General features: G+C 33.0%; 15 protein-coding genes and 1 long non-coding RNA gene across 19 annotated transcripts; 7 read left to right on the forward strand and 9 right to left on the reverse strand.

Annotated features, from left to right (window-relative positions):
* The first annotated feature begins 10,137 nt into the window (after positions 1–10,137).
* Positions 10,138–13,024, forward strand: LOC108207164 (cytokinin riboside 5'-monophosphate phosphoribohydrolase LOG8). The gene is made up of 8 exons (XM_017377625.2): positions 10,138–10,271; positions 10,510–10,667; positions 10,957–11,054; positions 11,182–11,212; positions 11,631–11,730; positions 11,823–11,893; positions 11,975–12,118; positions 12,706–13,024. The coding sequence occupies exons 2-8, from the start codon at positions 10,557–10,559 to the stop codon at positions 12,781–12,783; spliced, it is 633 nt and encodes a 210-aa protein (XP_017233114.1). The 5' UTR covers positions 10,138–10,271; positions 10,510–10,556; the 3' UTR covers positions 12,784–13,024.
* Positions 13,025–17,844: 4,820 nt separating this feature from the next.
* LOC108194558 (uncharacterized) lies at positions 17,845–18,526 on the reverse strand. Its single transcript, XM_017361521.2, has one exon. It carries the CDS (start codon positions 18,383–18,385, stop codon positions 18,002–18,004), a length of 384 nt encoding a protein of 127 aa, XP_017217010.1. The 5' UTR covers positions 18,386–18,526; the 3' UTR covers positions 17,845–18,001.
* A 1,569-nt stretch (positions 18,527–20,095) lies between these two features.
* Positions 20,096–23,898, reverse strand: LOC108205291 (eukaryotic initiation factor 4A-2). The gene is made up of 5 exons (XM_017375193.2): positions 23,758–23,898; positions 22,842–22,911; positions 22,031–22,137; positions 21,204–21,634; positions 20,096–20,954 (listed from the first exon to the last, which is right to left on the reverse strand). The coding sequence occupies exons 2-5, from the start codon at positions 22,907–22,909 to the stop codon at positions 20,319–20,321; spliced, it is 1,242 nt and encodes a 413-aa protein (XP_017230682.1). The 5' UTR covers positions 22,910–22,911; positions 23,758–23,898; the 3' UTR covers positions 20,096–20,318.
* Positions 23,899–28,340: 4,442 nt separating this feature from the next.
* LOC108196398 (uncharacterized) lies at positions 28,341–29,541 on the reverse strand. 2 transcript variants are annotated; one of them, XR_001801765.2, is made up of 3 exons: positions 29,314–29,541; positions 29,000–29,183; positions 28,341–28,920 (listed from the first exon to the last, which is right to left on the reverse strand). It is a non-coding gene; the product is annotated as an uncharacterized LOC108196398 (long non-coding RNA). The 2 variants fall into 2 exon arrangements; XR_010287606.1 differs by lacking the exon at positions 29,000–29,183.
* Positions 29,542–43,498: 13,957 nt separating this feature from the next.
* LOC108204800 (conserved oligomeric Golgi complex subunit 8) lies at positions 43,499–52,202 on the reverse strand. The gene is made up of 12 exons (XM_017374420.2): positions 51,945–52,202; positions 51,391–51,543; positions 50,791–50,939; positions 50,389–50,466; positions 50,178–50,271; positions 49,956–50,030; positions 49,315–49,611; positions 48,459–48,526; positions 48,317–48,371; positions 48,006–48,144; positions 44,148–44,332; positions 43,499–44,049 (listed from the first exon to the last, which is right to left on the reverse strand). Exons 1-12 carry the CDS (start codon positions 52,095–52,097, stop codon positions 43,735–43,737), a joined length of 1,761 nt encoding a protein of 586 aa, XP_017229909.1. The 5' UTR covers positions 52,098–52,202; the 3' UTR covers positions 43,499–43,734.
* A 1,393-nt stretch (positions 52,203–53,595) lies between these two features.
* LOC108204478 (5-oxoprolinase 1) lies at positions 53,596–57,948 on the forward strand. Its single transcript, XM_017373941.2, has 2 exons — positions 53,596–53,713; positions 53,911–57,948. The coding sequence occupies exon 2, from the start codon at positions 53,934–53,936 to the stop codon at positions 57,735–57,737; it is 3,804 nt and encodes a 1,267-aa protein (XP_017229430.1). The 5' UTR covers positions 53,596–53,713; positions 53,911–53,933; the 3' UTR covers positions 57,738–57,948.
* A 1,279-nt stretch (positions 57,949–59,227) lies between these two features.
* On the reverse strand, positions 59,228–70,870 carry LOC108204326 (aminopeptidase M1). Its single transcript, XM_017373706.2, has 19 exons — positions 70,417–70,870; positions 69,818–69,963; positions 69,316–69,418; positions 67,614–67,800; positions 67,428–67,521; positions 67,136–67,289; positions 66,901–67,005; positions 66,702–66,818; positions 66,433–66,546; positions 63,331–63,513; positions 62,872–63,202; positions 62,668–62,789; positions 62,475–62,572; positions 61,240–61,417; positions 61,035–61,149; positions 60,881–60,948; positions 60,720–60,794; positions 59,764–59,841; positions 59,228–59,649 (listed from the first exon to the last, which is right to left on the reverse strand). The coding sequence occupies exons 1-19, from the start codon at positions 70,642–70,644 to the stop codon at positions 59,464–59,466; spliced, it is 2,682 nt and encodes an 893-aa protein (XP_017229195.1). The 5' UTR covers positions 70,645–70,870; the 3' UTR covers positions 59,228–59,463.
* Positions 70,871–74,530: 3,660 nt separating this feature from the next.
* On the forward strand, positions 74,531–77,030 carry LOC108214318 (uncharacterized protein At4g33100). Of its 3 annotated transcripts, none has more exons than XM_017386261.2 (4): positions 74,531–74,760; positions 74,859–74,943; positions 75,176–75,283; positions 76,718–77,030. In XM_017386261.2, exons 1-3 carry the CDS (start codon positions 74,666–74,668, stop codon positions 75,278–75,280), a joined length of 285 nt encoding a protein of 94 aa, XP_017241750.1. In that variant the 5' UTR covers positions 74,531–74,665; the 3' UTR covers positions 75,281–75,283; positions 76,718–77,030. The 3 variants fall into 3 exon arrangements, with proteins under 3 accessions (XP_017241750.1, XP_017241757.1, XP_063940615.1); XM_017386268.2 differs by having other exon boundaries at positions 76,605–76,749; XM_064084545.1 differs by lacking the exon at positions 76,718–77,030 and adding an exon at positions 76,297–76,428.
* Positions 77,031–77,494: 464 nt separating this feature from the next.
* Positions 77,495–82,640, reverse strand: LOC108201011 ((S)-coclaurine N-methyltransferase). The gene is made up of 8 exons (XM_017369326.2): positions 82,366–82,640; positions 80,446–80,554; positions 79,639–79,863; positions 78,606–78,705; positions 78,418–78,528; positions 78,245–78,328; positions 77,988–78,046; positions 77,495–77,839 (listed from the first exon to the last, which is right to left on the reverse strand). Exons 1-8 carry the CDS (start codon positions 82,556–82,558, stop codon positions 77,647–77,649), a joined length of 1,074 nt encoding a protein of 357 aa, XP_017224815.1. The 5' UTR covers positions 82,559–82,640; the 3' UTR covers positions 77,495–77,646.
* Positions 82,641–86,149: 3,509 nt separating this feature from the next.
* Positions 86,150–87,864, forward strand: LOC108197485 (uncharacterized). Its single transcript, XM_017365157.2, has one exon. The coding sequence runs from the start codon at positions 86,670–86,672 to the stop codon at positions 87,675–87,677; it is 1,008 nt and encodes a 335-aa protein (XP_017220646.1). The 5' UTR covers positions 86,150–86,669; the 3' UTR covers positions 87,678–87,864.
* Positions 87,865–89,301: 1,437 nt separating this feature from the next.
* On the reverse strand, positions 89,302–97,249 carry LOC108204921 (PHD finger protein ALFIN-LIKE 4). The gene is made up of 5 exons (XM_017374613.2): positions 96,945–97,249; positions 96,763–96,795; positions 92,813–93,041; positions 90,955–91,090; positions 89,302–89,918 (listed from the first exon to the last, which is right to left on the reverse strand). Exons 1-5 carry the CDS (start codon positions 97,042–97,044, stop codon positions 89,646–89,648), a joined length of 771 nt encoding a protein of 256 aa, XP_017230102.1. The 5' UTR covers positions 97,045–97,249; the 3' UTR covers positions 89,302–89,645.
* A 2,068-nt stretch (positions 97,250–99,317) lies between these two features.
* Positions 99,318–101,332, forward strand: LOC108222851 (probable LRR receptor-like serine/threonine-protein kinase At1g74360). The gene is made up of 2 exons (XM_017396791.2): positions 99,318–100,794; positions 100,862–101,332. The coding sequence occupies exons 1-2, from the start codon at positions 99,381–99,383 to the stop codon at positions 101,146–101,148; spliced, it is 1,701 nt and encodes a 566-aa protein (XP_017252280.1). The 5' UTR covers positions 99,318–99,380; the 3' UTR covers positions 101,149–101,332.
* A 4,892-nt stretch (positions 101,333–106,224) lies between these two features.
* On the forward strand, positions 106,225–106,572 carry LOC108222857 (auxin-responsive protein SAUR76). Its single transcript, XM_017396806.1, has one exon. It carries the CDS (start codon positions 106,225–106,227, stop codon positions 106,570–106,572), a length of 348 nt encoding a protein of 115 aa, XP_017252295.1.
* Positions 106,573–111,802: 5,230 nt separating this feature from the next.
* On the forward strand, positions 111,803–114,927 carry LOC108200331 (uncharacterized). Its single transcript, XM_064086526.1, has 3 exons — positions 111,803–113,662; positions 113,744–114,098; positions 114,173–114,927. The coding sequence occupies exons 1-3, from the start codon at positions 111,803–111,805 to the stop codon at positions 114,925–114,927; spliced, it is 2,970 nt and encodes a 989-aa protein (XP_063942596.1).
* Positions 114,928–129,124: 14,197 nt separating this feature from the next.
* LOC108208448 (protein LIGHT-DEPENDENT SHORT HYPOCOTYLS 2) lies at positions 129,125–129,658 on the reverse strand. Its single transcript, XM_017378980.2, has one exon. It carries the CDS (start codon positions 129,656–129,658, stop codon positions 129,125–129,127), a length of 534 nt encoding a protein of 177 aa, XP_017234469.1.
* Positions 129,659–136,871: 7,213 nt separating this feature from the next.
* Positions 136,872–137,894, reverse strand: LOC108214160 (protein LIGHT-DEPENDENT SHORT HYPOCOTYLS 4). Its single transcript, XM_017385989.2, has one exon. It carries the CDS (start codon positions 137,705–137,707, stop codon positions 136,982–136,984), a length of 726 nt encoding a protein of 241 aa, XP_017241478.1. The 5' UTR covers positions 137,708–137,894; the 3' UTR covers positions 136,872–136,981.
* Positions 137,895–144,179: the final 6,285 nt, after the last annotated feature.

The raw sequence follows: 144,179 nt of genomic DNA on the forward strand, positions 1-144,179 counted from the left end.
AAAGAAAATCAGTAACTTCAAGTCACTGTTGTAATTTTGGAGATTGATTTAGAGGTTTGGAAAGAATCTCAAGTAAAAAATAAGCGACACGGAAAAAAAAAATTCCAAGTAAATACTAGTGACTTTAAGTCACTGACATGAGTTTAAGTAAAACTCAAAAAAATGTTGATTTTTGTTTAGCATTTGATTAACATAAGGTATAGGAGTTTCGTTATATCTATAATTAACGAAAAAAACTAAGTCCGTGATTTTTTAAGAACAATAATAAAATGAAAATGATGGAATTTTGCACAAGTTCAACACAACACATATTATCTTTTCAATTTAGATGATTATTTTGCTTGACATAAAAACTCATCACTTATAACTAATAATATAATTTATATTTTTTATTATCATCCAGACATATTTTTGAAAAATAATTTTACTTACAAATAACCAAAATACAAGTCAAACCACTAGTTGACTGTTAAAATATCAAACGAAAAAAAATTATTTTTTTCTAAAACTTTTTTAATACCATCAAAATATATAAACTTTGACATCCGTACGGTTGGATCATCGAGATATATTTTCAAAAAAAATCGAAACGACAATACATGATAAAATACTACTTACATATACAAGTCAAACCACTAGTTGACTGTTAAGATTTCAAACGGAAAATAGTTATTTGTTTCTGAAACTTTTTTAATATCATCAAAATATATAGACTTTGACATCCGTACAGTTGGATCATCGAGAAAAAATATTCAAAAAAATAGAAACATAAATACATGATAAACGTAAAGTTACTAGTACAAGTCAAACCACTAGTTGACTGCTAAACTCTCCATTCAAATAAAATTATTATTTTTTTGAAACTTTTTTAATATCATCAAAATATATAAATCATGACATCCGTACGGCTGGATCATCCAAAAATATTTTTAAAAAAATGTAAGCAGTAATACATGATAAAAGACTAGATGCTAGTACAAGTCAAACCACTAGTTGACTGCTAAACTCTCCATCCAAATAAAATTATTTTTTCCTGAAAATTTTTTACTATCATCAAAATATATAAATCTTCACATCCGTACGGCTGGATCATCCAAAAATATTTTTAAAAAAATGTAAGCAGTAATACATGATAAAACACTAGATGCTAGTACAAGTCAAACCACTAGTTGACTGCTAAACTCTCCATCCAAATATAATTATTTTTTTCTGAAACTTTTATAATATCACTAAAATATATAAATCTTCACATCCGTACGGTTGGATCATCCAAAAATATTTTTAAAAAAATGTAAGCAGTAATACATGATAAAACACTAGATGCTAGTACAAGTCAAACCACTAGTTGACTGCTAAACTCTCCATCCAAATATAATTATTTTTTTCTGAAACTTTTATAATATCATCAAAATATATAAATCTTCACATCGTACGGTTGGATCATCCATAAATATTTTTTAAAAAATGTAAGCTGTAATACAAGATAAAACACTAGATGCTAGTACAAGTCAAACCACTAGTTGACTGCTAAACTCTCTATTCAAATAAAATTATTTTTTCCTGAAAATTTTTTACTATCATCAAAATATATAAATCTTGACATCCGTACGGCTGGATCATCCAAAAATATTTTTAAAAAAATGTAAGCAGTAATACATGATAAAACACTAGATGCTGGTACAAGTCAAACCACTAGTTGACTGCTAAACTCTCCATCCAAATATAATTATTTTTTTCTGAAACTTTTATATTATCATCAAAATATATAAATCTTCATATCCGTACGGTTGGATCATCCATAAATATTTTTTAAAAAATGTAAGCTGTAATACATGATAAAACACTAGATGCTAGTACAAGTCAAACCACTTGTTGAATGCTAAACTCTCTATTCAAATAAAATTATTTTTTTTTGAAACTTTTTTAATATCATCAGAATATATAAATCTTCACATCCGTACGGTTGGATCATCCAGAAATAGTTTTAAAAAAATATAAGCTGTAATACAAGATAAAACACTAGATGCTAGTACAAGTCAAACCACTAGTTGATTGCTAAACTCTCCATCCAAATAAAATTATTTTTTCCTGAAAATTTTTTACTATCATCAAAATATATAAATCTTGACATCCGTACGGTTGGATCATCCAGAAATAGTTTTTAAAAAATATAAGCTGTAATACAAGATAAAACACTAGATGCTAGTACAAGTCAAACCACTAGTTGATTGCTAAACTCTCCATCCAAATAAAATTATTTTTTCCTGAAAATTTTTTACTATCATCAAAATATATAAATCTTGACATCCGTACGGCTGGATCATCCAAAAATATTTTTTAAAAAATGTAAGCAGTAATACATGATAAAACACTAGATGCTAGTACAAGTCAAACCACTGGTTGACTGCTAAACTCTCCATCCAAATAAAATTATTTTTTCTTGAAAATTTTTTACTATCATCAAAATATATAAATCTTGACATCCGTACGGCTGGATCATCCAAAAATATTTTTAAAAAAATGTAAGCAGTAATACATGATAAAACACTAGATGCTAGTACAAGTCAAACCACTAGTTGACTGCTAAACTCTCCATCCAAATATAATTATTTTTTTCTGAAACTTTTATAATATCATCAAAATATATAAATCTTCACATCCGTACGGTTGGATCATCCAAAAATATTTTTAAAAAAATGTAAGCAGTAATACATGATAAAACACTAGATGCTAGTGCAAGTCAACCCACTAGTTGACTGCTAAACTATCCATCCAAATATAATTATTTTTTTCTGAAACTTTTATAATATCATCAAAATATATAAATCTTCACATCCGTACGGTTGGATCATCCATAAATATTTTTAAAAAAATATAAGCTGTAATACATGATAAAACAGTAGATGATAGTACAAGTCAAACCACAAGTTGACTGCTAAACTCTCTATTCAAATAAAATTATTTTTTTTCTGAAACTTTTATAATATCATCAAAATATATAAATCTTCACGTCCGTACAGTTGGATCATCCAGAAATATTTCTTAAAAATTGTAAGCTGTAATACATGATAAAACACTAGATGCTAGTACAAGTCAAACCACTAGTTGACTGCTAAACTCTCCATCTAAATATAATTATTTTTTTATGAAACTTTTATAATATCATCAAAATATATAAATCTTCACATCTGTACGGTTGGATCATCCATAAATATTTTTTAAAAAATGTAAGCTGTAATACATGATAAAACACTAGATGCTAGTACAAGTCAAACCACTAGTTGACTGCTAAACTCTCCCTCCAAATAAAATTATTTTTTTCTGAAACTTTTTTAATATCATCAAAATATATAAATCTTGACATCCGTACGGTTGTATCATCCAGAAATATTTTTAAAAAAATGTAAGTAGTAATACATGATAAAACACTAGATGCTAGTACAAGTTAAACCACTAGTTGACTGCTAAACTCTCCATCCAAATATAATTATTTTTTTCTGAAACCTTTATAATATCATCAAAATATATAAATCTTCACATCCGTACGGTTGGATAATCCAGAAATATTTTTTAAAAAATGTAAGCTGTAATACATGATAAAACAGTAGATGATAGTAAAAGTCAAACCACTAGTTGACTGCTAAACTCTCTATTCAAATAAAATTATTTTTTTTCTGAAACTTTTATAATATCATCAAAATATATAAATCTTCACGTCCGTACAGTTGGATCATCCAGAAATATTTCTTAAAAATTGTAAGCTGTAATAAATGATAAAACACTAGATGCTAGTACAAGTCAAACCACTAGTTGACTGCTAAACTCTCCATCTAAATATAATTATTTTTTTATGAAACTTTTATAATATCATCAAAATATATAAATCTTCACATCTGTACGGTTGGATCATCCATAAATATTTTTTAAAAAATGTAAGCTGTAATACATGATAAAACACTAGATGCTAGTACAAGTCAAACCACTAGTTGACTGCTAAACTCTCCCTCCAAATAAAATTATTTTTTTCTGAAACTTTTTTAATATCATCAAAATATATAAATCTTGACATCCGTACGGTTGTATCATCCAGAAATATTTTTAAAAAAATGTAAGTAGTAATACATGATAAAACACTAGATGCTAGTACAAGTTAAACCACTAGTTGACTGCTAAACTCTCCATCCAAATATAATTATTTTTTTCTGAAACCTTTATAATATCATCAAAATATATAAATCTTCACATCCGTACGGTTGGATCATCCAGAAATATTTTTTAAAAAATGTAAGCTGTAATACATGATAAAACACTGGATGCTAGTACAAGTCAAACCACTAGTTGACTGCTAAACTCTCCATCCAAATAAAATTATTTTTTTATGAAATTTATTTTATATCATCAAAATATATAAATCTCCACATCCGTACGGTTGGATCATCCAGAAATATTTTTAAAAAAATATAAGCAGTAATACATGATAAAAATCTAGATATTAGTACAACTCCAAACACTAGTTGACTACTGAAATCTCAATCCAAATAAAATTATATTTTTCTGAAATTTTTTTAATATCATCAAAATATATAAATCTTGACAACCGTACGGTTGGATCATCCAAAAATATTTTTTAGAAAATATAAGTAGTAATACATGATAAAACACTAGATGATTATACAAGTCAAACCACTAGTTGACTGCTAAACTCTCCATCTAAATAAAATTATTTTTTCCTGAAACTTTTTTAATATCATCAAAATATATAAATCTTCACATCCGTACGGTTGGATCATCCAGAAATAGTTTTTAAAAAATGTAAGTTGTAATACATGATAAAACACTAGATGCAAGTACAAGTCAAACAACTAGTTGACTGCCAAACTCTCCATCCAAATAAAATTATTTTTTTCTGAAACTTTTTTAATATCATCAAAATATATAAATCTTGACATCCGTACGGTTGTATCATCCAGAAATATTTTTAAAAAAATGTAAGTAGTAATACATGATAAAACACTAGATGCTAGTACAAGTTAAACCACTAGTTGACTGCTAATTTCTCCATCCAAATATAATTATTTTTTTCTGAAACTTTTATAATATCATCAAAATATATAAATCTTCACATCCGTACGGTTGGATCATCCAGAAATATTTTTTAAAAAATGTAAGCTGTAATACATGATAAAACACTGGATGCTAGTACAAGTCAAACCACTAGTTGACTGCTAAACTCTCCATCCAAATAAAATTATTTTTTTATGAAATTTATTTTATATCATCAAAATATATAAATCTCCACATCCGTACGGTTGGATCATCCAGAAATATTTTTAAAAAAATGTAAGCAGTAATACATGATAAAACACTAGATACTAATACAACTCAAAACACTAGTTGACTACTGAAATCTCAATCCAAATAAAATTATATTTTTCTGAAATTTTTTTAATATCATCAAAATATATAAATCTTGACATTCGTACGGTTGGATTATCCAAAAATATTTTTTAAAAAAATGTAAACAGTAATACATGATAAAGTACACGATAATAGTACAAGTCAAAAAAACTACTACTTGACTGCTAAAATCTCAATACAAATAGAGTTATTTTTTTTCTTCTGAAATTCATATAATATCACTTATACATTTAGACCTCAACATCCGTAAGTATGGATCATTTAGTAAAAATGTAAATAACATTATATACATCAGGGACTTGAACTCACTGTTGTTATTAATGTATACACCATCAGGGACTTGAACTCACTGTTGTTATTAATGTATACACCATTAGGGACTTGAACTCACTGTTGTTATTAATGCGGTAAGGGTATGATAGGAAAATGAATTATGGAGGGGACATCAGTGATATAAAGTCACTGATTAGTGACTTTAAGTCACTGATGTACGCAACCAGCACCGTAGATCTCACCCAACCAACGATCACGATTTGTTGGTTGTAAAAGTGGGCTGTACAATTGTGTACATTTAATTTCCCCCGTGAATATGATACTGATACTTTTGCACAAACACAAGATTCGTTCTATCTTATATATGAAAGAAAATCTTGTACTCCCTCTGTCCCATTTTAACTGTTTTTGATTTTTTTACACGTATTTTAAGATGTTAAAAAAATTACTATCTAAACATGATTATTTTTTATAAAATTTATATCAAATAAAAGTTTAGAGTGTAAACTTTTATTTGATATAAGAATTGAATTTTTTTATTGAGTGTAGATATTGTTTTTTTACATCTCAATATACGTGTTAAAAAGTCAAACATCAGTTAAAATGTGACAGAGGGAGTAATGCAAATCCATCAGCATCTCGATCCTTGAAATTGCTGTAACATTATGGGGCCGTTTGGGTGAGCTTAAAATAAGTGCTTCTTGCTTAAAATAAATAAGTGGAGTAGAAGTTAGAAGCAAGATAAGACTTATAAGTGATTAAAGTGTTTGGGAAATAAGTAGAAGCTCTGAAACAAAAGCTAGCACTCCTAACTTTTTATAAGTGCTTCTTGACTTATTACACAAACGGTACAAATAAGTGCTCCTAGCTTATAATCCAGAAGCTGGACTTATAAGTTGGAAACAAACACCCACTATATCTATTATTAGGAATGGGCTGGTTGAACGCCTTATTCATTTTTTCGGTCAGTCCCATTATTTACTTTTTGCTAATCGTATGACACCTTCTGTACTTAAGCAAATATGTGAATTGTCGTAGATACAATGTTTGTTTCTATTTTTTCTTCGTCTTCTCGCTAGTAGGCGTAGTTTGATTTATTAAACACAAAATCGGATTTGTAAGTAATCAATTGTTATTTGAAATTTTATTATTCAAAATATCTCCAATCATCCGACACCTTTACTAAAAATACATATGAATGTTTAAATTGAAAATATAGTCGATATGAAACAATTAACTGTGTTTGTAAGCGTATGTAACAAAATTTCACATCATTTATTATCATATTAAAATAAAATATTTTTTGATAATAATTTGAAATATTTCACATCATTTATTATCATATTAAAATAATGTATTTATTGATAATAATTTGAAATAATAAGTTAAAATATAATTCATTGGTATAACCACTCCAATCGGATCACAATATCTCACCAATTCAACAAATTTTATATAATATTTTATAGAACCTATTTAACCAAACTTTTCACTCAATATCGTTGGAGATACTTTCCTAATGTTTATGAATCTTTTCCATTTGAAATATTAAATATTTATTATTTAATTTATATCCTATATTAACAAAAAATGACTATTATTGTTTGAAAACTATTTCCAAAATTCATATTAATTTTTTTATGTAAATTAAAACTAATAATCACACAATAGCAAAAGAAATATTAATGTTTTAATTTTTTTATGTAAATTAAAACATTCGAGAACAAAGCCTTTGTTCTCTCAAATTCAAATGCATATTCATTTATGCGAGAATTTTCTTTTACATTCGAATACTACTACTATTGATTAAATTTGACTGAATTGAATATCAATTTAACTATTCATTTACACACTCAAGTCAAGGACAGTAAATAAACCGAATCGAAGAGTTTTTGATTATCAAATTCCAGTTTGAATTTTTGTTTAACGAGTCGAGTTTGATCATTAAACTTATCAAATATTTTTTGTTGTTCAAACTCGAGTTCGTTAAGAACCGAGTCGAGTTCGAGTTGTTCGCGAACAATTCGAGTAATTCGCGAAAATTTATTTATTTTTTACAAAATATTTAATATTTCAAAAGTTTTAAAAATATTTCCTGAAGATCCAACTGCACAGAAGTTGGGATATATTTGTTTTAATGATATTACAAAAATATCACGAAGTAAAAAATATATTTGATGTGCAATCTAACAGTCAACCAAAAATATTATTAGTCCGTAATTTATAAGGGGTCTTCAAAATATAAGCTCCAATCTTAAGCGCATCTTCTCGGAGTAATTCTGATAATGAAGAATGACTATTCATGCTTCTAATATCCTTAAGCATTTCGTTTCATCTTTTAGCAACAACATTCATGCGTGGTTGCCCAAGCAACGGCTTGGTTAAGGGAACCCACCGAAGCCGTAGCGAAAACAAGTCGTTATAGGACAATTGTCACTACTTATGGATCCAAACCTGAGTGATCTATCCATGACCAGGATAAACTTTGGGTGAAACTAAGTGGAGGTCTGAACCGACTGATGTTGAAGAATCAGCGGATGAGTTGTGGTTAGGTTATGTACTATGGGATGATTCCACATTCCTCTAGAAAATTTGCAGAAAGTCCAAGATGTTTTTCACCATATCCATCATACCAACCATAATATTCACCTCCACGGTCATATTTAACAGCTTTAATCATCTTACCAAACTGTTTCTCAACTTCAACTTTGAGAACTTAAACACGTTTAAAGATTGTAACTTTTCATGAATTAAATATAAGTACCCATAATGAGAATAATCGTCTATAAAAGTGATAAAATACTACTGCTCATTTCAAAAAACTGTAGAAAATAGACCACATATATCAGTATGTATTAACTAAGACATCAGTATTCTTATTGGCGCTAAATATCCTTATGTTTATCTGTTTTCCCTTGATACATGCAACACAAAATTTAAAATCTGTGCAATCGAGAGGTTCAAGTATTACACGTGACACAAGTCTCTCAAGTTTTCTTTTTGAAATATCTCCTAAACGCTTATGTCATAATTACATAATGAAATTCTCCTTTAATAATTTGAGCTTTATACCTCTTGATGTTATTTGCAAGGTTTTATTAAATGATGTAATTACTTTTGACACATATAAATTATTGATCAAAGAACTAGTCACAATCAAAGAATAATTAAGAAATAGACAAATTTTATTATTTTTAAGTGAATAAGAGTAATCGTATTTGTCCAAACAAAATAGAAATCGAATTCCATATAAAAGAGGTACTACATATGTCTCTCTGAATTCAACAAAATCATTAGTCTCAAAAGACAATCTAAAAGTGTCGGTGACTCCAACTGGAACTTCATTGCCATCACCCACATAAATGAATCTTTCGGTATCACTTGGTTTCCAACTTCAAATGCAACCATGTAGAATAATACTTATGTGAGTAATAGCACCAGAATCCACCCACCAACTATTACTAGGCACATAAATTAACTTGTGAACAAACAAAGGTGAAAAGTCTACCTTTCTTAACACACCAAGCGGTGTACTTAGAACATTCTTTTTTCACATGCTCATATTTTTTATAAAAGAAGCATGAAATTGCTTGATCTCGAATCTTTGTTTCTTAGGCTATGATTTTTTTGTTGCAATCTCTTTATCCTTAGTCCTTTATCGGTGGTTAATCTTCGAGGTAGCTGCAACATGCGCACTTTCAATCTTGCCGCGCTCAAACATATCTTCCTCGTATATTAAATATGAAATGAGCTCATTAAGAGTCCATTTATCCTTATGAATGTTATAACTAATAATAAATTGTCCATATTGTGCAGAAAAGAGATAAAGACCAAATACAGCTTAAGGGACTTTAGTATAATTTAGAAGAAAAGCAAAATTAACATAATTTAAATATACACATTTAGTATAGTACTATAAATTGGAAAGAATGATGAAGCGAGCCGTACCTTCAAATCTTAGATATTGATGATCAGTTCTTTTAAAGTTGAAAATTTATTAAAGAATTGAATAAAGTATTGATATGAACCTCTAATATTGAATGAACAACTCACAATCCGTACCGCAATAAGTCATCATTGATTTAGTCGTCAAATTCTCATAAATCCTGATTCTTTTGAATATAAAGTACACCGACATGTAAGTGAAAAAACGAATTGTGCTGATAATATATTATTTATATAAATAAAGTTGAGAGATGTATATAATTGAGAGAGGAGTAATCAATATTCTAATTACTAAAAAATTATTATTCTTATACTCTACGGGAATAATCCACTATTTTAACATAATAATATTCTAATTACTAAAAAATTAGAGCATTAAATAAAAAATATAATAATGCAAAAGTTGCTAATCAAAATAAGCATAACCAAAGCCCAAAGGCCAAGAAGAATATGATGCTACTACTACAGTACTAGCTGAGCTAGGTGTTACCTAATAGAAATAAAACATTGAATAAACTAGAGTTCTAATCATACACCATATTACACATAATCACATATTATATACATAGATGATGCATACGCTGCTGCTAGGCTCACAAGCAGACACACAGACGTTGGACTAGAAAGGGAATGAAGTATGTGGGCTTCTTGTGTTCTTTTTCTCATCATTTTTTCCACAACTTTACAATTTCGTTTTTTGTAAACTTTATTTAATAACACACCAAAAATACTACTAGTGTGTAGTAACCCAATTGTCTTCTTCTGTGCATTTGATCTTTTCAATCTTTGTTGTATAATAATAGTATAATACAAGATATTCTGTACCCTTTGATACTTATTTTTACCCTTCTTTTCTTGTATTCTTCTTGCAAGAGTTTGAGTTGGATAGAGAAGTTCAGTTGCAATACATATACAAGTTAATGGAAGGCAATACAAGTGGGAGATTCAAGAGAATCTGTGTCTTCTGTGGAAGCCATCCTGGCCGTAGAAAGGTTTTCAGTGATGCTGCTCTTGACTTGGGAGATGAACTGGTTTGTCTTTTCAATTCTTTCACTGTAAAAATTTGATCTTTTTTTGGTGTTTTTATGAATTGGTGGCTTTAGTACTTTTAATATTGAATGGGTTTTTCTGAAATTATGTTCTTTACTTTCTTTTGTGTAAAAATTTGATCTTTTTTGGTGTTTCTGTGGATTGGGTGCTTATAATGCTTGATGGGATTTTTTGTTGTATTCTTGTTCAGTAGTTTTGAGATGGGTGATTGTTATATTGAATTGTTGTAATTTGAGTTTGCAGGATGATTTTAATTGATTGTTGTTGCAGGTTGATAGAAAGATTGACTTGGTGTATGGTGGTGGTAGTGTTGGTTTGATGGGAACCATTTCCCAGAGAGTTTACGAGGGAAAATGTCATGTACTTGGGTAAGTAGCATCTATGCCTTTGTGTTTCTCTGTTCTGTATGCACATGTATGTATCTTGGCTAGACTAGAATTTCTTTCTGTTATATTACTGCAATATATTAATGTATTGATTGTTGTTCGAGTGCAGGATTATTCCTAAAGCTCTTGTGCCTCTGGAGGTATATTTTCTTTTACTCTGTAACCAATACTCTTAAGTTAATTAGGCTCTCGTAAAACTATGCATTAGATTTACCCGTCTGAGCTTTTAAGGTAATTCGTTTCTGGTGGTATTTAGAAATTACAGACTTTGATATTACTCACTAAAGATATGAAGTTTACAATGAAATTTTGGGAGTGCTATGAATTAAGAAAACATGGAATGTTGTCCTTGCTGATCCCTACCCCTCCTAAAAAAATAATGCTGTAAAATTATTACCAAATTGAGGCATTTAGTTTTTACTAAGGATTATGTGGGCAAAAAGCTCAAGAATTTCTAAGCTATTGCCAATCCAGTATACCAAAAATTTCCAACTAGTAGCCTGCAGAAAAAGGCTGATCAACTAAAGTAAGTGTAAGTGTACATTTGTAAACTGACAGATATCTGGCGAGACTGTTGGAGATGTAAGAATTGTTTCAGACATGCATGAGCGTAAAGCTGAAATGGCGCGAGAAGCTGATGCTTTCATTGCTCTTCCAGGTAATTTGTGTGTTTGAATTTTACCTGAAGAAAATATTATCGATGTATTAAGTCGCATTTTTAATAGCATTACCGGTTTTAAAAAACTGTAGGAGGATATGGAACCATGGAAGAACTATTGGAGATGATCACTTGGTCTCAACTTGGAATTCATAAAAAGCCGGTATTGTATTTAGCTTTTACCATTCTTTATATATCGATGAAGATGCATCACTCGTTTTTTGACGTGTAGCTCTTTGTACAGATTGGTCTACTAAATGTTGATGGTTATTACAACTCTTTGCTAGCGTTATTTGACACCGGTGTAGAAGAAGGTTTCATCAAGCCCAGTGCTCGGGACATAATTCTCTCAGCTCCAAGTGCCAAAGAACTTTTGATACAGATGGAGGTACATACTATATTTCAAATGCAGTTGTGCTCTGTTTCCTCTCTTAATTTGGTTGCTAAAGGATCTCATTCCACATAATTATGCATTTCTAATTCATTTTTTTGGTCTTAAGAAATTGAGCAGCTTGTTGAAGTTTATCTTTCTAACAAAATATGATCAGAGGTCACACTTTATCCCTGATTATTTAGTAATTTCATTTAATTCATGGATTCCAAATGAAAGAAGTTAACTTTGTGGTCCAACATGCTAGTCACGTGAATTTGATTCAGCATGTTCCATAAGGAAATAATGAAATATTATGGGCCAAGAGGAAGAAAAACTTCCATGTGTTGGAAATAGTTGTCTGCCTTCTTGTCTCTGTAGTACAAAAGAAACTGGTGAGAGTTTTGCATATTTATATCCGAGCTTCTTATATTCTCTTGCTATTGCATATTGCAATCTGAAATTAAATGAAGTCTAACATTTCTCCAGACCCAGATTGGTCTAGGTCTACCAAGGAGAATAATGATTTTATCTTGATAAATATTCCTGAAATTTTTCGTTGTGGTGAACAGTGTCTTAGTACCCTTTCTTTTATACATTTGCAGCAATATATTCCTTCCCATGACAATGTTGCTCCTCATGAGAGCTGGGGGATGGAGGAGCTGGGCAAGTATCCAAAGTAACAAGATCCACAATGTCTTCTCTCTGAAATAGGTTTTTCTTGCATTGATTTGTGATATGATTCATCCTACTAGGCTGTATACGAGAATCTGTTCAGGTGTGCAGCAGATAATGCTAATAGTACTGTGTTGTCCTTCCATTCTTGTGATATGATTGAACGAGTCATTCTTTCTATATTGCCAAAGTAAGATTAAATTATGATAATATGGTCAAACATGAACTGTTTGCCATCATTTTGGGTGATGTTAAGTGCCTAATACAGTTGCTTGTAGAAAAAATATTTCTCAATGCAAAAGCTTTTGACTTACTATTCCTAACCACAATTCTCTCTGTAGTTCAATTAAATGTTTACATAGCTATTTTATTTATAAAACAGAACAAAACCACATCTGGGACTGTGACTTGATCACAATGAAACATTCGAAGTGTTGTCTAGAAAACAAAAAAGAATAATATAAGTGAATTGTTAATAAGATTGTCAAATCATTCTGTTAACTGTTAAGTAGTCTCTTCAGGTTATGTATAATGACAATTTACTAGTGCATTTCTCTTATGATGGTCCATGATTTGAACTTTACGAAGAAAATGTAAACATGCATATTTATATGATATTACTCTTTAATATTTTGGTATTTGATTTGAATCTATCCCGAACCTGCACAGAAGCATAGAGATCCTTAAAGTTGCTAGAAATAGTACTATGGAATAATGTTCATCCAAAATCATGGGGGCACCTGTGTTGTGATGAACTTATTAAAATTTAATGGGAGTGCTTAGATAGGGCAGAAATTTTTTGATTTGTCTGTCTTAATGTGTCAACTATTTGAATTATAGTTTCACTATTTTGGTGTATTATAGTGTTGCATATTTATGATTGTTCAAGTTGTGCAAGTGTCTAATGATGCCTTAGGACAGTGCTCTGCTTAGTAGAGCCTACATGGTGGAGCCTCATCTAAGCTGTAGTGGACCTCATGATCTGATAACTTCAATGATGGTGAAGGGAATTTGGCTCCTCTATGGGGGGCCTCTTTTCCTCTATGTGTTCATGATAAAGGGCAACAGCTTGGGTCTCTGAAGGAAAATGAAAAGCCATCAACTGTTTGTGTCGTCTCTGTAGTAATACTAGAAAGTCATGTGTTTTCGGGCCTAGTTGACCCCTTGTAGTAGGGGGAAGGAAAGTTGGTAGTTGGATTTAGTCGGGTCGTCGTCTGGGGGCCGTGATGAGTTCTAACCTAAAGACAAGATTGACACATGATAGAACTGTGTCCTCTTGTTATTGTAGTTGTGTCATCTGCTCATTATGTTCTTACGTTGTGTTCAAGTGACATTGCATATAATTGGCGATATTTTGAGACTTTTACTTTTTGGCCATGGACTAATCACTTAACTCTTGGCCCTTGTTATTTGTCATTTATTTAGATCGAATGCCATTTCTTTCAGATGAACCTTTTACTAAGCAAACTTAGCCAGAAAGAGGTTTTGTGTGCGGCTGCAAGAGGGCCAATTGTTTAGTTAGGACAAATTGGGGTTCAAAGATGAATTGGCAACCTATGTAGATGCAGATATTTAACTCTTCTGGTTCAATTAGGATCTGGATTCAACATAAGCACCTGAGTCCTCAAAATCACACCCATCTTATCTTTCTTGAACTTATTTTACTGCCAGAAAAATCATATAACAACTCAACTGGGGTCAAATCAAGAGTCCGAATTGAAATTCAGGTCCCATTTGAGTTTGAATTTCAAATAAGCTACCTTGTAAAAGATAAATGTAGGGTACTTTTGACTAATATGGACTCCATAAGTGGTTGGTCCTGTTAAGAGGAAAGGGCTTGTTGCTACAAAATGATAGGCTACATGGGTGCAGAGCTGCAAACTCAGCAAGTGTGAGGCCATTATGTAAAAATGGAAAGCCTCATAACCTAGATACAAATTGATCAGGCCAAGTCCACACTTTGCATTAGTTCTGGGAATCTTTTTGATTAGTTGAGGCCTTGAGGGTGCAGAGTGTATTATAATCTATGGTGTACCATCAGCCTGCAAGTCATGAACTAGTAGTCCCCTGCCTTGCCCATATTCATACTACTGCTTTGCTCATGTAATAAGCCTTGTATAGTTGCAATAGGTTGAAAATGGTTAAGAATGATCCGGGTTTAATAACAAAATATAAAAATCTTATAATTGTTTTTTGTTTGTTCATTGATTATGGAAAACTAGGAGGAAGTCGGACTCGATGTTATTCTGATTTCAGTTTCGAATTTTACCACTTTAATGATACAAAACTTTTATCGATCGTTATTGTCAGAATTTTTGATATAGATTATATTTGTCAAACGCTTGGAGACTTATAATAAGATATCACATCATCGATTCTATTTATACTATTTGAAATGAAATTAATATATTATTTTTAAGAAATAACTAATAATTATAGTCAATAGCATAAGAACAAAACGTCAATTTTACACATTTAGCGAACAGGTTCTAAACGTCCTCCCAAAATGTATCTTTCCCGGTTACTTTTTCTTTTCCTTAATTATTTTTATCATTGAGTGAATCACGAGGGAACTTATGTACTCCGTCTGTTTTTTTTATATGACGCTTTGACTTTTGGCACACACTGTATTTTGACTGGATAGTTAAAAATATTATTTTTTAAAATTTCTTTTTCTGAATAATAATATATAATCAAAATTTTTATTCAAAAAAAAAATTTAAAAATAATATTTTTAACTACCCGATCAAAACACTTAAAAGTGTGTGCCAAAAGTTAAAGCGTCATATAAAAACAAACAGAGGGATTTTTAACTACCCGATCAAAGCACTTAAAAGTATTATGTTTTAATTTTGCTAATTTAATAATGTTAAGACGAGCGTTAGGCGGTGTTTCCAGGATAATATAACATTGAAAAAGTCTGGTTTCAGTTTAAAAAAAATTGATATATATATATATATAGTTAAGTTCTATGGAGTACAAAAAAAATTGGAGTATTGGAGTACAAAGTTTGATAAAATGTAATCTAGTCATCTAAAATTTCAATTTTTTTTGTCCCATAATATTTGTAAATATTTGACAACCTGCACATTATGTTCTGCAACATAAACATCGTGATCAAATGGTAGAATAATTACTTTTATAAATCATAGGACTCTATGTTCTGCAATATAACTAATAAGCAGAACAATAATCTTAATACTTGTTAAAGTTGAAAGATATTAATGATTAATTGACAATTATGTGCGAGACAACTTATAAATGATAGATTATATCAAAATTTGGATAATCAAAGATATTATATATGATCAAACTAAAAAATTATGATTTGTACTCCAATACTCCAATGTTTGTATGTACTCCATAGAATTTAACTATATATATATATATATATATATATAGTTAAGTTCTTTGGAGTACAAAAAAAATTGGAGTATTGGAGTACAAAGTTTGATAAAATATAATCTAGTCATCTAAATTTCAATTTTTTTGTCCAATAATATTTGTAAATATTTGACAACCTGCACATTATGTTTTGCAACATAAACATCGTGATCAAATGGTAGAATAATTACTTTTATAAATTATAGGACTCTATGTTCTGCAATATAACTAATAAGCAGAACAATAATCTTAATACTTGTTAAAGTTGAAAGATATTAATGATTAATTGACAATTATGTGCAAGACAACTTATAAATGATAGATTATATCAAAATTTGGATAATCAAAAATATTATATAGGATCAAACTAAAAAATTTTGATCTGTACTCCAATACTCCAATGTTTTTATGTACTCCATAGAACTTAACTCTATATATATATATATATATATATATATATATATATATATATAATATTAGAATTTACAAAACTGAATATATAGCATTTTTTATGTTGAGTTCTAGGTATTTAAATATTACGCCGATGGTAATTTATTTCCAGTGTTCTGTTCCCTCTTTTTTGAAATAGATAGACGACTCCAAGGAAAAAATTCATCAACTCAAATATATTGCCTGACAAGAAATGCTAAACCCAAGTCTTTGGTAAGTTCAATAGTACATTGTTTCTAGGACAAGACTTGATTTGTTGCATATAGTACTAGATTTTGCTAATTACCAGGGCATCTACATAGGAGCACACTAACACACAGATTTATAGACAGGAAGGATCACTCAGAATCATATAGACAACGATATACTCCCTCCATCCCAAATTAGATAGCCCTATTGATTTTGGGCACACAATTTAAGGTTCATTGACCGCATAGATACGTGACTTATTTTTAAAATTTTATTTTTGCAAATAAAAATTAAAATATGAAATTTTCGTTTATAAAAAAAAATTTAAAAAAATAAATTTCGGAAGTAGACGGTCAATGCACCTAAAGTTACGTGCCCAAAGTCAACGGGACATCTAATATGGGACGGAGGTAGTATATGAGAATCATGGAAAACAGTATCGATGGGTAGCGGAGAGAAATGACAGTACTTGCATTTATTTTCTGATATAGACAACTGCGAAATCACACAACATCAGTGTGTTTGGCGACACCAAGTGGAACAAATTTGTGCCTGGTGTTGGAATGCGACTGAACAACAGAGCAGGAATGTATAGTTTCCGATGAATAACTTGATGATCTCATTGACCAATCATCTAAGGAAACAATATGAAAACCTGAAATGTATCACATAATTGTGGAAGAAAGCTTGAGATTCTGGTTCATAAACTCAACTTCTTCCCTATTTTTCATGTTATTTACATGTCAACATTTCCTTTACCATGAATCTTGAAGGTCAACAAATCACAGAGTCTACCATCTCACATACAACCTCAAACAAGGAAAATTCAATCACAGAGTGCACAAAAGATATAGGATATTAGGTATGACATTCATGAATACGTATCATGAAACAAAACATTTCATGTTTTTTAATCCTATTTCCGCGTTAAACCTCAAAAACCAGTATGGTTCTCTATCAAAATCAACACACCAAGTAGTGCTCAATAGGCCAATATGTCTAACATTTGTGGAAATATAACACAACCCACGGGTGTACAATACTCATAAAGAAGATCAGTGATTATATAATCAAGTACAATCAGATACCAAATTACATAATCAAGCCTGTTTGAAATCAAGAGAAACAAACTCATTACTCAAATTGTTGACCTCTAGTAAAGAGAAAACAGCAAACATGACAGACGATAGCAAACTTACATAATCACAACCAGCCATAAATAACCCTAGAGTACCTATCTTTAAGCCACCTGAAGCTCTTCCTAAAAGACCCTTTAACTTTTCCTTCAACGGTGTAAACTTTATAGCTAGCAACCCTCTTTTTCCTCTGGAACTCAGGATCATTGAAACTCCAAGCTTTCGAAGATGATCCACTTACACTTTTCCCTTTCTTGAACTTATAATCCCTGTTATTATAAGCATAATCGTCCATTTGGGTTACATGTGGTTCATATGAAGAGCCATACGAAACACTATAAGACCTATACTGATCATGAGGGTTGTTTGATGGAACAATACTATTGGGTCCATAGTATCTTTCCATCTGCATCCTTCCATCACCAAATGAACTTGATCTATAATCTCCCATTAATCAATCTTTTCAAAAAAAGGTGTGTGGGTGTTGACTCAGCTGAATGGTGAGGAGACAAATGAAGAGATGAAAGGCTAGAGATTATTGAATACAAGAGGAGAAGAAGTGTGAATGACAAGTTGTGGTTGGCATTTGTTTTTGTATGCACAAGATTATTAGAGTAGTGTTAGTTTAATTTGGTTAGAATAAAATTTTAGACACCTTCTTTAATGTTGTATCAAATTCCAATACTTATGTCCAATTATTAGCTGCTAGACTAGTCAATGAAGTATATGCCAAGCTACCTACTTGTTGTTTGTCCAAATATTACTTAATTGTTCTTAGATTAGAAAATGTTTAGTACTACTTGACTAGTTTTTTTATTCTTGAATCTTGATCACCCAAAGCATATATGCAGGAATTTGTTTACTTTTCTAATAGGTTATATAATAACTTCACAGTAGATAAAATTGAATGAAAATTACAAAATACTCACAGAGAAATCTTATAATCTTGTATAGACACATGCATTACTAATCTCTGTAAGAAGGCTAGTAAACAATAACATGCCCTTAGTGTACAGCTCCCTCTTTTTTTGTATTCATTGTTTTGAAAGGTGCTACCAGAGAAGTGGCTGTATAAAGTGCAAACTTGTACTAGAGCTGCAATTAATTCCGAAATTCAAATTCTTGACAAATTACTTCTAGTGTAACACTTTATATTGCTAAAGTCCAGCTTCACATTTATACGTTTACGCATTTATGCTGTATACGTTTAATTTCATTAAGGCTAGAAGAAATTGCTAGTTTTTTTTTAAAATGCGTTTGGACTAAGAAATCGAGGTCAGCACTAGAAGTCTAGAGAAAATGACTTATAACTAACCAAATAATGTCAGTACTATACTAGTCCCGGAGAAAAGTTCATAAATGAGATAAAAGGCCACATTAAACTAGAAAATCTATTAGTCGCAGGCCCCCCGGAGAAGTTATTAAGTATAATAAAGTTTGTCATATATTCCAGTCTCTACAACTCCAACAATCACCAGACTACAGCTGATAAAAGGATCGATTGACATATCCTTGAGATATTCTAAAATTTTAAGAATCACAATCTTTCAGATGGTTCTGCACTTGCAAGGCATCCATAAGTAAAATCACTGTGCTCCATATAGCCAATACAGAGTATTTGAATCATCTGAATACTTGGCATAGAAGTATGTATATTACTTGGCCCACTAGAACATATTTTCAGAAACAACACAATCAAAAGGATACTGATTTTAGATACTATTACAACAATACACACACGCACATACTAAATTTTAACCCTACACGATGACTGGAATATAATATGTGAAAATAATATGTTTTTTTAATAAAATAAATTTTTAAATAATTAAATAGCCATGCTTTAATTTAATATACTTTTATTGGCAATTTCAAAGAATTCACAAATAAAATGTTCCAATGAGAATGTTTAAGAGGCCATTAAATTGGCCCCACTACCGACCAGCCAAAACTTCTAATCTCTCGGCTTTCATACTATAATATAGATAGATGTATATATGAAAATGGAACTGTACATACACAACGTGTATATATATAGCATCTCTGTGTAAAAGGAGTCGAATTATTTCTCCAACACATAAAAGAGAAACAACTATACTTAAGTCTGCCTATATACCATATCGTTTCCTACAGATAAATTTTTTAAAAAAAGAGTAGATAATAGTCAATTTAACTTGCAAGCTATATAAAAAAAACAAAAAAATCCCCAAAAATTGCAAACACATATTCAGATTACAAGCCGACTGGAAATGAGAGGTCCCAATGCAATTGATGAGATCCACATCTCCCAGATGGAAGTCCAATAAATATTCTACTAGTAAATAGTATGAAAAACCAAGGCTTTTGCATAACAAGCAATTTTACCTCATCGCATCAAAACCTTACTAAAGGAGATCAGCAACATTGGCTGGCAGCTCCTCAACTACTACATTGTAAAACTTCTGTATGTCAAACAGCATCCTATCATCATCCTTGGTCACAAAATTAATTGCAACACCTTTCCTTCCAAATCGTCCACTACGCCCAATACGATGAAGGTAATTCTCTGGTTGAGTTGGGAGATCATAGTTGATAACAAGTGACACTTGCTGCACATCAATACCACGGGCCAGAAGGTCAGTGGTGATAAGCACACGGGATGATCCAGATCTAAATTCCCTCATGATAATGTCTCTAGTATTCTGATCCATGTCTCCATGAGTAGCAGAAACTGTGTGGTCACGGCTTCGCATTTTGTCAGTGAGCCAATCAACCTTTCGCCTAGTATTAACAAATATGACACTTTGCGTAATGGCTAAAGTCTCGTACAAATCACAAAGTGTTTCCAATTTCCACTCCTCTTTGTCAACATTAACATAAAACTGTTTAATACCCTCAAGAGTAAGCTCATCACGTTTCACAAGAATCCTTACAGGCTTGTTCATGAATTTCCTGGTGATCTCAAGTGCCTCTGGAGGCATGGTTGCAGAAAAAACCCCAACCTGAATTTTTGGGGGTAGCAACTGGAAGATATCATAGATCTGAAAAAATAAAGGAGTTCATCAGAAATGACGAATAACTTCTACATAAGCCAACAATCTGGATTCTTCTATGCAGAACAATGATGAGCCTTTCCAGTAAATAAATAGACTATCTGAGCAATTAATTGACTCAGATTTTAAAATGAATTTGCAAATTACTAAAATAATGAAATTTGATTATGTCAACAGTTGCATAATGGTTAACACAAGACATGGAAGTGAGCAAACAGCCAGCAGATAGACTAGTACCTGATCCTTGAAACCTCTTGACAGCATTTCATCAGCTTCATCAAGTACAAACATTTTGATGTGATCTGCACGAAGAGACTGCCTTCGCAACATGTCAAACACTCGGCCAGGGGTACCAACAACAACATGAACCCCACTTGAGAGGATGCGCTGATCTTCTCGAACACTAGTCCCTCCTACACAAGCATGAACCTTTACACCAAGATAGTCACCAAGAGCTCGCATAACCTTCTCAATCTGTTGTGCAAGTTCACGAGTAGGTGCCAGGACCAGTGCCTGACATTCAACTACAGCATAATCAAGTTGCTGAAGAATTCCAGAGCAAAAAGTTGCTGTTTTTCCAGTCCCAGATTGTGCTTGTTGAATAACATCCAGTCCCTTGCAAAACGGAACAATACCCCTTTGCTGTATGGCAGAAGGCTTCTCAAAACCTTCAATAGAGAAAACAAAAAATATAAAATTTTAAAGCAGACTTGACAATCACTGCTTTTCCAGCCTGGATCACAACAAGAAAAGGAAATGAAAAAACGATTTTTGCTGGTGGTTGGTTAAAGCTACTAACTGATAAGAAGCACCATTTCAAGAAAACCCTACTACTGAACTTATAATGAACACAAAACAATGCCTAGAAAGAAAAGATATATATTAAACACATTGCATCGGCTAATATGTAAATTATGTGAACTATAAGGTGCACACATCCCATCAAGCAGTCATAAAGCTACATCTGTTTCTAAAAGTTATCTAATGCAATCCAGCATTGTCGACGAGAATAGAAGGGATAGAAGAATTACAAAAACAAAGGAACCAAAGCTAGAATCCAATACCGTATGCATATATGCCTCTTAAAAGGTTTTCTTGCAATCCCATTGCATCGAAACTATCGTGGACCTCGTCATATGAGGTGAAGAATTCTTGTCCATCAGCCCCAAGTCTGTTCAAATCATTTCACATAACAAATTACAAAATATTATCTTTGCTATTTCAATAAAAATAAACTCAGATCCTCCCTCAAATAGAAGAACTCGAGAAATATAACATACTCCCTCTGTCACAATGAATTGTATACGTTATTTTTTGGCACGCTTTTTAAGATTCTTTAAAGTATAGTTCCATAATATATCTTTAATTTTTTTTGAATAAAAGTTTGATCAAAAAAAAAAAGTTTAAAAAATATTATGGAACTACTCCCTCCGTCTCAATTTATGGGTCCCTTTTGAAAAAAACACGCATACTAAGAAAAAAGTTGGTTAGATATAATTTTATCTCATGTATCATTAATTAGTGCATTGATAAGTGTGAATAGAGTTGAGTTTCAAAAAAATCGCAATAAATATAGGGCTTTAGTGCATTGAGAAATGAGAATAATGTTGAGTTCAAAAAAGTCACAATTAATATATAGATAAATTTGTATTGAAAGAAGAGAGGGACAAGTATTTTGGGACAAAATTTTTTTTTCCAAAAGGGACCTATAAATTGAGACGGAGGGAGTATACTTTATAGAAGTCTTGAAATGCGTGCAAATAGTGAACGTATACTTCGCACTGGGACGGAGGGAGTAATAGCAAGCAACAACAATCACATTGCAAATCTCAATCTTATGGGAAAAATACATAGCATAGAAACATGTGAACTTACAACTCAGTCATTTTTGCATCAAACTGACGAGCGTCAAATTGAGAACCTTCGGGAGCAGCTCCGGCCATGACTATAAATTAAAAACATGATGGAAATATATTATAAGCCATAAACATATGCACGTAAATCACAGCAGCGAGGCCAATCGTTAGTGATGACAGCTGCTAAACTGAACCATATGAAAATAGATGAGAGGAACATAATATTTCAAAAGCCTTTACAAGACAACTACACAACAGTTCAGAACAAAATGTAACAAACCAATGATGTCACACATACCGCCAAAACAAATGTTGTCTTTGTAAAGGCATATCATTTTATTAATTTTGATAAATTTCCAACATTCAGGGACATAAAATAATTACAGAGCTATTACCAATAACATACAGCAAAAAATGGCCAAACCCTTCAGATGAATCCATCGTTTACCATTAATTACACCAAATATACTACTCTGCTAGGACCCGTCTAACCTAACAGTTCTTATCGACAGTGAATCAGTGATGTCACAGACTCAACAACAGACACATCATAACACATCTTCTTAACTAATCAAAGCTAAACCAACGGCCAAAATAAAAACGCGAGCTTACACCCGAGCATTGTAACAAAAACCAGCACCAACAATCCAGTCAACAACAAAACCATATAGACAGAAACACACTTTCTAAATCACAGTACTTGAACAAAACATCACAATTCAAATCCAATTTTTTTAAAAAAATTCTACTACCAACTTTCAGAGATTAATAACAATAAAAATAAAAATTAACCAGAAACAGTTAAATCACACAGAAATTAAAGAAAAAATTGAATAAAAACTAGCTGCGACTATATATACACCAGTTGAAACAAACACAAACGATTATCTACATATATGTAAGTGCATATATTAGATAGAGATTTGTATGTATACCTGAAAGTAGAAGATTGCGATTTGAAAATTAGGGTTAGGGTTTTCTCAAACTCCGAGGATTTACGCCGCGGAGTTGAGAAACAATAATGTGGATCACAACCTAAAAAGCCTAATCACACTTAAACGGCGGCGTTTCATTTTGGGCCCGTAATGGACTACCTTGGTAGTTTTGTAAATTGTAGGAACGATTAATACGTTGAATGGGCCGAACAAAATGTGACTGAATTACAATGGACAGCTAGTTTTGAAGCCCCAAGAGCATCTCCAATAGACTCTTTATAGTGCCTCTTAAATTTGAAATTTGAGGAGAATGTCATTTTTGCTTGCTCCAATAGGCTCTTAGTTGCTCTTAAGTTTACTAAATTTATCCTCTCTCTCCTCACTTTTAAGAGCTACTAGTCACTCTAAACTATTATTTTATAATAAACTTGTAAGCACACATTCTCTCTCCATCCACTTTCTTTTGTACTTTTTTGTACATAACTTACTTTTAAGAATATAAAACATAGTAAGAAGTGAATATAAAGAGAATTGTTGGAGTTGAACCCACTTTAAATCACTAAGAGCCAATAATTTATATTATATTTAAGAGTGTTTTAGGAGACTATTGGAGATGCTCTAAGCAGTAGGGGTGATCACGGTCTGGTTTAAACCGCAAAATCCGCATAAACCAATCCGATATTAATCCGATCCAAACCGAAACCGAAATAAGGTTTACGGTTTCGGTTCGACTAATTTAAAAAACCGTGGTTTGTGGGTTGGTTTCAGTTTTATATTAAACCAACCCGTTAAAAAACTGAACCGCATATATATATATATATATATATATATATATATATATATATATATGGGCTTATTCCACTACAAACCACACTCTCATACAAACCTAAAAACCACTATTTCCACTCCCATTTTTGCTATGAGCACTCCAATCTTTTTATTTTTTTATTTTTCCGGGGGGGTCCACTGCTGACATCATCTGCCACGTCAGCACCTGCTGACGTGGCACTGCCACATCAGCTGCCACGTCAGCACTGGGTCAGCCCACTGCTGACGTGGCAGATGACGTGGCAGTGCCACGTCAGCAGTACTGACGTGGCAAATGCCGTGGCAGTGCCACGTCAGCAGTGGGTGTGACCCAGTGCTGACGTGGCAGCGCCACGTCAGCAGTGGGGGACCCCCTGCGCTGACGTGGCGTGGTGACGTGGCGGGGTGGAAAGTGTAAGTTTGGGGAAGTTGATGGCAAAGCTAGGGGGGTGATATTGTTAGTTTTTAAGAGTTTGGGGGGATATTTGTTTAGTTTTGAAATTGGTTTTTAGGTTTTTATGATAAAGTTGGTTTGTATTTGAACAAACCCCTATATATATATATATATATATATATATATAGAGAGAGAGAGAGAGAGAGAGAGAGAGAGAGAGTTGGGCTCAATGGAGACCAAAAATTTTGGAGTCATTAGAGACTACAAGATCTACCGTTAAATAATATGGCAATTAATGGACATGATTAAATATTCTTTGTCCTGCATTTCTTATCCTGCATTTCCAGTTTTGTGATATTAATAATTTACACTATTCTTGTCCTGCATTTCTAGTAATGTATTATTAATATTCTTGTCCTGCATTTCTTGTTTTTAGTTTTAATTCAAAACTATGTTTGTAATTTACACTATTCTTGTCCTGCATTTCTAGTAATGTAATATTAATAATTTGTCCCGCATATTTGTGATATATCTAAGTGTTATTTTGTCTTGCAACGAATTCAATTCGTTGCAGGACAATGACAATGAGTTCAGTGCCAATCATAGCAGTGTCCAACTACATCTTTGTTTTGTATGCAATTATTATTTTTATTTGTTAGGATTTCGGTGATTGAACACCAATATTATGGGATTATTATTTTATGTTATGCAAAATTTAGAAGTACTGCTTGTTGTTCATCGATTTAGAAGTGCAGGACAGGATAGGGAGAGAAAACAAACGTGCAGGACAAAATATATGCATCCGTTGGATGTTTAATGATTGGATGGCCAGGATTAGGTCTCTACAGTCTCCAAATAATCTAGTCTCCATAGAACTTTCTTTTATATATATATATATATATATATATATATATATATATATATATATAATATAGGGGTAGGATCCTAAGAAAACTCATGGATATGAGAAAACCAGAAAACTCAGCTAATCACCGTTGATTTGATTATAATCTCGACGGCTAAGATAATTTAAAGATTTTTTAATAAGATGCTATAAATAAATAGAAGGACAATTTTGGTATTCAAAAATTCAATATCTTTCCTGTATTAAATATCAATATTGAGTATATCTGATGATTTAGTTACCCTAATTAGTAGTTACCGTAATTAGCTTTGCCCAAGCTAATTTTGCTAACGAATTGAATTAATATCAGTTTCCATATTTATGCGTGACTGCTTGTAATAGATGCGTGTATAACGTTACACAAAATCTTGTCATGAATCTCTCATTAAAATAATCATTAAAATCCACAGCTCCCTGTTAACAAGTTACATGCTTTACAAAATATCTTGGAGAATAATCTAGACAATTTTCATTTATATCAATAATTTAATATTCAAACAATACTTTTATGAGGATTGAGAAAAACGCTTAAGGAAACTTTTATAAGAATCTCGAATATTACTATATCATCATAGTAAATTGATGTTGTATTTTTTGAATTCTAATAAATTTTATACTAATAATTCTATAATTATTCTGGTGTGAACGTCTACTTGGTAGAATAAACAAAATAATTTAATATATTTATCCCAATTAAGATTCTCTCAAGTATATAGTTGAATAAGGATCATTGAATAGAATCTTAATAAAATACATGTCAATAGAAAGAATTTAAATTTCCCAAATAAAAATTTCTTAATTATATTTAAATCATAATAGAACGTAAAATTTATATTAAAATATTTAGGATAATTCTAGTAAATAATAATGAAAGGGAGTAATTACATATAACGAAGTCCTTTATTTTTTCAATAAATATGCAATAAACTTTATTGTTTTTGGTATGCAAAATCTAATTAAGATTCTATAAAGTATTTTATGTAGACAAGGAGCATTTAAGAAATTTTTCTTACAAAATCACCTAGAAAAACACTTAACAAATATAATTAGTTATTAAAACACGATAGTATTATATATTATAGAGAATATAGAATAATAAATTATATTTTTAAAAATAACAAACTATCATGTCGTAATATATGATAGAGTTTGAGATTCTTAAAAAAATTTTAAATATATTTTATAATATGAAGATTCATTTAATTATTTCTTTAGGAATCTCAATTTTAAACTCTAATTGATTTTCTATTAGGAATTCTTTAATTATTTTTTATGAATGTCTATTTGGTTGGACATATAAAAATTATTTAATTTAAGCTTCTAACAAAAATTAGTTATTTATCTCAATTTAAATTTTTATTCAATTCAATAAAATTTTAACAATAAGATTCTCTCAAGTATATAGTTAAATAAAGATTATTGAATAGAATCTTAATAAAATACATTAGAAAGAATTTAAATTTTCAGAATAAAAATTACTCAACTATATTTAAATTACAATAGAATGTAAAATTTATATTAAAATGCTTAGGATAATTATAATAAACAGTAATTAAAGGGAGTAATCACATATAATGAAGTCTTTCTTTTTTCAGTAAATATGCAATAAAATTTATTGATTTCGGTATGAAAAATCTCAATATTTAAATTAGTGAACACTTAAATTAGTTAATAAAACACAGATATTATATAGGTGAACACTTACTAGAATCCTGAATAAAAAAAAACACTTACTAGAATCTCAATATTTATTTAAATTATATAATATATAAGTGAACACTTACTAGAATCTCAATATATATAAGTGAACACTTACTAGAATCTCAATATTTATTTAAATTATATAATATATAAGTGAACACTTACTAGAATCTCAATATTTATTTAAATTATATAATATATAAGTGAACACTTACTAGAATCTCAATATATAAGTGAACATTTACTAGAATCTCAATATTTTATTTAAATTAGTTAAATAAAACACAGATATTATTATATATAAATGAACACTTACTAAAATCTCAATATTTATTTAAATTATATATTATATGATAGAAATTGAGATTCTTAAAAATATTTTTAAATATATTCTATAAAATTATTATTCTTTTAATTATTATTTTTAAGATTCTCAACTTTAAAATTCTAATAAGTTTTTTATTAATAATTCTTTAATTGTCTTTGTGGGAATGTCTACTTGGTAGGACAAATAAAACAACTTAATATAAATTAAAATTCGACAAATAATTAGTTATTTATCTCAATCTAAGATTTTATTCAATTTATTAATATTTTAATAATAGATTCTCTCCAAGTGTATAGCTAAATAAAGATCATCGAATAGAATCTAAATAAAATACATGTTAATACAAAAATTTAAATTCTTAAATAAAAATTATTTAACCATATTTTATATATTAATAGAAATGTAGAATTTATATTAAATTATTTAAAATTATTTCCTAAAAAGCAAAGTGGACAAACTAGATCTTTTTTTTTTTTAACGCAAAGAGAATCGTTCATAATACAATTGAGAACTTTCTGAGGTACATCAACTCTACCAAACACCACGGATGGAATAGTGAGGAATACCAAGCTCTAGCTAAACTATGGGCATGCCAATTGCCACCCTGCTAGCCAGAACATTGGAACACTGCTTCGTATTGCCAGGACTATCACCAGGCAATTCGTATTGCCAGGACTATCACCAGGCAATCAGATTCAATCATGACCTCCTGGTCAGTTGTATTAGTCTCCTTACACCAACTTAAAGCCTCCTTGATTGCCATGGCTTCAGTCATATCTCTGTCTGAGTTTCTAGCTAAGATACCCAGCGCAATTGCATTATGTTCTTGAAAGATGGCCACATCAACCAATACTTTGATTGAATTCCTCTGAGACTAAAATGGTGACATGACTTGGTTGACATCTTCATATATATCTTTCTATAGTTAACACTACCAGCAATCAAGATTGACATTATCTTCATGTGATTGTCAATGGTATATGAGAATGCAGAAGTCTCTGTCTATCTCTCTATTAACGTCATATGGATCTGCAATTTAACAAGCCCAAAAACTCTTAAAAATAAAATCTTTATAGAACACCATATCGAATATAAACAGTATGAATACCTCAACAGAACATCTTAACAAATCTTGGTTAAAGAATACGAAAACCAATTCTCAAAACCCGTTCCAATCACCATTTTTCAAAACCTAAGACTAATATGCTACCACATCATTTTATAAGGTTATGTTCAACCTTATTGAATGATTAAGTTTGCTTCTTTACAACGATTGAGTAGATGAATTTGATCTGCAATCAAACAATTTTTGATTTGATTTAACAACACATCCATGATTACAGAATAGTATAGCCACACTGATTACTATAAAAAGACTATATCATTCTTGAATGTGCAACTCAACAAATTAGAAGGTCTTACCGTGATTGACATCGAAATTCTTCTTCATCATGGCTGGATTTGTTCCCTCGATCTAAAGTAGTTTTATCGATTTGTAATGATGTGTAAATATACAGCTTCCATACGTATTGTAATTAACCAGCTAATCAAATCTTATTCAGTTACCTTAATTAGGAGATTCAGATCATAGCATCCACTACCCTAAAATCTCTAAAATCACGATGCTTCCATGATTAACAAGATTCAGAAGACTAATTGATTTTGTTTGAAATATAAGTGTCCTCATTAATCATAATATTCACAAAAATGCCATTATATTTTTTTTTATTAAAGATTCAATTAAAATTGGAATTAATCAATGGTCTATAATGATCTATAAGAGTTTCCTCGGTTTTCTTGATAGTTTGGTTTTCTCTGGAACCTCACTCTATATATATATATATATATATATATATATATATATATATATATATATATATATATATATATATATATATATATATATATATATTTAGTATTATATATATACAAAATATTAATTTTATATAAATATATTAATGTTTTTAGTTTATACTTGCTGGGTTGTTTAGTTACTTACCTTATCAATACCTAACTACAAGTCATATCAATTCAGTAATCCACGACTTCGATTCAACTTTATGCATTTTATTAGACGAAAATTTGTATTTTAATTTAACTATGTGAAATTATGTAAATGGAGACAAAAATGATCCTCTATTTCTAGTATTATTCATGAATCATCATCTTTGATTATAAGCCTTAGTCATAAACCGATCAATCCGCATAATCGAACCATTAAAAACCGCACCGCTTGATCCGGGTTAATTGGTTTGCGGGTCGCGGGTTGGTTTGAGATTTTGAAAAACCGCTAATATATGGTTTGGTTCCGGTTCTACCTCCAACCCGAACCAAACCGGACCGCGATCACTCCTGCTAAGCAGGGATGGCAACGGGTCGGGTTTCTTGAGATCCAGACCCGATCCATTATATTTCGGGTCGGGTCGGGTTCGGGTCCAGGTCCGAAACATGAAGATCCAGATCCGATCCGTCGGGTTTTTTCGGGTTTCGGTTCGGGTTCGGGTCTAATTCGGGTATTTAAAAAAATAATATTAAATACAAATAAAAAATTATGTATTTATAAAAAATGTGATTATGGATTTTTTTTAACTTTAGAAATATAAAAAAGGGAATTACAGGCTTCATTTATTACAATAAACACGTGAAACATGTTAACTCAATTGTATACAATCATTCAACTTATCATTTATATTTTATTATTTTTATTGTATTTAGATTTTTTAATGCACAATAATTGGGAAAAATAAAATATTGATGAAATAAATATAAATTCTATAGTGCAAATATAAAATTAAGTAAATTGTTAATATTCATACCTAATTAATTCATAATATTTCAATATATATACTTTACATTTAACATGTATGTATGTATGTATGTATGTATGTATGTATAATATTTTGTATCGGATTTTTATCGGGTTTCGGGTCGGGTCTCGGATCGGATTTAAATCGGGTTTCGGGTCGGGTCTTGGTTCGGAATACCTGAGATCCAGATCCAGATCTAAATTTTTTCGGGTCCAAAAATAAGATCCAGATCTGGATCCAAATCCAAAAAAATGGGGTTCGGGTAGACCCAATCGGGTCGGAACGGATCGGGTATCCATCGGGTCGGGTAAAACTGTCATCCCTAGCCCTAAGGCACGACGCGCATCAACAGGATTTTCTAAACATTTTTTTCTTAAATCTCTAACAGCAGCTCCAATAGGTTCTTTATTTGAGCTCTTAAATTAAAAAATAAAGAACCATGTCAAATTTTGAGCTCCAAGAGACTCTTACAGCCTCTTTAAAAGGTTAAGAGTCTCTTCTCTCTCCTCAATTGTAGAAGTCATTACATAGCTCTTAACTAATATTTTATTATAAGTTTGTTTCACATACTCTCTTTCTTTCCACTTTCTTTTGTCTTTTTATGAGTTCAATGTACTTTTAATAATATAAAAATAAATAAAGAGTGGATATAAAGAACATTGTTGGAGGAAATGTACACTAAATTGCTAAAAGCTAATAATTTATATTATATTTAAGAGTGATTTTAAGAGTCTATTTGAGATGCTCTAAGAGCAAGTCCAATAGGTTACCTATATGATATCTTAAACTCACATTTAGGTAATGTGTCAAAAAAATGGACTCCAACACTATCCTAGTGTTATCCTAAATCACTGGCACGACCTTAATTCTCCTAACCATTACTTATTTATAAGTAACCCCTAGTCATTACCTATTTAATATTTATGAATAAAATAATCATCTATCTCCTTCTTTCTTTGTCTATTCTCTTCTTTTCCCCTTCTTTCTCTCAAATTTATTATTAAAATAATCTTAGGAGAACAAATATAGGGATTACTATTAGAGTTGACACTAAAAATAGATTACTTAAATCACTAAGACATACTAGCACTTATTATTTTATATTTTTTATATTATTTATAAGTAATAGGATAGGTAACCTATTGGACTTGCTCCAAGGCACTATAGAGTTTTATGCTACAATAAAGTTCCCTGTCCTGCGAATTACAGATTCAGCACTATATTACCTATACTATTCTATACTAAAATAAAAAAGATAATAATTTGGTTAGGATCATTATCATTTTAAATATAATTTATAATTAATTAAAAATATATAAACACAAAACTGTTAACAATAATATATATTAATATTAAAAATTACTTATAAATTAATGCATAACTTATAAAGATATACATAAGCCGCAACTCTTGAATTATTAAAAAATATATATTATAATTAATTAAAAAATATATAAAAACACAAAACTTTTAACAATATATATATATTAATATTAAAAATTACTTATAAATTAATGCATAACTTATAAAGATATACATAAGCCGCAACTCTTGCATTATTAAACAGTTTCAAGTATTAAGAACACTTACGATGTACTACAAGACAAAACTACATCATCCGATGTTTTATATTACAAACAAATAATAATTTACTCCCTCTCTCACATTCATTTATATACGTCACACTAATTGTATACATTCCAAAGGTAGTAAACTTTTATGATATAAAATATCATTACACCAACTACTTTCTTCTACTATCTCCATTCTATAATAATATAAACACTATTGCATTCACTACTTTCTTCCACTATCTCAAATATATTATTAAATATAAATGAATCCCATAATTATATCCACTTTTCATTTCACTTTACTCATTTTTTACACTTTTTCTTGGTCTCCGTGTTCCAACCAAATATATACAAGTGGTTGGAACGGAGGGAGTATCATGCAACTCATACAAGATATCTATATCAATGTATGAAAAATGAAGAGAATTACAAACAATACCCATTTGTACTTTGGAGAAAATGAAGAGAATTACAAACAATACCCATGTGTACTTGGAGAAATTGTCAACTATCACCAAAACATATTTCTTTTTTAGCATTGACATGAAGTTGATTGGTACTGGATCCATATGGATCAGGGTGAACAAATGTCTGACATATCTTTACATTTATATGACACTTTCTTTAACTTATCTTTTTCACACACATCGCAGGGTCCTTCTTGACAGAATTTCATCTATGTTAGACCTCTCATCAATTTCCTCTTAATCAAAGAGTTCATTGTCTTGACGTTCATGTGTGAGAGCTTCTGATGCCATAAGGTCTGAAATAGAAAATGTTTGTTCTTTTATATTTGTGTTAAGTATTTATTTAAGGTTAAAAATCTTATACAATTGTATTCGACTCCATTATCTAATTGCTTATTACTTGGGCAACATAGTGGTACAATCAGGATGGAAGACCAGAAAAGTTCTTTCATAAATCTTGTTGTATTTTTATTTGAAGCTCTTCTTGTAAATCCACTTTGATCGTTATACTGTTAAAAATCTTTGTGTAAATATTGTTTTGCTGATTTCAAATGATCTAGTGTTGAGTATACAATTGCTCATTCTTGTATCAATTTATAATTTATGAATAGTAAGGAGTAAACATCACACGTATTCGAAGGACAACCCGACAGCCAGCAAAAACAAAGACAAAGAGAATGCACGACATCTAAACGATATTTTGAAGATGATGTATATACAAATACAAGTACTCACTTCATGCATTCTCGTTAAATTAGTGGTACCCTCTTCATCATGCCCCGACGTAGCTTCAGTTTGAGTTATCAACCAAAACTGCGATTCCATACGAAATTTTATCATTAAATCAAAACCACCTGTAACAATTAAGAAGCGAAACAATCCTCTCACGAAGGAAAGTAAATAACCCGAAAATTGAAATAAAAATCATATTGAAAACAAATCAAAATAAAAAATTAGATCTAATAGTTGAAACATAAGATAGGCGTCTAATTTTCGAATCTGATAAGCTCCGCTTGAATCGAAGAAAAAAGTAAATCGGAAACTCCAATTATTTTGATCTAGAAGAACAAACCAAACCGAATTAAAAAGATAGAAATCCTTCCCCGAAAAAAAAAAATTTATTGCAGAAAACAGATCAAATAAAACAAATATAAAAGTTACGGATTTCCACCGGTGAAAATCAATAAAAGTCTCTCAAATAATATTTACGGCTACTATAAGAACAAAGATATTTTTAGGATTTTTTAGAGAGAGGTTTATATATCTCATTTTAAATAATTTTTAAGTATGATATATTAATATGTAATAATTAATAAAGATATTATAATTATTTTACATAAATAATTTGCTTATCAAATATATTATTGGAATATTCGATATAGTATACCAGATAGATAGATTTTTTAATGTCACGTATTTATTTATTCCATGTCACATATTTTATATATTCCATATTTCAAGAGGTTACCGTAATTAAACACAACTTACAAGTGGGTATGTATGCAAATACAAAAGAGACTAATGTAATGGACTAATGGTCCTCCGAGGAGATAAAGAGATAAGCAAAGAATCTAAAAAGGCTGGTTGGGCTAAAGCCACACTTACAAAGGATATTACCCTGCGCGGCCATGTGGAACGATGGCTATATGTGATACATACAAAGAAAATGGGGCGCATCACGCATGGTTAGCAGATGTTTTCTTTGCAGCTTGGGAATTTTAAATTTACTTATTATATTTTTTTTTGATGAACAATGAAATTTTATTAAACATAGAACTTAAGAACACAGTCGGGACAAACCCCCAAACTGACAACTACAACCTGATTGTGAAACAAAAATCGAGCTAAACAAATAGCCGTTTTGTTTTCAGATTGCTTAACAGATAGAATATAAATATTCTTGATATCAAAAATGATTACAAAAGTTTCTCGAGCAATCCAGTCGACACCGACATCACTGAAAATAGTAGAATCACAATTGACCTGCGCACATAAAAAACTTACTATATCTGTGAAAATTTACTTATTATATTTAAGACTTAATACTTGGGTGTATTCGATTGTAATTCTAATGGATTGTTTTTAAGAATTTTAACGAATTATATGTGATTTTGATTTTATGCGGATTCTTCGTAAAATATCGTAGAGTTGAGATATATTTTTTAGGATTAAAACATAAAATCTCATGGATTTTGGTGTTTTAACATATTTTTTAATTAATTGTAAGTATTTATATATTTTTTTATTCTTTAGGATTTAAGCACAATGCAATAAAATCTCATGAATTTTGGTGGGATTTCAAAAAATTTAAAATAAACTAAGGAATGCCACAAAATCCATCATTTTACGAAATCCAAAAAAATACACCAGCATTTGAATACCATCAGATTTTAATGGATTTTAAATTATCACAATTGAATACCATTAAATTTTAAAACATAATTTAAAATCTTGATTGAATACCACCGGATTTTGTAGTATAATTTAAAATCCCAATTGAATACCCTAAAATTTAAATGGATTTTAAACAATCTCAATCGAATACCTTCGGATTTCATAAATGCAAAAAATTGTTTCAAAATCCCAATCGAATACACCCATGAGTTTTTAAAAATTTTAATTTTTAACAACTTAGAATCAGTGTCATACGGGATATGTATGACAGTTGTTATTTTATCATGCATATATATTATAATATCTAATTTTTATGAAATTTTTCTTTATTAAAATAATATGGGTTTATAATTAAAATAATTTTTTAAATAATTAATAAACGTGTTTGAGTTAATATATCTTTATTGAATGTTCTTTAACATGTTGGATAAGTTATCACTACTTAAACCCGTCAAAATACTAACTAAAATTTTGTTCCATACATATGTTTAGATGAAAATGTTTAAATATATTATAATTATAATGAAAAATAATTAAAATATGTTATAATTTAAACAGCGTAAGCACCTGACTGACCACTAAACTTTTACTCCCTCCGTCCCTAAATACTTTTCCTGTTTGTACTTTTCACGTTTGCCAACACACATTTTTGATCGTTAATATCTTTCATTTCGTAGTAGCATTAAATATAAAAATTTCACCGTATTAAAGTACTCGTGAATACGAATCTAACAAGATCACTCATGACTATATTTAGTTTTATAGATTAGATGTAAATTAGTAATTTGTCTCATGTTATGAACAGTACCGACATCATAAACAAGAAAAGAAAAAAGAAACGGAGGGAGTAATTTTTTTGAAGGTACAGACTGGGGACTAACTTTTGTTTTGAAATTTGACAATGTGAAAAGGTATATGATCAATTTAAAAGATACCCTATCATATTTAATATTGTATTATTGATCGTTATATTTAATAAGTTTTTTTTTTTTGAAAAAAAGAAAATGATTCAATAATGAAAAGTTATATAACATCTACACATATAATCAAAATTGAACAAACGCATAATCATATCGCTGTTGAATCTTTAATTTTCGGTAGCAACCAAACGATTTTTCGAAAACATACATACTCTAATGTTCCCAATATCATCAAAAAAATCATTTCTTGAGCGACATTCATAACATATATAATAATCATAATATTTGATTGGGATTCCCACGGAATGCGGCAAGCCAATTATTCTAGCTTCTTGTGATTTGAGAATTCACAATCAAATGCACAGAGGATCGTACCAATACCATTTTGAGCATACACAATCAAATCATGATAAGCTCGCAAGACCTCTGCTTTCCGTCATTGACTCATTGATGCCTCAGAACCGTAGATGCTGCGTGTTTATCGTACGTGATTTCCCAGCTCTTATTACATTTACAGCTCAATAGCTGACATGATAGATCTAAGCAGAATACCTATGCCACACCCGTTTTTTTTTTTTCAAACATATATATGCCACACCTATTTTGTATCTTGATTCCGGGTATTCAGGGACCCGTTTGGTTAAAATTAAAAAAAAAAGCATTTCTTGTTTAAATTGAAGAAGTTGATCAGAAGTGAAAAGTAAATTAAGGTGATTAAACTATTTGGAAAATAAGTAGAATTGATGAGACAAAAGTTAGCATTTTCAGATTATTATAAATGGTTCTCGCTTTTTTAACATAAATTGTGTGTCTCGAATCAATAATATCATCTAATTTGAGATGAAAAAAGTGCAAAATAAGCTAATATTGTCTTCTCTCCGGATTATATATAACTTCAACTTACATAACAATTTATTTGATAATAGCTTTTCTTGTTAAAAGTCAAGTTTAACAAAATTCAAAAATATTGATGATTTACAATAAAATATAAATTCTGATTATAGGATAATATAATTAAAAAAGAGTAGTGCAATAAAATAAAAGTATAGGCTAATAGAGAGAGAGAGAAGGGCATGTTTAGTTTTTTTGTGACACGATTTAAAATTCTGAAGGAGTGAGATGTTTAGAAAAAAAAAAGAGAGAAGGAATCTGAAATTTTGGAAAAAAACCCTTAAAAATTTGTCCAAAAAATTATCTACATACTTTTGGAAATATATGCCGAGAAAAAAAATCCATATTTCTTTATTTCTCTTCTATTTTAAACCAGGAAAAACACAGTTTTAAAAGTTGATACTTGAGAATAAGGTGTAGTTTTATTTGGACATAACATTTTGATGAAGCACGCCTAATTAAGCTCCTTCTCTCCCACTCCCAAAAGAGCAAGTCAAAAGTTGAGGTGCTGGTTGATAAAGATTCCCACTTCCATAGAGGGAAATATATATGTTATACGCTACAACTGTGCAGACTCAATCAACTCGATCTTGTGCTCACCCTGACCTACACCTAGCTGCACTAAAATTCCAAGCATTTAGGTCTGCTTCCATCGCTAACCGTGTTTAATTACTTTTGGACCACTATTTATCAGTGTTGTAAAAAACGGAAATCGGACTTAATCGGTGAAGACACCGTCCAGTGATTAATCGTATAATCAGAGTGATTAATCGTATAATCGGAGTGATTAAGTCCAGTGATTATTTGGACTTAATCGGACTTTTTCTGATTAATCCCGATTTTTGACCGATTAATCCCGATTTTGACCGATTTTTAGAAAAACGATTTTTTCACCGATTAACGCTTAATCGAGACGGTGGCCGACCGAACAGCGATTAATCCGCGATTAATCGCCGACTTTTAGAACACTGCTATTTATTTATATTTCTGAAATCTAAATCAGTATTTTAGAGATATTTATATTCATTTTATTTATCTGAATTAAAATTGTCAAACATAATATCTAAGTATCTAAGTAAAATGTGTATATTATATAATGAGAATATTATTTTAATCGTTGAAAATGATTGTCCTAATATAAAAAAAAGAGTTAAGAAGAGACCTAACCATTCACTAAAAAGAATCTAATTATTAAGCTACGAGATTGGACTCCTACTTTTCTATTTCTGCTAAAATTATCAAAATCAAATATATTTTGTTTTGTTCACGTTTTTGAAAACGTTGAATCATATATATATAACCATGTTATTTTTTTTTGAATTATACACTTATACAGGTAAGTTCTGATTTGAACCGCCAATCCACTAGTGACGTCCAAAGATATGAATATTATGGAGCCGTAAAAGGAGAAGATAAAAAGAAAGATGAAGGCCACAAGCATAACATTTATTCCATTCTCATACGTTACGGAGCGGTCTCTATCTCTAACCGTATATATCTTTATCACCAAAATAATCACCTTCTTCACTATCTTTCACTCTATAAAAAGGGAAACATAGCTTCTCTTATTTCCCACTTGAAATCACAACTAGTAGTAGCTAGTTCTTTTCCAATCCAACTCAACACTGTTGTATTGTGTCAAGTTATATAATATCATTTAGCTAGGGTTCAGCTCTGCATGCAGTACTGTGGAGCCACATCTACCATATATGCTTGTGGATAGTTTTGTATTTAGGTAATATGGGTAAGAAGCTGCAGGGAGGTGACAGAAGAGAGTGAGCACACATGCTATTTCTTGCATGTTAATATTCCATGTTTGAAACTATGCGTGCTCACTCTCTATCTGTCACCCCTGCCATCTCTCTCTCGCTCTCCCTGCATCTCTTTATCTATTTTATCTCTACATATCTGCATCACAATCACAAACATGTATTGCAGGTAACAACAAAAATTCAAAAACGATGGCAGGTAATGCAGAGAGTCAGAGACTATTGATACTCTTGGCACACATTTTGTTGTGTGGCATAACTGATTTAATCTATATAGTTATCTTAATTTTGCTGTTTATTCCTCACAGTTAATTATATGCGGTTTGAGATGAATTTAAATTATCGATTTGCACCATACAAGTATTGAAGGTCAGGTAGACAGATCAGCTCGTGGGAAATGATTGTATATATCTTTGTAACTTTATAATTAATGAAGAATTTTTGCTAAAAAAAAAACTAAGGAATGTTTTTGCCCTGTATCATTTAATTATTATGTTTAAAATTTAATTATTTTATGTAATGGTGTCAAATGAGTTTATATATGTTATTTAAAGAGAATTTATTTAGTAAATATAACGTTTTTTATAAAAAAAATTGCATTTTACCATCTTTTAAAAATAATTGTGAATATGCTATGCTATTTTTGCATACTCCTTCTCCACAATTTTCACCATCCAGGACTCTCACGCCTTCCTCAATCATTCTCCATCACTGCCCTGGATTACCTTCCCTTTTCGTCCCTGTAATCAAAGAAATCAAATTAAAAAATCGGGAGAGAGAAATCGAATCGGGAGATGTGTTTTATTAGGTAGGTATGTGTGTACCATCAGTATGTTGATTGGGTGGCGGGATTGATGGCGGCGATGTGGTATTGGCTAGGTTGGGGTGAAGACAGACGAAGAGTTGGCTGACAGTCACTGGAAAAATGTTACGTTCGCTGCCGGATTCTTAGCAAAGGAGAACTATAAGAATATCAAATGACTGATTCTGGTCTTTAAAAAAACAATGGGACGTGCCCTCGCATTCGTAATCATTGACCGGTGCAAAGCCATTAAGAGAGCAATAGATAAGTAATGGTGTTCTACAAAATATCGACTTTCTTTGTGACATATCATACTAACAAAGATTGTTTTCTTAATTACTTTTATTTTATTTTAAATTTTGCATTTAAATGATCAAAAGTTATAAATTATTTTTTTATTGCTACAGATTTGTCTGAAGCTTGTATCAAACAAAACAATTTTTGAAAATTGAAAGCTGACTCCATATCAGTTTGAAAAACATTGGAAGATGGTCATTGCCGAATATAAGTTTTTTTTTTTTTTTTGAAAATGAGAATAAATCTCAACGAGAATCGGCAATTCACCGTGATAATTCTTTCATTCAAGAAAGCTTATTATCTAACCGTCGGACATGCAAGATGACCGAGAAAATTTAGACAATAAAACTTTAATGTCCGAAAAGAAAACGGGTCTTCTTCCAAGAATCCTGAAAATAAAACAAGAGAAACAAGAAATATATAAGTCGATATATTTAACAGGTTATATCAAAATATTCCCACAATCATGATAACTCATGATTGAGACAATTAAGCTCTTAATTAAGGCCTAATAATAAAATATTAATGTCCTTAATTAAGACACAATTAAGACCCTCAAATAAGGCACAATTAACGCCCTCAATAAAGAGCACAGTTTACGCCCTCAATTAGGAGGCACAATTTACGCCCTCAATTAAGGCACAATTAGCGCTTTCCTTCCTGAAACCGGATCACGTCCCGAAACCACCGTCACCGCCACCATCGGTCACCACCGCTATGCTATCGGTCAAGTTGTCTCGTCGTATGCGAAGCGAACAACGAAGCGTCTCATTTGTAACACGAAAAATCGCCAAAAACATCAAAAACCAAATAAAACACAAGTATTAAACAAACAAACAATTACCCACAAACAAACAAGATTAAAGTCAAACACTTTTTCACAATTCCACTCAAATAAATCAGAAAATGAAAGTAACAAACAAAAAAAAACGAAGAGATACCTTGAAAGAGATGGGAGCAAGTCTTGGATGGAGAGGAGAGTGAGATGAAGCGTAACCCTTTTAGATTTTAGCCAGTTTGAAAATCGAGAAAAAACTTATCATCACTAGAGGGAGCACAATGAATATGGCTTGTTAGTTGTGTGACAAAGTATGCAATTTGGATGAACCCTAGTTTTACGAGAAAGAAAGAAAACCAGAGAGTGCTAACTGTTTTGTTTTGTTTCACTTTGAAGAATGTTTGGATAGGTATATTTTGTTAAATTGTTGAATTTAGAACGTTCATTGTTCAGTTATATACAATGACACAGTTTGAATGAGTTTTATTGCCAAATATAAGTTAGAATCAAATCCTTGATTGACTGAAATGTATAGTATAAGAAACCAATAGAATCCTGCGTATTTTTCAGATGTTGAAATGGTTGGATTACTCAAAAACAATGTTGAAATGGTTGGCTTACTCAAAAATAACTTCAAGATCAGAGATCTCTAATATTTTTTTTCCAACAATATCATGAGAGTGGTGACACATTAGTTGAATTCTACTTTATCATTGAAAGTGCAATTGGCAAATAAATGAATGATGGATGATGACTACAGATGATGAAATTTTTTTCAAAAAATAGCATTATTGAATGCGAAATTGAGCATTGAATTAGATGCTTCAAAGTTTTATATTGTGGAGCTTTTTATCTTGTCCGGGAAGAAATAAAATTAGGTTGCTATCATACTATTATTGAGTCGATTAGTAGGGACGACGAAGCATCTCTTTTCAAATTTAGAAATGTGGTTCTAAATGACGAGTTGTTATCAATGAGTCGATTAGTGGGGAGGATGAAACATCTCATTTCAAATTTAGAAATGTGCTTTTAAATGACGAGTTTTTTGAGGTGCAATATTATCTTACTATGTTTTTAAACTTTCATTAGATGTTTAAACCTCTACGGACCATCTTGTTCTCTAAATCTCTCCTACCAATTGCAAATTGTCTATTTATAATGCATTCTACTTTACGATGTTGTTTATGTGTTCATCACTAAATTAACTATAGTAATAATATGCACAAAAAACAATAATAATGTCATACAGCTTTAAACAAATACTTTAGTTCATATATACATGTAATATCTACCTAATCATAGTTTATAATCATTAGTCAATTTTTCACATGTATTTTCCTAGGTTATTGTTCAGCACAACGACCATCATGTTACATGTAGTCGTATAAAAAAATCCGAAGAGATTATCTATACAGGCATTCGTTTGTGGCGTTGCTCCGGTGTAGGGATAGGTACGATTGTAGAACTTTGACGAGTAAAGTACAAAATAACATTTTATCGTTGGAGTCTATTGTTTTTAAGACAAACTATTTAGAGTATAATTTGGTCCAGAACAAGTGCGATATTTCAAAATCATATACAAGTATGCTATACAACTATGTTGAACAACGTAAATGATTGGTGATTTTGCTATAATTAAAAGTCCAGTCCTCATCACTGTTTCATAGTAATTGTTAAGGAAAAAGAAGTTGATTATATACGTATATTTTCACACCGTATATGTTGAGTATATGTTGAATAGAGATATATTAATGAATGAAAATTAAAATACTTGTGGATCTAGCTACAGTCCTCAATTACTGTTTTGTAGTAATAGTCGGAGAAGAGGAGTTTAGTTATATACGTATAATTTCACAATGTATATGGTGAATAATGATATATTAACGAGTGAAAAGTTCAAATACTTGCAGACCGCTAGATTAGATAGAGACGAAAGACTCAAATTTTAGACTCGACGACTCCAAGAAATGCGTGGATCTCAAAGAACATGATCCTAGAGGACAAGTGTTATTTGAAAATAAAATCACATCATTTGGCTGAAGAAAAGAGATCTACATTAAGGTGAGCATCATTTAGTGGGTGTTTGGGAATGGGACCACTTCCTCTTTTTTGCCAACTGTTTGTCAAACAATTTAAAGCACTTAAAAAAACAAAAGAAGTCAGCAAAAAAAAACTAGAGAGAAGGCCACATTCTCTAGCTTTCAGAGTTTCAGCGGCCGCTTCCTCTTCTTAGCTCCCCTGTTTTTGTTCATTTTCTATTCCTGCCGTCTACTACATTATCTCCATCCTTAACTATATTTTTAATATAACAGAAGTTTAGTCAAATTTTTTCATTCATTCCTTGATTATACTTTTAATATAATCCTAAAAAGTAAATAGATGAAACTTATAACAAAAGGAGAGACAAAATAAACAAAAAAACCATTTTTTATATAATATAAATATTAATTAATCTGATCTCATATTTTCATCAATTTTTTCTCAATTTACTTCGTAAATATCAAATAATTATATTACAAAACTACGAAACTATACCAACTTATAAGTTAAGTTATCCAAACACTCAAAAACTTAGAAGTCACGGTATCCAAACGCTTATAATAGTTTATAAGTCCAAACCAGCTTCTCACTTCTAATACACTTCTTTACTTTAAGCAATAAATCACTTCTTTTAAGCTCAGCTAAACGGCTCCTTAATTTAGTTGTCATCCTCATAATCCAACCAGCAGTGAAGCTTAATGCCGACTGATAAGCAATAGAGGATATTCAAGGTTGACAAAAGAAGTGTTACATTGATGATTAACAAACATCACACAATTAATCATGCAAAGGTATAAATTTAGCTAGTGTTTATCAATGTCGATTGGCTGGTATTACAAGACACTTTTAGGTGATGATTTTGTAGAAATTTAACAAATTGATTGTTTCTTTTCATTGATAAACTCATACACCGATACATCAAGATTGTTGATTACACTGTATAATCCACTATTTCAGACTTTTGACTGGAAAATTCCAAATCCCTCCTGTCCCTTGACAAAATTCTTTATACTTCCGATGAATTATGAATACATTTACATACCTCTCGACATAACATTGATCAACATTCAAGGATTCTTTTTAAGTTACACGGGTTTGTACAACTTAAGCTCTTGTAGCATCATCATTGACAGGTTTCTCCTCAGTTTGTGGACTGGTGTCATGCTCCTCCTTTTCAACTGCACCGAGGCTTTCTGTTTGTCCTCCATTATCTATAACCCCATTTTCAGCTGGTGGTGCTTCCCCATTTTCTGTTGTGTTCTTATTCTCTGAGTTATTGACCGGTTTAGGCAAGTCTCTAGAGATTGATGCTGCTACAAGACGGTTAATTCCATCAAATAAACCCTTGGAATCTGTGATAAGAGAAGCTCCACCTACATAACAACGACCAAAGCATGTAGCGCAATGTGGAAAAGCAACCTGCACAGTAAGAAAAAGGTTTGCATGAGATCTTGGAGATTATAAGGTATAACTAGCAATAAAAACAACATTACTTTAAGTGTGTAGTATGTTCTTACCTCAGTGAATGAGCGGCAAAGAGAAAGGAAAAGCACAGACTCATTCTCCCTCAGCATCCTAGTAGTATTGTACCTGAGCAAAGAATCTGAAACGGCACGCAGTCCCTTAATCAATTCTTGCGCAATTATATACTTCAAACGTATTGGGGCACACGGACGTAATTCGTTCATTGCTGCTGATACACCTACAACAAAGAGAGACGTAGGAAAAGATTATACATTCATAAACACTTCATAATCTGATTTTATACAACCTTGGTAATGGACAAAAAGTATTAGTCCGCCATCCAGATAAATATACTGCCAAAAAAAAACACTCCAATATCTACAGAGACAGAAGAAAAACAAAAAGCGACTACAATATATAGAATCCAAGCCGTCTTATAAAAGCATCTCCACCGGGGGGTTGCCAAGAGGTTGTCAATGCTAATGTGGCATGACAACTTTGGTTGCCAACTATGGAGTTGTATGGTTGTCAAGAGATTGCCATGGCAACTTCATAAACTAGTAAAAACCTATATAATTGTCCAAAATTATATTTAAGTAGAACTATTTTTGTATTGTCTCATGTTATGGGACCATATTGACAACTTTTGGGGTTGCCAACAGGACTTAATTTCAAACAAAAGTCGCCAAGGCCCAATGGTGATGTGGATGAGAGATGATAAAAAAAGCGTGAATAGTGACTTGTCAATAGTTGGCAACTTGTTCAGCTATCTCTGTCACAGATGCTCTAAGAACTAGTTACACAGGCTGCAAAGGAGACAAGCAAGTCTAAAAGTAAAAACAGAGAACACATAGAAACAAAATCCAAAGAATAAAAAATCCAAATACATTCAGGCAGCAAGAGATCACCTGAAGTACTATATGATAAAGATCAGATACATTACAGTTTTATCCAGCAGGGAACATTCACAGAACGAAGCAGGCAAGAGACGGTTTATAATAAGGATTGGACTGCCAAAAGAAAATATGTTATCGTGTTTTCTTTTTGTCAGTAATGTAGATCATAACTTCTAGTTGGCAAAATAAGAAAAGATCCCTTCTTATATCTACAAAGATATGGGAGGTATAGTACTATTATTAAGACTCACTCACTGATAAGCAAGCAAAGCCCATAATTGACACAAACACTAGAATTGAGTTAGTTTACATCTCGAACAGGCAACAGACCACACCTTTTTTACGCGCTTCAATCCCATATATATCATTTTCTTTCCCGACCCTCACTAAATCTTTAAGTTATCATCCTAATACCAGGGTTAGCAAAACTTGCAAAGCTAAATCAGTCAAGATAAGCTTTATTGCAGAACCTACTAGGATGAAGGAAACTGAATCATTTTATAGGACTAGTGCCTGCTCCTGAGTGTATGAAGGGCAGAAAACAGAGTAATATATACAGATGTAAATGAATGGAATGAATTTCACTCATTTTCTACCAAGTTTAAATAGGATATGAAATGAAATTACCTACATTATTGTGCTTCCTAGTTGGAAGGAAAGCATATAACTAATTGTTAGATGTTAGAATACAATATGATCATGGTAAGCCATCCCAAAACCTTGAGGTTTTGAGAGAACTGGTCACTTAACATGGTATCAGAGCTTAGGTTCGCTAGGGAATTGGGTTCAAACTACCTGCGACCCCCAATATTCTCATATTTAATTACGGACACAAAGGCAAAGTTATGCCACAAAGATGGGCGCCCGTGATCCATTCTCGACCCAAAAATGGGCTTTTGAGTGAAGGTGAAATATTAAAATACTATACGATGAATTGGTCACTTAACATCAGAGAACGATATTATCCTTCCTTTTAAAAAGTGAGAATGTAGTAGCAAGGGGTATACTGGTACTATCACGTCATTTTTAATTTACCTCTCCTACTTGCTATCCTCTCATCCCATTGTTCGATTAAGTTTGGGAGGAAAGCATATAAATTTTTACTTGCTTTCCTTCTTAAAAAAAATTTAGAGTCGTTATTTGACTTCCTCTTCATCTGCTTTTTACCTTTTTAAAGTTGCAACTGGCCTCCTCCTGTGTCAAGTTTGAAAGTGTATGAGACTATAGCAAAATAGTCAATATCCCCTGTAGGAAACTAACTATTATTAACAGTTTTGACTGCCATTGAAGGCATACTATTACTAGCCTTTGGAACTTCGTTTGTTCATCAAAATTTGAAAATGGATTTCTTGAATAACCCATACACTCGTATTATTGACAGTGGGGACCAGAATAAATTCATAATATGGATTGAGGAAAGTAACCATGCAATGAACTCAGAATTACAATATTACTAATCTTAAGTTTTAATACAAGCCACATCACCAATACACTACTTCAATTTTCCAGTCAAAACTGTAACTGATTTTCATTCTAGATCTCCTAGCAATGATCTACATTCTATTAACATAAAAAGAAAAAAGTTATAGAACAAACAATTTTAATTAACCAGAATCTTACACTTGGTTGGACTGTGAAACTTCTTGGGTTTGGACACTGCTTGTCTTGGTCCAACCAAGCGTCCTTGGACCTTTTAAATGCTCTGTTGCATTGTACTTTGTCAAGACTACTATTATCCAGTATACAGAAGCTACAATGTGATGTTTGTCGCTAGGTGTAAAGCTTCTAGTGCCAAATTCCATAATAACAGTAAGCTACAACTATTACCTACTTTTAAGATATATTTTGTTATTTTGTTTCATTTTATTACTCCCTCCGTCACATCCATTTCTTTACTCTTTCCTTTTTGAGATGTCCATTTCAATTCTTTACATTTCAAAACTTTCTAAAAATAATATTTTTTTATAATATAAAAGCTAATATCGCCCACACTTTCATCAATCTCTCCCAGTCTATTAATTAAATATTAATGGGACCCACCACTTACCCACTTTTCTTACTTTTTCGCACTACTTTATACATTTTTCTTAACCTCTGTGCCCAACCCCAATGTAAAGAATTGGGCAAGAGTTGAGACAGAGGGAGTATTTATTAAAATTAAGCAAATTTTGTTGATCGGAATTACGAAAGCATTTTAATAATACATAAAAAAGGTTTATATTATTAGACGACTTTTTTAAAAACAAGTGCGGTGCATGGAAATTGAATCTACACATCAGTCTATCTCTCGACATCATTCAGCCTTGCTCTCATCGAAGGCCATTACCAACATAGTCAAAAATGGAATAAAGGAAACAACAGCCAAATATCTCCACCGATCTTTGTAGAAGACGGCTAATTCAGATCGAACCTTGCAAGTGCCTTTAAAAGTTACCACTAACTACAAAACCCGGAAATTGAGACTGGTTCAAATAGGATAGCAATAAAACTGTCAATGGACAACAGATTTTATGGTGAATGAAACATCTAAGATAGAAATAACAAAAGTGAGACCAATGGTGTTAAAATCCCTAGGAAGGTACAAATGGGAACAGACTAGAAATAGCTGGAACCTCCCTTTCACATTCTCTAAAATGAAATAGGAGCGAAAGCAAACTCGAACAGGAAAAGATAAGTAAGAGGCAAGTGTTCCAATTTCATTAATATCAACATTCCCTTATCTCTATGTTCCCTTTAAAAGCTCCTACTAAGATGTGAAATTTCCTGATAGGAACTGCTATTACCAAGTGCACTCACATTAAGGTGGGGCAGACGCAAAAGGTAGATGGATTTGTCATGTTGCTTATTAAACTATATGTAAACGATTTAATTCTTATACAACAATTGAAGTCCTTAAAAAAATTGACATATACACCTAAACAATCTAAAGTCATTATTTATACCCCCTATCTATTTTTGTTAGAACTAAAAGAAATGGAAGTAGCACGTAAATTTCCCAGCTTCATGAAAACTTACCATTTACAAATACAGCAAGAGGTGGATGATCCATTAGATTTGGAGGAGGAGTAACGTCTTCCTGGTTTTCATCACCAAAGCTATTGGCTGAGAAACCAACTGCTGGGAGCGGTACCCAGCGATGAGAGTCTAAAACTAACTGCATGAAAATAAACATATTTGCATACTATATATCAGAGAAGATGACTGGATTAAAGAAAAAGATGGCTTTTTACCAAAAATTATCAAGTCAAATAAGTGTTTTACAATAAAATTTAGGAATTTCAAGATCAAATAACACAGGTGTAAAATAATACTATATGGTAGCATACCTGAAAATTCTCCACAGCTGTACCCATGTTCTTTGAAAATAAGTTGAGGACTGCTCTGTAAAACCCCATAAAACAAACAGATATTACCAACAAGTTTTAAAAGTGTTGGCATGGAAGAGCAAGAATGATAAATTTTACTTACTCTTCGAAAAGTGGTGGAAGCAAGCCACGGAAGTCTAGTCCAACCCATCCAAGACCCATGGCACAATACTGTCAACAACAAAAATAGAGAGCATAAATTCCGTCTTTGGATTTCACCGCGAGAATACATATATACAAAATAACTTAAAGCCTCAGGTATACATTACATTAATTAACATCATCACGACACAGATCTAAGAGGGAGCTGAGTCAGCTGACTACTAGCAGTAACAAGAAAGGGGCAGGGAAATGCTTACCTACAATATCAGACAAGAATATTCATTTACAACTTTGGCAATCATTTACCAGATCCTAGTACAGCATCTAACACTTAAGAAAATTTTATAAACGTTTTTTGTGCAAGTCAAACGTTCATCTAGCAACATTCCATGCTCTATTAATCATTATTCCATCCACTTAGCAGGTTTCACGTAAAAAGACCTAGGGGTGTAAATGAGTCAACTGTTCATGAGCTATTTGAGTTCGGCTCGTAAAATATTTAAATTCGGATCGACAATAATCAAGGAGAGCTCGAGTTCGAGCTACTCGAATATTTATTCGAGCTGAGATTGCACTTCAAATTTCTCTGCTACTGAGGCTTGCAGGCCAAATTGAGCCTTTAATGTTTTAGTTATTCACCACAGTGATATATTTAATGAGTATTGGATGTAAGAAACTTCTTTAGACTCAGGCTATCACTTTAGAACTAAAACTAAACTAAACAGATATATTTGTATGCAAGCCTCTTCCATAAGAAGGCACCACAAATTAAGAAATCAATCATATTTACATATGTCCAATTAAATATTAAAAAAAGAATCTTCTATTACTACTTCACCGCAGAAAAATTTTCTTACCATGCACTGGTCCAGGATATTTGACAATGACCCGCCTTCTGCTATTTTGGGAAGCATAACCTTGAGCATTTTAAGGTGAGAGGTAATTTGATGGGTGGCCCAGCTAAAAAGAAGGCCGCCATCATGGTTCTCCTCACTTCCCGATGTATCATCAGCGAATATTGCTCGATATTGGTTTACAACATCAAAAAGATGCATTCTGTGACAATTGACCATCCCTTTTAAGTACTCATATGCATTCCTCTGGTCCAAGTCATCGAGAATTCCAGTTAACCATGCTTCTCTGCATCTTAAAAACTGAAAAAAGTATTTGTCACTAACCACATGTATAAGCAAATATAAAAAGCATTTAGAACCTGCAGTTTCGTAAGCTAAGTACCAGGTGTTACTATATAGTTTTACTGCGCTACCTCGCTTGAAGCCCATCTTTTGGCCAGAAATTAATTATAGTGTCTAGATTACTTTTTTTTAATTTGTGGGGTACCAGGCCCAAACTTAAAACCTCTCGGTGTGCCTGAGCTGCGATATGATGCTGGATGACCACCTCTCTTAATATCTTAAGTGTTAAGGTAAGCAACTACATGGATCTTCTACGCTTGCAAATAGTTTATACAAATCAAGATTAACTTACAAAAAACCACCTGTAAGCGCATTTCGTATTCACTGTATACTCCTATTCGACGTAAATATCCAATTATGCGGAGACATTCTGGCAACTGCAATACAAGATAAAATATGCAGGTTTGTCAAGGACTTTGAACCCAGTCTTTCCAGCGTAATTCAAATTCATTGATATTTCCCTACCCCCCCCCCCCCCCCCCCCCCCCCCCCCGCCCGCCAAGTATGTATTATGTGTAGCATACCTGAATGTTTGATCTGAGTTTCTGGAGAAGCTGTGTAAGTAGAGATTGGGTGGTGTGCTTAACTTCTGCAGCAAGTGCTTGAATAACAGGCAACCTTATTACGGCAAAGACACAATATAAATAAATATATTGGAGCATAATCAGAAGACAGTTAGAAAGATTTGTAAAAAAGAAAGAGATGCAACCAAAATAAGAAGAAACATGAACTTACTTTGGGTGCATTGTTGAAAGCTTGCCAACAAAAGTCTCAAGATCAAGAGCTTCATCATAGTTTCCGTTTCTCACACACCTACATCAATGTAAGAAGATGTATGTCTCTAAGCAATGACAGCAGTTGCTACAATAACTCCAGGGGAACTTGAAAATTATAGATATATGAGAAGTTGAAAAAGACTTCTTTAGAAGACCTAGACCAGAATGATTGTGTTGCCATAATATGAAACAGTAGAGAAGAATATAAGCAGTGAAGTACTGGCCATTTGTTTAAGGCAGATAACTTTTATCCTACTAATCATTGCGTAAATGATAGAAGATTAAACAATAAACCCACAATATAAATTTTCCGCATTAATTAACATTTGCATGCGATTGTTAGGAAATTAATAACACATACGTGTCCATAAGCTGAGGAATTTCAAGCAAGTCAAGCAAAGTACTATGATTAGATAGCAAAGTTTGGTTCAACTTCCGCTTCTCTAAAATCTGTTCTGCCGAGTCGATGAACTCTGTGCAGCCTGATGTTAGCTTGGGGATCTCGGCAATCTGCATAATGAAAATATATGTAAGTGCAAATTAAAATATCGTAGACCAATAGAGCATTATATCACTAGAATGACCAACACTAAAGAAACGAAAGATGGAAATATGGAATCATGTCGATGCACTGAAGATAAAATTGGACGTGTTCACTGTAATAGGAATGCTTTAGGCTCTGCTTTGAAGTTTCAAAACATATTCTCAAGTAAAAATTTCGTTTCAATTATTTAGATTTTAATTGCATGGTAAGAAAACAGTTTCCTCCCTAATCAGTTGCTACAAATACAAGCCAAAAGTTACATCATCACTGCATATAGTTTCCAAATAGTTCACAAAAGGTAACAAGTTTAGATCAAACACTGAAGTCATGAATCACATGAAAATTAGTGGAAATTACAATCCAGTTAGAAAAACAAATTATATAGCCAATATATAGTAAAAGAGCTGAGAGTACTACCATAGAAGTGAGATGTTTGTCAATGGAAGAAACTTCTTGACGAACAGCAAGCAATGCATCGGCAGCAGAAATAAAAGCGCGGTAATTACTAACAGCTACCTCCTGCATCTGCTTCTCAATTCTCTCGGCATCTACTCGTAAAAGCTCCGGCTCCTATTCAATTTAAAGACATCAATATAGAAGCACATATCAACAAAGAAATATACAAGACACCGTCAGTGGCTCCAGCTCACATTTACATCATTTACTTGATCACATCAATCGAGCCACACATTATTAACACACACAAGACATTACAAATTCCATCACATCGGTATAGAAACACATACTAAGACATACATAATATAATTGGTATTGTCTAAGTAGTCACTACTAGAAGCTCATGCTCATTTTGGAATAATCGGTTATTCAATCACATCACCAAAACACATATTAAATTTACATATGTGCTGTCGAAAACGGGTGAGAGAGAGAGAGAGGGAGAGGGAGAGGGAGAGAGAGAGAGAGAGAGAGAGAGAGAGAGAGAGAGAGAATGGGGAGGGGGAGTAATTGACCTTGTGGAGGCGATCGAGAGTGAAAGAGAGGAGTTCGGAGACATAAGGTTGCTGAGGACCGGAGGCGAGAGGGAGAAAGCCACCGGAAACTTCATCATCTCCGTCATTAACTGTTACCGTCGAAGATCTGGCCGAGTGTTGGGAATCTGCCATTCTCAATTCAATTCAGTGTTCAGATCTCCATTCAACTTCCAACTATTCCAAGACTCTGCTTGTTTTCCAAATGCTATGGCACCGCTAAGCCGAAAAGCATTATTTTCGATTTTAAGAAAACATTATATTTATAGTTTTTTATAAGAAACTTATAAATTAAAAAACAATTATTCTTGTTCTTATATATATAACTTTTAGAAATAAATAGCAAGAAAGTACTTCATATACTTTATTTAATATAAATAGATATTTTATATTCTAAAAATATATATTAATAATATTTTTTAAAATTAAAGACTTATTTTCCAACGATAGTTGAACGTCCGGTGAACATTAACACTTTCACCTTTTTTTAGAATAATTCTTATAACTTAGAGAGATGCCATACGCACGTGTATTTGATTTAATTTTATTTTAAAAATATATTAATAATAGAATAATGTGATATTTAATTAAGTTAAATATTGAAATAACTAATAAATATGTTTGAGTTAATATATTTCACTGAATATGTTAAGCAAATTTTTTATTGGATATCCAAATAAGTTTCTAATAATTAAGTCTGTTGAAAATTTGAATAATCATCAAAGATATGTTTTAATGTAGATGTTAAGTTTAGTGAACCGATTCACAAAAGTTTTAAGTCTTAGTGAGCCGGACTTCTTAAGACAACAGAATTAGAAGTGGATACTGACAACGACATGGAGAGTTCTTAAGTGAGCCAGACTTGTTTTTAAGACTTAAATCACGCCATGTTTTAATCCCCCTAAACATAGTTAGATATTTCTCCATCATTCATGGCTTCATTCAGATAATATATATAAATGATGTGGCATGGGAGCCTTGTCGGAGAATGAGCCCGAGGGGGCGACCCTTAAGGCTGGCAACTCCCATGTGAGTGACCCCAAGATATAGCGATCTCGATCATAGCGACCTCAAAGGTGAAGCGACTCTAAGGTCACTCTTATATCATTAGCAACCTCTACCATGGGGGAAGATTTGGAGCCTCGATAATCTTACAAGGGAGACCAATTCATGGTCTAGTAGAATGATGAATCGAATCGATCCAATTTCGATACTGGACTAGAGATGGTTTGATCTCTATATCTGAACTTGTTCATATCTGAGTGCGAGTCTGTCGAAATCTATGTCATTTTGACGTAACAGAAATTCTCAACCTCACCCAGATGACTATAAAAAACACATCGTTTTTTAAAATTGAGAAATCTACTTCTTTATCAAACAGAGTAATCACTTATAAATCTTAATTTATTTCTTACTCATAGTCAGCTTCATTACTTTAAATAAAAAAGTAATTTATTAGAACATGAAACAAAGAAAAACATATCCGGGTGGAAAACAATTTGTGCAGAAGAAAAGTAAATTCAGTGACAACAAAATCGGAGCCATAATATTTTAGTTCAATTAATAAGAAGAATTTTTTTTTAATTATATTAGTTCGATATTGGCTAAACTTTTGTTGAGTAAAATTTTGCACAAGACATCCGCTTTTATAATACACGTGTGACGTAGCAACTTGAACTACTAAACAATTTGCGAGTAACTTTAATCTCTATCATTTTCCTCCGCGACGACTCGAGATACTACTAAACTGGGTTAGTCATTTTCTCTGTTCCCATTTATAAATGTGTGTGTATATATCTATATCAAGTCTTTGTTTGATTCAATTTGTGTTTTTCAATTCATAAATATCATCTAAATTTAGCTGCTATGATTTTTAAGATGTTTTGTGATCAAACTTATTAAGAAATCATACCCATAAAGTCAACTTATTTAGATGTTTGTTGTGCAGTGAGGTTGTTGAATCTTGACGATATGGCAAGTGTTTCTGGAGAAAAACTAAGGTTTTGTATTGATAGGGGAGGTACTTTTACTGATGTGTATGCTGAAATTCCTGGTCAAAATGAGGGCAAAGTGATGAAATTATTGTCTGTTGACCCGTCTAATTATGATGATGCTCCCATTGAGGGTATTCGGAGGATTATCGAGGAATTTACGGGGCAGAAGCTTGATAGGAGTTGTAAGATTCCGACGGATAAGATTGAGTGGATCAGGATGGGTACGACTGTGGCCACGAATGCGTTGTTGGAGAGGAAAGGGGAGAGGATTGCGTTGTGTGTGACTAAGGGGTTTAGGGATTTGTTGCAGATTGGGAATCAGGCTCGTCCGAATATATTTGATTTGACTGTGGCGAAGCCTTCGAATCTTTATGAGGATGTTATTGAGGTTGATGAGAGGGTTGAGCTTGTGGTTGATGGTGAGGATGGTAGGGTGCGGTCGGAGTTGGCGGTTGTTAAAGGGGTTTCGGGTGATTTTGTAAGGGTTGTGAAGAAGCCGAGTGAAGATGTCTTGAAGCCTTTGTTACAAGGTTTGTTGGATAAGGGAATTAAGTGCCTAGCTGTTGTGTTGATGCATTCGTACACTTATCAGGAACATGAGATGTACGTGGAGAAGTTGGCCTTGAGTCTAGGGTTCAAGCATGTTTCTTTATCTTCTGCACTTACTCCTATGGTTCGTGCGGTTCCTAGAGGTCTCACAGCCAGTGTGGATGCTTATTTGACTCCTGTAATTAAGGAGTACTTGTCAGGGTTTATATCTAAATTTGATGAAGGTTTAGGAAAGGTAAATGTATTATTTATGCAATCTGATGGGGGGCTTGCACCAGAGAGTAGATTTTCAGGTCACAAAGCAGTTCTATCAGGTCCTGCAGGTGGTGTTGTTGGTTATTCACAAACACTCTTTGGGCTTGAAACTGAAAAACCCTTAATTGGTTTTGACATGGGTGGTACCTCCACTGATGTGAGCCGTTATGCAGGCAGCTATGAACAAGTTTTAGAAACCCAGATTGCAGGAGCTATAATTCAAGCACCTCAGCTTGACATAACTACTGTTGCTGCGGGTGGTGGCTCAAAATTGAAGTTTCAATTTGGAGCTTTTCGCGTGGGACCAGAATCAGTTGGTGCACACCCTGGTCCAGTGTGTTATAGGAAAGGAGGGGAATTAGCAGTTACAGATGCAAATGTTGTATTAGGATATGTAATCTCTGACTATTTTCCTGCAATATTTGGTCCTAATGAAGACCAGCCTTTGGATATTGCTTCAACTAGAAAAGAATTTGAGAAACTTGCTCTGGAAATCAATTCTTACAGAAAAGGTCAAGATCCCTTGGCGAAAGATATGACAGTGGAGGAAGTAGCACAAGGATTTGTGGATGTGGCAAATGAAACAATGTGCCGTCCTATACGGCAGTTGACAGAGATGAAGGGACATGAAACAAAGAACCATGCTCTTGCTTGCTTTGGAGGTGCAGGACCCCAACATGCATGTGCTATATCCCGGTCACTAGGTATGAAGGAGGTACTTGTTCACAGGTTCTGTGGGATCTTAAGTGCATACGGAATGGGATTAGCCGATGTTATTGAAGAAGTACAAGAGCCATACTCTGCTATATATGGACCTGAATCTGTAAAAGAAGCTTCTCGTAGAGAAACAATTTTGTTAAAGCAGGTAAAGCAGAAGCTTCAAGAGCAAGGATTTAAAAGCGAAAATATCACAACTGAAACATATTTGAATTTGAGGTATGAAGGTACTGATACTGCAATCATGGTAAAGAGACAAATAAACAGTGAAGGGTCAGGAGATGATTATGCTGTTGAGTTTGTTAAACTTTTCCAACAGGAATATGGTTTCAAACTTCAAAACAGGAATATTCTTATATCTGATGTAAGGGTACGAGGCATTGGAGTCACTAATATATTAAAACCACAAGCCTTGGAACCTTCGTCATGTTCCCCCAAAGTTGAAAGCCAGTATAAGATTTACTTTTTTAATGGGTGGCAAAATACACCTCTATATAAGCTGGGGAATCTCGGATATGGACATATCATACACGGTCCTGCAGTCATCATGAATGGTAACAGTACTGTGATAGTAGAGCCTAATTGTAAGGCTACTATCACAAAATATGGAAACATCAAAATTGAGATTCTCTCGGCTGTAAGTAGTGTAAAAGTGACAGAAAATGTTGCTGACGTTGTGCAACTCTCAATATTTAATAACAGATTTATGGGTATAGCTGAACAAATGGGGCGCACCTTACAAAGAACTTCCATATCAACAAATATAAAAGAGCGACTAGACTTTTCTTGTGCTCTTTTTAGTCCTGACGGGGGCCTTGTTGCTAACGCGCCCCATGTTCCCGTGCATTTAGGAGCTATGTCCAGCACTGTTGTATGGCAGCTGGAGTACTGGGGTGACAATTTGAGCGAGGGAGATGTTTTGGTTACAAATCATCCTTCAGCTGGTGGTAGCCACTTGCCTGATATAACTGTTATCACACCTGTTTTCAATAATGGAACTTTGGTATTCTTTGTGGCGAGCAGAGGACATCATGCAGAAATAGGGGGTATCACTCCAGGAAGTATGCCACCTTTTTCAAAATCAATAAGGGAAGAAGGAGCTGCTATAAAGGCATTCAAACTTGTGGAGAAGGGTACTTTTCAAGAAGAAGGAATCACAAATCTTCTTTCTGCAGTATGTTCTGATGATGCAGATCGTGATATCCCTGGAACCCGCAGGCTTCAAGATAATTTGTCAGATCTGCATGCTCAAGTTGCAGCAAACCAGAGAGGAATTTCCCTTATTAAAGAGCTTATTGAGCAGTATGGTTTGGATGTTGTCCAGGCTTACATGACTTACGTGCAGGCTAATGCAGAACACGCAGTTAGAGAAATGCTCAAATCAGTGGCTGCTAAAGTTATTCAGGGGTCAACAATTACAAAGGAAGATTGTTTAACTATCGAAGAAGAAGATTACATGGATGATGGTTCTGTTATACACTTAAAACTGTCTATTGATCCACACAAAGGAGAAGCATATTTTGATTTTTCAGGAACTAGCCCTGAGGTTTATGGGAACTGGAATGCACCTAAAGCAGTCACATCCGCTGCTGTCATATACTGCCTGCGTTGTTTAGTGGATGTTGATATCCCTCTTAATCAAGGTTGCCTGGCTCCTGTTAAAATTTTTATACCCGAGGGCTCATTTCTTTCACCAAGTGACAAGGCTGCTGTTGTAGGAGGTAATGTTCTCACTTCGCAGAGAGTAACTGATGTGGTGCTTACTGCATTTCAGGCTTGTGCTTGTTCTCAGGGTTGCATGAATAATCTCACATTCGGAGACGACACATTTGGATACTATGAAACAATTGGAGGTGGTAGTGGGGCTGGCCCTAGCTGGGATGGAACTAGTGGAGTGCAGTGCCATATGACAAATACTCGTATGACTGATCCTGAGATTTTTGAGCAGAGGTATCCAGTTCTTTTGCATCGATTTGGGTTAAGGGAAAATAGTGGTGGTGCTGGAATTCATAGAGGCGGAGATGGGCTTGTCAGGGAGATTGAGTTTAGGCGACCCGTAGTTGTAAGTATTCTTTCTGAGAGACGTGTTCATGCACCCAGAGGCTTGAAGGGAGGAAAAGACGGTGTCCGTGGAGTAAATTACCTCATCACAAAGGATAAACGCATAGTCTATCTTGGAGGAAAGAATTCTATTAAGGTGGAGGCCGGGGAGATTCTTCAGATTTTTACTCCCGGCGGGGGAGGATGGGGGTCCGTTTGAATTTGATTTGAAGTTGTCCTGCATGCATCGTATCCGTTGTCTCTTTTATATGGATGGCTTTCGGCCTTTATAAGATCCTATGATCAAATATTCTCCTCAATCTTTCAGTTACATGTGAAAGGTTTATATTAGTTCTTGGTATTGCTTTGATCAGCTCCCTCAGCATCGAAATAAGATTCATATAAATAAGATTCATGATGCTTTCAGTTTTTGTCTGTTCCTTATTAAAATTAAATGTTGTACTTCTTTTACATGTTCATTTGAAAAAATCACATGTCACTTGTTTACTCCCTCCGTCCCAAAATGTCCCAAATTAGATGAGATTTTGGACACGTAATTTAAGGTGCATTGACCGTCTAGTTCTGAAATTTATTTTTAATTTTTTTTTTTGTAAACGAAAATTTCATACTTTAATTTTTATTTGCAAAAATAAAATTTTAAAAATAAGTAAGTAACGAGCTCATCGGATGGAGGTAGTAAATTTTTTCTTTGAATACTCCTAGATAATGTCTTGAAAATAGTGAATTCAACCAAGTTTTAAATAAGTCAGAACTTGAAAATAGAAATTATGAGAGTAGATTTGAAAATTTATCATTAAATTTGTTTTGAGAATGTAAATGGACATATAAAGCGAGACAAAATTTATATTGAAAATTGACATTTAAAAGGGAATTATTTGTGAGGAAAGTCTTAAAAATTTATCATTAAATTTGTTTCCAAAGGTAAATGAATAAGTAAATAGTAACAGAATTTATTTCAAAATTGGATATATAAAAGGAGCCGGAGACACTATAGCTAGTTGTACCCCACTTCCTTCCCCATAAAATGTTATCATTCGAAGAAGGGTTTGCCTGGTGTGTGCCCATGTACTATCATAATGATAAAATTGAAGAATTTTGATAAGTGGTTGTTGTTAATGCAGGGGTTCATCATTATTAAAAAGGGTAAGCCAATAGAAACCATCCAAATTCATAAATTTTGATGCTTAGTGTAAAAACCAATCGAAGAATATTATAATTAAGTTGCACAAAATATTATCATGTTGATACTCTGAAAGGTCTTTTTGATGTCCAGCAGGACCAGCAGTTCAAAATTTTGGATAAACCGAGTTTGTGATTGATACGAAGAGATTGAAGTGGCAGATGAATATGCCTCTTCATAATAGGCTTCGGGTAGTTGTGTGTGTTTTCTAATATTTGCCGATGCGGCTCTATGGAATGAGTTTCATGTCAGTGCACTAAATATCATCACAATCTATTTCCCAGTTACTGAACCCTGATAGTATATCTTATGTCCTGACTCCTTTGGATATTTATGCGATCTCTATTTTCTGCCAAGAGGAAATATTAACTATACAATGTTCGGGTGAATAAACAGGTATTACAGAGCAAAACAAAAATACAAAAGAAACTTCCCCACAGCAGAAGAATGAAGAACCAGAAAAAGCATGTATGAAACTCATGCAAGAAGTCTGATGTTTGTAGAACACATGAATAAAACTTTTGGAGGATTATATTTTGGTAACTTATTAATATAGTTTAAAGAGGTACAGTACTAATAGTAACATGACCGTGGAATGTCACTGATAAACCAGTTGGCAGGACCCAGAGTCCATATTTTTAAAAAAAAATACAATTGACTCACGAGCTGGGACTGTTATTAAAAACCATGTTGCAAGAGCAAATGTCATGTCAGATTGTCAGGTGACAAAACCCAGTCCCATAACTTAGTACTTTCTGTAGGCAAGCTCCTTTACTGCATCAGCGAGATGCTTCTCCTTCTGAATGCTTTCAACCCATTGAGCATTTATGTGAACGCGCTCTAGGCTCTGCTTCAAGGTTCTGGCCATTGAAGGCTTAGTACGTGAAGCAAAAAATTCTTCCACTTCTTTGGCCTTCTCAAAGGAAGAAAACTATGGAAGAAAAGCAATAGAAAAAGGTTAAGAGTCACTATCATCATATAATATCTCCATCTACTAGTCATTTGATGTGATGCATCGTTAGAACAAGAAAGAGAAAGCACAAACCGGTGACACACAAGCGCTGACGAATCGAGTTATTAAAAATCCGGAACCAAAAGTTTTTGAGATGTGATCCCAATTTTCCTGCATACCAACAAATAACAAGGCTCATAATATGACATACATGAATGAGTATTAGAATTCCTAAGAATAGGTGCACCTGAATAAAAGTAATACAGTTGACATCTTAATGACATACCTGAACTGCATCTTGATTAAAAATTTTGCACTACAATTTTCCGAATACATAATCTTTGCGAATACTACAACTACAAACTCCGAACTGTATTTACTTGTACCCACACAGTAGTGTTCAAAATACATTTTGCTTTTAAATGAAAAGCAAAACAGTTATAAGATGAGTGGCATACCTAAAAATGTGCTTCAACCATCCTCTAGGAGACGGGGCAAGTGAAGTTAAAAAATACAGGGCAAGGTTTTGGGAAAGCTGTATGGGTTTGTACCAGGTCGAATTGTCAATCAGAACAAACTAGTGTCTGAGTAAGCCAGGATGGGTCATCAGTCAGATATTAAGACAGGTCCAACCAACAGAATATTTAAGGGTGTAGATTGGACCAAACGCTAATTTATATGATTCGAACTTTTACTTGTATCTTGGCCTGGAACAGCTTCTTTTTTTTTTGGACAATTATTTATGGAGATATTAGGGGAACAAAGACTTTGGACCTGTGACTCTGTGATTTTTTATATTTTATTAACACACATACATGCTGGTCAGGCATGGGTTTTATATGACTATATAGAAGCCCAAACAATGATTTAATGGCTGCGAATCTGTCCTAAAAACTTGGCACAAGTTAAACACAAAGTGCTGCATTGAACACCAATCATAATGAATTTCCACTTTTAAAAATAGCTGGTATATTGGCTTACTATTGTCAATCACATAATTATTAACATAATGAATTTCCACTTTTAAAAATAGCTGGTATGGAAGTTACCTTCATCCAACTCCAAGCAATTTCACGTCCTTCCCGACTAACAGAAAGTCCAAAAACAATATCTTGACTCCGAACCTATGAAGAAGCTCTACCCATTAGAATCACAGACATATTGGAGCTTCTCAGTTTCTAAATCTTGACCTTAGCAAGTAAAGGACTACCTCTGATGATAACAAAAAGTTAAGAACTTCTAGAATAATTTCAGGATCCCGACAAGCTCCTAGAGAACCTGTGAACATTGGCAACTTCAGTTATCAACGATTAAAAAATTGATCTTAAAACACCTACATTAATAATAGTAGTAATTGTATTAACCTAATATACGTGTCTTCTCCTGGCTCAGATCAGTCTCCCTATAAATTTTAAGAAGAGATTCAAAATTTGAACGATTTGATTTGGTCACGCTCTGCATAACTGCAGTATATGCTGCCTGCAACCCAGAAGGTATAGAATGTTAAATATATGACTAAGGAATAAACAGTTACTATCACAAGTTTGTTTGCATCAATGATCAACCCACCCTTCTTATGTCGGGAGGTAGAAGCGGTGTTTCTCTATCATTCAAGAATGCATGAAAACGCTTGGTTGCCTCCCCTATAGTCTCATCATGTCCAAATGCAGCTAGGGCAGTTAACAGTTCACCTCTCAACATCGCATCTAAATGGCTCTCTCCTTGCTTGGTATCCCAGCCAATTCTCCTATTAAAACATTAACAGGACTACATCACAAAAAAAAATAAAAAATCTAAGTTCGACAAACGAAAAGCAGGGAGATTACTTCTGAAGATGTTAGACCTGCAACTAGTCATCGGAAGCTACCTCATACAAACAACGCAAAATTGCAAACAGACCCTTAATTTTAATATATTTAAATTCAGACTTACATGTTTGACAAGAACTCAAAATTTTAGCAAGTCCGAATAGTTTTTTGCTTCTTCAATGAAAAGTTCATCCAGAAACTTGGCAGATACATGTCAAGTAGAACAAGTTTATCGACTAATGAAAATTGGCGTTTCAACAATAAAATAGCTTAAACTATATGTTCGATTAGGAGTCCATTTACAAGGCAAGAGAATGCTGAAACTGTAAATATGGGGGACTCTGGACAAAGTATAACAGCTTAAAAAGAATAAAACAATACGTCTATAAAATAGAAAGGCAAAAAATATGGCTTGCCCTAGACCAAAAATGTGCTTATCTGACCAAAAATAATCAAGATACATCCCCTCCTCAAAGCTGTTTATTTTTACCATTCTCCAGACATCACTTCTTTTCACATCAATATTAACTTTCCATGGCAAGCCTACATACTTTCTCGACACACTCCTTACATATAGGTGGATGCTCTATGAGTAAGCCTATCAAATTCCAATATGATCTAACAAAATGAATCTGTTTGGGAGTAAGATAATAGTGGTGTCAAAACGAATTTTATTGGACACTTTAATATGGAGGACGGATGGCGCGCATGATTTATAGAGTCAAAATATAAATTCATAGATTCTTTTTGATATTCAGATTTCTTCCGTGACCAAACAATAAGAAACCACTAATAGCACACAACCCAATGGAATCTATTAGTCTTCCAGACCTCATTTATTTTGGCCCTAATTTTACAAATGCATAATACTAGATCGAATCTCCAGACATTTTCTCTGTTTGCAGGCAAGATATATGTCAGTATATACTTGACTACAAGTTTGACCTGAGACTAGGTCTAGAAAATGCAAGACATGGTTAATCGAAAAGAACTAACTCTGCAGAATTCTGAAAAAGGTTGATGAGAAACTGTTTTATCTCATTTATCAGTTCAGGAGCACCATCAGCTGCAATTCTTGCAACTTTATAACTTATCTGCAGGAAGAGTAAGTGATGTCGAAATATAAAAAACCATATCTCGGCAATAACAATTCTATAAGTAAAGTCAACACTTAAAAGAGAACTTGTACCGTTATCAAGTTTGACAAGACAGTGTAATCTAATTCCTCTCTGAAAGCACCCATCAAGGTCAGCAGTGATGTCAAAGACTGCTTGCAAGCCATACACAAAGCAAAAGAATCATCCACAATGCCTGTTGAGAGGAAAATGACTTCAGTTACTTGTGTAAAGTCTGATTATGACCAATTATCATTTAAATAAACTATCAGAATTACCATATCGATCTGCCACAGACAAACATTTCTTCTCTATTGCATGTCTAAGTCTGGCAGACAATTCTTCATCGTATTTCACCCTATAGAAACCTGACTGGTCCACATTAAGCTTTATCCAAGCAGATGCTGATTCACAGCTCTTATTATCCCCTCCAGTTCCGGTCTGCACTAGACTGCCTTGAGAAGTGGAACCCAATAATTCATTTATATCGATAGATTTAGTTTTCTCCTTGAACAAGATACTTTGACGGGCACCATATGAGCCGCAACATAGTGTTACAGGAACAATCCATTGTCCATCCCCATGTGAACCACTCGATAAGAACCGTGACTGGTATTAAAAAGATAATATTGCCATCAAAAGTTGTAGAAAAGAACATTGACTAATTTTACTGCCCAACATAAATTTTCCTATTAAACAAGGAAAATACATTAACAGGATAGTTGGACATGAGGTACCTGCTCAAACTCCAGTTTTTGGCCTTTGACATTAGCAGAAACAACTGGATAGCCCTGTTGTTTGGTCCATGAAGTCATTAGCATATTTACAGGTTCAGCAGATTCCTCCTCAAGAACCGACCATAAGTCTTCAGTCTTCGCGTTTGAGCAGGCATATTTTTTTATGTATGAAGCTAGTGCCCTCTATAATTTCAGAAAACAAAAAAAATGTAAGTGCACGAATTTTTAACAATACCATATGACATTCTCTAAGAGACACATGCAAAGCCACAATAGTGTTATTTATCGTTTGGCGGAATGTACGGAAGTAACAATGGGGGCAAATATAACAAAATAACTGGGTAAACGTATTTAGCAAAAAAATAAAATAATGACAATTAGGTAAGATTGGGCATATATTCAGTAGCCTTATCATTCACCGACCACATAAGAGAGCAGTGTATCTTATGCATCCACTAGTTAACAATCAAAAGGAAATATATAATCAAATAAATCAAAAAATAGTTGGTTAAATCTCAGAGCAGATACTCGTTAGCCAAATTATATATCAACCGCCTAAGAGAGGAAAAGTGTATCCTATGTAACCACAAGTAGGCTTTTAAAAGGAAATTTGTAATTAAATAATTAAATGTGTTTTCCACTATGTAAGGAATATTTGTTTTCTAACACACAATGTTTACATGAAACTAACAAAATCTCAATTTTAAATTCAATAATGACATGTTTGGGAATTTTGATTTCATTTGAAATCCCTCGATTTGGTCAAATGACATGTTTGGATACAAAAAAAAAAAAGGTTAAATTTGTATTTCATTTGAAATCCATGACCAAAAACTAGTATAAAGCTGAAAAATTGAAATGACATCTCAAATCATGTCATTTGAAATCCAAAATTTGAAATGAAATACATGTTTCCAAAAACAATATAAGATATCTTTTTAAAGAAACACTAACCTACTTGAGATATCTTCTCAGCAAATGAGAATATGCAGGAAGACCAATCAGTGTTGACCAGGTTAAGCACCCATAAGCACCAAAGATTACCGAGGACCAATACCAGTACCCAGTGGATAGATATATATAATGAATCAAAATTATCATTTCTAATCAATGACTTGGTCTATCTTTATCTTACATGACTAGGTTAGGTGATAATTACATAAAAGATATATTGGTTAGGATAGTATTGTATTTTCTAGTTTACCAATAATACTAATTGTATCTTGTCAATATTGTCAGATGTCCACAAAATTAAAGGTGAATATGATAAATAAAATTATTCTGGGGCTGATGTGGAAGACAAACAAAGATAATAGTAGTTTGTATGTTTATTGTCAATTTTTCTGTGTCTGCATCTCTTTATTTATATGTTTCATATGTGGGGCTAGGTATTTTTTAACTGTTTATCATCTTTGTTTGTGTTCCACATCAGTTGCAGAATAATTTTATTTATCATATGCACTATTAATTTTGTTGCAAGATTGACAAGATACAATCAGTATTACTGGAGAACATTTATGTATATTTAATAATTAGTTTATATGCATTTGGTGTACGGGGAAATAAAATAATATATTTACATGTCATACATATGGGGCTAGTAATTTATTGATTATGTAGCCTATTTTTAAGAATCCCAATTCTTCATATGCCTTAGTCGTGTAGGCATTTTATTTTATCTCTATAATGATGTAATCCCCACATATCATACAAGTCTTGTTTGTTGAAAATATCATTGTATATTGTGTTGAGTCTGTTATTGGGTCACAATCTATAGTTTATCTTCCTTCTACAGTTCAGAACCCATTGGGTAGTGGATTTTCTGCAGTTAATCAACCCAATTTCAGTATTTTAGTGTTTTATCACACATATTTTAGTGACACGGAGCTGTTTAACAGACTTTCATTACAATCAAACTCAACTTAATGGAACTTTATTTGATATTCAATCTGCAAAGTTAGGGTCAAGTTATGCCTTTAAAAGTATCAAGTTGGATGACCTAGCGCAAGTGGAGTGCAAGTGAAAGGATAAAATAGCCATTTAACTCTTTCTGGGTTTTTATTCAGTATATAGTCATGAGATTAGACTTTGTTTGATTATCAAATTTATTTATTTTTCCTCTTGCACATAAGGTTCTGCTCCAAAATCGGAACACTTCTCTCCCCTCTAATATGGTTGGCAAATTCATAATAGAAACATACATCTTCTTTTAGCAATTAGGATCCTTGGTACAGTGGTTCTCGGGGTAATCCATCCCAGCTGTCTTTTTACTAGTTTTATTCCATTGTTCTTTTTTTTAAAAAAAAAACTCTTGTCCTAGATCACTTATTTTTAGCAGGGAGTGGATATTCATCAAATACAGCTTTCTCAGCATCCATCATTACCCAAATATCTAAATTATATATGCTCAACAGGTTTTAAAAAGCTAGAAAATCGATTGAGATGAGATAAAATATGGGGCTCAAGTTTGAAAAAAGATAGAGAATGTGATTTGGAGATTAAGAAAGAGAAAAATATAGCCAGCAAAAGCTTTAAAATTGCAATTAAGTAATAACACAGGGACCGTACCAATCCGGGATGATCCTACATGAAAGATTACAACCATATCTATATTAAGCCTAACTAATCCTAAAAAACTTAATCTCTAAATCTTATTCCCTGCTTCAAGTAAACATAACAAAGCACACCATAATTTGAGGATGATCTTTCACTCATGGAAGTCTTCTATAATTTAGGCACTAAAAGTTACAGAAGCAACTAAAGACGAGAAAATCTATGGGATCCACCATAAGAGGCACTCTAACTTCACCAACGAGAGTGTACAGTACCTCTTCAACTTTGGTATTGATACAGTTTTTTGTGCAGAAACAAGTTTTTTGTCTTTAACTAGTTGATAGTTGATACAAATTCAATTTCATCAACAATAACAGGAGTTTATTTGTATTTATATGCCTTCTACTAAAGAGTATATACATCAATTGCTTCATATACCGGAATAGATTAACATGCAGTTCAAGAAATATACGATGAAAACAGGTACAGACTGTTTATCCAATCAGTAGAAACTAGAGAAGGAAATAAGCAAACCAGAAGCAAACTAACCTGAAAAGTTTCAGCACCCAGGTAACTCTGCAACATCCGGATAACAGATGCTCCCTTTCTGTAACTGATTGCATCAAATATCTCATCAATTTCCCCCGCATGATTAACCTCAACCTGGACAAATTGTTTATATGTCATCTGTCAGCCATTTTTAATAACTACACAAACAGAGATCAGGGCAACAAACTCTACAGGCCATATTCACAGATCTTTTTGATAAAGAACAAAAACAAATTATGATGGAGTCGATGTTCCTATTTCATATTTACTTCAATAGGGTGAGATTCTGCAAGACCATCCAAGCGAAGACCTTCAGTGCTTTCATCAAGAAACTGATTCCAAATTTGCCATTCTGGGAACAAACTATCAGTTGCTAAATAGCTCACCTGACCACAATCAAGTTTACTGTCAAAAGTTTTCACAGAAAGAAATTAGTACAATCAAGCCAGATATAATATCAGTAGCTACCCATGTTGCAAATCCTTCATTCAGCCACAGGTGCGTCCACCATTCCATTGTCACAAGATTGCCAAACCACTGGTGCGCAAGCTCATGGGCTACCACAGTTGCAACCTGCAGGCATAAAATACACACAATTTTAAGCTTTACAAACTTAGCTCGAAAGAGAATAGAGAACATTCAGGATGGGGAAAATTAGAAAGAACTCTGTTATGTAAATAAAACTTTAGCCTGCCCAAATTACCCTCTGCTTGTTAGCAGCTGCAGAGTGCTTTTCATCAAAAAGCAAAGCTGTTTCTCTGTATGTAACTAGACCATAATTTTCCATAGCCCCGGCAGCAAAGTCAGGAATGGCAATCATGTCCAGTTTGGGTAGTGAATATGGTACTGCAAAGTACCTGTAGGGTTGGGTGCCAATGTTAAAAGCATTTAATTAAGTACAGTCAATATAATAATGACATCATATCAGTAAGCACATAAAAAGAACAGGCACAACAGCAAGTGATATGACATCCTAGAGATATATTAGAACATACTCTTTGTACAAGCCAAGTGTTTTAACAGCAACATGTAAAGCAAATTCCCCTTGATATGCCTTCCCGACTTGGCAGTATACGCGGACTTTAACCCCTGCATTAATATTGCAACTGCTTTGTCACGACAAATCTATATAGCACAGAACAAGAACACGTGCAATAACGTGAGGTTTATAAAGGGTGTACCATCCGGTGTATGGTCTTCAACATAATCAAACAAACCAACCACTACGGCCACCAAATAGGTAGACATGATTGGTGATTCCTGATACTTAACAATTTTCAGATTGCCATTCACCTTCTCTTCAACAACTGGCATGTTTGAAAGAGCTACTAGTTCCGATGGCACTTCCAGAGTAATTTTGAATGTAGCCTAAAAAAACAAGCAAGTAGTGGATGAACATGTGCTTTCCTATAAAAGTTGAACCCAGAGATGTCAACATGAAACTCTTACGTTTTAATGCTCCACATTTATCGACTAAGACTAACCTATATAAGTAGATTATATACTTATAATATTATATTCAAAATTTTAACGTGTCTAGAACGATTTTCTATCACTTATCAACTATTATACCAGCTTATAAAAAAATTGATTATTAATCATAATATGCTATATTAAAATTCTCAATCATTGATATAAGAAAAAAAAAAGTATTAAATGGGTCTGAATAAGTCATAACTAAAATGTAAACATTCAATACTATACATCACATTAAACATACACGTGTACGTGTGAACTGATAATCCAATAGTTGTGAAATATAATTTCAGTTTCTCCATTTAGAAGCTTTGTTGTCTTATATTTGTCTTCAAGGAGAAATTTAAGAGTTATATTAAGAATGTTATTAAAAAAAAATATAAATTCTTGTTTGCCTTGTAAAGTTACTTTAAATTGTTAGATTGTGTACTAAGAAAAAATTAGGCTTCGGGGAGGGGGGATCATATATCTTAGATCAGTCTTTTTCTAACACACTTATAAAGTCCTAGTGATGATATGTAGCCTTGACAGCATGTTCACATTTTATTTTTTTCATAATTCAAGATGCTCTTACCTGAGAAGATATACCACCATCTTTCATACAGCACTAACAGGTAATAGCAAGAGTTTATAATCGATACTACTCGATTATAGGCTGCTCCAGTTTCGCTTGCGGCTACTAGTATATATTATCCGCAGCCCACAGGGATATAGTAGTAATTTTTAGAACTGATGGTGTTGGGATATATTTTTTATAAATAAAATATTGTGATTATAAAGCGGTAGAAAAACTTCAGTTAATATCACTTCATTCCAAATAAATTTACAACATTGCAAGGGAGAAACAAATATACAACTTACTTTCCACAAATCAAAAAACCAAGCCTCACCACCAATAGGGTACATGTAAGCAACTAATTCTGGTTCATGTGATGCTTCATGCTAGTAAGGCAGCCCTTACACTTAATATATACTACCCATAAACAGCTAGAAAACATTAATAATCTCGATAATACTCTTTGAACGTAAATAAGATGAAACAAATCTGACAGAGGCCTATTATAACATTATAGGAATACCAAAACACAAAACACCCCCCACTCCTCGCTTACCGAAACTGGACAAGTTTTATGATACCTTCTACAATTTTCAAGCTATTGAGTTTTGACACTACAAGTCTTATTCTTGAAGGATACAATCCACAATAACTTGTAAGTGTTCATCATTAAATGGGATGAGAATTCTTATAATTCAGTTGTTCAAGAGCAACAACTGCAAGCTACTGCTTAATTAAAAACTATAAGTATTGATAGAAAAGTACAGCAGTAATTTATACATTAGAAAACTAGGACGCACACGTGCAGACAGATATACATGAACATGAATATATAGATAAAGGATATATACCTTACAAGCAGGTTCATCCCAACACGGGAAGCACTTTCGGGCATCAGCAGGTTCAAACTGTGTTACTGCCATATTCTTCTTTTCCCCATTGTGTTCATACTTGCTAAAAAGAAAACAGACATTTTGTGAAATCACAGAGATTATCCACAACGACTGCAGATATTTAAGCTCAATTCCGCTAGAAGGAATAAGTAATAAAACAACACAAAATAAGAATTTGACTGGGAGTAACAAAAATTTAACTCATGCAAAGTGCAGGTCCCACGTTACAATCTGTGTGCCATTTTGGACATCTTCTCAAAATGTGGTATGTTGATTCCGACTTCATCTAATATTCTATATCATGGTTAATTTTTTATAATAGTAGGTGACAAATTAGGGGTGAATAGCATTTGATAAGATTAGATGTTTTTGAGGCAGGTCTTAAATGTAGACACACATACATACAAAAAATTAACTACAACAACGAAACAAAAAAAATACAGGTGGGATCAAAACTAACCTTCTGTAAAATCCCTTCATCTTATCATTCAGTGTTCCATTAAAGGCAATACACAAAACTCCAACTCCAACTGGAAGACTCTCGCCAAACTCCACCACCATGATCTCATCATCTTCAAACAATTCCACCTCCTTAGCTTCCAACACCTTAATCAAACAACACAATTGCATACAACAATTCAATACACCCGTCAAACGCGCAACCAAAACTAATAAGCCTAGGAACCAGACAATTTCATTACTTCATCTATATCAACAGTTTGTTGCAAGTAAAAATTAATCTTTATTTGTAATTATGTTGAATGTGAAGATGAGTCTGACAAAAGCATTAATGTATCAAGGACAAAAAAACACCCATCCTTAATCATTAATCATGTTAGGACCGAGAAAACGCCAAGATTACTCTTACTACTCCTAACAATATCCTTATTTACTAAACATCTATCAACAGTCAATCAAAAATATAACTAACAAAAAGTAATTTTCTCCGACCAATATTAACAAACTCTAACCATACTAACAATAATAACAAATTACAAACTCTAACAATACGATATAACAAACATATAATCAAAAATAATCAAATACACAATACTATACTTTGGAAGCGCCTTGCAATTGAAATTTAACCGAACTAGAGTCAACATCAAGCTCCGCAGCGTTGAGAACGAGAAATTTAGTATCGGCGACGACATCGACGGCGATCTGAACCGTGCCGGAGAATTTACAGGCGGCTAGGTCAGGCTTGAGCTGGATGTCATAGCTTTTAGGAACTGCGAATTTAGGTAACCTAGCTTGACCTCTGAATTGTTGATACTTTTGCTCCATTGTTGTGATAATACAGGCTCGTTGACACTGTGTATGTGTGTGTATTTATAGATACAGATCGAGAGCTGTGGGAGATGTGTGATGTTTATATACCCAGTTCGGGTTGTATTCGTGCGAGAAATTTGCTGAGTCGGTTTTGTTTGGAAGTCTAGTACTAATGCGAGTCTGCAAGTTAAAGAATTATCTCATGGTTATAAAAAGAAACTGTGTTATTTTGATGATTCTTGAATCTTGATACATAAGAGTATTAATTAAACATGATACCTCGGGTAAGTTTTTTATTCGTGGTACTGGTGTTGGAACTATCGATTTTTTTCTTTTTACGTATATTACATATTATGAGTTGTACATTTCCACATATGTTGTATCTGTTAATTATATGGAAACCAGATTACGTCGAGGGATTGATAAATCTTTTTAAATCTGAAAACAATATATTTAGTCATTATTACAGCTATAATCATAAATGCACGCACAATCTTGTTCTATTCAATTTCTATAGATACAAAGGTTTTCCAAGTGTGCTCATGAGCACACACTAACAATTATTTTTTGTTGAGGTGGAGGATTTTTACTGGTCATTGTTTTTTTGCATTTGCAGGAGGTCATGATCATTAATGAATTTTTGCCAATAAAATTCCACCACCTACTCAAAAAGTGATTGTTAGTGTACCCATGAACACTAACAATATTAATACTGCGAGTGTAGAGGAAAGAGGAAGATTTCAATATTGATTTTGTTCTTTGTTGTTTATTTTGTATGCATACTTAACAATATTAATATTAAGGGGTCATTTGTTAAATCTGAATCAAATTTCTGGATGAGTAAAAAATCTGAAGGAGTAAAATTTCTGGACGGAGAATTTTTTTATCATTTGTTAAATCTGAATCAAATTTCTGGATGAGTAAAAAATATTGAAAATATAATTTCAAATAAATAAATAATATAATCAAATATTTTGTAAGTATGCAAATAAAGACTATAAACTATATTCCTATAAAAATTTTTGTAAATTATAACATTTAAAATACATAAAAGCCAACAAAAAGCAAGGTGAGAAAGTGTGCACTGCTGTAGTGCTGTGTGTTCTTTTGAACTATCCAGCTACAAAATTGAAGCCCAGTCGTCTAGAATATATGGAGACGTCGTCCAGAAATCTGCAACCTTAAACAAATGAGATAAATCCTGAACGAAACATCGTCCAGCTAATTTAGTATGGTCCAGGGGTTAACAAATGACCCATAAATCATTTGATGAACACTCACATGAATATTTAAGCGACTTGAATAATTATGTCAGTTGGGGATATTTGTATAAGTTGGGGATTATTATGTTAAATTCGTAATACAAAAATTTTCAAATCTCTATCCACCTTTCAAAAACTCTAAATAATTTTTCTCACATTTTTATTGATAATAAATTTACAAGAAATAACTAATATAATGAACGTGGTTGGAATTGCTCTCATATGATAACAAAATAGGTAATAAAGTTTAACATATAAAATATACTAATATTTAAACATGTATATAATATTATATTCAAATTAAATTTGATATTAGCTTTTTGATATAGTTCAGATATTATGCATAGAAATTAAATCATTTACATGATTTTAAATTAAATTTTGTGAATAAAATATTGAAATTTCTGTTTTGCCTCTCATTATTTATCATGAAAACCATATTTTAATGAAAAATATGCAAAAGGGGTGCTAAATGAGTGCATGAGTGAAAGTTGTGGGATGAGATCCGTATTTCTTAAAGTCTTTCACATGTTCATTATTTAGCAAAAATTACGGCGGACTAAAATTTAGCCAACTCCATTTATGTTTGTTAAATTCAAGAACTTACAGTAAAATTTCGTATCATTCTTTATTATATAAAAAAATATACAGTAACTATAATAATAATTAAAATATTATTATTAATTTTATATTTTTTAAAATATAATTAAGGGAAATTCTCAATGTTACACTTCTAGTTTTGACTTTTCCAAATGGTACGCAAAATGTTATTGGCTTCTAGTTGGTACACTTATATTATTCTAACGTTATGTGCCATACCCTTCTCGTCAACATCTGTTAGCCACATGTTAACTTCCCCTCAATTAAACCTTAAATAAATTTTTTTTAAAAAAGCTTAAAAACAGAAGAAATTACAGCCGATGTGGGTTAAAAGTCGGACAACATGGACTCATTGCTCGAAGGAATGGTGCTATTCGATCCCTCTCAACCCTAACTCCCACCATTATCAACTCAACAATCTACTCCTATCGATAACAATTCTCATGATTCCAAACACCACCGGAATCATCAACCGGATCGACGGATCCTTCGGCGCTGGCCTCCAAATCTCCAGCGGTGGAGTTCGCTTCTCAGCCTCTCGATGAGAATTTATTCTCTGATCTCACTCTTGTTACTCCGCAGATTCAGCAAACCCTAGCGCAACCTTCGCCGATTGTTGCCACGTACGCCGATTATTACTAACTCGATTACTCGACACGTTTCGAATACGAGGAAGAAGAAGCGAGCTGCTGGATTGCGGATCGGTTACAAGAAGGATGATCTTGGCTCGGCTGTTCACTCGGTTGTTAAAACTCGGAGTTATCCGGTTCTGGTGGAGGAATTTAGGATTTGGTTCGAGATGTAGGCCAGAAGCCTGATGTTGATAATGTTTTAAATTTTTTTCAATTTTATATAAGGTTTAATTGAGCAGAAGTTAACGTTTGGTTAACAAATGTTGACGGGAGGGGTATGGCACACAACGTCAGAATTGTATAAGTTCAAGAAGCTAAAAACATTTTGCGTACCATTTGGAAAAGTCAAAATTAGAAGTGTACCATTAAGAATTTCCTTATAATTATTTGATACAATTGCCATTTAATACATAATGAGTATTGCATATTATTTCAACCAAAAAATTTAGCAACACATTCTCAATAATTAAAAATACATATTTTGATTAAACTATATTAGCCAATTACCATTAAATATATATTGAATTATTATCCATGCATTCGTTGATTTAATTTTATTTTTCTTATTTTTTTCATAAAACATTAAGAGTTCGCGTCTTATCGAAAATAAAAAAATATTTCCGTGTATTTAGTTATTTATTTACTTTTAAATAACTGAAGATATTGATTTCAATTTTTGCTTCAGTATATAATTTCAATATATTTTTTACAATCCAGGTTTGTTTTGATTTTCGATAAATAAAATATATATACTTTCTACTATCCAATTTTTTTTTTCTGAATACCACTGCGATCCAAGTTATTCGCGTTTCAATATATTCGGGTTACTTGCTTCGTTCGATGATATCAAGTGGGTTATTGACAAATTTTTGTTCTGGTTTGCATCACTAACTTAAAATAAAATTGCATTCTATTAGTTTTAAAAATAATTATATATGTAAAAAGTTGATTATTGAAGTTTTTATAAATAAATATATCCCATATTTTTTACTATTTTGCTTTGTCTAACCAAATATGTACCCGTCTTCCATTTTCAATTGAATTCAACCTATATTTGTGTAAATCTCTATGATCTATTTTTGATCTTTTTTTATTATTTATCATTACATTGTGTTTTGTAGAAGTTCAACTTAAATCCCAATCAAATTCATGCCATATTATGTAATAAAAAACATTTATTTTGACCTAATTTCGTAAAAGTTTATCAAAATTTAATTAATTTGAAACGATTGATGCAAATAAGACTAAAAATTTCAGTGATTCGCTTGATTCATTAAAACATAACAAATGACATAATTGATAATTAACCTAAGATATTCTATGTTCGTTCATGAATATATTGAAAAGAAAAGAAAAATTCCTAAAGACAAACACTTTTTTTTTTTTTTGCTAAGCAAAGACAAAGACAAACACTTTGATGGGCCTGAAAAATGAAAATATATCACTTCCTGCGCAGCCTAATTCATACCGAGTCGCACCTGCGTTTGTGTTGAAAAGGAAGAAATCCGCAAAAACCCAACCTCGAATTGGTATAAAATCAAGATGGGTTTTCTAAGATCCGAGAAAAAAGCACCAACTCCAGCTTCAACGTCCCCCTGTGCCAATCTCAGAGCTGCTTATGATAAATGCTTCAACAGGTCACCTCAACCAAACATATACATACAGTGATACACATATTATGTTCTCAAAAATTGTTGTAGCATGTTCTAACATTGAATATAGTTGTGTAATATAGATGGTATTCTGAGAAATTCTTGAAGGGTCAGTGGGACAAAGAGGAATGCGTTTCTGAGTGGAACAAGTACAGAGATTGTCTCTCAGTATGAATTTTTTTCTTCTCTTTTGCATTCTTGAAAAATTAGTACTTTCATTTGATTAAAAATGTTTGTCTGCAATAAAGATACAATTTTTGGTGAATGTTTGTAAATATAGTATATTTGATGACATTGTTGGTAGAAGGCTTTTTTGGGAGAAAATTTATTTGGAAATGAGAGTCTTTTTGTGATACAGTGTTTAATGTTCCTATTGAGTTTTATTTGAATAATTTTTCAGCAACATTTGGATGATAAGCACCTGGCCAGATTCTTAGAGGCCGAAGGGATTGGCAATATGATCCATCAAGTTGATGCTTCGAGTCCCAAAGGCGCTCCTACATGATTGGTGAGTAAGTAGGTAGATTGAATAGTTGTGTTATTGTTAGCCTTGTTGAAGTTGGTAGTATATGTATGAATTAGTTGTACCGAATAGCTCAGGTGAGCCACTTCAATTATTAAATTATGTTTAAATCTCCAAGTTCTAATTATTTCAGAGAGATGCATTCTTGAACTACTAAGTGATCCACTAGATATAACTCACTGAGTATAACAAATTTCTAGAACTGGTTGTTATGAACCTATTTCCTAACTGAAAATAACAAAAAGAGAAATTATATGCAACTTAGAGTGGTAATGTCAATAATCTATCATGATTCAAAGGTTGGGTACCGAACTCATGGCGGGCTAGTAATAGTACTGATGAGCTAAAATAGACAGGAGATGTGAGGTTTAGTTTTGTTCTTTCTGATAATGCCTGTTTAACTATTGATTGTGAGAATACTAACAGATATCACTCTCATTATTGGGTCAGATGATGGATCATGTGCTGAGACAATTAAATTGTACTCATATTACAGTTTGTGATTATCTATCATGTTACGTCTAACAGCTTGTGAACTAATCATCTTTCAGTCAAGTTGGGAGCCATATGGTGTGCTTGTATAATGTCGTCGTCTTTGATTTACATTTAAATCGAAAAATATTTACATGTTACGCTCTATTCATCCCTTTTATAATGGAAAAACCTCCTATACCCGATACCAAAATCCCATATAATCTGTCACGGTGTCACCTAGTGGAAGATTTTGTCATTATCCCTATAACGTGTTTTCTTTTATTTTTATGGGAATAAATATACTTAAAAGGAGCAGAAAAGGGTTTACACATGCAAGCTTTACAATTTTGAAAGCCTGGGAAAAGAGAGAACAATGCCTATAGTTTTCCGTGCTAACCATATCGATGTCCATCGCATCATGTATATTGTCTCAAAAGTTAAATTCCTACATGAACTACAGTGGTCATTTTCTGTTGCTTTTGTTGGAACATAACAAGTTTCTTTTCTGCATCCAATGCTTGTAGTCAGAGGTACCTTCTTAAACCTCAGGGTACCAAGTCAACGTAATTTTCCTCTGCACGGACCTGTTTCCTGTCTAAAATTTCAATTTCTCATCTCATTGTTGGGTGCTGACTGCCGAGCATAGTGCTTTGCATTAGAAGCTTGAAATATACCTGTACAATAACTATAGTGTGTTGTATCGCACAGTTTTGTAACCTGTTCTTTAAAATTTTGTTTCATTATGTTAGCTGGCAAGACACCGAGACATGATTTCAAGAACAAGGTTCTTAATTACAGCATATTTTGATAATTATGTGTGTTTTTTATACAGGGTGTACTGAACTTATGCATAAAGTAGGAACTCTTTTCGAATCTTTGAAATTCATGTGCTTGGACAAGCGTGTGAGCAGTGTTGAGTATCCTAATTAACTGATTTGTTGTCAGGCGTTTCTAAATAGTACGGTGAACTACCCTTTGACGGTGCAAGGACTGCTTTACAATAGCAGCTCATTTTCAAGAACTCCAAGCCTGCTTATCTAACTTAGTTCTTGTCAATGGCATTCTGGTGAATGCTTATCTAACTTACTACACTTTTTGCAGATGTATGATCCTCTGCAAATCGATGTATCATATATAAAACTAATGTATCTGTCAGATTTGTAGTTTGGCTATTAGATAGCACTTAACACATTGTGAAAGTAATTTCATCTTATTTCATATCATATAAATCTAGTTAAGAAGTGGTGCTTATCTTCAACTTTTAGAGCAAACGGTATTTATACCAGTTGAAACTTGAAAGCCTCCTAAGCTTGTGATTCTTTGGTAGTTCCTTGTCACACACATACACAATTTACGCAACATACACATTCTTTGTCGTCTAATTGGATAATGAAAGATTTGGATTAGAAAATAAAATTGAAGCTCTTTTTGCACTCAGATTACAGAAAATTGCTGTTCTATTAACCAAGGAAATGATATTTTTTTACAAACAATAAATAATCCAAATTACTAGTTACATATTATATTAAATTATATTAAACTATCTTATCTAAAATTTAGTGTTTAAATTATTAAGAAATATAACATCAACTGACGATCTTTAATTATTCTACCAGGTTTTAGGCAGGATGTGAAACCAATCTTTTGAGAACTCCTGGCATTGTGTTTCTCCCCTGGCTTTTTTTTCTTGTTCGAATCAATAAAGAGAAAGTAAAAGATGCATTTAACTTCAATTATTGTCTACTTAATTATAAAATTTATAATTGTTAATGGTTTGATAGAATGAGGATGGCAACATAGTCAGTACTGCATCGATTAAATCCTACTGTTCTTCACAAGTTCAGTAGGGTAGGTTCTGAATAGATCAACATACTTCATTTTCTCTTAAACAAAAAATGTGCAACCATCCATTCTTCTCCGTTACTGTATCCAAACAATTCTGCAACTGCAATGAAAAATGTCCTCCAGTAGACAGTCCACTTAACAGCTGAATCTTTACCATATGTAGATTCCATTATTGGCCTTACAGAACCCATGTTCTTGTCCATTCTTTTAAGCCATTCTTCACTGCAGAATGATACACGTTCAGTACATGTTTTATTTTGAATCACATGTAACTAGAGTTGGTAGGAAAATATATTCTTTATATTTCATTCCAAGTTGTAAGTAAACCATACTTTTCCTTAAATTAAGAGGACATAATAGTATTCATAACCTTGTTTGTGCATAATGTTTCCCATTGACGAGCCAATGGTTGACAACTGAAACATCATCCTACACGTCAAAACAAAGAAGCAGCAATAAATTTCCGAGCATATTCAATATCACTAAGTTTGCAAATGACATTACTGTATTGTCAATCAGATTGATGTTGGCTAACAGGTCTGATGACATGAACAGGAGAAAGAAGCATAAAAAATGTAGAGGTCAAAAGTGATTCCTTTTCAGAAAACAAGCAGAAGCAACAATCACCTGAAAATATAGGAGCAGATTTGCTGAAGGCATAGTACCACCAGAAAAGAAGTACCTAGTGATCCAGTCATCTTCATCTATGTCCTGCATAATAGAAGTTTGATTATTACCCTGACAAGATTCTGGGTCAGCAAATTATAGAACTCCATGTGACTGAAATATCACTAGTCTACCTCGAAGTGGTAAGCAAATGTTTTATGGCAGAAATGATGGACAAATAGAAGACTGTCAGGTTTCATCCACCGTGATATCTTCTTCAGAAGTTCCTTGTAGTTTTTCATATGCTGATTCAAAGACAGCCATTTCATAATGTGTATTAAAATTCAGTTTTATAACCTACCAGAAGATGTTATCTGTATACCTCAAACATCTCAATAGAAAATATGCGGTCATAGGATGCTTCCATATCATACGTGCTAATATCTGCAACAATGATCTCCACGTTGTGGAGATCGAGATCCCTGAATACATATTAAAAACGTTTAGGCTATTACAATCAGAGTTTTCCTGAGATAAGAGAAACTCGTATAGCTTCCTGAAAGATATTAATACAATTCTCAGAATACATCAATATTTAACTATCAGAGCACAAGCATACTCAGTAATTTTTTTTTCTTCTTATGATCTCTTATTTCCGTTTAAATGGCCTGATTGGAAATCAAAAGCCCTCAACCTCGCTTTTTACTCCGCCCCACAGCTGAAGCTGCATCCTTTTCCATCAATGACTGTTATATACAGCTTATTCCTTACTCTGTTTTGACCTGCTTGTCTTTTTGACAAACATGGAACATGCATTTTTTTTATAAATTGTATTAGAAAGAAAATCTGTTCATTTGCCTTCTGATCCAGTGTCCTACACTCCTACATAGCAATCATATTTGTAAAATGTTTTTATCTCCTCTAATATGATTCAGATCCTGTAGATATTGCGAAATATAAACAACAAAGTAATACTCGTAAATATATTTACCTTTAGGTATATGATATGCCAATTTATAGAAAAAAGGTGCTCCCATGTTTGATATAAAATATGTTTTAAGTTTATCTAATTGCCAGAAGCAACTATCAACTTATTTGCTGGTATCAGGGCAATAAAGACATTATCTAACTCTGCTCGAGACCAAGTTACAGCAAAATAAAAGAACTAATCGAAAAAACATATATGCAGATATCGAAAAATGGCCATAGATATCACATTTTACTTATTAAAAATGAAACTGATGATACATGCTAATGTGCACTTAAATACACAAGGTAAATTATCAAGTAACATATCCTCGGCGACTCAGCTCCTCGACAATGCCACTGTACACATATAGCATATGAAAGTGAAGAACTGATGATATATGCTAACATACACTTTAACGCACAACATAAATTATCAAGCAACATACCGGCAGCGTTCCTCGATGAACGCCTTTTGGGTATTTGAATTGCAGATACCAGTAATTTTGCAGTTGCTATATTTCTTTGCTATGAAAATAGATAAGGATCCCCAGCCACATCCAACATCGAGAACAGTGTGACCATCTTCGAGTCCTGATCTTTCACAGTATGTTTCCAACATTGCTTTCTCAGCATCGTCCAAGGTGCTTGATGTATCATTGAAGTAGCAACAACTGCAAACATGCAAATATATATAGAATCAAATAAGACAAGAGAACAGAACTTCTGAACTTGTATGAATTTCAATTTCGTTATGTGCAAACTGTAGACTTTCTTCGTTTCTGGTATATGGTTGGACCTTTTTTCCTCTTTTGTATTTGCTTCTTTATTTGGCAGAAAGAATAGTTACAAGATAGCAGATAACCATTGACTAAAATTAAATGTCATCACTGTAAAATTCTAATACTATAGGCTAAATAGTAAAAGCAGCCCAATGTAAACTCCTTTTCTAGCTTTTATAGTACCAGCATCAAATAGAAATCCTAGCTCAAAGTAAAAGCACCGACTAAAAATCCTGTGGTATTCAGATCACTCAACAAGATCTCTATTATCTGTGGTGGGTACATACTTGATATAAGGCACAATTCTTAATGAGCTTATCATTCAATGAAACTCCTGTTTGCTTGTCTAAAGAACGTACAGTATGCTTATTCTCAAAGTTACATGATTACATCCAAATTTACCATTAGAAAACAGAATGTGAACAAATTATGCAGGAGAAAAATGAATAGATTGGAACAGTAATCAAATTTTACCTGTATTTGAGATTCTCCCCCAGAACAAGCTTGAAGAAAGAGGTTGGCAGTTCATAGTGTTGAACTTTGGGGTCCTCAGTCTTGATGGCTATGGGCAAGTCTCTAAGAGCTGCAAAAAGAAAACTGATAAATCATCTCTTATCTTGAGCCTAAGAATACCCCCTTTTCTTTGTAATAGGAGTTTAAGGAATTTCGCTGCTCTGGTTTGAAATATTGACAATTTGGTAACATTGTAGGGTATTACTCTGTAATTTGAAACCACAAAATCAATATGATAACATTGTAAAGGTGAAAAATAAGTGAAAAGAAAAAAAAAGAACTCAAATATGTACTGAGCCTGCTGACTAAAAACGAAAGATACATAAAATAAAATTAATAAAAACAACAGAACTTATTCAAAAAAAAAAAAAAAACAACAGAAAAGATTGAGCAAGTAAATTAATTAGTGCCTAGCTGGACTTGATCCAAGGACCTCTACAGAATTAATATTTGTCGCAATCAGATACAATTCAAACAAGCCTGAATTAGCAGTACTGGTAAACTTACTATGTGCAGATGTACTAACTACAACTTAAGGGAGTTGTAGCTCTCAACTGTCCGTATCTAGGCCCAGTGTTGTATAATGCACACAATCAATTTTGAAGTGCAATCAAGTGAGCGTTTTTTTCCAATAAGAAAATTATTCGCAAATGTAACAAGAAATTAGTAAGTCCTTGATGTAGCCTTAAATTTAAAACATAAGACATAGTTGTATCGTTAATATATAAGCATTCATTAATGACTTTCAACCATTCAAAAGCTTTATAATCAATTAGCTCGATCTCAGGCCCCTCAAATTCTTGCGCATCCTCTTCATCATCTTTATATATCAGAGTTAAAGAAAATGCTCCATAAGTTGCATTTGAGGTAGAAGACCGATAATTACTTTTTAAATATAGGGTAATATTTGTCTTTTAATCACATGTGAGATTTTTGAGTGGCAAAACCTGCGTGAAATATAATTAATCGTGTGCTTAATCACACAACACTGGCTATGTCCATCTATGTGTGTGTGTATAATTAATTACAACATTTATATAAATTTATTGAATCAGAAAGTCCAAGAACATTTGAACAACAATTCTGATACAAAAATAGTGCTAACTTATAAGCTATAAAGATCGATCGATCAAAATATTAAAAGTATATTAGTGTAATAGTTTTAACTTATAAGTTATAAGTGATAAAGATCTATGAAAATATTAGTGAAATAGCAACTTAAAATAAGTTCCTGCACTTAAAGTTATAAAGATTAATCAAAATATTAGTCTAATAGCAAACTTATAGTAATAAGTTCTTGCAATAGGCTACCTTTTATAAGTTCAACGTGTAGGTAATTCTTAAGGAATAGATAGTTTTAACACAATCGGACCAATTTTGACTCCTAGACAAACAGGCCCTTAAGTTAGGGATGAATGATTGTTAAATTTAATTAAAAATATTAACATAATTAAGGTAGGTATACACGAACTAGTGGTTAGCAAAGAGACAAGTATACTCAAAAAATGACAAACAAAAAAGTAGGTAGTAATTCAGCATATTATGCACATTGTACATAACAAATTCATATGGACAATAACAAACAAACCACATTTGATCAACTCCAAAGATTATAAAGTAAAATGTAATGAAATATATTCAAGGCTTAGCATAGCTGAACAAAGATCAAGCATTCGATCATGTGTGCATAAAAAATATAAAAAATGTGGAGAAACAGAAGAAATAAACATGAAATTCAATGTGATTGACGAAATATATGAAGCATGAAACTGTAAATGGAGGGAGGGAGGGGGGGGGGGGAGAGAGAGGGAGGGAGGGAGGGAGGGAGAGAGGGAGAGAGGGAGGGAGGGGGAGAGAGAGAGAGATAGAGAGAGAGGTTACAGTGAGCGAAGTGAAGGAGTTGAGCGAGTTGAAGATGAGCAGAGGGAGCGTAACCGAGTCGCAAACGAGAGGATAAGAGAAGACGAGTGAGTTGTCGAATGACAGCATCGGGAAGTAAGTTACGTTCGAGGGAAGCTAGCATCACACGTACGGTAGCTGCGTAGGGTACCTCCATCATCTTCTTCAATGTCATCTCTCTCTCTCTCTCTACTTTCACTCCGAAATTCAGACAAAAGAGGATAGATAACACGGACAGCTAGTCCCTCAATTATGCCCCTCACTCTCTGTTAAATGTCGTTTTTGTTAAGTTAAATTTTCTATTTTTTATTAAAAAAAGAAACAAGCGTCTCTGGAACATTTGACGAACATGTCGGGCAAATTTATTTATCTTTTGAATTTAAACTTAAACTAGAATATATTTAGACGAATTTTTATCGGAGAATTACCTCGTATACTATTTTTTCAATCTTGTTTTCAAAAATACTACTTTCTCTAATCTTATTTTCAAAAATACTACCTTCTCTAAAATCTTTCAAATATACTATATTTTTGAAAATATTTTCCAAAAATACGGTGGTTGCATATGCAACTACAAATCCTGATTTCAAGTTCCAGTTTTCAAATGTCATTTTCGACCTCATCTTTGGATAGTTGTATATGGTTGTATTCAGTTGCATATGGTTGCACTGAGTTAATTCCATTGTAATCAAATGGCCCCGCTAGGGGCACACCATACATCCGTTGTAACTTACAGTTTTTAGTTGCATTTAGTTGCATATAAGGTTGCATTTAATTGCATATGCGGTTGCATTCAGTTGATTCTATTGTAATCTAATGGCCCCGCCAAGGGCACCCATACATCAGTTGTAACTTACAGTTTTCAGTTGCATTTAGTTGCATATGAGGTTGCATATATGCAACGGAAAACTGTAAATTACAACTGATGTATGGGTGCTCCTGGCAGGGCCATTAGATTGCATATGCAACCACGGTATTTTTGAAAATATTTTAGAGAAGGTAGTATTTTTGAAAATAAGATCGGAGAAGGTAGTATTTTTGAAAATAAGATTGAAAACTTGGTTATGAATAAAAAAAGCCCATTTTTATTTAATATAATATATGAGTGATCATTTATAAATATATAAAAATAAAATTTATAAATCACACATTTGAATGATGATATCAATATTGTTCAAATAAAATTATGAAAATAGAATGAAACAGCTTAAAAAGATACCTCAGGTAAACTATATTTCAATTTTACAAAATTCATAAATTTTCTATCTAATTTTAAAAATCATTTTAAGTCCATAAGAGCATCTCCAACGGCGTTGACTATAATGGTTGCTAAATTGGACCTGCAAGAGATTATGTAAAATTTGTTGAACCTGTAAGACATTTTGCTTTGATGGTATTGGCTATATTGGTTGGCTATAATTTAAAAATAATATGTTATTAATATTTTGGATTATTATAAATAGAATATATCACTTTAATATGGTAATAAGTGATGTGTAATCAAAGCAAAATAGCTATAGCTATTTTGCATCTTGTATTGGACTTGCTCTAACAGACCTGTAGCGGATCGACAAATATAGCTATCCATAGGAGGTTGACTATAATTATAGATAACAGATGTGGATGGTTGGAGAGTGAATTTTTGAAGCCATTAGCTATAACTTTTATTTTTGGTATGACAATTAGGATTTTAGCTAAGGGGTCTTCATGGTTGGAGATGCTCTAAAATATTTTGAATAAAAATCCATAATTTTTTTTTTGAAATAAATCTTGCTTACATTAATAAAATAATATCTGAAAATCAATACATAACTAATTAATTTTGCAATCCACTCATGTTATTCTCTGGATTAGTGTTAGGTGCACAAAATTGTGTCCAAATCAATTGAGATGAAATATTTTAATTGTAATATTAATACGAATACAAAGAATTATTTTAATTAAATCTCAACAAATATCATTAAATATAAGATATTTTCCGACTGTGAGACATGCTAGCAATCTAGCATAATCCATTAGGCAAATGGCTACAAGTCTACAACAACGTGAAACAAGTCTCACCTTCTCGACCTTTACATGTCTCCACCAGATTCTTCGCATCTGTTTCAAAAACACAGTGATCAATACCCAAAATTTTCTCTCAAGCCAATGCTTTCTTCAAGTTCAAGGCCTCAGTCTCTTAAGCTTGCCAGTTGCCTTAGTATTCGCCTGCATCGATCTCTAATAAACCACCCATTTAACATTTATTATTAAGAAAACTGCACATATAAACTTCGAAATAGGCTTATACGTAGAAACACACTTGTTCGACAGTCATATATGTGACCTGTGACCACATAGGCACTTACACTGTCACGTACATTTTGCACATGCTAATCAAAGTCTGTGTTCAGATCCAAAATTATACAGCTTATACCCCATTTTATTTTGGGGCCGTTTGGTTGAACTTAAAATAAGTGCTTCTTGCTTAAAATAAAGAAGTGAAATAGAAGTTAGAAGCAAATTAAGACTTATAAGTGATTAAAGTGTTTGGGAAATAAGCAGAAGTCATGAAACGAAAGCTAGCATTCTCAGCTTTTTATAAGTGCTTCTTGACTTATACACAAACAGTACCAAATAAGTGCTTCTAACTTATAAGCCCAGAAGTCGGCTTAAAAGCCGTGGCCAAACACCACCTTTATGTATTCGTGCCTTATCCATTTAAAGGCTCAGAGAATCTTATTTTTAGAAAATGGAACTTAATTCCACTTTTAATCGTACTTCAAATACTCTTATCTTCCCATTGTGTTTTTTTTTTGATCAAATCTTCCCATTGTGTTATCTGAATTTTCACATTTAATAACTTAAAAATCCCACAATCCACGTCGCTCCAGCATTTCCAATTGCTACCGGAGACAATTTTCAATTAAAAATGTTTACCAGCTCTCTCATTCTATGCTGTTTGGATTTCAGTGTATCAATCACATATAATATAATATGCATAAAATTTGAACACTACGACATAAATAAAAATTTTGATTTTTTAAATTTAGTTATATATTTATATTGTATACTCCCTCTGTCCCTCTCATTTCTTTACAGTTACTATTTTGGGATGTCCCTCTCATTTCTTTACGTTACCATAAATAGTAAGTTTTTTCCATCATTACACCCACTATCTTCCCCCACTATCTCATATTTAACAATAAAAACTACTATTACACCCACTACTTTCCTCCACTATCTCAAATCTATTATTAAATATTGATGGGTCCCACCACTTTACCCACTTTTCATCTAACTTTACTCATTTTTCATACATTGTCTTGGTTTCCGTGTCCCCCTCCAATGTAAACAATTGAGGGGGACGGAGGGAGTAATCATTTTGGACAAAAATGATTGTATTATAGAATCAATTCGGATATTGTGATTAATTTTAATAATAAATTTTAATTTATAAATTGATTAATGAAATATCTGATAAATAATAAAATTGATTTCTTAAAAGTTAAGATGATATTTGTTATGGAGTGTGATTTTATATTAACTTATATTTACAAATGGAATTAACAACCGAGTCCGTACACACGCAGAAAAAATAGGAAAAGAAGAAATAGTTATGGGCGGCCCATAAATAAACGAGCCACTTTATTGTGGATCCAACCCACAGTTTTCTCCAACCAACCGGTAACCGCCACAACCTGTCACCCCCACACGACTCATCAACCGCCACGTGTCAGTCTCATCTTCCTCGATCCCCTAAAACCCCTTGTCTCCTTCCTCACTTGCACTAGTACCATTTCATATTTATCCTTCTCTATTTATATCACTTCTCCTCTGCTCTGCTAAGCTCCAGATCCATCTTTTTATTCTATTTTCACTTTTATTTATTTATTGTATTTATAATTAATATCTTTTTATATATATTTGCTTATATCGCGCCGCCAGATCCTTCGCCGCTCAGATTCCGATCATCGGCGTCGTTTCAGAATCTAACACTAGATACTCCTTGTGCTACTTCATTTATAGACAGATAGATACGTTTTGTATGTATGTCCATGTGTTTCATTTCAGCTTATTTCTGCTTTTTGTTTAATTAGCTTAGAAATTGGGGTTTATTAAAGTATGGATTCGTAGATTAATTAGTTTTAGATTGCTTGTAGTTTAGATCACTTTTTTTTTTTTTGGATTTTAGGGTTAGGATTGATAAATAGATTAGTTAATTTTAGATTGTATTGTAGATTAGTGTTTTTGTTTTTTGGGATTTTTTGGGGGATTTTAGGGTTAGGATTGAAAAAGTGGCGAAGATGAGTTTGGGGGCGGCTGAGGATGATTCAGCAACGGAGATTCATCTTCCAGCTGATATTGATTGGGAAATGCTCGATAAATCGAGGTTTTTCTTTCTCGGGGCAGCTCTTTTCTCAGCTGTATCTGGCACTTTGTATCCAATGGTTGTGTTGAAAACTAGGCAGCAAGTGTTGCTTAAAGATACTTCGTGTTTTAAGCTTGCGGCTTGGGTGCTCAAGCAGGAGGGGTTTAGGGGGTTTTATAAGGGCTTTGGGACGTCGTTGATGGGGACGATTCCTGCTAGGGCGCTTTATATGGGGGCACTTGAGGTTACCAAGAGTAGTGTGGGTACTGCTACTGTTAATTTCGGGGTTTCTGAGGGGAATGCTGCCGCGATTGCGAATGCTGCTGGGGGTGTCAGTGCTGCTATGGCGGCGCAGTTGGTTTGGACTCCGATTGATGTTGTTAGTCAGAGATTGATGGTGCAAGGTGGGAGTAATGTGAATGGTTCGGGTGGGAGTGCTGTGAGGTATAGTGGTGGGATTGATGCGTTTAGGAAGATTGTTGCCTCAGATGGGTTGAGAGGTCTTTATAGGGGGTTTGGGATTTCTACATTGACGTATGCTCCGTCCAATGCTGTATGGTGGGCGTCTTATTCTGTAGCGCATAGGTTGATTTGGGGAGGGGTTGGTTCATATTGTTGTAAGAAAGATGAAGGGGGTTTTAGGCCTGGTTCGATGGCTGTGGTGGCGGTACAAGGGGTTAGTGCTGCTATGGCTAGTGGGGTATCAGCCTTGATCACAATGCCGCTAGATACAGTAAAGACAAGACTGCAAGTGTTGGAAGGAGAGGGCCGGCCGACAATTGGACAGACCGTGAAGAAGCTGGTCAAGGAAGGCGGACTAGGTGCTTGTTATAGAGGTTTGGGGCCGAGGTGGGCTTCGATGTCTCTTTCCGCAACCACCATGATCACCACTTACGAGTTCCTAAAAAAAATGTCTACGAAGAATCAAGAAGTGTTTGCTTAACTAAGTTTTGTGGGAGAAAGATACAAAGTGGAAAAAGTTTAGTATGTTGCAAATCAGATACACACTGTTATAACTTGGTTGCTTGTCATGTGCTGATGACCTTCCTCTATGAATACCAATGTAAATATGTAAAGTTGTACTTAAGGTTTACTTATGATTAACACGAAAATCAAATTACAATGTCCAATATTGTACAAGTAGTTCAACCTTGGTCAGGGTCAGAGTCAGATCCTGTTAGTTGTGTCTGAATGATATTGTAGGTTCCCGGGGGACATCCACCTGGTATATACAAGAGCCAGATTGAGGGTACAAACATTGAGCAATATGCCTCTACTTCGGTTCAAGAGGCAAATGCTGAGCAGTATGGCCACTCAGAAAGGTCAAGCCACCAGAAGCTTCATAAACATATCGTCCAACGATTGGAGAACCTAATTGATATCATCCCCAAGTAGAATTAAAGTAATCAAATCTGATGTCATATGGTTGTTTACCTAACAAAACTGCGATTCGTTAATTTGCATTCATCTTGATTACTGTACGGAGTACCGACTAAACACAAACTATTATATCGAATTATTGATAGCTGCATTTTGCAGCGGACATAAGATATCTATTTATAATGTAAACTTAAAAAATGATCATATTTCTCTTCTATAAATACACAATCTTTATATCCTATTTTCGTATAATCTTGCAATATTTTCCATTAAATATTTTCTCATATAGTGTGAATTTAATATTTTTCCCATGTAATTTGTTTTTTTTCCCGTAATATGATGATCTTAATTATATGACATGTTATTTAATTAAATTATATTTTTAAATCTTTTAATCACTATAATTTGATCTTTTAAATTTTAATGTTGTTAAATGATGTCCTAAAATTAAAATCAACTTTGCTAAGTCGTAAGTATGAATTTTAATTAATTTTAGAATCTGGATAAAAAAAACTGAACCGTGGTCTTAGTATTGATAAAAAATTGAATTCTACATAATAACCGACCCTTTCAAATTGTAATGTGACCATTTCCCTAATTTAGTAATTATTTTTATCATAAATATAATTATGATGTGTTATTAATTTGTTTAAATTCAATTATCATATAAGAAGTAGGTGAAAGATAAAAAAAAATAAATTGATATTTTTTGGAGGCCAATTAATATTTAATTGTCAAAAAAATAACCTTGAAGGCTACTTGTCTACTTGTTTTTTAGGAGAGAAAGCAAGTGAATGTAAGTGAATTAAAGTGTGCTCTCACTTTCCTCCCAAAAGCCACTTTTGGGGTGAAAGTTTTAGAGTGAAACTAAGCTATATTTGCACTCACTTTCACTTGCTTTCGCCTTTTTAAAGAACTCAGGAGCACGAATAGAAGTGAGAGTTAGATCACTTTACTTTCTCTTCACTTGCTTTCCTCCCTATTTAAAACTCGAGAGCAGGGTGTTAATCGCAAAAAAAAAATAACCTCCCACGTAAGTGAATTGGGTCTTAGAACGGGAGATGCTCTAAAGCCTTGCAAAGCTTCTAACCTCATCAACCTGTTTCATATCATGATCAAAACAAGACAATCCTAATATCTATTACTTTTAAGGAAACAACATATGAAGGAAGGGAAAACATCAGATATGGACACATAAATACTGAGCTTAATTATTGTTTCAAATGTTTGAAGAGAAGAGTATTTCCAATTCCCACAATGAACAACATAAATTCTAACTGAATACATAAGCATCCTGATTGTAACGTCTTCAGGTTAAAAAAGAAAAGAAAAGAAACATCCTCATGGCAACCTACGCACTAACATCAATTTTAAAACACAGAAGCTACACATTTGATTATGGGGACCTACACGATATCTAAAGACTGATAATCAAGATACTTGTTTTCATTGCCGAGACAGAACCCGCATATTAGATCGTTAGCACAATCCAACTATGAAGAGTGAGGGGTTTCAGCTGTTTTGGTAACAGTCAAACACGAGCCCTTTTGTTGCTGCAAGAGGGGCATTTGTACTGCTTGATATGCTCAGCCCTGGCTGGGGTGATCTTGACGCACTTCCCATGGAACCACTTCTCGCAGATGTCACAGCAAATCCAGAACTCATCCTGTCCATAGTTCTCTCCACATGCTCCACATAATGCATCCCCATGTTCATCTTCCTCTTCTTCCAAGCCTTCCTCATCCTCATCATCGTCTTTTGGTTCCGGTCCTTTTGGAAACTTGACTTCAGATTCAGTGATTCGCTGTTTCATCAAGAACTTGAAACATTAGAAAGTTTATTAAACAGATAAAATCCTGCACACCAACTAAATTTTGATAAATAAAAGAACAAATTGTTTATTCAGTTCTTTTCCGCTATCCAGCTTTGAAAAACCTGAAACCGCGGAGAGGGTACGTAATTACTAATGTCATTCCCATATAAGGATTAAAAAAGAAATAGACTGTGGCGAAGGTCTTAGTTTACCAAAGCTCATAACTTGCTCTCATGAAGGTGAGCAAACTAAAGATGGCTAGCCGCAGGTGAGACAGACATGATATGTAATATAGGAATCTCCGTATCCATAGCAATAAAAGGGTGTCCTTATTCAGCAACACCAAATAAGGAAATATATAGTCATCATATTTACAAATATAATAATTGTAGAGTTCAGGAAAATTGATGCCAACAATGAGACACTTGACTTTGACGTATTAATCTACGTTCATATGGCAATAAGCAACACCAAATAAGGAAATAAATACTCATCATGTTCACAAATATAATAAATTGTTCTTGTTATAAAAAAGGTGTCCTTATTTAGCAACACCATATAAGGAAATAAATACTCACTATATTTACAAATATAATCAAATATAACAAATTGTAGTATTCCAAAAAAAATGTGCCAACAATGACACACATGACTTCCACGTGTGAATCTCCAATTTTATGCCATAGAAGGGTGTATTTAGCAACACCAAATAAAGAAACAAATACTCTCATAACATTTAAATATATAATAAAGTGTAGAGTTCCGAAATATAACTGCCAACAATGACACTTGAGATTAAGTACTTGTTTAACTTCTTCAGTCGTCAAATGCTGTGCCCTAAGTTATGCATTTCAATTAATTTAGGCACCTAGCTAGCTTTGAAAACCACAAACTATTCCCATAACTGAAATCAAATATAACGATCAACGTGGGTCAAATTCTTAAGACTCGGGAGCAGAGGATCTAGCAGCAACTTTATTCAGACAATGGATTTAAAAAAAAGAGAGATAGAGAAACTTTTCCCCACCTTAGGATTTGACTTAGGTTTGTTGTTGCCATGATTGGACACAGCTGATTTTTCCTTTGACTGTTTCTTAGATGCCCCCGTCGTCACAGCTTCATATATCGTTGGGAGATCATTTATCATATTAAAAAGTCTCTTTCTGCACAAACAATACAAATAGGAAAAAATATTAAAGGGTATGAGACCAAAGCATGTGTCATCCCATGAGATAATACACAAGCAGCAACTTTTAGCCACCACTGCAGAACTATCTATTTTGGTCGTTTCTAAGATCAGTGCAGGTCAACTCATAAGAGCAAGTCCAATGCTAAAGTTTAAACGGCTATAGCCATTGTATAATTTAAGACCAAAAGGTAGTGTTTGGTATTAAAATACAATTAGTGGTCCAATGCATAGTTTTAAAATAGGACAAACTACATTCCAGTCTTACTAACTTTTCACCAAACTCCTTTAACTTTAGTTAGGTAGATGATGTGGCAAGGATGACTAGCTATCTTCAGCCCTAAATCTAATACCAACTATTCATTTATGCATGTATAGGACTAAATATAGCTAGCATTGGAGTGGTATTTTGTAAACTTAGTTCTATATTATAGCTATGCATTGGACTTGCTCTAAACACAACATATGCATAAGCGGGATACGGTTCTTTCTTTGCTCCAAGCAGATACAGCACCACTTCAGGTAATGATGATGCATTAACTATAAGCTATGTGAATGAGGGGTAAAAAGATTTTCTGCAATGTCATATAATCAATGTTAAACTGCTAATGCTAATGTATAAAAGCATATATTCAATGACTCGTCCGCAACCATGCTATTGACTTGACCTGCCTCAGTGAAGGAATATAGCATTCAGTTGACCACTGATGCCCAACTAAGAATAGAATTGTCAAGTTGTATTAATCACATAGAAATTAGTTGAATAATATACTTTTTCCATGTTATTTCTGTTCATAGGAGTAAGTTGGTCTCTAAATCACTGAACACACTCTCTCACAAATGGAATCAACTTTCTCACCACAAAGGATGTTAGCATACCGATAGATTGTAGGGTGCTAATCTGGTTTCATCACAATTACCGGAGGACGGTACAAACATCCCAATTATAATGGTTTATAACTTTGCATAGTTAATGGGGACGATCATCCAGCATTAGTAGTATCATACTGTATAAATTACATAATTGAGCAATAAACTTATTTTGAGAAAAATTTCAAGAAATGGATACATGAAGCAGAACACCACTTTGTCATTTTTAATTAAATGCGATATTGTGACAGAAAGTGGTGCCCTTTTCAAATATGCCTTGAACACCGTTCTTACTGCACTCTGTAATTGCTAAATTTTTGAATAATACATGGCATATATGAGTTATATATAGTATTTTGGAACGGGAACACTCATAGCTGTAAGCAATTATGTACAACATATACTACATGATAGAGCATTTGCAAAACTTTATCTACTAGAATAGAAACTTGTCCTTCAAGTCTTTCACATAAGATTAAGACAATGTAAAAGAGACATTTTTCTGGTATTTAAGCAATATCAATAACCTTAAAGGTGTACAACATTAGAACTGCAGCAGCCTTAAGGCACGCTCTACATATTCAAAATTTTCCAAATGAAATTTGTAAGCAATGACAAATTATTAAAAAGTTTAGCCACATTGAAAAATTCAGCTGATCATTGAGGACATAAGCTTCAGTTTTTCTTTTTCATCTAAATCCTCCCATATACAGCCAGAACATGTACAGTGCCAGCATAGCTAACATAAGGCAAGTAAAACATATTACATTCAAGCTAATTTATCCAGATTCCAATGGAGAATAATATGGTGTTCAAACAAAAAAGTTACCTGTCAGCTTTATCAAATCCAAATCGAGCGCCAAAGTAAAATGCAACAGCAAGTAGCCATGCATCACTGTGGACGGCAACCAAAGACAACCAATCCTTCTCTTGCATCCCATCTCTGGCAAAGTTGATACCAAGTGCAGGCTCCGGAAGCTCTGGGGGTACTTCTTCTGCAGGTAAATTGACTTCCCACCGCTCATTGGGAAACCCATAAAGGCATAAATTTTCCTTTTCTGTTATTTAATAGAGAGATCAGTTCTCAACAATATATTAACATTTGAAAGTTACAATTGAGCATATTGCACAAAATCAGTATGACCCAACTAACTAGTAATTAATTTTGATTGTGCAAGCGAAAAGTAGAAAAAGAAAAACTTTTTACAAACACATACAAACTAGATGACATGTGAAGGAAATTTAAAGAGATTCAATTACAGCCTATCACAAAACCGCAGAACTTGCTAAGTGAACAGTATCAATCTAGTTTGAAATTATAGTTCAGACTTCAGTACATAACTACATACCAAGTAGTTGAACGGCTGAAGATAACTAGGTCTTGTCAAGTCGATATTGAGTAGAAACAATCATAGTATAAAACCAAGTTCAGATGACAGATACAAAACTAAGGTACATATGAAAGCTGCAGACAATTCATTGCAGGAACAATTCTAATCATAAAGGAAAGAAAAAATTAAAAGCAACAGAGTGGCTATACAAATGACCAAATAAGTGGAGCCTGTTAGGATTATTGAGTTCAACTGCTCACGAGAATTTTATAAACAAGGCAAAGTGCCAAATCAACTTTTTCCACTCATATATAACAACATTCCTAGAGAAACAAAACTTAACTTGACTCCCTATGGAGATCTGTCTCACATGTCAGACTCTAAAAACCACTAACTTGTTCGTAATTGCAAGCCTGCCATTAAGAGGGCATACTTTCTACATTCTACCCATCACTATGCTACTTGTAAATTTATTCCATCTGGTCCCATTACAACTCATGTCCAATTTTAATGGGGGTATAGTTAGATGAAAGGTCATATTTCTACTATCAAAAGATATAGAGACTGATAAGAACTAGACCTTGAAACCAGAAACAGCAATGTAACGTAAAGTAGATGGCCCCAGCAATTAACAAGATTTAAAACACACGCTTCAGGTAAAGTTATCAGTTATCACCACCAGTATTATCATGCATGCTTTATGTTATACAGGAATCTAGGCAACCAAAATTGAACGTCAAACTGAACAAGAAAGAAAAGGCCAAACAAGTGGCACAAACTTGCAGTAAACACAAGAAAATATTCAATCACACTATTAAAGCCTTATAACTGCAGGGGAGAACTGTGACAGCATTATTACTCTTAGGCCATGTTTGTTTGAACTTTGCAGGGATTATAACCCCGGATTATTATATTGGAGTTGGGTTCAATTTCATATTTCAAATGTAAAGGATTATCCATAAATTCATATTTCAATCATTGTTTTAATTCATGTCCATTGGATTATAATATCTTGTAAGCGAAGGTACTATAATCCACAGAAATGAATCAAAAAGGTGATTGCAATACAATATCATGGGATTATGATCCTTTAAATTTATAGATAGTAATGTCGTTGTCCGGGGATTATAATTCTTTCGAACAAACATGGCCTTAGTATCTTTTTGGAATCTTCAGACAATGAGATGACGAAAGTGGGTGCGTATGCATTAAAAAATCGTTTTTAGATAGAAGAGGGTTGTATCTATAAGGGAAAGTGTTGTATTATTGCAACATTTTCAGCAGGAGCAAAAAGGACTTGCCCCATAAGCAGGAGCACTATATCGACATACTCATATTGAGTGAATCAACACATTTCATATGTTCAATTTAATACCATAATTAAGACTGAGAGGGACAATGACAGAACCGGTAGCAAACAAGGCTAGATGGGACCAAGTAGCCCTGATCTGCAGATATTATGACTTTTAAGGTCAACATTCAGGGAGGTAGATTGACATCATAAAATTTTAGCTCAAATCAAACTTTATTTACAAGGGTCGACATTATTTTATGGATAAAAATTAGTACTGACAATTTTAAGCATCGAAGAACGATTTGGTGCATATTATGCAACAGTGACCATCTGATAACCTATCATTTCACATTAACAATGTCCCAGAAATAGAAAGGAAAAAAAAAATGAAACACTTTAATCTTCACAGGATCAAACTGGTCCATTTTCTTTCAAATTGCTCCGAGTTCAAATATTACTTCTGCCCTCAAACAGATGACATATTTCCAGATGGATTGCAAGTTAAGAAATCATAGTAAGATAAATTTTTTGAATTCACTCCTAATCGGTCCAGCCAATATTAAGGCAGTTGGCATGTACTTCATATTACCATGATCACTCACCAAATATTACCAAGGCATAGTCTGACTTTCCTTCTACATATTATTCTTCATTCTATGTGATTGACACGAACTAGTATTTTACATATATAGAAAGCAGAAAATGTATTTCCTTAACAATCAGTTATCATATATCCAGTTAAACAAATACATTGCATGAGATAATCAAAATATAGACAAGGATTGGGGAAAGGCAAGTTTAATGTGAAAATCTAATATAAGGCAACTGTTCAAAACTAAAGGGTAACCTACGCTTACCTTCAGGACCTGGCCAATGTACACATAGAAACATATCTAAAAACTATAGGTAGCTCGGTTACACAAGGATACCCACACATTTGCAGACAAAATTTATTTATTTAAATCACAAATGCATTTGAAAACCAGACACAATAATAATGCCAGAGCCAACATTGTCCACTTCAAGGCAAGACTGTTTAGATTATCTATAAACTCCTACAGTATAGAGTGCAAACTTAAAAACAAGATTTGCATTATAATGTGGAAACAATGGTATTGGTTAAGTAAACAAATATGAGAAGGCAGCTTACTGCTCTGCCCTCAAAACAGATGATAGAATTTCCGATCACAGGAAACTTAAGAAATTATAGCAAGATATGTCTTTTGAATTCACCCCTAACCAGGCAAGTCAGTAAAAAGGAAAATGACACATAATTTAGAAGACCCTGATCAGTGATCCCTCTCTAAATATTACCAAGGAAATGTCTGACTTCCCATAAACAAATATTACTTCACTTTATTCAGTGGACAATAATAGCATTGTAAGCATATTTATCAATCATCAATGACCATATATCCAGGATACAGATGTCCAAGTTGACCAACGATACCACATAACGTAATCAGAATGTAATAAAGACTGGGCAAGGGCCAAGTTAATCTGACACATAAATGAAGGCAATTGTTCTATACTAAAAGGTAATCTAGGCTTCCCTTCAGGACCTGGCCAATATACACATTCAAACATATTTAAAATATATAGTTAGTTGGTGTACACAAGAAAATCCCACACATTAGCAGACCAAAGTTTCCTCATCTGAAAAAAGCTATATTTATAGAACAAATTTAAAAAATATAACCGGAGTACGACACTCGTACAAGAATCCACATTGGACACTTAAGGCAATCTGGTTAACTTAGCTTCTACTTCTCTAAATCACAAAGTTTATTGCAAAATCATAAACTAGAAACAAAAAATACATGATAATGTGGAACGGGAACCAATAGCATTCATTTAGCAAACACTGGAATAACATTCCTGACTTAGCATGCACTGCAAGCACATTCTTGATGTAGACATGTAATGCAATATAAAACTGTATAATGTAACAGGAATCTTATCTTGACAAGTATAAACCCACATAAATATAATTCACATTTTGTGATGGAAAAGTAAATCACATACAAATAAACATTTATTAACATGCATAAATAGGCACTAATATATTTAAATCCACATTAAACACAGTCAAACTATAATTAATCGTTTACAAAAAAGGTAATAAATTACAGTGAGAGAGTGTAGAAAACTAACCAGGGTCACACTGCTGGTAAAATTCTTCAACATCTACGGAAAAAACCCAGAAATAATATATAAAAATCCCAACAAAATTCCCTAAAATCTAAGAATTTAAAACAAAAAATACCCACAAAATAAATCAAAAACCCCAAACAGAAAATCACAAAAAATGGTAAAAATTAAAAAATTGAAGATACCAGTAGTAAGGGCCTTAATCATTCCAGCTCTCCGGCTCTTGAAATCCCTGAAAACCTCTTCAACAGTCCGGGGATTGTAGTGTTGACCACCTCCATCCATAGCTTGTTGTGCGTATATATTTTATATGTAAGTATAATTTATTCAAGTGTTTGGTGGGAAACAAGAGACAGTAGAAACAAAGGGGGTAATGTTAAGAAGATTATTTGACCTTGTTGCCGCTGCAGCAGATGATACAATACAATGTCTTTTTTATATCAAAGACAGATAATGGGAGTGAAGCAGATTGATTAACTAGATTGGATACAACATTGTTGAGTCCGGATGAGGGTTTGGATCTCAGGCAGGCCCACTTTATTAAAGCCCTGAAATTTGAATTAGTATTGGTCAATATTGGATGGTTGACTTTGGCCCATCTATTTATCTATTTAAATGATATTGCTTGAAGGAACTCTGCAGTTTCTTACCAAAAATCCTTCATACAACTGGTATGTTTACAAAAATTGTCATCTTTCACTAATGTTTTATTTGTTTTCTACTTTGTTTTTTCCTGGGGTCTATAACTGTAATTTGTATATAATAAATGTAGGAGTTATTCAAATGCACACTTTTATTGGTTTTGGTTTTTTTGTCATCTAAAGTCTGCAAGAAAATAACAAGTTTTTTATTGTTTGCAAATGTTCATAACAATTATAACTGATGAGTCTTTATTTTGACATATTTATGGTAAACTTGTTATAGTCCCTAACATTCGAGAGTTTCTCAGATTTTTCGCGGTTTAAAAACCGAACCACAACATATAAAATCGAAACCGCACATTTTATAAATCGGACCGCATCAATGGTGTTTGGTTCTATTTCGGTTTTCATTTTTAAAAACAGCATTTTTGTGGTTCTGGTTGCGGGTAGAATTCTAGTTTCGATAGGATTTTATGATAACTAGTTGTTTTTAAATGACAACTTCTTGTTATTCTAATAAGATAATTTTCTACGAAACTTGATTAGTACAGGCACATAAGCAGGCTATTATCATCAATTATAAACATGTCTAAATTAAAATGTAAAGATAGCTTGTTGTTAAGAGTGATCATCAAAATTTAGAATTTACGATCTCTCTATGTTTAATGATTACACACTGCTTTGAAGAGATGAATACTCCCCCTGATTCTTGTAATTCCTACATACTACACATTAGACATAAAAGTTTCTAGCATAGAATCATAAAAGCAAAATCACGTAATAAATTTCTCAAAATAACTATTGATCCAGAACACCTTAAAAAATCATGTCTTTACTACTCCCTCCGTCCCATTTTAACTGCTTTTGACTTTTTTACACGTATTTAAGATGTTAAAAAAATTACATCTAAACACGATTATTTTTTATAAAAATTATATCAAATAAAAGTTTAGAGTCTAAACTTTTATTTGATATAAGAATTGAAATTTTTTATTGAGTGTAGATATTATTTTTTTACATCTCAATATACGTGTTAAAAAGTCAAACATCAGTTAAAATAGGACAGAGGGAGTATCTATCAACATCCAACAACCAAGTACTTGTTGACAAACTCAACAAAAAATTTCCAACACCATCAACCACATAAAATAATCTGAGAAAAAATCTAAAACAAAAACACTAAATAGATAAAATTTTGAATAAATCCTCCACGGAACCCCAAAATACTTTTGAAATTCCCTCCCTCTTAATTAGCAAAAAAGGTAACATCTTTGACTCCCGAAATAGCATCAAGAAGTGAAGGAACAACATCAGATCTAACGAATCCGGATATGGATCGTCCCGTAAAAAATACAATCCTGATCCGAATTTAAATCTGATAAAATGGATGGATATGGAAATGAATTTAGTGCGGTCCGATTCGAACCCGATCAAGTTGACAAGCCATTCTATCTGATATAATTAATTATCACAAATACATATCTATGATCAACATAATCATAATTAACGATGTCACGAGATTATATATATAATTATAACCAATCCTGTAATGTCAGTTATATACACCGAAAATCAACAACAAAGCTTCACGATATTTCTTATCTTATTAAAATTATATAATTTATTTATAAAAGTTAAATATTAATAAATTGTTACTTTTTTAATATAAAGCTAACTATTATAGTCATTTTGATTAAATTTTAGTTGTGATTTGTACCAATATAACCAAGTTATACTCATGTAGACTAAATATATATAGGATAGTTAATTATATAACTGAAAATTGATCTAAAATTCATAATATAAAATGATTCATATAATTTTCCATAATACTTTGTCAATTTTAATCATATTGCTTTCTGTAATTTTTTTTGTCAGGTATTGCTTTCTGTAATTGTTTACAAAAAATCGTACATTTTCCTATCTGATTATGTAATCGGGTGATTGAAACGTGGCAGTTTAGTTGTTATAATACGTGTCATGGATCGAATAAACCAGCTTAGTGGTCACTTACTCACTCAACCCATAAATTTTGGTATTCGTGGGAAACATGGCCTCCCTCGTTTCCTATACTTAAAATCACAACTATTTGCTTGCATGAAATCTCAGCAAACAACACTACAAGTCCATTTTCTCCCACAAAATCTAGCTATGGCTTTCATCAATTCTACTCCATTCTTCATCATACTCATCGTCTCATCAACTTCATTTTCTTCAGCATTTGCTGGATCAGTTGTAGAAGATCTCAATAATTTAAAACCACCTCCAAATTTTAAACAAACCATCACAAATAACTGCCAACTCAACCCATCCTTAAGGTACTGCAATGCCACACCTCATGATCTTGATGAAATATTCAAGTCGACAATTGTTGCAAGCCACTTGTGCCGCGAATCCAAAAATCCAAATTGTGTCGAATCATTTCCCAAAATTAATCTCAGGGATCGTCCGAAAATTGCACCATTGTACTTGTCATTCTCATTCTTCTGGAAATATTGCCCCTTGACAATTGTAGTGATTGACATATCCCACAATTCTCTGAGAGGTGAGTTCCCTTCTGATGTTTTTCATTGTACGCAAATTCGGAGACTCGATTTGAGTCATAATGAGTTATCAGGGGAGGTTCCAATCCAGAACTTTTCGCTTCTCAATAATCTGACAATGTTGAATATTTCTTACAATTATTTTTCTGAAACAAAAATCTCTGACGCTCAGTTTCTGAAACGGTTCAATTCTTCGAGTTTTATTCATTCGGGGCTCCTCCCGGATCACAACAAGTTCAAGATCAAGGCCGTCTTGTTGTTAATTTTGTTTCCACTGGTGGTGATTCTTTTTGTGGTTTTGTTAAGTTGGTTATGTTTCTGGAGGCCTGATTTTTTACCTAGAATGTTTCGAAGAAAATACAAATTTACACCGGCTATGCTGAAAGCCGAAACGGATGGATTTTCGAAGAGTAATTTAGTGAGGAGAAGTGCTAAAACGGATATCTACAGAGGTGTACTTAGAGATGGAAGCAGAGTGAGAATTGAGATTTACAAAAGTAGTGCTTCGAGGGAGAATCGAAGAAAGTTTGTTGAAGAATGTCGAGTTCTTGTTGAATTATGCCATGAGAATTTAGTGCAGGTTCTTGGTTGGTGTGACAGTAGGAGGCTAAAAGCAGTGGTTACAGAGTGGGTTGATGAATATAACGTTGAAATGTGGCTGTCTTCGACGGCTCCTCAGTGGAAATACAGAGTCGGAGTCTTGATGGGGATTGTAGAAGGGATGAGTTATCTACAGGAGGGGTGGCCTGAAGTTGATTATGACCTTAAAACCAGCAGCATATTATTTTCTCAAAATGAAGAGCCAATGATTTCAAGGTTTCGAGTCGAGGAGCACCACAGCTGCACCAGAAGTAAGTGTGCTTAAAAAAAATAATTATAATTTTGTTTATAAATTTCTCATTTGTGTTATTGTGACAGAGATCTACAAGTTCGGTGTGTTGGTTTTGGAGATGGTCACAAACAGGAGGCCACGAGAATTCGAGGGCAACGAAGTGAGTTTTGTGGAGTGGGTAACAGAGTATTATCCTGGAAATTCAGAGGAAGTGATTGATGAAAAATTGAGCAGAGCAGGACACGATTTGGATCATGCGACAGAGGCCTTAGAGCTGGGATTGATGTGCACTGAAACTACACAGGGTCAGCAGCCAAGCTTAGATGAAGTTTATGATGTTATTTCAAGGCTTCACAGGTGTTGCGTGGCTTAAACATCTTGTGTTCATAGGTCAGGACACTGAAGCCATGCACCTGAGAATACTGATGAATGGGAGTTTCAGTTTGGACTGTGAAATCCAAAGAAATTTCCTGGTTTTTTCTTGTTGCCTCTGTTAACTATTTAGATACGATTAGCAGTGGTTCTCGATTAGTTTTTTTTTCTTTTAATTTGTTTGCTTGTACGGACTATTTTAATTTATTGGTGTATGCATCAGTGCAGCACGTTTGTTTATTTGTGCAGAACACTCGCAATTAAACTCATTTGACTTTTTTTTCTTTCTACTGATCTAATTTAAGTTCAGTATCATCATGGTAATTTAATTTAATTTAATATAATCCTTGATAATGTTAGGATTAAAATTATGTGGGTGTTTAGCTACTCGACTTATTAATTTATTTGGAAGAGAGGTGGGTTTTATCTTATAATGGATTGTTTGACACTTTAGCAGAAGTGCTTAAAATGATGTTTGAAAAAAAAAATACATAAGAAATCTAGCTTATTTTGAAAGTTGAACTTCTTGTAACACTTAGGTTGTATTTACTTGGAGTGAATGGAATGGAGGGGAAATGGAATGAATTTTGTACTCTAAAATGATGTTGATGAAAGAAAATGTACATAATTTTCATTCTTTCAATCATTCCAATCTTACTATTTCAACTATAACTCTAACCCACATGTTTTGGAAGGAATGATCATTCCATTTTTACATCATGTTTCTTCACAATCCTTCTCACAAAAAAATTAACTACATTCATATTTTGTCACTATTATTTTATATTTTCTTCTTTCTCCTTAAAATTTTTATATAACTTTTCATTTCATTCTCCCCTCATTCATTTCCATGAAGTGAACACAACCTTGTAATCAGCGGAGATAGAGATGATGCCACTCGAAGTTCGATCAACTGCTTTTTGCCATGTTTGCCGCATTAAGAGCCGGCCAAACGGGCGGGCCGGGGCGGTTCGGGCCGGTTCAGTCGGTTTTCGGACCGTTGCCGGTGAAACCGTAACCGGCACGTCAAGATTGGCGGTCCGGGCCGGGCTCCAGAAAACTAAAACCATAACCGTATAACACGGTTTACACGGGTTATACGAGTTAGACGGGTTATACGGTTCGGGCGGTTCGGGCGGTTCGCGGTTCGAATTCTAACGGTTACTAAATTTACCCCAGCAAATTTTTATAAATTAAATTAAATTTTACTTTTTTTAAAGTTTCAAATTCATTGTAAAATACAAACTTTATGTTTTCATATAAAACAAAAAATAAAATATAAATATCGAGTGTATTAAAACAGAAACTTTTTATTAAAATATAAACTTTTTATTTCGTTTAAAATATAAACTTCTATATTTTTCTAATATAATATAATGGAAATGGAGAATCTTAATATTAATTTAATTAAAAATTTTAAAATAATTTTTATGATAGTTGACATTTAGTTTAAAATTAAAAATTAAAATATATAATATCGAGTGTATTAAAATATAAATTTTTAAAAATCGAGTGTATTAAAAACGGATAAAATGAAAGAAACCGTGAACCGCGGTTCACGGTTCGGTCACAGTTCCTGTGTAGTGTTGCACTGTTGCCTGTGTCACTGTGTGCTGTGTACGTGTGCTCGCCAATCAAACAAAATAATAAAAAAAAAACTTCTATTTTTTTTATAATATAATGGAAAAGAGAATCTTAATATTAATTTAATTAAAAATTTGAAAATAATTTTTATGATAGTTGACATTTAGTTTAAAATTAAAAAATAAAATATATAATATCGAGTGTATTAAAATATAAACTTTTTTATTTCGTTTTAAAATATAAAATTTTATGTTAAGATATTATATTTTCTTAGCATATCCAAATATATTATGTAATCAAATTTTTCCCTTTTTTTAATCAATTTAATTAAATGAAATTTAAGTTAAAAATGGATGATAAAACTAGGATAAAACGAAAGAAACCGTGAACCGTGGTCCACGGTTCGGTCACGGTTCCAAGTTGCCTGCCTTGTCAGTTGCCATTAAAGTTAAAGTTACAAATTTTTCATCAAAATAATTAAAAATATACTGTTATAAATTAATAAAATAATTAAATTATACGGCTCACGGTTCGGTCCGAGCGGTTACAGGTTCGACGGTTTTACGGTTTAAACGAGACAGTTTAAACGAATTCCAACGGTTCCGGGCCGGTTACGGTTCGGTTTTATATTTGATAACCCGTATTCGGCCCGTGTTGAGTGACGATTTGGTCGGTTTTGAACCGAACCGTATTTAGACGGTTCCGGGACGGTTAAAAAGACGGTTCGGTTCCGATCGGGCCGGACGGTTTGGCCCGTTTGGCCCGTTTGACCACCTCTAAATTACCAGAGCTTTGCTTCCATTATCTTACCAAGTAGAAATAAATTATGTGGAAAGTACTGTATAATATATCTATCCGACTGTCATGATTTTCATTTGTAGAATTTTATAAGGATTTTGCATGAAGTATATGTCATAAATAAATAATACCAGCATATTCTATATTTGGGCTTGATTGATTTTTCGAAAATGAGGGTTGTTTGGGTGAGTGTTTCTAGTTTTGTTTTCAACAATTATTCTTCTGTTTTTTATTTTAAAATAGTTTTATAGTTATATATATTATGAAAACTGCTTTTATAAACAGAATAGAATATCACACATCTTCTTAAAAAGGCGACTTCAAATTTTTTAAAATAAAAAAGATTTCCTAAGTTTAAAACCAAACACATATTTTGTCGCTTCTTTTTTTTTTCATCGGGTAGTTAGGGGTGAACATAAACCCGTTCAACCCGCTAACCCAACCCAAACCAACCCTTTTTTAGGCCGATTAACCCGACCCGTTCAAAACCGAAAAATAAATGGGTTAATTTTTAAAAAACCCGATAAAGTTGGGTTGGGTCAGAGTTTTACAGATTTTAACCCTAACTAACCCAACCCAACCCGATTATATATATACACGTGTGTGTATAATATTTACATATCTATCTTACATTTTTAAGTTTATCCCGATCAATCTTTAACCTAAATTTGATTTATCTAGGGTGTGTATATACATTTACAATAATAATATGAATAATTTTAAATATCTCGATAACTATAAAATGTAAATGATGACTTTTGAAATTTGAACATGGTTAATGATCTGTTAATGAACTGATGTACAACTTATAAATAAGAGTCCGTAACTGAGGGTGTATACAACAATTTCTTATTATTTCACCATTGTTCAAATGTTTCACTAATGTAATAGGCTTCTCTCTTCAATTAAAAACTTACGCATCGACTAATATCAGTGAACGATTCATAGAAACTGAGTAACTATAAATATATGTATGCCGACTGTTACTAGCTATCGACGTGCGAGTGAGTATATTTTTTTTTCCTATCCCAATGAATGACTAAATTTTTATTAATTATATTTTCGCAAGTTTAACCCAAACCAATCCGACCCAAACCGAATTAATTGGGTTGGGTAAGGTTGGGTTATATAAATTTTTTCTGATTAATGGGTTAAGTTTTTATTAACCCGCACTAATTGGGTTGGGTCGTTTTTTTCTAAAAACCCGCCCAACCCAACCCAACCCCGGGGTAGTTGTGTTTTGATTTGGTCCCGGTTCCTATTTCCTCTGAAAACGACAAAGTATGTTATGGTTTACTTAAAACTTTCGGAAGTAAGGTATTTATATTAGTCATTGATCAAAGAAATTGTAAGAGTTTGGATAATCAAAATTATTTGTAAGGTTGTAGGCTTTCAAAATTATTATATTTGGATATATGATAGAAGTCCAAATATAACAAGCGGGAGCACTTTTTAGAACTTACAAATGCTAATTTTTTTCTCAGAGTTTATGCTCTTTTATCAAACACTTTAATCACTTATAAAATTTAACTTGTTTCTAAGTTCTACTTCACTTTTTTATTTTAATCAAGAACCACTTATTTTAATCTCATCCAAACAGTCCCATATTATGTGTAGTGTTTGGCCCCGATTTTTAAGCATGCTTCTGGGTTTGATAAGTTAGAAATACTTGTTCGTACCGTTTGTGTAAAAAATCAAGAAATACTGTCAATAAGTTGAGATTACTAGTTTTTGTTTCATGACTTCTACTTCTTTCTAAATACTTTAATCACTTATAAGTCTTAACTAGCTTCTAATTTATATTTCACTTCCTTACTTTTTGTAGGAAACACTGATTTTAACAAATCATTTTTTTATGAAAAATAAGATGTTATGTAATTATAATCTTAACAACTCATTTTTTTTATGAAAAAATAAAGTGTTATGATAATGTTCTGTGTTAAAAGAGTTCGGGGTGGAATGTAATTCACTTATGATATACGCTCAATTTTGAACTACGGTGCCTTCAAATTTTAATTTCTCACACACAATATCTGCAAAGCATTAATGCATCGAAATTGTTAGCCAGCTGAAAGACGGTATGTCGGAGCCTGAAATTTCAATCATATACGGGCACAGCACTGTTCCAACAACCATGCTGCATGGAATTAAAACCACAACATAACGAAATTAAATAAGAAAATCTTTCAAACACATTCCATGTTACGCCGGGCCATGACCAGGGTCCACTCCTTTATCTTCAACCGATGCGAGTGGCATACTGACGTGGACAGGATAAGCAATAAAATCAATATGTAATAAACCATGTTAAAATATTTTAGTATATCAATTTAAAAAGAAGCGAATCACTAATTTTGACTACTGTTACTGTTTCCAATTCTGAATCTGTAAATATATTTTGGATCCCAAATTCTCACAAAACCGAGCTAAAACAAATTAAACTCTCGCATCGATACGTGTATGTTCATCAATATGCATATAAGTGTTGGTGATTCAAAATTCGAGCTATGAATCTGGTCTATCAGTCTTTATATGTGCATGCATGTATACTGCACACCACAAATAATTGTAATCCAAGGGATAAATTAATCATTGCACACGTAACGCAGGTCACATGCACACTTTTCAGCATATAAGTATCAGCATTCCCAGTTACATTCACGGACACAAACACTTAGGCCTGGTTATTCTGAAAATGAAGAAGCAACTGAACTCCATATTCAACAAGTGCAAGAGCTTCTCAAGACTTCTAGGGAGGTCATCTTCACACAACTACAGCTCGAAATCAAATTCATTTTCGAGAGACGACGAAATTGTGTTTGTTGGACAAACACGAAAACCGTATGCCATTAGCTCAAAAGATCTGAATCATCCTCTGCTAAATGCTGTCATCGAAAAGGAATCGAGTTTGAGTTGTAATGGGAGTGTGTGGGTGAAATGTGAAGTTGTGCTGTTCGATCATCTGCTGTGGATGCTAGATGATGTAGAATCTGAAGTAGCTAGTGATACTTTACAAGAGTTAGTAGAGTTTTATGCCATGTAACAACTTTGGGTTTTGCTGTATCATTTTCATATTTTACGCATGCATCATTCTGTGTAAATTAGTTTTCTGTCCACCAAGAGTGTCAGACCATCGGTGTATGATTTTATGCTCTGCGGCGCATTTTTTGATAATAATAGTAAGAGCAAGTCCAATAGAGAGGGGTGTTCTAAAATAAAATTTAAGGTATTTTGGACAAAAAGATAATCCAACAATGTTATGATGGTATCTTAAAACACTAACCTAAATGTATTAACCTAAATGTATTATCGATTCTTTTTAATGAATAGATCCGATTGCGAATAGGACACACAACATTTGCCTCATTTTTAAGGCACTACCACACTTGTCCTCAATTATTTTAATCCATAAAATATTCACCTCTGTCTCTTTTCACACTTGTCTTAAATATAGTTGTGTTCAAATATATTAATATTTTAGTATTAGGGCATAAAGAAGGCATGTTGTTGGAGTGGATGCATGTGTGTAGTATCCTAAGAGCAAACTTATATGATGTCTTTAAGTTAAAATTTAAGGCATTTGATAAAAAAGTTTGCTCCTATTGATGCCTTATATCACTAGGACAACCCTTCAAGCCTGTTTTTGAGGGGCTCTCTCTCCTTGCCCTATTCCATATTTTATAATAAATTTTTATCGATACTTTCTTTCTCTCTCTACCTTATATTATGTTTTAATGATGAAAGTGAACTGTTAATAATAAAATATAAAACATTTAGTGAAAATAAAGCACATTGTTGGAGTTGAAGTTAATAGAATATGTCCTAAACTACTAGGATATAATTTTTTATATTATATTTAGTGTATTAAATAGGACACTGTTGGACTTGCTCGAAATCACTAGAACATTATATTTTATTATATATTTAAGACTTTTACTAAGACATTTTTGAAATTATTATATATTTAAGATTTCTACCGAAACACTCTTGTACTTGCTCTAACAAAGTGTTCCTTCTTGTGCGCTTTTTGAACCCCTGCACTACACCACGAGCCTAACCAAATAATTCAGCTGTTTTTGCTGTGTGTGCTCATGGTCTCATGTTAAGCGTTAATTATATGTATTTAGCTCATTTTAATTGGCGTAATTTTTGATATATACAGGAGTCCATCATTATTAATAGAGATGAGTTAAATACATAAAATTCAACACTTAACATGTGCCCATCAGCACATCATAAAAAAACCCATAATTAAAAGTCAAAATCGAATAATGGAATCCCCATTTTTTTATAAGCAATAGAATCCCCAGTTAACGCACATTTTAGAAGAAAATGATATAAAATTAATTTATTTTAATCCTCACAATGAGTTGTTTAACCATCTCTATGGATTGTAATCGCGTTTAGCATCCGAACATTACAAATATTTTAAAAACTATATAGTTTTATTTTTATACGCACTTTTTATGTCTAGCATTTTTACACACTTAACTTTTTTGGACAAACAAATACTTTTATTAGAACAAAACACTTAACAAAATAAAGATTAACAAAATAAACAAAATATTTTGATTATTGGGAACTCCCGATTACCGCCACACCAACATCTTGTTGGTAATATAAATAATTTTTCTTGTGAAAGGTACAGAACTCTTTAGTATCCATCACCGTTCCAAAATCGATACGAGTCTTATTAATCTACCGTAATATCATATAAATTCTTTTCAGAAATACTATTGAAACTTGTATCAAGACCTAAAAAATACTCCCTCCGTTCTTTTTTATTAGTCGATTTGACTTTGTGCACGTAATTTAAGACGCCTTTTTTATTAGTCGATTTGACTTTGTGCACGTAATTTAAGACGCCCAAAAAACATACTTCTACCGTTCTACGCATTATTTTTCAAATTTTCTTTTTCTGAATAAAAGTTTAACATTTATATTTTTATTCAGAAAAAGAAAATTTGAAAAATAATATGCAGAGATATGTTTTTTTTGCACCTCAAAATACGTGTAAAAAGTCAAAACGACTAATATATAGGAACGGAAGGAGTATCAAATATAATAGACACGATTAACAATCTTGATAAAAAGGTACTCAATAAAATATCACCTAAAAATATATTTCATCCCTCTAATTTCTTTACAATTTTTATTCATTGCTTCACGCATTTGAAATATCTTATAAAACATAGTTTTATAAAATATCAAATTTTTATTCAAAAGAAAAATAAATAAAAAATAAGTTACAAAACTATATCATCTAGAAACATTAAAATGCGATAAACTACCAGCAGGACAGAGGGTATCATATACAGGTTTTACTGAAAAACTCGTAATTGAGTGGAAGGATGGGGTGAGCGAAAGAGACATTACGATAAGTGGACGAAGTTATGACGATGCTTATCACAACGACTACCTTTTGTAAAAAAAAAAAAAAAATTATTTGAAAGTACGCATTGTACAATATGAAATTTTATGTGACCCATCAATATTGCACAGTATGACCTTGGGCGCACGTTATTACGTTCAAATTTCAATACAAACACTAGGGTGAACATAACCCGCTCAACCCGCTCAAACCAACCCAAACCAACCCTGTTTTTGGCCGAATAACCCGACCCAATCAAAACCGAAATTTGAATGGGTTAATTTTCAAAAAACCCGATTAAATTGGGTTGGGTCAGGTTTTAACATATTTTAACCCTGAACCAACCCGACCCAACCCGATTGCATAAATATTGGAGACCCATATATATTATGATATTATCTAGTATAGTCCCTAAGATTTTATTTATACATATATTTAGGAAATTGATAAATAAGCTCCAAACTTTACAATTTAAGCTTCATTTCAATTTTTTCTTCTACCCAAAGAGCATAATCACCTATAATATGGATGAAACATGTGTAGAAAATATGGGCAAATGTGGTATAAAATATGGAATTGGAGTTTAAATAGTAAAATGTGGAGCTTATTTATCAATTCTCTATATTTAATAAATAAATGGATCCATGGTTTGCTAGTCCTAATTCTACACCAGGTCCGAACAGAGGGAAAAATATACACTTTTCTGTACTGATAGTTTGTCCTAATAGTAGGTTTTAGGGCGCTGGAAACTAAGATAGAGAAAATCATAATCTCTGCTTTAACGTTGCTAATCAATTCTGTTTAATGATACCTTGACAAATGTTTAATAATTTTAAATTTCTATTTTGAGTTTGAATTTTGACCGGAAGAATAAACCCAATTAACCCGACCCAAACCGACCCAACCCGACCTATAAATAATAGGGTTGGGTTAGACAAATATATTTGAGTGATTGGGTTAATTTTTTCATAAACCGATTATATTGGGTTGTGTCGTTTTTTGCCTTGAAACCGCCCAACCCAACCCGTGTTCACCCCTAACAAACACCTAAACGGCCACCACGACACTATGTGGTTGGTTTTATTATGGCCTGGACAGCATCCGCATGTGCAGAGCAGAGTCTTTCTGTTTAGCAGTATTTACCGAATATATATATTCTGTTGATATCGTGTACATATATACATTGAATCAGCCAACAACACGAACAACTCGAATATTATTTCAAGTGATATATTCTGACAGATGTTCATTTACTGCTGTTTCAGTTATCTTCGCCTGAAAAACCTGACCATTGATTGAATTGACGAGCATTATGGATCTTTTATTGAATGCTGCAAACAACTTCTCAGGCACAAAAAACTAAAAAAAATAAATGTGAATCTATCTCATGATGTTCGCGAACAAGTTCGAAATCGGTTCGGTTTATTAAGAATTCGAGTTCGAGCTCGAACACAAAAATATGTTTATTAAGAAAAGGAGCTCGAGCCGCGTTTTTAGTGAGCTCCACTCGAGCTCGGCTCGTTAAAACTCGAAAAAAATGCAATATTTTCAGATTAATTTCGTAATATATACATATTATTGAACGCTGAATTCAACATATAATATATCGAATTGATCAAAAAAAATATTAACTATAATATGGTACCATCAAAACACACTAAAAATTTTATTTGGCTTGCTATTTTAAGAGTCAAGTAGCGATTTGACCTTATTTTTTTCTGGCTCGGTTCGGCTCGTATTTGTTCTTGAACAAACTCGAGTTCGGCTCGTTAGTTAACGAGTTCGAACTCAAACACAATTTTTTGTTCGATAATAAAGCTCGGCTCGGTTTGACAGGAAAAAATTTAAAGATCAACTCGACTCAGTCAAAACTCGACTCGACTCTGTTCGTCAACAACCCTAATCAATATTATGAGACCGTGTTATGATGTGCATTCATTTCGAGTAAAAAGTCGCATTTTTAAAATTACCCAAACGGTTCTAATATTTTCTTTCCATAAAAGAAAAGTACTTCCATTAACTAAAATATAATATAGCTAGGTTAAATCTCTAATTGTCAATACAATCAGCTTAGAAAATAAATAATATACTAAAAATAATTAATAAATTTGTTTTCAGATCATTTAAGTATTTAACACAAAAAATTTTAAAGCTAAAAATGAAATAAAAAAACTGGGTTGAACAGGTTCTTTCATTTATCGTTATGAGGTACCACAAAAGAAATTCTACCTCATAAGTTGTTTAAATACTATCAACCAATTTATGTTGCTAATAAACATTCTAGGGAAATTCCTACTGGTACCATTGTAGAATTGGCTTTTCCAAATGGTACCAATGACTATTTTGGGCTTCCAAGTGGTAACACCCAACTTTTGACTTCATCCAGCACATACCACTCCGTTTAGTTAACGTTAATAAAACGTTAATCCATTATGATTTAATTTAAAAAAGTAATTAAAATAAAATGAATTAAAAGTAAAAAAACAGCTATTTGGGTCATTAGTCGGGTCCGAGGGTTTAATGTCACAAAATCAAACACGCACAGAGGATTAGGGTTCTACTGCACGGAGGGGATTGATCAAGAAACAGAACAGTACAGTCACTCGCTACTTATTTCAACACTGATCAAAGTATAAGGTATGCATTTCACCTTCAATTACTCTATATAATCTTTCGCGGCTTAATTCATTGTTTTATCTGTGTATATTACTCAAAGTATAAGGTATGCTTAATCAAAGTTTATCTGTGTATATGTGCGAGTTTATCTGTGTATATGTGTTTATGTATGATAGTTAACTGTTAACTGGTGCATTGGGTGTAATATGATTGTATAATACTCATAATGCATTGGGTGCATTGGGTGTAATATGTGCAGATGGAGAAAGTATTAATTTTTCACTGGATGGGTACTGAGGTAGAGGTTAAGGTTGATGTAGATAAAACCTCATTGCTGGACATTATTGTTGAGTATGAAGAGTTAGGGAAAAAACAGAGGTTGAGGTTAGATTATGCTTATCCAACATTTGATTATGCATATATGATGAAGCATCACAAGTTAGAGTCAGATAAGGATTTAATGAAAATGTTTGAAAGGTTTTCTGATGCAAGTGAAATTCCTATTTGGGTTGGAACTGTGCTGAAACCAACTCCATTCTACAAATTGGTTATGCATTTTAAGAGGGCAGAAGAAAGAAAAAAGAGGACTGATGTCCATGAAGATGAGCAAGATGAGCATGAAGTTGAGGACAGTTCATCGGAAGACCTTCAGGATAATTCTGTGAATGTAAGGCAACAAGGCAAAAAAATTGTGGAGATCACAGCTAGTGAAGAAGCAACTACAGCAAAAAAGAAGCCTCCTCCAAAAAAGAAACCTCCTCCAAAGAAGAAAACAGCAACCACAGCCTTCAAACCACCAGCCCCCATATCACCTAAAACAGCATTCAAATCTTTGCCTATTAGAAGAAGCCCCAGATTTTCTCCTCTTCCAAACACTACCTCATCTGAACCCACCAATCACCCTCCTTCTGAGATAATGTTTGCTAGAAAAGTACCTAGAACCACAGCCATCAGGAAAGGCATAAGTTTGACACAAGCTACTGTGACACAAGCTACTTTTACTCCAGAAGTGACTAAGAAACCAAAGGCTGCTGCTCCAAAAGAGAAAGTAAAGGCTAAGAGAAAGATGACATTTGATGAGGAAGCTTGTGATGAAAATGAGGAGTTTGATAATGAGTTTGATAATGGTGCAGAGTCAGATAATGATGTCATGGCTGAGGGGGATATCCCATCTGATGAAAGAGAGGAGATAAACTCAATGCCAAAAATCAAGGACACTTGGAAATCTAGTCAGTGGCATGATTTTGTTGATGAACAGGATGCTGATGACTACTATCAAAAGCTATACAAAAATGGAGAGCTGTATACAGATGAGGAGTTTGGTAAAATAAAGTTGAAACCATGGATGATTTTTCTGGATAAAGATCATTTTAAAGAGAAATTGAAAGACTACTGTGTGCAAGAAGGCTTTGCAATCAATGTGTTATGGGCTGACAACACTAGATATACAGCTACATGTTATGCTGAATGTTGCAAGTGGAGGATACATAGTAGCAGGCTTCCTGATGGCATTACCTGGGCTATTAAGAAAATTGAGCCTAATGTGCACACTTGTAGGGGTTTGGAGACATATAATCCACTGTGTGATGTGAAATGGGCTGCATCAAAGTTGATGGAAGATATAAGAGCCAATCCAGACATTCCAGGAAGTGCTCTAAATGAGTTGTTGTTCCAGAGGTATGGGGTTTACATGAAAAAATCATCCTTGTATAATATGAAAAAGTTGGCAATAGAGAAATTATTTGGTGGACATGATCAATCATATGCTGACCTACCTGCTTATACCAAGGTTATTTGTGAGTCAAATCCACAATCAAAGGCATTTTTTTCAACTGTGGAGAGTGAAAGCATCCCAAGACAGCTCTTGTTTAATAACATTTTCATTTCTTTCACTGCTATGTGGAAAGGGTTTCTAGGAGGGTGCAGGCCTTTAATAGGTGTTGATGGAACACACCTCAAGGGAGATTATGGAGGTGTTCTACTGTCAGCAGTGGCTCTGGATGCTAACAATGAGATTTTTCCACTTGCTTATGCTATAGTCAGTGCTGAGGACAAGGAAACTTGGTCATGGTTTTTCTGGAATCTCTACAACCTTCTCAAAGAATCAAGTAGAAAGGATTGGACAGTGATCTCTGATCGACAAAAGGTACCTTCAAACTATATTTATTTTAGACATTCATTTTAGTAATATCTCCTCTTTAGATGATAATCATGTGTACACTTGCAGGGGATTGATATTGCTTTATTGGATGTATGGCCAACTGTAAAGAGGAGATATTGTTGTAGACACATCTCCAGAAATTACAAAAAACAATTTTCTGGTCCCTTGCTCTATATTCTGTTTTGGAGGGCTTGTAATGCCACATCACAGTTCACATATAGGAAGGCAATGGAAAAGCTGAAAGAAGTGGGTGGTGATAGTGTCATGAAATTTTTTGCAGAGCTAGGAGATCCTGCTGGTTGGAGCAAACACAAATTTGATCCGAATGTATGTAATGATTCCAACACTTCAAACTTTGTGGAGAGTTTCAATTCCACCCTTGGAATTGATAGATGCAGACCAGTCTTGACTTTACTTGAAGGTATATAAATGTTTGTATTCTTCATGTCATATTTTTGCATTGATATTCCTAATTATATAATTTGCTTCAAACAGGTATTAGAAGAGTGTGCATGGTAAGAATTGCCACAAGAAGTCAAGCTGCCATGACTTGGAAGGATGATGACCTTTGTCCAAAGATAAAGAAGGTGTTGAAAGCTATTAGCAAGGACACTATAAGCTGCAAAGCATATATGTCTAGTCCAGGAGAGTATGAAATTCATGAGGGTAAATCTCACTTTCCTTTATCTTTAAATAACAAGATCTGTTCTTGTGGAGCTTGGCAGATTAGTGGCATCCCATGTAGGCATGCCATAAGGGCTATGGTTCATGCCAAGATTGATCCTCACAATGTTGTCAGTGCATGGTACTCTGTTAGGACATACAAGCTTTCTTATAGTTTTAGCATTAACCCCATACCTGACCAAAGCCAATGGCCTGCATATGATGATCTACCTATTGTCATGCCACCTTCAATGAAGAGAGGGGTTGGGAGACCAAGCAGAAACAGGAGAAGGGAAGAAGGAGAAAACCAGAAAGGGAAGAGAGCAAAAACAGTGAAATGCACTAAGTGTGACTGCCTTGGCCACAATTCAAGAACTTGCAAGGGAGGTTTGACTGCAAAAGAAAAGAAGGCAGCAGGGAGTGGACCAATAGTGGTTAGACATCCAAGAATTAGGGATCAATCCAAGGCAGGGAAAGCAGCTGCAGCTCTGAAAAAGAAAGCTTCAGACCAGACTAAAGAGGGCAACACATCACAGTCCACTGAAATCAACATGTCTCAATGTCCACCATCTCAATCCCAGCCTTAAATCAGACCTCTTTTATTATGCTTATTATGCTTTAAATGGTTAAAACATATTTTGGGACATTTGTGAAACATCTGTAGTTCATTATTGATTCAGACTTGTTGGTTGTTTTGGATATTGTATTAACTTGCTGGTAACAGTATTTTGGAGGGAAATATGGTTTTAGTTACTATTTAACAGCTTGATTAACGTTTGATTAACAGAGTGGTATGTGCTGGATGAAGTCAAAAGTTGAGTGTTACCACTTGGAAGCCCAAAATAGTCATTGGTACCATTTGGAAAAGCCAATTCTACAATGGTACCAGTAGGAATTTCCCAACATTCTATTCTGATCCGTGTCGCTTTATACTCAAAAGCATGGCATGACTAGTTTTTGTTGAATTAATTTCTTACAACTGATATGACAAAGATACACAATATAACATATAGACATTGGATTAAAGTTAAATAAAATAAAAAAATTTACTAAAACACGAATTGTCTGCAAAGTGCCGATTTTATCGTGAGTTTTTAATGTACACACACGGAGTGCTACATTATCATACAGCAAGAAATTGCCTCATCCAAGAGTTTTTCACGTCTAACGCTTTTTTCTGTTGGATGTATGCTATGTTAGTATTATTCTTGTTCTGGACTGGCTGGCATATATGTGTATGCAAAATCTTGTATTCTTTACATAACATGTGAACTGCAAGTCGATTGAGCCAGGAAATAAATTTTACCTGGGCTAACTTTTGAATTTTTTTCTATTACTTGATTATTTAAGCTAGCAAGACTACAATACATGAAAAAACTAGGCAATTTGGTATTACCTATTCACCTGTGCTATTCCATAGGTCTAAATGTATGACATGTATCACCTGTTATTGTTTCTTTGTAACTTGTAAGTCTGTTTATTTTGTTGTGCTGCTGAATGTCTTTGCAAACACAAAAATGAGCTGGGCTGTGCTAGTCATGTCTTGGGCTGATTGTAAAATATTTGGGTTTCATAATATAAAATTTTGTAAAATATTTTTTTGCACTGGGCTGGAGCCCACCACAGCCTTTGCTGTGGCTCCGCCAGTGAAGTCGATGTGTTTTTTCCTCTTTTTTGGTCTATTTCCGTGAGCTTACTCTCCAATAACATACTATGGCCGGCATCTCCGGGAGACTCCTAAATGAACACTCAAATTCAAATTTGAGGAGGGAGAAAGAAATTTTTGCTCCAAGAGACTCTTAGTTGTTTTTGTATCAGTAAGAGTCTCTTGTTTCTCTCTCCTCTCTCCTCAAAGTTAAGAGCCCCTGCAAAGCTATTAACTTATTTTTTACAATAAAATATCTATTCACTCTAATTACATTTGAGTTTGTGTCATATACAAGTCCAAACAAGAATAAAATATTAACTTAAGAGCAGGTATAAAGAATATTGTTGGAGTTGAGACTCTTAAATTTGTATTAAGTTACAAGGAGTCTAAGAGCATCTCCAATAGTCTCCTAGTTGGCTCCTATATATAATATAAAATATTAAGCTCCTAGTAACTTAATATAAAATTAAGAGTGTCAACTCCAACAATGCTCTTTTTTTTTTTTGAAAATGAGAATAAATCTCACAAATATGAATTGGTAATTCACCGTGATAATTCTTTCATTCAAGAAAGCTTATTATCTAACCGTCGGACATGCAAGATGACCGGAGAAATTTAGACAATAAAACTTAAATGTCTGAAAAGAAAAATCCGTCTTCCTCCGAGCATCCTGAAAATGAAACAAAGGAAACAAGAACAAATATAAGTCGATATATATACAGATTATATATATTTTAAAAATAAAAAAATATATCCAATAATTAATTATTTATAAAATGCATGTGTATATGCTGATCAAAATATTCACACAATTATGATAACTCATAATTGAGACAATTAAACTCTTAATTAAGGCACAATTAATAAAATATTAACGCTCTCAATTAAGACACAATTAACGCACTCATATAAGGCACAATTAACGTCCTCAATTAGGAGGCACCAATTACGTCCTCAATTATGAGGCACAATAAACGTCCTCAATTAAGAGGCACAAATTACGCTCTCAATTACGAGGCACAATAAACGCTCTCAATTAAGAGGCACAATTAACGTCTTCCTTTCTGAAACTGGACTGATCGTGGAACCGCCGTTGCCACAAACCTCAGCCACCTCAGCCCACCATCACTACGCTGTCTCTCCCACACACGATCGCGAAGAGGACGATTACAACCCGAAGTATATCCATCAGCAGAAGTAAATACACATAAAAGAAAAAAGTTATATTTGAATTTCATTTAAAATCCACGACATTCAAACACTAATGTAAAGTTTAGAATTTGAAATGACACATCAAATCATAATATTTGAAATCCAAAATTTGAAAACAAAAAACATGTTCTAAACGCAATCTTATGAAAATAAAACTTTCTGTTACAAAAATGTCGATATGGATATGGTGTGTGCATATTAAATGAATGATCACAAAATTATAAGGACTAGTTGACATATTAACATAAAAAATTGAAAACAAATAATCTTAAACAATATATTACAAGATGAAAAACCCGTAAAAGAGAAAGAGAATTGCTGACCGGTGAGTTGCTGTATATGTATTCGGTTTTGACTGATCTCTGAGTGTTTATAATGTTGTCAGATCCGACAAGTAGGAGTCCAGTCCTCCTCCGCGCTCCCGCGCTCTTTATTTATGCTCTTAACTTATATTTTATTTATATTTTGAATTCAAACATTTGTCATGTAGTGGGAGTCTAATGTAAGAATGGGAGGAAATGATTATTTTATGAAGTTAAGAGCCAACTAGTAGCTCTTAAATTAGAGGAGAGAGAAGAGGCTCTTAAAGTTTTTAAGAGCCACTAAGAGCCTCTTGGAGCTCAAGTTTTGAACATCCTCCTTATATCTTGGGTTAAGAGCCTATTTAAGAGCCTATTGAAGATGCTCTAATATTTTATATTATATTTAAGAGTGGGTTAGGAGACTATTGAAGATGCTCTTATACTGCATATACAAGAAAGCAGCTCCCGGATTTATTGCAATGCCGATTTAGCGTTATAATTGCTTTAGCAAAATAATACTTCTATCTTTTTGCAATTTATTTGCAACAGTATCACCACAACTTAAAACTTTATAGTGTCTGATTAGAGGTTCATGTGATTCTGTGCCTGTGAATGAGTCAGTGAGATTGGATGATATTATGTTGCAGCAATATGCATTCCTATAATTTGAGATTTGATGATATTATGTTGCGTCCTTGTTAATTTTTTACAAAAAATCTGTTCTACTGAACTACTTGGCTTCAGTTTTAGACCAACTTAGTAAGACCTAAGAATGCACTTAGGACACTGTTTGATTGTTGTCAAGCTTTTATCTACGTCTTTGGACTGTAATCTACCACGAGGTTATCTTTACCTCAGGGCTTTCAAAGAAGTGCCTTGCTGACCTAATGGAAGATAGATTCTGGATATTCAGCCTACATCTCTCCTGGTCTTCATAGAATGACACTTGTGTGTAAGAATGTATTCAGTGTTTGCCTCTGCTTAAAAGCCTTGAATTTTTCAGCAAACTCAAAGTAACTGCAAGTCGTGTTGGACGAAGAAGTTACAGCTGATAAGGGTGAACACATTGCCATATTTGTATCCTACTTCCTTGATTGTCGCGTATGCAGATGCTCTTATCTTTTTAGTTCTGTTCATTAACATTACATTACCTGGAAAAAAGTTGCTACGGTTTAGAAGGTGGATCCAGTGATGAAGATAGAGCTGCGTCATCTCATCATGAGCGCTACAGATCAATCCACACACTTCCAGAAATATAGTAAGTTATCGCACCTGGAAGTTAGTTAGAGAGTTACATTCAGCCATTCACATCAGTCCTGTTAGATGTATATTCTTTGAGTTCATCATTATTCCAGTATGGTGTAACATTCAGCTCTCTCTCTCTCCAACATGTCGATCAAAGAAGAATTCTTATTACCAGAGATGCTTATTTTGTGAGAATCTCTTTACTTTTATATCTTTTTTAATTGACTCCCCACCTGCACGTATGTTTAATCCTCAACCGGACTTACAATATGATCCAAAGATTGAACAATATCGTGATATATTCACAAACTCTGATTTCCAAACTAATAATACCGCTGACAAAGAAACACATGTGTAGCACAATAATATCTTAGAAAATTCTCGGTCTCTTTTTGCCTCTTAATCTGCTAGCTGATCATCTGTTTCTCTTGTTGTACCTCATGGCAGACCTCTTAGACAGAGATAAATTCCATTAGAATTTCAGGACTCCGTAGGTCTTCCACCAACATTACATCTTAATGCACAGACCTGTTTTACATTGCTGATGTCTCTACATCTTATCAGGCTTTTATAGCAAATATCACTCATGTTCTAAACCCAAATTCTTATCTTTGCTTGTAAGTTTGATATATGGCATGAGGCTATGGCAACTGAATTGACTGCTTAATACTTGGAATATGATGCCTTTTATCTTCGGGCAAGAGAGCTGCTACTTTCAAGTGATTGTATCAGGTGAAATGTTTACAAGATGGTACTGTATAAGATAGTATTGCATAAGATAGTATTATTTTATTAATGTCTTTCTTCTCCTCTCCCTGATGAAAAAGGTGCCACAATGTCTACAGTCAAAATTTTGCCATATGTCGCTGCCCGTTCACAATCGGTTTGTCACTCAAATAAATGTTACAAATGCTTTCTTATATGAGAGCTGGCTGAGGAAGTATATATGCCCATTCCTCAGGGTCAGACTCTTCATACAATATTTGCTAATTACTCTTATAAGACACCTCTGGTATGCAAATTGATTTAATCTATTTACGGATTTAAACAATCTCCTAGAAAGCGGTTTATCAAGTTTAAATCCATTTTACTGGAATTTGGATTTACTCACTCAGATCCTAGTTAATTTCTACTTCAAAATTCAGCTGGTTTTCTTGTTATCTGTTTTTGCATTGATGCTAGCTTTGTTGTTGGGGAATGATTCTGGAAAGATTACTTACATTCAATTCCATCTTGCTTCACATTTCAAAATTAAAGATTTGGATCTTTCAAAGTTATTTTTAGGAATTGAAGCAGCCAGGTCTTCTCAAAGGATTTATTTGAATCAAATGAAGTATACTTTGGACATTATTAACTATTAAGGATGTTGTAGATCAACCTGATCATTACTGAAGATTAGTTAATAAATTAATCTACTTAGCTACTACCAGGCCTGAACTATCTTATGTTGTAGATGTACTTTCTGAGTACTTGCTTCTCCTCGACAATGTCACTTTGATGCTGTTTTGACTTTTGAAAGGAGTGAAGTATCGGAAGCACATTGTTGGACGAGGTATTTACTCTCTGCAACTATTTTATTGCATTTGCAGATGCTGACCGGAGAGGTTGTCCAAATACTAGACAATCATTGGCATTTGGCAGGCTATCGTGTCACTTTGGGCTCATCACTGTTATTGTTTCTGAATCATCAGTTGAGGCTGAGTATCGTGCTAACAGTTGTGTGTTTTGAAATTACTTGGCTACTTAACTTGTTTACAGAACTTGGGTTCAAGTCTCTACAACCTGTTATACTATTTTGTGACACTCGATCACAGGGACGGAACCAGAAATATTTTTCGGGGGGGCGAAATTTTACTAAAAAAATTTTAAAGACAAGATACTGCAAAATTATGAGTTTTGGGGGGACTAAATACTACAAATTTTGAGTTTTGGGGGACTAAATACTACAAATTATGAGTTTTGGGGGGACTATATGCTACAAATTATGAGTTTCAATCATATAAATTGATTATATATAAGGGCTTGGGGAAGGTTTTGGGGGGGCCAAGGCCACCCCTTACCCCCCCTTCCCTCCGTCCCTGCTCGATCAGCAAGGTACATAGCAGTCAATCCGGTATTTCATGAACGCGCTAAGCACATCGACATCAATTGTCACCTGGTCATGGAAAAATTGAAGAAAGGTCTGATCACTACCACCTACATCTCATCCAAGGAACAGCCTGCTCATTTGGTAACTAGTAATCTGCACATAACTAGTAGAGGGGCTAGATCAGTTTGGAAAGAAATGTCGAAGGATATTACACCAGCCCTCTAGTTGATTAGGTTGCACTATAAAAAACATTTCACTGAACTCTAATTTCAAGGTTTAGGAACTTGGGTAAAACATGCTTGTTGGCTTCTGAAGTTATTGGGATCAAGGGAAGCGTAATTTGCAACCTTGGTAAATGTTCACTTCTTTGGAGTAATGTTTATGCTTTTTAGTACTTGACTGTTTAGTGGTAATTTGAACTCCTTGTACTCTATAGAGCGACTTGATAATCATCAGAAGATTCTCACTGTTTCTATATTATTCCTGACCGGAAGATTAAATACTCCTAAATTATTTGGTTATAAATTGTTATTTCTAAACAAATTGCCTCATGATCACTCATTGTTCATATAGACTTGTATTATGTTTCTATTAATTGCAACGCAATTTAGCCTTACAATTGCAGTAATATAAGCCTGTTAGCCTTTTCCCAGTTTTATTTGTAACCCTTTCACCACAATTACGTAGTTCTGTTGTTATAGTGTGCGATCAGATTTCCTGTGATTCTAAGCTTTTCAATGGGTCACTGAGCTCTGATAATATTATGGTGCAGAATTTCTGAAGGTAAGAGTTGTACTTAGACCAGGAAAGCACAATCTGTTGCATAAAAAACATTTGCAATAAAACTGACATAATAATTGCAGAAACAGAGTTCACTACTTGGGTTCAGTCATAAACCAACTTTGTAAAAATGCACTTCAGACAGTATTTTGCTGTTGTCAAGCTATTTTCTACGTCTTCGATCAGCAAGCTGCCGAAAGACTCCCTCTGATTAGGGGCATTCAGAAAATGCCTTAATTGACTCGAAGGAAGCTGAATTCTAGATATCCAGCAACATCTCTTCTGGTCTTCATAAATGACAATTTTGCAACAACATATTCAGTGTTTGCCTCTAGTTAAAGACTTGAAACTTTTCGGCAAGCTCCAAATAACTGCAATTTATGTTGGAGAAAAAAGTTAGAGGTGGAATACATTGCCATATTTGAGAACAAGGGGGCTATATCCTACTTTCGTAATCATCACGTATGCAGATGATCTCAGGACTCTATTGTCTTTCTAGTTTCGTCACATTAACATTGCAGTTAGAAAAAGTTTTTAGAGTCCTTGAGGTGGAATCAATTATTTAGTCTAATGGTATAAGAATAATTTAGTCTAATGGTTATCTTTGAGATTCTAATCATTCTGTTATTGTTATCAGATAAGAAAGGTGAAAATAATCTATTTGACAGGACATCATGACTTCGATAGTTGGATGTATAATCTCGAGTGGCCAGCATATTTGTTACTTGCGGGAGTTCTTTGACAAATGTTAACAGAACTGATTTTAATAGGTCATAGTGGGAATAAAAAGTTGTGCTTCAAGTGGAGCTCATTTTGTTATGTTCTGCCTAGGGGACACTGAACATATAGAAACCTAATTAATCTATTATTGATTTCTGGAATGCTTGCTTTATGCTATTTAGCCTTTATGTAAATGAGTGTTGACAAATCAGATCGATTATACTCTAAACGATTCTATATTCATCAATAATATCTTTAATCTGTGTGCATTTTCATTTATCAATTGTTCGGTTCTTAGAAGATGACGTACTTTTAAAATCTACTTCTATCAATTTGTAAATATGATTTCGTTATTTTTTTTCTATAAATAGAGAGAAAAATTATTATCTTCAAGCTCACACAGTGAATCTTTATAATTTTTTCAGATTCTAGATAAGTGATTTTTATATATATGTCGGAATCAACATCAATCTTTCTTGATCAAGAGTTCCGCTGTTCTAAGATATTAGGTGACTATAAAACACACAACAATTTGGTCAAGTGAAATAAACTCGAACTCAGACTCAAATTCTTTAGGGATCTTTTTAAAAATACTCATCTGTAAAATTATTTTTTTAAAAATACTACCATCTTTTTCATTATTTTTAAAAATACCTTTTCATAAATTTTTTTTTCAAAAATACGATTTGCAACTTTTGCAACCTCATTTGCAACCTTGGGCGGCGCCGCCGTAAAAGTTGCAAATGAGGTTGCAAAAGTTGCAAAAATTGCAAATAAAAATCAAAAGTTGCAACTGTTGCAACTGCAATTGCAACTAGTTCAACTGAAAACTGTAAGTTGTAAATGAGGTTGCAAATGAAGTTGCAACTGCAGTTGCAACTTTTGCAACGGCAGTTGCAACTTCATTTGCAACCTCAGTTGCAACTAAATGCAACTGAAAACTATATATAATTGTAAATGAGGTTGCAAATGAGGTTGCAACTGCAGTTGCAACTTTTGCAACCTCAGTTGCAACTAAATGCAACTGAAAACTATAAGTAACAACAGATGTATGGTGTGCCCCTGGCGGGGCCATTAGATTACAATAGAATCAACTGAATGCAACCATATGCAACCGAATACAACCATATGCAACCATATATGCAATTACAAATCCTGATTTCAAGTTCCACTTTTCAAATGTTATTTTCGACCTCATTTTCCGAATCGAATATATATATATATATAGTTGCAACACGGCTGGCGCCGCCTGTAGTTGCAAATGAGGTTGCAAAAGTTGCAAACAGTATTTTTGAAAAAAAAATTTATGAAAAGGTATTTTTAAAAATAACTCTGGAAGGTAGTATTTTTGAAAATAATAAAAGAAAAGGTAGGTAGTTTTGTAGATTTCCCAATTCCTTATTGTTAAAAGTCGAGTTTAAACATCAAATAAGCTTGCCCTATTAAAAAATTAAATATCATTTTCATTGATTAAACTTCTGCACTATCATTTCCATAGTAGTGTTGCTTAAGGTTTGTTATCTAAAAGTTGTGGAAATTGATAAGATCTTGCTTCTTCTTCTTTTTATCAACACACAAATCTAGCTGTAGAAATAATTCCAGGCAGCATCTTATCGTACTATTTACATTTATCTTGCCTATAATTGTTGTATGGACTCATGTAATTCTTCCGACCACAATAGATGTAGAAGACATTTGTTTTATTTCCTAGAATAAAAAATTTGCAGATAAAATGTTACTCCTATGAGTGAATAGTGATGAGATATGTTTGTTTTTCATATGAATTTCTATGTTAAATTATTACGTAAATAATAGATGTAGATAAAATGAGATGAGGAGGCATGATGTAAAATATGGATTGCCAGCTCAGGTTGTTCTCGGAAAATCATGGAGAATGATGAAATAATGAAAAAGATTGAGCAGGTGGGGTTGAAAGAAAGGTCATGCAATTGGTGGAAGTATTTGGTTCACTACTCGTAATAAAGGTGCCAAGCTGACACTGAAGTGATAGAAACCTAATTTCCCCTCATTGGCCGGCGGAGAAGTAGCAGTTCTCTATAATAGTTACCCGGTGGGGAAAGAATTTTGACGATTCAATATTCTTCCGTGCTACTAAATTCTTTGTCTTTGGTTTGCGTACATGGATTAAGAAATACCGTAAGACAGCCAAAAAGAAAAAAAAGTTGGTGAAATAATGAGATTCATTGTTTTTTAATGTATTAAAGAGAGATAGTGGAGTAAAAATAATATGAAAATAGAGGAAATGTAAGAAAATGAATGGATCATTGACTATTTTTAATAAATTTTGAAATATGAAAAAATGAACGGATAATCTTAAAAAGAAAATTCTAAAAAAAAATGGTTGGGAAGAGGGAAAATTGTATAATATAAGGTTGTGCGTGAGTCCCTACTCCTTCGCCCGGATCTAGAATTAAAATATTGGTAATTAAGCAAAGTTTTTAAAAAAGTTATGTATTTCTAAAGTTTATAAAGATGTTTTTAGATTTTACAGAATTGAAAACAATAGAAATTAGTAAAAAGAAAATTTGGAACAATTTATTATAAATTTGAATATTTGAATCACTGATTCGATGAGATAACGAGTTCAACATTTCTTTATAATTCCAGAGTTTGATGATCATTTGATTAAATAATGTGTTTGATCAAATCAAAGTTTTAGTTTGTAATATGTTTTTGATCCAGTTATATTTTGAATTAAGTTTTATCAAGGGTAATTTTTATTCTATATTTATTATATAGTTAGTTTAAATATAATATGAATGATATAAATATATAAATGATATAGATATAATATTATGAAAATGATTTATTCTATATTTATTATATAATTAGTTTAAATATAATATAAATGATATAAATATATAAATGATATAGATATAATATTATGAAAATGATAATGTGTGAATGATCATTTATATGCATCATATTCAACTCACACATTTAATGAAAATTGTTTCACAATATTAATTTTAGTATTAGTTCCAAAATTAGAATAAAGTGACACTCATAATTCAAATATCGATTTGCCTAGTCACGATTTGACCATAATGCTATGTTCATTTGATCTACTATTAAGCTAATTCATTAATTAATGTCATCTTACAGAAGTTCTACAATAAATTATGTGGAAGTATCAAATTAGATGAAATAAGTTTATTAGCCAATCGGAATTGGGCCGCTAGTGACAGATGCTGTAGATGATAAGAGGCAAAGTGGGGCTAAATTTCTCCACCACCGAAGAAAAAGAAAATGAAGAGGTAGCATATAATTGACCTTAATTTCACATTAATGTAGATATATTCATGTGGATATCAAGAAATGTTAGGAAAACAAGGGACATATGTCTTGGAAAAATCGTCTCCTACCCGGAAAATATCTCATGTTCTCCATCCATCCGCATCACAGCTTCATATATACAGCAATGGCCGTGTATCAAAGTTATGATAGGTCTTCTTTTACATCGGTATAACGAGGGTGGTGCCTTTGCCCCTGATGGCCTGGTTAGAAATCGTTGATTAATGTTGGCAAAAAAAAAGAAATCGTTGATTAAAAATATTAATTTATATTATAAAATCAAAATATTTAAAGATATATGTCAAAATTACATAGTATTCTGTATTCCCCTTTATTCTGTCGGTTGTTTAGGTTGGGGTCAGGAGATTTAGTATGTATTTTAAATCTCTCATCGTAGTGTGTAGTTCTATAAATTATTTTAATTTTTTTAGTGTGTACAAAAATTTAATACTTAATATTTTTTATTTTTAAAAATAAATTATGAAATTATATTTTATAAAAAATTTAAAATATGTGTAAATACGTGAGAATGAGAGTGCCAGATGAAATATTATTGAAATATTTATATATAATATATATAAAGAATGATAAAAATGTACTGCCTCTGTCTATGTATGTTTTTTTCTCACTGTTCGACACATCTTTCAATACTTTTATAAACTATAACCCATAACTTATTTTGAAGATTTCATTTCTCTGGATCCAGAGAACAATTTTTTTAAAATAAACTATTTTATCTTACTTGATAAAAATATTAAAATACGTTCTGAGTTCCCCCCTCTTAATATATATACTACTCATGCATCACTGATCACTATTTACTCAGGAGACCGAAGGAGTGCCACAATTTTGACAAACGAAAGATAACTAAATTGGACGGGTGTGTTTTGAGATCATAGAAATGAATTATTATGATAAAATAAAAAGACAATTCAATAAACATGTGTGGTCCAATGTTAATATCACAACAGTCTCTTTCTGTTTGCATTCTTAAAATTTTTGGATGGAAAGAGACTTAACTATAGGTACCATAATGTACATTAGCAATTTTTAGGTAGGAGATTATTATAGAGTTGCCACGTTCTTTCTACTCATAGGCTTATATCTTCAGATTTAATTCTTGTTAGGTCAGCAATAATTAAGAGGGGAACACATGTCGAAAATTTCAGTGTTTGCAGCTGGACAAATTTAATTATTAATGATAACTATAAGTCTAAGTACCCAATTTATTGATCGCAGGGAAAATTAATATATTTGTGACTTTAACAAATTTTATAAAGGATATATTTTTATCATAAAAAGATAATAATGATAATTTCACTAACATATATAAAAAATATTGTTCAAACATTAAATTTTAATCATAACATCCGGACATTGAACGTTCTTTTACTTTTCTGTTAATTTTTGCAAATTTAGCAAATAAATTATTTTTTTATAATTTTTTTGTAGTTTTATATCTTCTGAACATAATTATAAATATACAGTCCAACCGAATGCAACCAAATGCAATTTTCATATTTTTGCAAAATATATCATCTTTCACAATTCAAAAAAAAAAAAAAAATTATACAAACATGGCACAACACAAAACAGTAAAAATGAATAAAGAGAGAGTAATTACAAAATCAAATCTCGGAGGTTTTGAGTATGAGTGCGAGAATTGATATCCTTGTGAAGCATATTATGTTCCACATCATTTGGTATGCATATAATGAACATCTCATATGTACAAAAAAGTACAAAATAGAGTACCAACTAGCGCACTATGGATGAAGTTAAAATAGTTTATTCTAAATAAGCAACAGCACATATAAAAAGACTAGCTATGGATTAATGGGCAAGGGATTAAAGTGAAACCAACCCACAGCTCCACTTGGTAGAGGCGGTGAGTCAGCTTGAGGTGGAACTTGTTAAGATAAATTATCAACCTCACTTTTACACTTCTTCCTTTTCAAATCAAGTTGTAGTAATCTCCGAACAGTGATAATTCTTTGTCATGGTATAATAGCAGCGATCAAAATTTAGGGATGGGCACGGGGGCACTTCGGGGGCGGGGAGTGCTGTCCCCGACCCCGATCCCCGAATTGAATACCCATCCCCGATCCCGTCCCGAACCCCGAACGGGGATTATTTTCCTCCCCGATCCCCGCCCCGAACGGGGAACGGGGATCCCCGCGGGGATTCGGGGAATTTTAGTTTTTAATAAAAAAAATTATAACTTTATAATATATAATATATTTTTAAAAAAAAACACAAACTACTAACTCCTAATATACTAATAAAATATTATCATTTTATATTTTGAATATCAAATCAAATTAAAATTGATTTATAATATAAATAAACGATAATTTAATATATATTATATTACAATATATTTATAATCAATAAATAAAAATAAAGATCATTTTCTAATTTTTATTATATTATAAAAGTTATCTATTTTTTATAATATATTTAGTATAATATATATATATATATACACACACAATCGGGGTCGGGGATCGGGGCGGGGAGACATCAATCCCCGACCCCGCCCCGATCCCCGAATTTTTTCTAAATTTTTCCCCGATCCCCGCCCCGCCCCCGAAAAATTCCCCGAATCCCCGACCCGAACGGGGCGGGGATCGGATCGGGGTCGAGCGGGGCGGGGCGAATGTCCATCCCTAGATCAAATGTTCAATCTTAACATTATTAATTTATAAAAAAAAACAATTAACAGCTCCTTAATTAACCTCATATATACGATATCATATGTGTATCAGCTCCATGGTCGCAAGAATAGGTGATTTAGTTAATCATTTTCTGATTTTTATATTAAATTAATAATTTAGTTAATTGTTTCTACTCTCACAAAACTTGAATTCTTTTACTATTCTTGTGTTTCTGTAGTACCACTTTCTTGGCTCCAATGGATAGTTCCAAGGATTCAAAACAAATAGAAATCAAATTACACGGAGGAAAAATTGATTACTATAATTCATAAATCTTAAATTTATTATAGTCTGTTTTTAATCAAACGAAAGATTAATCTATAACAAAATACACTTAAACAAAATGAAATGCATGTCTACAGTATGTCCTCAAAGCTCAATATTGTTTCGAAACCAGATCTTATATTCTCAAATCGGCACCTTAGATTTCTCAGAACCGAAATTCATTGAGAAATTTGATCGGTCCTATTGATTCGAACATAACAATTGCCACACAATTTAAAATATCTTCAACTGCAGCTCTGGACTTGTGGTCATCATTCCAGTTCACAAATCGCAACCAAAGCTGCAAAAAACAGGACAATCTTCAACTTGGAGCTAGCTAGAGCTAAAAGCTCTATCAAATAAATCAGAACCATCGAGATTCTGATTTCTGATCAATAAAATTCACACAAGTAGTGAATTGATATTGATCATGTGGCTAAAATTAATTAAATTTGATTTAGCCACATGTTTTTGTTGCACTTCATTTTCATATCAGCAGCCAAAGCCTAGTCCTCTGGCTTTGGCTTGACACTCTTTAACTTCCCTGAGATACAACCACACGGCCGGAGAGCCAAATGGGTTGGTCTCCGGAGCGCCTCCGTGCTCCTCGAAGGCGACACGGAGGCGGCCCACCACGGCTTCGAGGCTACTCCAGGCCTGTTTTAGCGGACAAGAGCATGCAGTACTATGAGTTTCACCATAGTACTTGCAGCTAATGTTGTGTACTTTGGTTTCTCCGAACTGGTCTAGGTACTTGAGAAAATCAAGCACGTGGGAGCCACTGCATCGCCGCATCGACGGCGGGGGGTGGAGGTGGTGGTGGCGGCTTTTTAAGTACTGGCTAAATGTGTTCCAGTCGTGGCGTTTTTGCATTTCGTAGCGGTTGTGACGGGGCGGCCTTGTTGAGTAGGAAAGGTAATGTTGATTAGTGTTGTAGTTATTTTTGTTCGCGGTTGTAGCAGAGGGGGAGTTGTTACGGCGGTTGGCGAGGGCCGCGGCGGCGGCGGCCGCGACGGCAGCAGACATTCTGGTTTAAGACAAAGAGGCAGAGTAGTGTGGAACAGAGGATGGGAGTGTTTTGTGTGCTTTGGGAATAATGTGAAATATATTCGGAGGAATAGAAAGAAACATTTATAGTGGTTAGTATGGTACATTGTGTTGATATTTGTCTGTTAAATAGTGGTCAATAGATTATGTATATAAACTGTTACGTGTTATGCTTGATGTGCACAAATAGATAAACACCTATAATTCGCACTAACGGTGACCCTGACCGCAGTTGGTGTTGGGGCTAGACCTTCAATTCGTTCTTGCAGTATATTTTCGTATTATGTACCGAGGGACTCAACACAAAACAGACTAGGATCGGTGTATTCTCGTGTCGTTATCGTCCGTTTTCCGTGTCGTTCTCGTATGTGTTTCATGTAAAATTGAACATAAATATAAGTATATTCGCGTTGTGTATTTTTTTATGTCGTGTTCTCAAAGATCAAACACAAAATCGACCCCTTTAGGGTTCGTGTATTTTCGTGTCGTTCTCGTGCGTGTTTCATGTAAAGTTAAATATAAATATAAATAAATATATAAAATAATGTAAATATTAGATTTCTAAGTTAAATATTTTAAAAAATATATAAAATATATATTTAAATCATTTATACTTACAATATTATATATAAACTATGCATTATGTTAAAAGAAAATATGCATATATTTATTATAAAAATAGATATTTATAATTAAATATTAATTATAAAATTATATTTATTTCATGTCAATCGTGTCATGTCATGTACCTAAATGGCAAACACAAAACCGTCATTATCTCATTCGTACTCTACTTATACATGTATTTTATTGGTCGTATAATTCAAAACACAAACACAAAATTTTCGTATCGTGTTTTAATGTTATTGCGGGGACCAGTATGGGACTGCACTGAGTATAGCCGCCGTGTTCAGTGGTGCAGGAAGCCCATCCGAGTTTGAAAAATAAGTTGGGAGAACAGTGATTCAAGCAGCCGTGTTCATTGGTTCAGGAAGCCCATGTCATTTTGAAGTTATGCTTGCTGAGTGTCATGTAAATGCTTGTGCTTTTGCCTACCTGAGATCAGTTATCAACTGATTATCCCATTTGTTTGCAACTTTAAATTTATTTATTTGACAAACTACAAAAAACCATGTTATCAATAATTTGAGAGTCGGACAATCTCTAATAATTTTGACTAAACTGAATTCGTAAAACATTTCATGAGATTTGTCGAAATTATAAAAACATCTCCAATGATGTTGGTTAAAAGTAATTAGTTAAATTGGACTCGTAAAAGATTGATACATTGTGCTCCGATGGGACCGGTTATAATGATTCACTGTATCTTGAAAATTATTATGTTCTTACTATTTCGAGTTGTTATTAATATAATATATTATTTTAATATGATAATGGATGTTGTGACATTTCACTATGATCGCCACAAGTTCGATAATACAACATGATGGGTTTGACTATAATTATGGATTGTGTATTATAACAGTGGTGAAATTCTTACACATATTATCTATAAATTTTATTTTTGGCATGTCATATAGACTTTTAGCTAAGGACTTTGTAAGGCCGGAGATGTTTTAAGTCATTTGGCTTCGATGAAATATTTCTATTTTAAAAATAATATGTTATTATCATTTTAACTTGTTATAAATAAGATATATTATTTTTATACGGTAATAGATGATGTTGAATATTATTACATGTATTTGAGGTTGAGCAAATATAATCTAACATTAAGATGTTGGCTAAAATTATAGATAAACATGTTGAATTTTTTCACATAAAATTTTTTGTTTATATATGATATATATTAATTACTTCTGGTTAAATTTTTTACAAGATTGAAGATGGTTACTGGAATAAGAATTGGACCCCAAATTTACAAAACCATTTACATCTACACTTTGAAGAATTTATAACTTAAACATGGAGTAAAATTTCTTTTAAGGGGTTTAATTAAAAACGTGAAGGATTCTTTTCTTTATTGAGTGGTTCGTTCTAATCTTATTTTTAAAAAATTCCCGTGCTCACATATAGGGCTGTCTAAAAAATTCGAAAAATCAAATATTCGTCCGAAAAATCTGCAACCGTATCCGAGAAAAAACGAATATTATTCGTATCCGAAATAAAGTGGATATTATCCGTATCCGAAATTAAATACATTTATGATATTTAAATTATACAATATATAATTATATGTAGCAAAATTTTTATTTTATTAACTTATAGTGTGTGTATGCATTAAATAATACATTTATATTTACTCAAAAAAAAATACATTTATATAATTTTTATATAATTGTACAAATACTCATATACTTTAGAGATGTATAAAAATATCATTTGAGTTTAGTCGTAAAAAAATTGTTCGAAAATCATCGTCAACACGATAGTGTTATCAAAAATATCCGACATCCGTCCGAAATATCGGCATCCGTATCTGAGAAAAAACGGATATTATCCGTATCCGAAGTAAAAGGGATATTATCCGTATCTGAATCCGACAATTGCGGATACGGATATGTATATTATGGGACCGTTTGGGTGAGCTTAAAATAAGTGTTTTTTGCTTAAAATAAATAAGTGGAGCAGAAGTCAGAAGCAAGTTAAGACTTATAAGTGATTAAACTGTTTGGGAAATAAGCAGAAGTACTGAAACAAAAGCTAGTAATCCTAATTTCTTTTAAATGCTTCTTGACTTTTTACACAAACGGTACAAATAAGTGCTTATAACTTATAAGCCCAGAAGTTGACTTATAATGTGTTCATTTGGAGTGAATGGAATGGAAGGAGAATGGAATGAATTTTGTACTCTAAAATGGTGTTAATCAAAGAAAATTTATATGATTTTCATTCCTTCAATCATTCCAACCATACTATTTTAACTATAACTCTAACCCACATATTTTAGAAGGAATGCTCATTCCATTTCAACATCATGTTTCCTCACAATATTTCTCACAAAAAAATTAACTACATTCATATTGTGTCACCATTATCTCATACTTTCTTCTTTCTTCTTAAAACTTCTCTATAATTTTTCATTCCATTCTCCCCTCATTCCATTGCATGAAGTGAACACAACCTGAATGTGTTCCACCAACGTTCAACAATTGGATTGTTCATGATCGGCTCTTTTTTAAATCTTGTTATTGCCTCCTAATTTCAACTGTAGTGATTTGAGTCATGCAAATTCCGGTTCTGGTCGGATGGGCATAAATTTTGGTTTAATGATGGAAGCAAACTTGGTTAGATTTTTTCTTATTTCTGATCAGATTTTATATGGAATAAAAAATGATGAGTGGATTCAATATTAAAATGATCTTGACTTGCCGCGGACTACAACAGAAAATATTAAATGTATGTTCCGGACATTGATTTATACTTTAAAATATAAAACAATAAAATGATTTTATACTTGATCAACACACATTGCGGTGTTAAAAATTAAAATTTCAATAAATCAATACGTTTTGATATGGTTGGAATTGAATTTCATTCCGCAGGAGTCTAATTTTAGCCATGCCTATTTCGAATATATATGTGAGCTTTTCAGAAGAAATCTAAAAAACAATTATATCTGGGCTCTTCCAAGGAGAAACGAGAAGCCCAATAACCTCTACTTTGTTTGGTAAGAAGTACTACTGTAATATTTCATTTAGTGCGCAGATGGTGGCCATTTCAGGTAATTGGTTCTCGTCAGCAATCTAAAAAATCATAACCTCAACTAATTAATTTAATTCTGCGATTTGATTTCAACTAATAATTGTTTTAAGCTAAACCTATAAATTACTCCCTCCGTACCCTATTTATCAGTCCACTTTGGAAGTAAAAATTTGTCCCTATTTATCTGTCCATTTATATAACCAAACTAAAATTTTTCATTTAATAACCTGAAGAGTCTTTGGCTTTGTTCTTCTAACTATAAATATCATGACTATTATTCACTGATTCATCAAATTTGTATTGGATAATGGAGTAATCCCACTAGTATTTTTCCTACAATTAGGGCATTAAATAGGATATTGATGGGAAGTTTCTTATCAAACTTGAATTTTTTTAATATGCGTGAAAATGTTAAAAGTGGACAGATAAATAAGGACGGAGGGAGTAATAATTTGGCTAAAATTATAAAATAATACTCCCTCCGTCCCTATTTATCTGTCCACTTTGGAAGTAAAAATTTGTCCCTATTTATCTGTCCATTTATACTTTCAAAACTAACTTAATGATAGTTTTTCAAATATATCTTCATAATTTCAATTTTCAAGGCTTGACTTATTTAAAACTTGGTTGAATTCATGTTTTCAAGACATAAAGTAGGGGTATTCCACCATCTTCAAGATATTAATTAGAGGTATTTAATGAAAAAGTTTATACAACCAATTATTCCTTGGTATGCGTTTTTTTTTCCAAAATGGACAGATAAAAAGGGACGGAGGGAGTATCGATTTGAATCATTGATTCACATTTAATAAGATTCAAATCAGATTTGATTTTAAGTCTATGTTCGAGTAATGTTGTAAAAAGCGGGAATCGGAGTTAATCGGTGAAGTCACGGAACAAAAATTAATCGAAGACTAATTGGATTGATTGGAGATTAATCGGATTGATTAAGGATTAATCGGAGATTTAATCAGTTGGCGAGCTACAGAACAATGACTAATCGATGGTTAATCGCGATCAATCACTCAATTTTAGAACAGAGGCTCCATATGTTTAGTTGGCTTTTTGAATACAGAACCATTTTACAAACGTCTAAAAATAACATTTTTCAGGGAGATACATCAAGTTGAGTATGGAATTTGGTCAAATTTAGAGTACTTTCTGATAACTCCAGATTTCGTTTCGGTGTCACCTCAGCTGTGTGCGGATGTCTTGTGGTGTTGCTCGTGAATGTGAGCCTACAAAACAACACCCGAGGGGATTTGAGCCCCGCTACCAGGTTTCACCCTTCTCGTTCTCCAAATATACTTGTAAATTCATTGACATAAGAAACATAAAAGTTTTCGAAAATAACTCCAAACGCAATAAGAAAATCAGTACCGCTTGATCTCGGAAAGGGAATGGAATAAATATTCAACTGAATCAGTTTACCACCAAATCTGTCAGCTAGGCATGGAGTTAGACGCACGTTTTATTTAAGTTTCTATTGTTAGCACTAAGACTTCTGATCGAAATTTGTGAGGGATGTCAGAAAAGATCTCGGACATGCCGTATAATTTTAGAGTGATGTGTGAATGGAAGAGCAAACCCAACAACAATTTTGTTATTTATGTATTGGATCCTAAATAATTCAAGATATCAATAGCAATTCTTATCTAAGGATATTTTTATTTTCATTTTTTAAATATTTTATCTTTATTAGTTATCAAAAGTGAATAAAGAGAAAGTGTCTATTTTTAACAAAAATTATAAATTAAGAATTACAAAAAAGAAAGATATTAAATAAAGATAAGAAATGAGAAGAAGATCTTGGTGATTTAAAAACCACCAACATATTATTGTTGGAGTGGTTTTTCTCCCATTCACATTCTTTATATTTTAGGTTAGATTACAAACAGTTAAGTTATTCAAGTTACTTCAAATCCTATTTTTATTCGGGCAAAGGTATATGAATTCGTTGATTGCAGACACTAATATATAGACAATCTTATATTAATCAGAAGAACTAAAAATTTATAATATTAAATTAATTAAGATGAAAGTAAATTTTTATATGAGTAATCCTAATTCATTAATTAATGTGATTGATAATAATGGGAATATAAGAATGTATTAAAAGATTGAGTAATATTCGGTGACTATCGATTTTATTAAATAAGCAAGAGTGTTGTTAGACAATAAAAAAGATGCAAATAATATCAAAATTCTAACCGAGTTAACTAGGACAAACAAAAATTGCACATTCTATAACAAATTTTAGTATTTGATATTTCAATTGATTATTTTAGATTTCTAATATTGAAACTGGTGTCACGATCATAATAAAAATATACAAAATGTGCTTTATCCTATAAAGAAATATATATTATAAATAAATTTCTAAGAGAATACATAACTAATTTAATTAATAATATTTAATCAAATTAATTTTAATATTTTATCTCATATACAAAATACGAGCATTTATTAATACTAAAATACTAATGAAATAACGTTAGAAGTTAAAATATAAATAATAAATTTTGAACGATATACTCATCAGACATGTATAAATGTTTTCCCTTTCGGAATATAAAATCCACATTGTTTTGTTATGAGGAACATCCCAACTAAAAAATCATAAAACCCAGCAAATTATACTATTTCATCCAGAGAGTGTATTTCACAAATTAAAATAGTTATTCACCAATTGATATTTTTCTCAGAGTCATATATAAGAGTTTTAAGTAATTATATATAATTTTGTCCCATAAATTATTTACAATATGTTAAAATATAAATAAAAATAATTTTAATTATATTATCTACTTAAATTATAACTTTCAATTTTATAATATAAAATTATTAAAATAAATAAATTACTAAAAGCTCGCATATATGTTACTCCCTCCGTCCCAGCAGGCTCTTTACGTTACTTTTTGGCACGCATTTTAATGCTCCTATAAAGTATACTTACATTATATATTTATTTTTAAAAAAAATCTCCAAAAAAAGTTTGACGTTTAAACTTTATTTAAAAAAAGAAAAAATTAAAAATATGTAATAGGAGCCTTAAAATGCGTGGAAACAGTGCACGTAAGCATGGAGTACTTCTTTAAGAGGCTCTTAGCTAGTTCCCCTCTTGTCTTTTTACTTCGTTAATTCAGTTATCAAGTCGTCTACTCATCTTTCGTGTTACCAATTTACCATAGACAAACTTACACTCTAACATGGATAACACAAGAAAAACGATTGTGATATAGTATAAAGTTGATAATGTAGCTAGCTACAAAAATCAGAGCTCAACTATTGCCACCAAGGACACTGACTTCAACTATTCCAACCTCCATTACTCCCTTCCAAAAATATCTAATCCAATAAATTGAAAATTGAAATGCGCATGATGCCACTTTCTATCTCCCAAAATCAAAGATCTTGAAAGTTCGAATTAGTAGATATTCATTCACTAAGTTTGTTAAGTATAGGAAAACATGCATTAAAAGTAATAACCATTGACCTAAAAAACTTGTCAAGAATGAAATGAGGGTTTGAAGCAAAACACTTGTCACTGCCCATTAATTGAAAGAACCCTAATAGAGAAAACAAGGATACTAAAACATGAAATGAGCTTAAACATGAACCCTAATTTACCATACACTAGTTGAAAAAAGACATGTGATGGATCATGGAGCTCCGAGGATCCGATAAATGACCCACCACCATCCCTAGCCCTTCAAACCTACCTTCCGAAACCTGAACATTGAATCTCTGATCCTGAGCAAACAAATCATGAGTACTCATATTATTGTTATTACCACTATTCGAGCAATGATCATTTTCATGTTCTTGATTTGCTGACACTTTCTGTGCCTGCGGCTTCTTTCTTTTCTTCTTGTCATAAGCTATCCCTCTTGCTTTAGCTTGAGAATCTCTCACTTCCCTCAGATACAACCTGACGGCCCGTGCGCCGAAGGGGTTGGTCTCCGGTGAGCCGCCGTGCTCCTCGAAGGCGGCGCGGAGGCGGCCGATGAGCGCGTCGAGGCTGCCCCAGGCTTGTTTGAGTGGACAGGGGCAGGGGGCTGGTGGATGAGGGTGGCCGAAGAAAGGGCAGCTGTTTGTGTGGACCTTGGTTTTCCCGAACTGGTCGAGGTACCGGAGGAATTCCAGGACGTGGGCGCCGCTGCATCGCGACAGATGCAGCGGCGGACGGTGGTTCTTTAGGTATTGGCCGAATGTGTTCCAGTCTCGCCGCTTCTGTGATTCGTAGCGGCTGAGCGGCGGCGGTGGTGACACGTGGCTGGTGTTCGGAATGTACAAGTTGTTGTAACCGTGGGTTGCGGTGGTGGTGGCGGTGGTGCAGCAGTTGGTGATGGCGGCTGACATGAATGTAGCTAGGGTTTGCTAGATGACTGTAAAATATATGTATATATAATATCTGATAGTTAACAGAGATAACAGCACATAGTAAATGATAGTGTGTGTGATTTGAAGGGTTTGCATGTAAGGAGAGAAATGAGAGAGGAGAGGGGAAGGAATGAGGAAGGGTTTAAAAAGAGGGGAATGAGGAAATGAAGAGCAAGGAGAGAAAGGGGTAAAATTAAGGTGATGAGGGGGGACAAAGAGGGTCCCATGCAAAGACTACCACGTAAAGTAAGAGAAGGGAAGTGTAATGACAGTTTGAATATCACTTCAACATGTCTTTTCACTCTTATTTCTTTCCCTTTCAAACACCTCCTTTTTTCTATTCACGAGTTTATTGAAGCTACTCATTTCTCTACATTATTAGCATGTCTCAAGTTATGAATAACTACAAACCACTCCAATTGAATGAGATGAAATTTATGTTTCTGGAATTGTTTAGTGTGACCGTGTGAGATTCAATTTTGAGGGGTTAATAGGTCAAAAGGTCATTGGATTCATAACTAACATGTTGTTGAATCAAGAATTCAAAAATCCCCTTTAAACGGATCATAGAACTAGATTTAACTTGCAGTCAACTAACTGAACTAATAAAAATTTTCATTTAGGTAATCGTCTTTAGCACAGTCGTTAAGTTAGTTGATTGCAAGTTAAATCTAGTTCGGTGCACTGTTTGAAAATTTTTTGAGTTAACTGTCCCAACTGCAAGTTAATCATGAGTTCAATAATTTTTTTACCTATTAACCTCAATTTAAGCAACTGATCAGTTTGCAGCTACTCCTTTGACAAGTGAATTAGACATTTCTTGGTATATACAGGCAGAGAAAACTGTAGTTAAAAGAAAGATTGTAGGTAGTTTATATACATGCAAGCATACTGCAAAATTTACAGCAACGAAGAGTTGGACAATTCTATGGAATTCAGAATACACGTTCACTCTTCTGTGAAAGATCTAATAGATCAGCTGATACAGATACATGTTCTCTCTCTCCCTCTCTGATAATAAAGTTGCATGACCTGCTATTTACTGGTTAAGACCATGTATGCATACTATCTTGGTTTGGGTAAAGTCGTGGTGTGGATTGACCATTCTCTGTCTGCATTGCATGGGACGTTGCTTGTACCACTCGTCTCTTTTTTCCTTCTCTTGTTCCATTATATCTGCAACTCCTGCAGTATTCCCTTCCTCCACAATTATTTCCTTCTGTCTCTTTTACCTATGAACCTATGTTCCACACACACACTCACTGTATTAAATATGCACAACAGCGAACATCTCCTCACCGCTTTTTATATCATCGGTTTTTCTATACTGTGTCTATAGACACTTACGAAACACCACATTTCATATATTTAACTTATTTCGATTGACTCTGACCAATGTTATAGGTCCTGTTTGGAGATTAGCTGTTAGCGGATTGAATTAGATGTTTTGACTACCGGATTGAAATAGATGTTTTGACTAACGGATTGAATTAGCTGTTTCCCGTAAAACTGTTTGGTTAATAGCTGATTGATTAGTTTTTTCTAACACAAAGCAAAACTTCTAACCCAAAAAACTCCTCAAAGTAGTTTTTTGGGTCCAAACTTCTATTTCAATCCGTCAACTACCAAACACTTATATTAACGGATTCTAATAGTCAAACCTCTAAACCACCCCAAAACTCTGATTGTGCCCCAAACTTTTAACTTTCAAACAGGGCCATAGTATAACTATATTTTAATGCATATGTTATAAATACGCATAGTCAATTAACTGAGAAGTAAATTTCTAGTTGAGAAAAGAAAGTGTCCTTTAGAACTATTGATCCAAAGAGGGAGAGAGAGGGGTGACCAAAAAAGAGGAGAAGTATCGTTCTCAACAGCAAATGTCGTTTTACAAGTACATTTAATACTCACTCATGGGGACCTTCTTGTATTCAATTCCTCCCTCTGCTTTTATTAATTATGTACACATTTTCTAGCTGTTGTTAGAATTATAAATCTTCGTTTGTATTGCAGACCAGTACCAGTTATTCACACAAGTAGAGTGATAGAGCTCAACAGTGAGCAAATAAGCTGCATTCAATGCAAAATATTGTATCGGCAAATGGCAATGATAATAAACTGTTTACGGGCTTGTCAATTTCATAGCGGTAACTACCTCGCTCCGCCTACGTGATTTGAAAGGAATTTGAGATCTTAATCCAAAGGGACCTAGCTAGATTTCAATTCATATATTGGGATCATTACTAACGAATAAAATATTACTACTATATATGTAACAAATGATCAATATTGTTTTCAATAATACTTATCAGTTATACACGTTTGAGAGAGGAATCGACACATATTCTAATATTCTTATAAAATATAATTTTATAATTTGTTTTATAGATATTTTTCTCTGAACAAAAATACAATGTTTAAATGTTTTTTGGAAAACGAAAAATTTTAAGAAATAAATTATAAAACTATACTTTTTACATCTTAAAATACTTGTGAGTAATGGGAAAAACAGTCATTTTCGTATAATAACGAGGGGTACAGAGGAGTAAAAAAATGAACGAAATCTAGAAATATTTTTTAATTATATATTTATTTATATTTTTAAATTTGAAAAAATAGAAAAGCTAAGAAAAGAGGTAAATTGGAGTGGTAATAGTAGTCATGTCATGACATCAAAGAGCAGCAGCACAAATCATTTGATTGACAGGGGGGAGATCACTTGTTTGTAGTATTGATTTTTAGGCAACAAGTTGGGCAAAAGGAGGAAGTAAAGGAAAGGTTACATCTTGTCAAAATGTCAAATCCAAGCACAGAACAATCCAACGCAAGAAAACAAAACATAACAAGAAAATTATGACTCCTCTCTTTCTTTTTTGTCCATTGGTTCATATTTCATCCATCTATTTATTTCTTTATTCTTCCCCTGATTTAGCACTGTGTTTGGCACGTGGGTCACCCTAGATCTTAGCTGCAAACTGCAAATCCCATTCTTTTGTTTTCATCCCTCTGTCTCCTCTTCCTCCATTCCTAAAAATATTTATCACCAAAATTTTAACAAACAAAACATTTGTTATAATTTCTAAATATATTGTTCACATTTAAAAATATAAATTTTCTTTAATTTCAAAACTGAGTCTTGTTTTCACACCGTAAATAATTCCACGATCTGGCACTGTGTATTAGTCTAATAACCGACAGATTTATTTGTTTTACTATACGGGGATTATGTATTTTTTTTTCATTCTTATTAAGATTAATTGATAATTGCTTGCATGTGGTTATAAAGTTTGGAGGAAAACCAAACAAAGCTTTTACAAAAGGTAAGAATTTATTGTTATATATAGGTCACGGGTCGGCAAGCATGGATTATTTTTATGAGAAAAGTTTTGGTCTGTGATGTTATAGTGCGGTCTATGTTGTTTTCTGGACATTCGATGATTCAACACAAAAAGACTTCTGCTTTCTTTTCCTTTGTATTCAAAGTAGTACTGGAGCTTCCATATGTAAATTGAGAAACTTGTGAAATGAGAGGGTTAGGTATTATGCAAGTTAGTACAGGCAGTATTCTCCACAGCATTATCTCTTTTTAGCTCCTTTTTTTTATTTGTTTTTTGAGAGAAATGCAGTCAAGATGTAGTGTTATCGAGAATCGAACATGATTTCATAAAATATTAATAGATTATGTTATGCACTTATGAATAGGCAAGGTGGTGTCTACTGGTATATTTTGAGATACTATAACAATTGTTTGCTTATAACCTAATCCCATTGATGGTACATTTGTGGAAGCACAGGCCAGACGGAGTTAAGGGAGTTAACTTTTGGTACAACCGGGGCCAGTTCTATGAAATGGAGAATTTTTAAACGAAGTTTTTAACCCTTCACAGTACACAGAAGAACTATGGTCATTTATGATATATTATTCATCGTACAATCTGCAACAAAATCAATCAACAATAGCAATATTGTTCGTGTGTGTGAATAACGAAAATAGTGCAAATAAACTGAGCAAGAAACAAATTAAAATAACTGAGAAGGAAAGAACCGTAAAATTCAAATAGTATGTAAATGTCTCTTTAAAGCGTATAGATTAGCCCTCATCGTATGTTTGGGCGCATTGTTTTTTAGGATAATTAAACGGATTTCAGTTAAACAATGTGTCACTTCCAACGAGTATGAGAGAGCCGCTAGGGTTTTAGTTTATATATGAACCTTACGACTTATGATGATTATATGTAGAGACCGCAAACTGTGTTAGTTACTCAATCAATTAATTTTGTTAAATTTTAATCCGTAATTAACTCGAATTAATTAATATTTCATCAAATCAATTATATTAATTATCCATATCAAAAGCGAATTAATTATTTAAGAGCTCAAATCTAGTGGAAATAGAATAGCAAAACTAGTGGTCGCACCTATGGCCTTCACAAATTTCGAATTTGTCCTAAAAGATGGAGCAATACCTTACTAACACATTTGAACATTACTAAAGTATTGTGCTATATAAAACAATGAAAATTCCTTTTCCATATTAATGTGGACTAAGTTTGTTTAGCAAATTTTCCAATCTCAAGGGTGCAACTTTGAATGAGGGTTTTTCAAAGCAATATCCCAAAGGGTTTTCTTAGTAGTTTACCGGAAGAACAGGCTGCCAAGGCATATGACTACCGCTTTGAATTCCAGCCTTGGAAGGACCTATGGGGAGGCAAGATATCTGGGATGTGCCGACTCTTGTGTCTCTATTACATGAAGTGATAATTAGTAAGCAACATAGACATCCACCTGGTCTTCTACATAAGCAGCGGAGACATTCCTCCGGTCTTCAACATAGGTAACAGTGACAGGCCTCTGGTCTTTAAAATAAGCATGTCCATGTGAAGGTTTTGATGGTTTGCCTTGCATTGATCAGGTCAAATGGCATGCCCAAATGGCAATATAGCCCTCTGTGATGACCAATGAAGTATACTCTTGTAATTTGGAGGCAAATGGGCCTCTCCATGACATCTGCCGAGAGAGAGATAGTGGGTGTGTTACCAAGTAGAGCAACAGATTTAGGAGATGGTCGAGACACTTGACAAACACCCAGTTAGGTAGATAGGCTGAGTATCAATGAGACAATATTAAGAGTGGATATACATACATACATGTAATCATATTCTTTAAACTCAAGAGTTTATGTATATCCTACAAGATGAATTAGGGTAATTTCTTGGTCTGATGAGTTTATTAAGAGACAATATAGGTGCGAGTTTTGTTTGAGAAGAGGAAGAGACTAAATAACTACTAATCGTGAGAATTTTCTTCTATTTTTTTAATAAAACTTAAATTATATACGTCGGTTAATATTAGATAACCGTCATATATGTTGCCACTTTATACATCAGGGTTCAAAAACACTGACGTATATGTCAACCGTGTATAAACACTTTATACATCAGGTTGAAATAATGTGACGTATATTAAATTGTTATACGTCGGGTAATCAAATGTCGACGTATATGATCAATATACACATCGGTGTTTTCGTGAACCGATGTAAAAAGTACTTAAAACATATTAATATACGTCGTCTTCTTTAAATTTTGACGTAAAAACAAATATATACATCGCTTTTTTTAATGTGTGATGTAAAATCCACGACATAAAAAGCCATTTTTGTACCAGTGAGAGTGAGAGAGCTTGAGTAATAAGGTCTGCTCTTTCTTCTTCTTCGATATGAACAACAAGCTTTCTCAAACTACTCACACCGACATCTGTTACACCGGATATGTTCTGAATATTAGCTTGAGAAGTCGAGGTTGGGTTGCCAACCTCATCTCGTGAGGCAATGTTAGAGGTGGGGCAGATGCGTCGGTGTTGGTAACAGCCGAGTTCGGGGTTGCGATAATAGTCTGGATGTTATGAGAAGTAGCGGTGTTCCTTGTAGGTAAGGTTGTCAAATTTTTTTGAAAGCTCTGATATCCATTCAAAATATCTACATTCGTTTTCGAAATAAAGCAGATATTATTTCTATCTGAAATAAATGGGTTGTTATCCGTATCTGTATCCAATAATGTCCGATACGAATACAGATAATGGCATATACAAATACAGATATAGACATTTCTACATGCGTTTAATTTTAGCATATGGAAATAAAGATTTGTATATATATATATATAATAACTATAACTATAATTAATTAATGATATATTTTTTTCTTCATTATTTTAATATATTTTATAAAGATATATTTTTGTACGGACCTTTTAATATTTATATATATATATATATAAATAAATAAATATATATATATATATATATATATTATGTATATAATAAACTATTATTTTAAAAACTAATATATTATATTATATGTATAATATACACTATGATATGGGATATTATTAAAATTATCTAATAAATTAATAAGTTATTTTGCCATTAAACCAAAAAAATGGATAAT

The sequence above is a fragment of the Daucus carota genome, chromosome 1, assembly GCF_001625215.2.
Source record: "Daucus carota subsp. sativus chromosome 1, DH1 v3.0, whole genome shotgun sequence".
Classification (NCBI taxonomy): domain Eukaryota; kingdom Viridiplantae; phylum Streptophyta; class Magnoliopsida; order Apiales; family Apiaceae; genus Daucus; species Daucus carota.

Coding starts and splice junctions, on each gene's coding strand:
- LOC108204326 (XM_017373706.2), bottom strand. CDS start 70,644: ATGGAGCAAAAGTATCAACAATTCAGAGGTCAAGCTAGGTTACCTAAA. Junction 61,150..61,239: donor TACCTCCCGACATAAGAAGG/GTGGGTTGATCA, acceptor TCTGGGTTGCAG/GCAGCATATACTGCAGTTAT. Junction 60,795..60,880: donor ACTTTTTGTTATCATCAGAG/GTAGTCCTTTAC, acceptor GCTTCTTCATAG/GTTCGGAGTCAAGATATTGT.
- LOC108204921 (XM_017374613.2), bottom strand. CDS start 97,044: ATGGATGGAGGTGGTCAACACTACAATCCCCGGACTGTTGAAGAGGTT. Junction 93,042..96,762: donor TTACCAGCAGTGTGACCCTG/GTTAGTTTTCTA, acceptor ATTAAATAACAG/AAAAGGAAAATTTATGCCTT. Junction 89,919..90,954: donor AACCTAAGTCAAATCCTAAG/GTGGGGAAAAGT, acceptor TTGATGAAACAG/CGAATCACTGAATCTGAAGT.
- LOC108207164 (XM_017377625.2), top strand. CDS start 10,557: ATGGAAGGCAATACAAGTGGGAGATTCAAGAGAATCTGTGTCTTCTGT. Junction 11,731..11,822: donor TGCTTTCATTGCTCTTCCAG/GTAATTTGTGTG, acceptor AAAAAACTGTAG/GAGGATATGGAACCATGGAA. Junction 11,894..11,974: donor TTGGAATTCATAAAAAGCCG/GTATTGTATTTA, acceptor CTCTTTGTACAG/ATTGGTCTACTAAATGTTGA.
- LOC108222857 (XM_017396806.1), top strand. CDS start 106,225: ATGAAGAAGCAACTGAACTCCATATTCAACAAGTGCAAGAGCTTCTCA.
- LOC108204478 (XM_017373941.2), top strand. CDS start 53,934: ATGGCAAGTGTTTCTGGAGAAAAACTAAGGTTTTGTATTGATAGGGGA.
- LOC108214318 (XM_017386261.2), top strand. CDS start 74,666: ATGGGTTTTCTAAGATCCGAGAAAAAAGCACCAACTCCAGCTTCAACG. Junction 74,761..74,858: donor TATGATAAATGCTTCAACAG/GTCACCTCAACC, acceptor TGTGTAATATAG/ATGGTATTCTGAGAAATTCT. Junction 74,944..75,175: donor AGTACAGAGATTGTCTCTCA/GTATGAATTTTT, acceptor ATAATTTTTCAG/CAACATTTGGATGATAAGCA.
- LOC108201011 (XM_017369326.2), bottom strand. CDS start 82,558: ATGACATTGAAGAAGATGATGGAGGTACCCTACGCAGCTACCGTACGT. Junction 78,706..79,638: donor TTCATCGAGGAACGCTGCCG/GTATGTTGCTTG, acceptor ATATGTATTCAG/GGATCTCGATCTCCACAACG. Junction 77,840..77,987: donor AAACATTATGCACAAACAAG/GTTATGAATACT, acceptor ATCATTCTGCAG/TGAAGAATGGCTTAAAAGAA.
- LOC108200331 (XM_064086526.1), top strand. CDS start 111,803: ATGGGTACTGAGGTAGAGGTTAAGGTTGATGTAGATAAAACCTCATTG. Junction 113,663..113,743: donor TGATCTCTGATCGACAAAAG/GTACCTTCAAAC, acceptor GTACACTTGCAG/GGGATTGATATTGCTTTATT. Junction 114,099..114,172: donor AGTCTTGACTTTACTTGAAG/GTATATAAATGT, acceptor TGCTTCAAACAG/GTATTAGAAGAGTGTGCATG.
- LOC108197485 (XM_017365157.2), top strand. CDS start 86,670: ATGAGTTTGGGGGCGGCTGAGGATGATTCAGCAACGGAGATTCATCTT.
- LOC108222851 (XM_017396791.2), top strand. CDS start 99,381: ATGGATCGAATAAACCAGCTTAGTGGTCACTTACTCACTCAACCCATA. Junction 100,795..100,861: donor GCACCACAGCTGCACCAGAA/GTAAGTGTGCTT, acceptor TTATTGTGACAG/AGATCTACAAGTTCGGTGTG.
- LOC108208448 (XM_017378980.2), bottom strand. CDS start 129,658: ATGTCTGCTGCCGTCGCGGCCGCCGCCGCCGCGGCCCTCGCCAACCGC.
- LOC108204800 (XM_017374420.2), bottom strand. CDS start 52,097: ATGGCAGATTCCCAACACTCGGCCAGATCTTCGACGGTAACAGTTAAT. Junction 50,031..50,177: donor AACTCAGATCAAACATTCAG/GTATGCTACACA, acceptor CTTGTATTGCAG/TTGCCAGAATGTCTCCGCAT. Junction 44,050..44,147: donor TTTGCCGCTCATTCACTGAG/GTAAGAACATAC, acceptor CTTACTGTGCAG/GTTGCTTTTCCACATTGCGC.
- LOC108205291 (XM_017375193.2), bottom strand. CDS start 22,909: ATGGCCGGAGCTGCTCCCGAAGGTTCTCAATTTGACGCTCGTCAGTTT. Junction 22,138..22,841: donor GATGCAAAAATGACTGAGTT/GTAAGTTCACAT, acceptor TGATTTGAACAG/ACTTGGGGCTGATGGACAAG. Junction 21,635..22,030: donor AAGAGGCATATATGCATACG/GTATTGGATTCT, acceptor TCTCTATTGAAG/GTTTTGAGAAGCCTTCTGCC.
- LOC108194558 (XM_017361521.2), bottom strand. CDS start 18,385: ATGGGAGATTATAGATCAAGTTCATTTGGTGATGGAAGGATGCAGATG.
- LOC108214160 (XM_017385989.2), bottom strand. CDS start 137,707: ATGTCAGCCGCCATCACCAACTGCTGCACCACCGCCACCACCACCGCA.